This window comes from Oreochromis aureus, linkage group 18 (genome assembly GCF_013358895.1).
Source record: "Oreochromis aureus strain Israel breed Guangdong linkage group 18, ZZ_aureus, whole genome shotgun sequence".
NCBI lineage: Eukaryota > Metazoa > Chordata > Actinopteri > Cichliformes > Cichlidae > Oreochromis > Oreochromis aureus.
This window is the reverse complement of record NC_052959.1, coordinates 23,550,849-23,695,027: the sequence shown is the minus strand read 5'-3', so window position 1 is coordinate 23,695,027 and position 144,179 is coordinate 23,550,849. Positions and strand designations below refer to the sequence as shown.

The 144,179-nt window shown below is 38.7% G+C and overlaps 2 protein-coding genes across 7 annotated transcripts in view; both read left to right on the top strand.

The window, feature by feature from the left end:
- LOC116313450 (alpha-amylase-like) overlaps positions 1–2,134 on the top strand; it is a 7,367-nt gene extending 5,233 nt beyond the window's left edge. Inside the window, exons 6-9 of the mRNA XM_039601991.1 lie at positions 53–275; positions 364–485; positions 617–742; positions 1,878–2,134. Coding sequence (XP_039457925.1) covers positions 53–275; positions 364–485; positions 617–742; positions 1,878–2,067 — 661 coding nt within the window. The 3' untranslated portion in view covers positions 2,068–2,134. The remainder of the gene's footprint in view (positions 1–52; positions 276–363; positions 486–616; positions 743–1,877) is intronic.
- Positions 2,135–71,383: 69,249 nt separating this feature from the next.
- LOC116313451 (netrin-G1-like) lies at positions 71,384–139,700 on the top strand. 6 transcript variants are annotated; one of them, XM_039601729.1, is made up of 7 exons: positions 71,384–71,712; positions 77,736–78,386; positions 104,495–105,138; positions 125,875–126,047; positions 130,671–130,697; positions 131,890–131,934; positions 137,910–139,700. In XM_039601729.1, the coding sequence occupies exons 2-7, from the start codon at positions 78,129–78,131 to the stop codon at positions 138,146–138,148; spliced, it is 1,386 nt and encodes a 461-aa protein (XP_039457663.1). In that variant the 5' UTR covers positions 71,384–71,712; positions 77,736–78,128; the 3' UTR covers positions 138,149–139,700. The 6 variants fall into 6 exon arrangements, with proteins under 6 accessions (XP_039457663.1, XP_039457661.1, XP_039457665.1 ...); XM_039601727.1 differs by lacking the exon at positions 71,384–71,712 and adding an exon at positions 72,639–72,959; XM_039601730.1 differs by lacking the exon at positions 71,384–71,712 and adding an exon at positions 73,060–73,131.
- The last annotated feature ends 4,479 nt before the right edge of the window (positions 139,701–144,179 follow it).

Here is a 144,179-nt window from a genome sequence, read left to right as displayed (position 1 = left end):
GCTATAATAAAAAAATAATAAAATTCATTTCTTTTTTCTTTGCTGTATTTAGGAACTGGGGAGAAGGATGGGGTTTCATGGCTAACGGCAATGCTCTCGTCTTCACTGACAACCATGATAACCAGAGAGGACATGGTGCTGGCGGTGCATCCATCCTTACATTCTGGGACCCCAGACTCTACAAGATGGCTGTTGGTTACATGCTTGCTCACCCTTACGGTGTAACCAGGGTCATGTCTAGCTATCGGTGGGACCGCAACATTGTAAACGGACAAGTATGTTCCCTCGTAATGAAATAATGCAATATTTAGTGTGTATTAGACCCTTTTTTGTTGAATCCGTTCATTAATGCTTGTATTATAGGATAAGAATGACTGGATTGGACCCCCCAGCAATGGTGATGGATCAACCAAGCCTGTTATTGTCAACTCTGACCAGACCTGTGGGAATGGATGGGTTTGTGAGCATAGATGGCGTCAGATCACGTAAGTCCACAGAAATCAGGAGAAAGCACACTGGTCTTATGCAAATTCACATTGTTCTGCTTTGTCAGTTAGACCATCAAAACTATAGACATCATGTATTACGATTGTAATTTGTCCTGTCTCCTATTTAGTAACATGGTCATTTTCCGTAATGTGGTCAATGGACAGCCTCAGTCCAACTGGTGGGACAACCAGGGCAACCAGGTTGCCTTTGGCCGTGGTAATCGTGGTTTCATCGTTTTTAACAATGAGGACTGGTAAGGATTTTGTTCTCTTTGTTTGTGTGTGGCAGCTTCCTAATACTTCATTTTAAATTAAAACAAATAATTTCACCAGTAAAATAAAACATTTGCTTAAATGTTTGAGAAAGAGACTGCTTGGGCAGCCAGTGTAAATTTGCTAAAAAAGGAGTGATGTGTTCATACATTCTAACACCGTTTAAAAGACGTGCAGTGGCATTTTGGACAAACTGCAAGCAATGGAGAGATGAGTGTTGAAGACCCAAACAGAGAGAATTGCAGTAGTCCAGTGTAGAGGTGATGAAGGCATGAATAAGTGTTTCTAGGTCTCTTGTAGGAAGATAAGGCTTAGCTTTGGCAATTTAACGTAACTGATAAAAACTTGCTTCTCTAATTTAAAGGAGCTATCTAAAAACACTCCGAGATTCCTTACAGTGTGAGAAAGATGAGAAGCAAGAGGACTGAGGTAATCAGTTAAGTTGTTCAAAGGGGCATGAGTTCCAAAAACCATAACTCAGTCTTATTTTCATTTAGTGTAAGAAAATTCTGTGTTAACCAGTCTTTAACATCATGTAAACAGTTAAGCAAAGGCTGCAGTGGGACAGAGACATCCAGTTTCAAGTGGAAGTAAATTTGGATGTCATCAGCATAACAATGAAAGGGAATGTTGTATTTCCTAAAATTAGATCCCAAAGGCAGAATGTATAAGGAGAACAGAGTTGGACCCAAAACAGACCCCTGTGTCACACCACAACACACAGGGGCAGAGGAAGAGGAGTGTTGCCCAATTTTAACAGAAAAAGACCTCTGTGATAAATATGATTTAAACCATGATAAAAACGTGCCCTTTAGACCTACAACGTGTTCAAATCTAAAAGGACTCAAACAACAGAGCAACCTGAGTCGACGGTTAAAAGTAGATCATTAAAAACTCGTAAAAGCGCAGTCTCAGTACTGTGACGAGATTTAAAACCAGACTGGAACACTTCACAAATGTCATGAGTGTCTAAAAAGGTCTGAAGTTGCTTGAAAACAACTTTTTCCAAAATTTTGGACATAAAAGACAGTTTAGAAATTGGCCTGAAGTTAGAAAGCACATTTGGATCAAGATTTTTCTTCTTAACACTGGGTTGATCTTTATTTTCGATTTCAGGGACCTGAATGTCACCCTGAACACAGGCTTGCCTGGTGGCACCTACTGTGATGTCATTTCTGGTCAGAAAGAAGGAAGCAGATGCACTGGGAAGCAGGTCAGTGTTGGCGGTGATGGCTGTGCCACCTTCTCGATCAGTGGCAAAGATGTGGACCCCTTCATCGCTATCCATGCTGATTCTAAGCTGTAAATCGAGGAATGATGACTTCAAATGAATCTTTAAAATTAAAATAAAGCTGACTTTAAAAACTGAAGATGTTCTTTGTCATTTTTGACATAATATTTTGTTAATATTTAAATAATAGACTGACATGTAAATACACTTCACACGTCATCTGAATACTTGCAACTTAAACTGTAATGTACTCTATACACAGAATATGTTCGTTATGTTTGCCACGCGCGCCACGGGCGACCGTGGTTCAGGGGGTTTGGAAGCTCATCCGGAAGGTTGCCGGTTCGATCCCCAGCTCTGTCTGTCTTTGTCGTTGTGTCCTTGGGCAGCACACTTCACCTACCGCCTACTAGTGTTGGCCAGAGGGGGCGATGACGCGATATGGCAGCCTCCCTTCTGTCAGTCTGCCCCAGTGCAGCTGTGGCTACAACTGTAGCTTGCCTCCACCAGTGTGTGAATGTGTGAGTGAATGAATAGTGGAATTGTAAAGCGCTTTGAGGGTCTCGAAAAGCGCTATATAAATGCAATCCATTATTATTAATATTATTATTATTATTACTCTTCAGGGTGTGAAATGAAAACCCACTCATATTATTTAGTCATGTATTAAAAAATACATCTCATAATAATGGTGGTCCTAAGATAAAGTAATGACTCATCTTTATTTTTTCTTTCCCTGGTGGTCGGATGGGCTCAGAAAAGAATAAAGGGTAAGCTGCACTACTTCACTCACATGTCATACTTATTATGGGGGGGAGAGGGGGGGGGGATTATATCCATTGAGTACAATAGCATAGACAATGTTACACCCTGAAAAGGGGATAAATCAATCACTCCCAGACACGATGCTTCTCTTTCAGCAGCTTCATTGTGAATGATGTAGAAATATAGACATACAAATTCCCAAACTGGGAACTGTCTTCAGAAAGTGGAACAACAAGAAACTGTCTTTCACCAAGTATGTGTTGTTTCTACTGGTGTGCCTAAATAAGTGTTAAATTGTTCTAATATAAAAGGCTATTTAGATAAGGTGATATTTTCTCTATTTTCTAAAGAGAAAAACTGATTTAAATACCACAGTAATAATGCATGGACCAGTGTTGGACTGGTAATCTGGGCTGATGGGTCAATATAATTTTTGTCTTTTTTTTTGTCCGTTTGTTTGTTTGGTTTTTAAATAATCATGGTTTGTCACCTGGATCAACAATACCAGAGCCAATTTTTTTAGGCCCATTCCAGGCCTGGCATGGACTTTGCACCAACAGGTCTTATACCTAGTTGTAACTAAGTTTAAGATAAGATAAAATAACTTATAATTTAAAGTCTAGGCTAGTTCCATTATGGGAACTGTCTTATTATGACAACTATGGCAGTATGTTATCTATATACTGGCTTATAGACAACAGTAATGATGGAGGCGCATTCATTCATTCTGCCAGAAATATGTGGTGCTTTGTTATTTATATTTCAGATGATTAATAAGGTTAGTAAAATGCTCCTGTAGAAGTGAACCACAAAGCTCTGGCATTGTGCTTAAAACTGTTAGTAATTCTGGCCTTTCCAAATAAATTAACAGTCACAGCACCAATGACATGGCTGCTTACTCAAATTGCCTACTTTTGTTCAAATTTTTTTTCGGTGAAAGGGACACTCCAAATCCAACAACTGGTATATGTCAAATAGGTGTCCTACTTGCAGTATTTTTTTATTTAGTTATAGGTGGAAAAACACAATGTGCTGACAGGTAGGAGAGAACAGTTATTACTGTTCAACATGATCTTTATGAGCAACTATATAAACACCACTCACAGCCTCCACAACTACGAGTACAGCCCCCACAACAGCTATGTAATCGGAAAATTATTAACAGCTGATATCTATTTTATGCATCACCTCTTGGAATTGCGCAATCAAAGCTTCATCATCATCATATGATCCCTCAACCTGAGTGTAGGGAATAAACCACGCTAAATTTATGGGAAACTGCAGGAACAGTCTGAATCCTTATGATGAATAAACACTTAAATAACACAATTTGTAAAAATACATTACGCTTTTAGCACTTCGCACATCTCTGATAAGTTGCTGCAGTCATTTTAAGGCCAAAACCAACTTTTACAGGTAAGTTAAAGAGCACAGACTATCATTACAGCAGAATCCTTTGTGACACATCAGGTGATCATTCAAAAGTTCTCCTATCCCCCACAGAAGGCCAACAACTTCCGAATCCTGGCCCAAATATCCTTTCTATACCGGCTGTGAGTTTAACTCATGTAAACGGTATTCCAGGAATCAATGACAGAAAGTATATACAGAACACCGGTGGCATCTCTCATTAGGGCAGCTCCAGGTCCTAGAGGGCCAGTGAGTTGGCCCACCATGCTTATTTTCTCCATCTCATGTCCTCTCTTGTTTCCCTCACTTTCAATCCATTGCCATCTTCCCAGTCGAGTAACTGTTCCAGTCAGAAGATATGGTCCAGTGACACTTTAATGCCAGCAAAGGTGATACCTGCCAGAAAATTTGGTTCACCCTAGTTGCTATGGCAACAGAGCACATGAGCAGAGAAAATGCAGAATTCTTGAAGATTTTAAATAAAACGAGCCAGTGAATGGAGTATAAATGATGCGAATGTAATTTTTAAGTGGTGACTTAACAATATATAGACAGTGAAAACACTTTTTAAATTATGTACGTTAAATATTATATTATATATTATTATATTGCATACCTTAATTTTCCTGACACCTAAAAGTGTTACGTGTTTGCAGCCTAACAAAGGAGTAGTTCCCATCCCCTTTTGACTGATGTACCCCACATCCACATCAGATGATCTCGAGTACACCTCAACTGGCAACACCATATGTTTAATAAATGTTCTTATAAACAGACTCTAAACTCCAATAACTAGTGGTTATTGTGACAAACAACCACTAACTATATCATTATTTGAATTTGGCTGCTTTAATCAAATATTTACTGACATTTACAAATAGTTGTCATGTACCTGCAAAATCATGATATTAATATGCTAAAATTGATTTTTTGGTTACTGTACTAAAGAATAGTTTTATACATAATAATTAGAATTTTATAACATATAAAATTTCCACATAACCTCAGGCCAAAGTAGGAGTACGACTTTGGGTACTAGAATTGCTTGATGAGAATCGAGTTCTAAACCTGTGACATGCTGTTTAATGTAAAGCTCTACATGGCAGGTGATGAATCTTTGTTCACAAAATGTGCCAAAATGTCAGTGAGACAGTGAGTGCAGGAGAAGGATATGGCGACCTTAGCCGTAGACTAGCCTCAACATATTGCAACTGTTAAATTATTGACCCACTCTCCATCTTTTGGTCCGGCAGCTGCGAGGACCTGTACCTTCCGATTAGCTGCAGAGCTGTCAGCATAGTAGACCAGGGTCTTTGGTGCTGTCATCCTCACTGATGCTTTGTGACATGGCTGTCAGCGGTGTCCCCATCCTGTTTTATATTTCATATGGTGCACCAGACCTGCCTGTCACATCACCCAAGGAGAAAGGCAGTCATCAACTTAAAGATGAAGCAGCTGAGTTTTGGATCCACAGTGTGCAGGTCTCTCTGAGAACATTGAATACAGTGTCATTGATGTCCATCGTTTACTCTAATAAAGAAAATGAAACAGACTTTTAACAATGTCAATTTTAAAATCAGAAAAAGAAAAAATCACAAATTTTCAAATCTACATTTTGAATTTTGAATAGCATGCTCTGTTTCTACTCTTCTGCTTAGTTTTAGGTGTTCAGTTGAAATTTTCTATTTCCATAGCAAATTCTTCACTTGTGAAAAGAAAACAAAGGCTTCTCTGAGCAGTATGGTACCTAATACTATTCTGTCTTCTATCACTTGGGGGCAGTGTTGAAGCAAAAACTATGAGACAAAGTTTTCCAAAACAAGATTGAAAAGGTCCAGGAGACATTTTGCTCTCTGTGCGATTTATCTCATAACTCCATGAAATGCAGTGCAGAATTATTCAAGATGAAAAAAATATCCATGATTGATAATATAAATTGAACATGAATTATATACACTGTCAATGGCCAAGTAAAAGAAGTGAATGGTATATAATGGCATTGCTCATTTGTTCATACAAACTTAATACACACAAAACAGCATAATTTTGTACTGTCAGTGTTTGGTTACACTCCTCCTGTAGTATTAATTCATGTAAGAGATCAATTATGTGAATTGGTGTGATATTAATACCACTGTTTTCCACTAATCGCTCTGTTTAAGAGCTATAGAAAGCTAATGATCTCAAGCACTTGAATCTTCTATCATCGGCAACCATATTCTGATCACTGCTGGATCATTATAGTCAGCTTATATCTGACATTCCATATTTCTGCGTAGTATCAGCATACAATGGTAGTGTGTACATTCAAATTTGCCATATTATTTGATAATACAATAGTATATAGATAAAAACCATGACATTTATCATATACAAGTGTGCCTTTTTGTATTCATTCAACATCTCAGCAGGTATGTTTTATATCATTCTTACTCCTGGGAAAGTCGAGTCAATATATTTTAAACCACTTTTTAATGATATGACAGTTTTATTATCTTATAAATGCAAAAATGATTTTTGTCTAGCACCTTTGTCTTAATAAATGCAAATTTGAATCCCAATGAAACCTTTGAACAACAAGAAACAAGTAAATGAATTGAATAAGCATACATTCATTAGTAATGGTTCATGTTGTCATTACTGACACATTACTGCTGACTTATAGGTGTTCTAGCACCAAATTCACATATGATAAAAACTGTAATAAGCATATCATTACAATAAAAGTTAAACTTGCTTATTTTTAGGAAGTATGCTTAAATATATCTATGCAGTATTTGTATAAGACAGGTCTTTATTTATACATTTATGCATATTATCTGGTTTTTGCATCAAATATACATTAATAATTTAACCACATAAAATCGCATCGATCAAATGTTTTTCTGTGTGCAAAGAAATCAAAAACACTTGCCAGTTATTGCTTTAAATCTATAATATCCATTAGTACATGGATGTGTGTCACAGTTACCCTTTTCCAACACCTTTGCCGTCCTTGCAGTGAGCTTATTCATACCCCCCACCAACAGATTATGCAGCAGCACACAGAGCAATGTGAAGGTTGGCCTTTTGTGTCCTCATGCATTTTCTGCTTTAGTCTTTAATGATATCATTGCCTAGCTAAGTCATCTTTTATAGCTGACACCCCACAGGGTGGCCAATATTTAGTCTGTGTGGTGCGTGTATGTGTGTGTGTGGTCTGTACCCCAGGCTTCCCAAATGTAGAGTCTGACAAGCTCTATTTAGCCCTGAATTTTAGACCGAAACTCTAATATGAAGCTAAAATACCACTACGTGAAACAGGCGCCCAGCACAACTTTGAAATAATTGAGACAAACTCATTCAGTCATGGCTCATTTAATATAATGAGCAAAGTGAGCTGTTCAATTTGCATACTGATAAGATGCCTCCATCAGATTAAATAGCTCTGGCTCATAGATACTCATTGTGGATATTACGTTTAATCAGAGCATGGATTTACTTTACAAACATACTCGGAGAAGTGCAAACTAAGGCTTTCAATTAAGCCATTGCCAGGTCCTAATCATCTCCACAACAAATTTGGTCAGCAGCTTCCTGAGTCATGTTGCCATAAGACATGACTTATATTAAAGTTTAACACTGAATTAACACATTGCCAATTAATTCCAAGAAGAAATCAGGTCTTTTTCAGTACTATACATATTTCTTGTGTTGGCTTTGGGAACTTACATTATGACCCTTTTGGCCCTTCTTTATAGTTAATTCTATGGAAGTGTCCTGCTGCATAAGTGAACTCCTTTCTCTCCCTGTTCCAGCAGATTCCCATACACGGGTGTTCTTCCTGACTGTTTGTATTGCAGTAGTATAGCTGACACCAAAACAATGAGGGCAACAGCACTGGCTGGTCTAAATCACATGTTTGTGCAGTGGCTCCAAGCCTGATTCTAGAGCCCACAAACCTGTAGAGCAAGACTTTGTGAAAGGGAGCAGATGGTGACATGAATAGTGCAGCAGGTCTCGTCCACCCCCGCCCATTGCCTTGCGTGCAGCACATTACCTCAACAAATGCTTCACATAATTGATGTGCTGGAATGGCCCCCATCATCACTGGATTTTGCAGAGTGGCAGAACCATCAAGGTCGCCTCTGCTACTCTGACATACTAACCACAGAGTAATACTGGGACAATGACTTCTTAAAGAGCGCAGAAATTCTTAAAGCTTTGAATACCACTATATACATGTTAAAAATCAGTTATCTGACCACATACAAACTGTAGTTTGTTTCATAAATTCCAATACGTTTGTTTTATCATTGTTTGCCTCCTATCAGTACACATTTCCATTTTTACAGAAAAACACTCTATCTTCCTAAATACCTATCTGTCTACCAGGTACTGGGTATTTTTGGAGTGGGTGGGGGACACACAGAAACACCTTAATTATACATGGTAGCCCTTGGCAACATACAACATTAAAGTTGTATGATTTGGTTTAGACAGGAGTTGCCAGACTCTATTACGTGACCCTGCCAGTGCCAGCCCAGTGATCTGCCGCCGTGCTACCAGTTTAATTAATAAAACCAATAACTAAAGTGGTTTTCTGTTAAAATAATTTGGAAAAGATTAACCTGTTTCTATCAGTTTCTATAGTTTCTACATCAATATTTAACACTCGGCATGCTTAACGATCAGCTTACAACAACTGCTTCTGCACCACCACCGCATATGTTCACTGAAAAAGAAAAGTTTAATGATCTGAAAAAACATGAGCCATCTGTCAAAACTAGCTCAGAGAATGTTGATAATTTAGAGAATGCAAATCATGTGTTTTTCAAATACTGAAAGTGGAAATAAGGTAAATAACACTTTTTTATTATAGCTTACTGCACAAATTGCAACATATCACACAGGTCCCCTATGTGTAAATATAGAATTCTTTAAAGTCCGTTTTTGGCGTTGAGAACAAACCTGAGGTTGACACTTTTATTTTTATTTAGATGTTTTGGCAGGTAATTGGATGGATTGGTGTGGAACTGACATTAATGCCTCTATTTTAATTCATTCTAATAACTTTAATTATCCTTAACAGCAAAGAGTAACATTCTATTAGACTCAGCTATACTTCAGTTTAGTGCTAATTATCATATTGATAGTGAACATGCTGTCAGGTTTATGCTAGCATTTGCATGGCGATTAGTTTCAAAACGCACATTAAAGTCAGGCGCTTCCATGTTATACGAGCAATAACAGCTCTTTGAAGAAGCTGAATCTTATTGCTCAGATTGGCTAATAGTTACTTCTTTCTTTTTGGCTCATTTTTTTTGCTCTTCACTGCACTTGCTAGGAACTTTAGCCACTGTTGCATTTATCGTTTTATCTTTCTTCACATGTTTGATAACAGGACATGTTTAAGAAATAGTTTATTTGGCCTACATTTCAATGTGACGTATCCTGCATGTTATAACCACTGGTGACTACATTTGCTGCAACTGGTGTTTACTAAGAATGCCCCTTTGCTCTCTGTGATTGCCATGAAAATTCAATTAGCAAGCTTCCATGTGAACTGTGAAAAATGCTACCAATTAGAAGTTGATAACTTGTCAGTCACAATGCAAAACTTCTAAACATTGACCAAAACATGGTTTGAAGACATGTAAGCCCGAGGGAGGATGTCACATTTCCTCTGGATATTCATGAGTTTTTTTGGACTTAAATCTGCATAGGGGAAAACAACAACAGGCAACTGGCCTCGTCAAGGTGAAACACAAGTGTTATTTTATTTATGCCCTAACCAACTCCCACACTCCCCCCTTGGTCTGCTGTGTCTCCCCTCCCTGGGGAGCCAGGCTGCTCTGCCCCAGAAAGTTGACATGCCCAGGCAGAGGGAAGCAGAAGCAGTAGGGGGAGATGGGCAGCTTGGTGGTCACCCAGACAGAGCTGGCACTGAACACATGCAGCAGTTCTCCTCTGATGCACCAACACAGACATTCCCAAACACTTGCTTAACCTTGGGTGACAACAGGGGTTGGTAGGTGAGACAAAAAAGAAGGAAAACCATAAACTTTTTATTTCACTTGTGTGTCAAAAGCTGTGTTGAGATTCATTTAGCTTTGGTCTAGAGCTAAGCCTTATCTTTGTGTTTTAAAAATAAACGTAAACAAAGTGTTTTTTAGAAATTGACAGTATTTTAAACATGCATAATTGGATTAGTGGCAGATTGCTTTTGCAGTTTCTTCTTTACCCCACTATTCTGCTTTCTGTCAAAGATTGATTGGTTGAGAGAAAGATTGACATGTCAACGACAGCTGCCCGGCACACCATCGCCTGTTAGGCCAATGCACCCTGACAGCTAGCTGACACCCCAATTTCCTGCTCGCTGTCTTTTAAGGAAAGCTTAGGAAATCTTCTCCACCACCCTCCCTGTTCCTGCTGCTTAATTTCTTTCCATCACTTGTCATCTGATTATGGGGTTGTTCACTTTGTTATGTCAGCGGATGGAAAGGGGGTTAATGACGGTGGTTGAGAGTGCTTCGATATACCCCTTCTGAGTGTGTATAATGGATTAAAAGGAGGGTGGACTGAGTGCTATATGTCCACAAGTGACTTTCTTTAATTTGTTTACACACATGTTGCAAGTATATGTTTTACTTAATAATGTAAGTAAATAATGTAAATTCTAGAAAAGCTGGGAAGCTGTATAAAATATGGGTAAAACAGAATGCAATGATTTGCAATGGTCAAAAGCCCATATTTGATTAACAATAGAATATAGTAAACATATGAAATGTTTAAAGTGGCATTTTGAATTTGATAGTTAAAGATGAGGACCTATTCTGTTGATTCTATTTTATTCTATTGTATATTGTGTATCGATCGATCGATAGATCGATCGATAGATCGATCGATAGATAGATGGATGTACATATGGGCATAATTTTGCCTGGAAAAAATCAAATTGAATTCCCAGGCCATTTGTGCTGGTTTGCTTGGTTTTTTTTTTGTCTTTTTTTGTCTAGTTTTTTTTTTCAGAACTCATTTGTTTAAATTGAGACCACAAGCAAAATGTTTTTGTTTTTTCAGTCATGATATTTATGGCAACAGTGAAAGTGGTACTGAAATTTCCACCATTAACAACTCAGTGCAGAATATTGTAACGCAATAGAATAACCTAATAACGGTTACTTTGTGTGGCTCTAGTGTAAGGTAATCTGTGCCTCCACACATTCCACCTCCCTATAATAAGAAATACCATCCTCTTTTTAGACGTGAATTAATGAGCCAGCATAACAGCCTTTCCATCCGCAGATTTGGATCAGATTATAAACATGGCACCCTAACCACACAAACACTTCTGCCCCTTCCTTGTCTTCCTGGGAATGAATTCACTTCATGTCGTATAATGAGAGTCAGTATGGGGTCCATATGGTTACAGCAGGGTTGGGTAGGAGTGGAGAAAAGAAGACAGGAAGGGGGTAATGCACGTTTTAATGAGATGTGAGTCTCTGTGGCACACCTGCACTCCAGCGATCTGTGAAGATTGCTCACTAGAGCCTAGAGAGGTATAAGGCCTTAGTTAAGTGTTAGAGAAAAGCCTTCCAGTGCTTAAAATGCAGCACTGGCTTCATCAACTGTAGCAAATCCACTAACCTAATTGATTTAGGCATAACTCCTGAAAATTAGCACTTCCAGATTTTTCCTTTTGCACAATAAACAACAACAACAACAACAAAAGTTAATCAGGTATAACCCCTAATTTATTAGCATGTGTTTGTTGGTCATTTTGGCTTTCTGTCCAAACTCGATATGGTTAAAAGTGGATTGTGACTCACAGTGCACAGTGTCTGTAACTCAGCCTATGCTTTCTTTTCTGTTGCATCTAGTTAGGCATTCGCCTACCACATGGCAAAATCTGAGCAATTCATTTGTGCCATGTGTTTGCAGCTTGGCATAGCTGCTGTTGGATTGTCTGTGTCACATGACAAAGAGATGGCAGCCAGGAACTGTTGGGAGGTACAGTACAAGAGATGCTGAACAGTTTAAATGGAGGTTTAAACGATTCTGTATGTGTTAATGAAGGACTGTTTGTTGGATAAAAAAAGAATAATTCATATAATTGGTGCAAACAAAAACAGAGACACACACACTGAATATCATATCATAGCTATTGTACCTACATATGTATAGACATATATATATATATATATATATATATATATATATATATATATATATATATATGAAAAAAAACACCCAGCACGCCCCTGCGGGCGGTTTATCCTTCAAGCTCGGGTCCTCTACCAGAGGCCTGGGAGCTTGAGGGTCCTGCGAGAATCTTAGCTGTTCCCAGGACTGCGCTCTTCTGGACAGAGATCTCCGATGTTGTTCCCGGGATCTGCTGGAGCCACTCGCCTAGCTTGGGAGTCACCGCACCTAGTGCTCCGATTACCACGGGGACCACCGTTACCTTCACCCTCCACATCCTCTCGAGCTCTTCTCTGAGCCCTTGGTATTTCTCCAGCTTCTCGTGTTCCTTCTTCCTGATATTGCTGTCATTCGAACCGCTACATCGATCACTACGGCTGTCTTCTTCTGTTTGTCTACCACCACTATGTCCGGTTGGTTAGCCACCACCATTTTGTCCGTCTGCATCTGGAAGTCCCACAGGATCTTAGCTCGGTCATTCTCCATCACCCTTGGGGGCATCTCCCATTTTGACCTTGGGACTTCCAGGTTATACTGGCACAGATGTTCCTGTATACTATGCCAGCCACTTGGTTATGGCGTTCCATGTATGCCTTGCCTGCTAGCATCTTGCACCCTGCTGTTATGTGCTGGATTGTCTCTGGGGCATCTTTACACAGCCTGCACCTGGGGTCTTGCCTGGTGTGATAGACCCCAGCCTCTATGGATCTTGTACTCAGAGCTTGTTCTTGTGCTGCCATGATTAGTGCCTCTGTGCTGTCTTTCAGTCCAGCCACTGGTAGGATTTCTGGATATCAGCCACCTCCTCTATCTGCCGGTGGTACATACCGTGCAGGGGCCTGTCCTTCCATGATGGTTCCTTGCCTTCCTCCTCTTTCTTGGGTTTCTGCTGCCTGAGGTATTCACTGAGCACGCTGTCAGTTGGGGCCATCTTCGTGATGTATTCGTGGATGTTTCTTGTCTCATCCTGGACTGTGGTGCTGACACTCACCAGTCCCCGGCCCCCTTCCTTCCGCTTAGCGTACAGCCTCAGGGTGCTGGACTTGGGGTGAAACCCTCCATGCATGGTAAGGAGCTTTCTTGTCTTTATGTCAGTGGCTTCTATCTCCTCCTTTGGCCAGCCTATTACCCCAGCAGGGTACCTGATCACGGGCAGGGCGTAGGTGTTGATGGCCCGGATCTTGTTCTTACCGTTCAGCTGACTCCTCAGGACTTGCCTGACCCTCTGCAGGTACTTGGTGGTTGCAGCTTTCCTAGCAGCCTCTTCATGGTTCCCATTCGCTTGCGGGATCCCCAGGTACTTGTAACTGTCCTCTATATCTGCAATGTTGCCTTCTGGTAGTTCAATCCCCTCAGTTCTGACTACCTTCCCTCTCTTTGTTACCATCCGACTACACTTCTCCAGTCCGAACGACATTCCAATGTCATTGCTGTATATCCTGGTAGTGTGTATCAGTGAATCGATGTCTCGTTCACTCTTGGCATACAGCTTGATGTCATCCATGTACAGGAGGTGGCTGACAACCGTTCCGTTCCGTAGTCGGTATCCGTAGCCAGTCTTGTCAATGATCTCACTGAGGGTGTTCAGGCCTATGCAGAACAGCAGTGGGGACAGAGCATCTCCTTGGTAGATCCCGCACTTGATGGTGACTTGTGCTATGGGCTTGGAGTTGGCATCTAGTGTTGTGCGCCACATCCCCATTGAGTTCCTGATGAAGGCTCTTAGGGTCCTGTTGATCTCGTACAATTCTAGGCATTCCAGTATCCAGCTGTGGGGCATTGAGTCATAGGCCTTCTTGTAATCAATCCAGGCTGTGCACAGGTTGGTCAGTCTGGTCTTGCAGTCTCGGCTGACTGTTCTGTCTACCAGTAGCTGGTGTTTTGCACCTCTGGTATTCTTGCCAATCCTTTCTGTGCCCGCTCATGTATTGACCCATGTGCCTGTTCATCTTAGCCAATATGATGCCTGACAGGAGCTTCCATGTAGTACTGAGGCAGGTTATTGGTCGGTAGTTGGATGGGACCGGTCCCTTCTTGGGGTCCTTGGGGATCAGGACCGTCCGACCTTCGGTTAGCCACTCCGGGTGTCTCTCGTTAACTAGCAGCTGGTTCATTTGTCCTGCCAGCCGCTTGTGGAGTGCAGTCAGCTTCTTCAGCCAGTAGGCGTGAACCATGTCGAGCCCTGGTGCTGTCCAACTCTTCATACTGGAGACCCTTTCTTGGATGTCTGCCACTGTGATGGTTACCGGACCCTGTTCAGGGAGGTCGCTATGGTCTGCCCTCAGATCCACTAGCCACTGAGCATTGCCGTTATGGGTTGCGTCCTTCTCCCATATGCTCTTCCAGTACTGCTCCGTCTCCAGCCTTGGTGGTGCTGTTCTGCTATTGTTCCTCTGCCACTGAGAGTACACCTTTGGTGGTTCTGTGGAGAACAGCTGGTTTATTCTCCTGCCTTCGATCTCTCTGGTGTACCTCCTCAAGCGGCCGGCCAAGGCTGTGAGTCTTTGCTTGGCAGTTTCAAGGCCAGCTTATATATATATATATATATATATATATATATATATATATATATATATATATATATATATATATATATATATATATATATATATATTCGCTGTTGTTTCAGAACCAGCTGCTAGTTAACGAGAGACACCCGGAATGGCTAACTGAAGGTCAGACGGTCCTGATCCCCAAGGACCCCAAGAAGGGACCGGTCCCATCCAACTACCGACCAATAACCTGCCTCAGTACTACATGGAAGCTCCTGTCAGGCATCATATCGGCTAAGATGAACAGGCACATGGGTCAATACATGAGCGGGGCACAGAAAGGGATTGGCAAGAATACCAGAGGTGCAAAACACCAGCTACTGGTAGACAGAACAGTCAGCCGAGACTGCAAGACCAGACTGACCAACCTGTGCACAGCCTGGATTGATTACAAGAAGGCCTATGACTCAATGCCCCACAGCTGGATACTGGAATGCCTAGAACTGTACAAGATCAACAGGATCATCAGGAACTCAATGGGGATGTGGCGTACAACACTAGAGGCCAACTCCAAGCCCATAGCACAAGTCACCATCAAGTGCGGGATCTATCAAGGAGATGCTCTGTCCCCACTGCTGTTCTGCATAGGCCTGAACACCCTCAGTGAGATCATTGACAAGACTGGCTACGGATACCGACTACAGAACGGAACGGTTGTCAGCCACCTCCTGTACATGGATGACATCAAGCTGTATGCCAAGAGTGAACGAGACATCGATTCACTGATACACACTACCAGGATATACAGCAATGACATTGGAATGTCGTTCGGACTGGAGAAGTGTAGTCGGATGGTAACAAAGAGAGGGAAGGTAGTCAGAACTGAGGGGATTGAACTACCAGAAGGCAACATTGCAGACATAGAGGACAGTTACAAGTACCTGGGGATCCCGCAAGCGAATGGGAACCATGAAGAAGCCGCTAGGAAAGCTGCAACCACCAAGTACCTGCAGAGGGTCAGGCAAGTCCTGAGGAGTCAGCTGAACGGTAAGAACAAGATCCGGGCCATCAACACCCACGCCCTGCCCGTGATCAGGTACCCTGCTGGGGTAATAGGCTGGCCAAAGGAGGAGATAGAAGCCACTGACGTAAAGACAAGAAAGCTCCTTACCATGCATGGAGGGTTTCACCCCAAGTCCAGCACCCTGAGGCTGTACGCTAAGCGGAAGGAAGGGGGCCGGGACTGGTGAGTGTCAGCACCACAGTCCAGGATGAGACAAGAAACATCCACGAATACATCACGAAGATGGCCCCAACTGACAGCGTGCTCAGTGAATACCTCAGGCAGCAGAAACCCAAGAAAGAGGAGGAAGGCGAGGAACCATCATGGAAGGACAGGCCCCTGCACGGTATGTACCACCGGCAGATAGAGGAGGTGGCTGATATCCAGAAATCCTACCAGTGGCTGGACACAGCTGGACTGAAAGACAGCACAGAGGCACTAATCATGGCAGCACAAGAACAAGCTCTGAGTACAAGATCCATAGAGGCTGGGGTCTATCACACCAGGCAAGACCCCAGGTGCAGGCTGTGTAAAGATGCCCCAGAGACAATCCAGCACATAACATCAGGGTGCAAGATGCTAGCAGGCAAGGCATACATGGAACGCCATAACCAAGTGGCCGGCACAGTGTACAGGAACATCTGTGCCGAGTATAACCTGGAAGTCCCAAGGTCAAATGGGAGATGCCCCAAGGGTGATGGAGAATGACCGAGCTAAGATCCTGTGGGACTTCCAGATGCAGACGGACAAAATGGTGGTGGCTAACCAACCGGACATAGTGGTGGTAGACAAACAGAAGAAGACAGCCGTAGTGATCGATGTAGCGGTTCAATGACAGCAATATCAGGAAGAAGGAACACGAGAAGCTGGAGAAATACCAAGGGCTCAGAGAAGAGCTCGAGAGGATGTGGAGGGTGAAGGTAACGGTGGTCCCGTGGTAATCGGAGCACTAGGTGCGGTGACTCCCAAGCTAGGCGAGTGGCTCCAGCAGATCCCGGGAACAACATCGGAGATCTCTGTCCAGAAGAGCGCAGTCCTGGGAACAGCTAAGATTCTGCGCAGGACCTCAAGCTCCCGCCTCTGGTAGAGGACCCGAGCTTGAAGGATAAACCGTCCGCAGGGGCGTGCTGGGTGTTTATATATGTCTATACACACACACACACACACATATATATATATATATATATATATATATGTGTGTGTGTGTGTGTGTGTGTGTGTGTGTGTGTGTGTTTTCTTGTCCTTGATGTCTTGAAGGAAAAGGAACAAAGTTCCTCTGCAACATGGCATTCAGTTCATTTAGTAATACAATACAATACAAAACTGCTGTATCTTTTACTGTCATTCAAAACTCTCTGTGATTTCACATAGCAGTCCAACTGGGCTAAATTATCGTGGTTTGACTGAGAAACAGCTGCTCAAGGTCAAACTAAGACAAACAGCATGTTATCCTGAGCCAGAGGGGGACCGAGTCGACTCATCTCGCACAAGAAGACCACACCAAGACCACTGGGGGCCTATTAGGGGCTACAGATTGTAGGGCCTTGTCATGCATCCACTCTATTTATGCCTCTCAGTTGTCTTTTAAATAATGCATCTCTGTTTAAGCAGAGTGACGCTTTTTTAAATGCTGCACCTGGCACGCTTTGGTATTCTGCAGTTTGCTCTCTCCCGGGGCACAGATTTTTATAAGGCTTTTTGAGGAGGCTTTGGTTTGGAGATGTGAGGAGAGAATATGACTGAACTGGGAGCTGCTGCATGACAATAATGTTAGTTGAGGGAAGGGTCGGTTTGTATTGTGTAGTCACTGGAACGCACAATGCATAATGGAACAGGAGAGGGGGGAATAGGATAGAGAAATAAAAGTACAGAGATCCTGCAATTACAATTCTGCATGGATTTCTGTCACTTTAGACATTGAAATTCAACTTAATTTTGGAACTTTAATTAAAAAGGAAGAATGCACTTCCGCTATGTCCCACAAAATTAAATAAATTATTGTTTTATTAGAGGAAAGAAGTAGCAATATTTTGATATACTTATGAATATTTCTACTAACAGGAGATCATTACAATTAAGCTAAAAAGGCATCTCAAAGGCTTAGTAGACAAAGTACTGCCACACTCTGGGTGGTTAGTGTGCATTTTCTGGCAGACTTTCAATTCTGACCCATGTAGGAAAATCGAGTTGACTGAAGGCTCCATTCACTAAATCTTGATTACGTGAATTCTTTTGTTGTTCAGTTGAATGTTTACATTTTTTTTAATCTCAGTGCTCCAATCAGCAGCATTAAAACCCACAATGAGTCAATAGTTAGGACATCTATGTTCTTGATAACAGGATATGTTTCTGATTGCATATTTAGTTGTGCTGTACATAAGGGGTTGAGCTGAAATCCTTCAGATTTCATTGGCTTTCTTAAATATGGATGTGACTTTGTGAATACTGTAAAGTAAATGAAAAAACCTTTTCTCACATTTCTGGTGTGCACTTCCTTCAGGAAGTAGCTATAGTCATTTATTTTAACTCTGATTCTGACAAAAGCTTTTCCTACTGCCTGCCTAACAAGTTCATAAAAATAAAAGCAATACAGCTTTAAAAGTCCAGTTCATTTCTTTTAAAGATGCATATTCTTAGTAAGAATTTGATTAATTTCAAAAATATGATTTTTTTATTTATTTATATAGTTTTGGAAGTAAAAATCTACCCAAGGTCATCTCAGTCCCGGTCAAGACTGTTAGATGCCTTCTGTGTTTCCCTATTATGCTCATAGCACACTGTGGAGCCAGTACCTTGATACACCGGCCGCAGCAATATCAGCCACTGGGAGGCAACAGCACCAGATTAGAGTCCCACAAAGTCTCCACAGAAGATTGAAAGTGTAGACATGGCATAAATTCTAGTTTGTAATCCAGGAGATACTGTTTTGCTACCTGTTGAATTTTTTATCTGTTAATTTAATTTCTTTTGCAATTTGTTTGCCCATTTTTAAACTGGTTTTTCGTTTCATTCACTTTTAATATTTTTAAAAAGACTTTTAAAAAGAATGATAAACCAATTGGTGGGGATTTAACCTTAATCTCAAAGCCACATTGGCCAGTCTGAAGCACTTTCTTTAAAGGATTCAGATGAAACTGGAGGCAACTTAATAGATATTAAAGACATTTGATTTCACACTCCTGGACCTTGAGGAACATTTTCGCTCTGACTTCAGGCAAATCTCTGGCTACAGAGTTGGCAACACTGAAATCAACAAGCAACAAGTCTAACATCAGTTATAGAAAAGCTACCTTGCAGAGCTTCTGACTAGTGAACAGAGTCCCTATAGCTAAAATACAATGCTTGTTGTCTAAAAAAAAGTAATCATTCACTGTTTAACACTCTTTAACGTTAATTTTTATACATTTTGCTGATACAACAGGATTGACAGCTGGATCAGGTGCTTCTGGAAGAGCCAAACATTTGCTCGATGGATTTATGTACATATACCTCTCACCCACAAGTTATGTGCTATACAAAATGCTAAGTAAAGTTTTCTATGCTACTAAAAATCTACATGGCCAGAAATCAGAGGGGTTTTTTTAAAAAAGGAGAAGAATCTCATGTTTAAAAAGGATGTGATGATGTGTGTTGTGTGTGTGCGTGTGTGTGTGTGTGTGAAGGATGCGTTTACACATATATTCACTCTGAGGAGATTACATGTCTCAGCGAGAAATGGAGAAAAGCCATTCTAAAACCTGCTCAGTACAAAAGCAAACATTAATAATAAGGGAATTAAAAATTTTAATCATGGACTTATTTAACATGGTAATTGCTTGTGACAAAAGTAAAGGACCAAATGATTAAATGCTTGATTATGAAAATTCTGCATCCTTTATTAGAAGTATAATTTAATGCTGTCCCCTACAGATCGAGTCCTGGTATTCTGGGGAGCTACCGTCACCAATTTTCAAAACACCTCCGTTAGATAAATGTTTAGCATATTCAGCATACCAAGATCAATATGTTGTCCAGGAATAGCATCTCTCGCACCCTGCAATTAATTCACTGATGTCGACCTCTGGCTTGAGTTTTAGTGAAGCCAACATCAAACGCCTGCAAATGGGACAGAAAGGGACATAAAACAAATGACCTGTTTTAGTACTCCTCATCAAAGCCAACAATAAAAAATCAAATAGGGCAGCAGCAACCAGGATCTTTTGCAATTGCCTTAAAGTAAGACACTAAATGACAAAGGTCAGCTTGCCATTGATCTGTCTACAGCAAGTCAACATTTACGTTCACACTTTGGTAGGTGGAAAAGTATTTGGAGGATTTAAGCAGTTTATACAGTCTATTTCATACACAGTTTTAAATGTTGAAATGACTGTTGTTAAATGAAGAGCAATGCAATATTGACCAAATACAAATGAGGGTTTGTTTTGTACTCTTAGAAGTGATCTAGAAATATACTGGAAAGTACACAGAAATGTGTATCAAGTATTGCAAACACATCTATAGAGGTCTTGTTTAGAATCTCAAAGTGTTGTATGAAGACACAGGTAAATGTGACATGCAGTCTAAAGCACTAAATGGTCAGTAAGACTAGAAAAGTGCTCTATGTAAATCCATTTAAAGTGTATCAAACATCTGTGTTTTTATCAATAAAACAAAACAAAACATGAAATTGCTTTATTTCCTTTGGGTGTAATTTTAATGAGACCTGCCCCCATCTATTATCTGAAAGTTAAAGAAAATATGTCAGTAGCTATGAGATTTAAATCCGAAGGTTTTTGTTATCATTTACAACATCCTACTCAAGGCAAAATGTTTCAGTATACTTTGAAAGGGTTGTATCATAATAACACAATATACTAAATCAGATTTACTTTTCAATATTGACACAGCATCTGCGCTCTCTGCCTGTCACATCCCTCATCCCTGCAACTTTGATCAAAGAAAAAGTCTGCCTCACCTGCTATTAAACACCATCATAATAATGTTTGCCAGCCGTTTTCACTAATTTATTTGCACTCCATTTATAATTACAATATTTTCAGCCACACTTAGACGTACAAAAGCTGGGTACTAATTAGTGACATTATGCTTTCACATGACGTAAAGATAAGTCGTACTGGTTTCTCGTTTTAACACCATCAATTTACAATAATTTATTCACTGGAATTTTGTCTTTGAATGATTTTGTTATGGTTTTTAGCCACATTATAAGAGGTTAGCTGTTATTTTATGTTTGTGTTTTTTTAATCTATCAACTAACAACTGCAGCACGGTGGCACGGTGGTTAGCACTGTTGCCGCACAGCAAGAAGGTCCTGAGTTCAATTCCACCATCAGGCCGGGGTCTTTCTGTGTGGAGTTTGCATGTTCTCCCCGTGTTTGCGTGGGTTCCCTCCGGGTACTCCGGCTTCCTCCCACTGTCCAAAGACATGCAGCTTGTGGGGATAGGTTAATTGGATAATCCAAATTGCCACTAGGTGTGAATGTGCGAGTGAATGTGAGTGTGAATGGTTGTCTGTCCCTGTGTGTTAGCCCTGCGACAGACTGGCGACCTGTCCAGGGTGTACCCCGCCTCTCGCCCTATGACAGCTGGGATAGGCTCCAGCGCCCCCCGCGACCCTGAAAAGGATAAGCGGAAGCGAATGGATGGATGGATGGAACTAACAACTAAGTAATCTGTTAGTATTTTTTTTTTTGTAGCTCATCTCTTGCCTACAAGCTTTTTGTTTGTTTGTTTTTTTGTTTGCTTGTTTTGTTTTGTCCTACGTTTTACTAGTTGGTACAAATGTGTGACTGAAACCACACTGATTGAAAATCACATTGATTAAATGAAATTGAAGTGACTGTAAGTACTCATTATAGGTAAAATATATTTAAACATTGTTAAATGCACCCAAAAATTCTTTCAACTCCATTACATGTTGAAACTCTTATTTATCGACCAGCTTGTTAAGGTAAGAGCCTTTGAACACTTTTTGAAAATTAATTTGATTGGCCACTAATGGATGCAGGGCACCTTGCACCCCTCCAGCAGCTTGCAACCCTGGGGTCCCAGTTTATGAAGTCTTCAGTTACACTACCCCTGTATGACACCCTATAAGAAAGCAAAATAAACGGTAAGTAGATCTGCAATGAAACTCAAATAAGCAGTATTGACTTCAAAATATAGGTAAAATAAATAGTTGATAAAGTAATATTTAATATAAAATATAGCAATAATAAAAAACAAAGGTTTCTCCTTTTACATGAGAGAGTAAGACCTTCGCTATAAACTCAAATCACTGACAACCTTTAGTCATCAATAATCTGGAGATTAGCCTCTGTTGGCTATCTGTAGTCACCAATGACAAAGATAGAGAGCTAGGCAGATTAGATGAGAGTGTTATATTTTTGTACTCTGATCAAGTGAAGAAAATGATGGATGGACTAATACCTGTCTGTGTCGTCCTCCTCTCCTGGCTTGAGCTTTATTGAGGTCTTTAGATTCACTTATCTGCAGGCCCGCTGGTTATCTCTCTATTCTCTTTCAATGACAAGTGCCACCTCAGAGAAGCACTGCGGATGCTCTTTTCCCTAAACAAAGGAATTCAAACTGCTGCTGCCTCTATCTTCCATAATGCATATCAAGGGTGAAGTAAATGCTCAGTTTCACCACTACCAACAAATTCATTTCATAATATATCATAATAACTGATTCCAAATTAGACTTTCTTACATCTCCAACATTGGGCTGTTTTTCAAGTGAAAACCCACTCCTTGAAAGCTTGCTGAAATCTCCACTCTGTTGTTCTGACCATATGACTGGTAAACATTGTTTTCACAATTTTTTTGTTCCTTATCTAATTCAGCACATTGGATCCCAACCAAATAAGCAGCAATACCTTTGCATGGGTTTGAACATCTGTGTTTGATGATTGTCAATACTGTGCCAGTTGTCCTTGTTTTCTGCTGCCAGCACAAACACACAAAGGGTGGAAAGTGAGGTCGCAATTCAGTTTCGTTTGATTTCAGTTTATCCTTTTGACCAGGCGGTATTTGAACAAGTTTTGTAATCTCACTGACTGGCATCTGAATGGACTGACCCAATACAGTTACTGGTGCTTATATTCCAACTTTCCCTCAGCTAGACTAAGTGCTACGTACTGAGAAGCATTTGTTTGCTCTGTATTTGTTTACAAAAAATGTTTTGTTTGAGTTAGTGAGACACACTTTTGAGAAGCATTTTCTGCATATTCATTAGATTTTAAAGGCACTTCAAAACACCTTTTTCAATCTGTCTTCAAGCAAAGACAGCTTCTTGATATTAAACATCCTTCGCTATGATCATCCCATTTACTCAGCTGTGAGCAACATGGAGGACCCTTATCCACCCTACTGCCTTGAGGTAAACTCTACTTTTCCCCATCTGAGTCGGGGTCGTGGGTCAAGTCCAAATCTCTATCACCACCATCAGCTATGACTCAGTTGAGTATTGGCAGTATGGACTGCTGTCTTTATATGTTGATCATTAACCAACTGGTTCTTCCTTGTGTAGATCTTATCAGTATATTAAATAAAAAAAAAAAAACTATGTTAGTGTTGTTACCTTCATATATGGTGGAACTTACCATTTAACGTGCATCAAGTGTTATTAAAGTGTTATTAAATACTATATTAAATGTCCTTAATGCTTGATGCTTTCTTTCACACAACAGGAACAATTTACTAAAAGTTATAGATTTGCATTTTCTATTTCCAGTATGCAACACACATCTATTTTTCCTATTAAAAAGACACTGTTGTCATTTACAATAATTAACATAGCCACAATGAAAAGATTCTTTTGTCATGTGGGATACACAAAGTTCATCAGTGCAAAGAAATATGAGAAAAAAAAATCATATAATCACAGGTAAGAATTTTATAATAAAGAGCATGTTCAGCCTTCTTAAACATTTAAGAATACATGTCAAAAAGTTGCAGTGAAGTTTGCCCGACAGTTGGCAAGTGTGACACTTTGCATTGAAAAGACAGGAACACCATGATGTCACCTAGCCCGCTTTTTTTAGATGTCCTGCCTCTGATGGGGAGTTGTTTCAAGGAACGCCCTAGGGCCTACGGTGTCTCAAAGAACTCTAAGAAATACCCTTGACCGTCTCAAGAGCACTTCCACTTCACAATGTAAAGGTATTCAAACAAAGAGCAATGTGTGATTGTGTGGTATCCACAGTAATGTTAACTATCTATGTATTATTGTAATTATGGCTGTAGATAAAGAAAAGCTTAGGTTTTAAAATCTTGTTTTCAATCTCATTTTCAACTGAAATCCCCATGTAACCTCTATCTATCTATCTATCTATCTATCTATCTATCTATAATAATCATGTGATATGAGATAGTGTTGAGAGTTAGACAACAGTGAAAAGTATTTGAAAGTAACAAAAAGAAACTGCTGCATCAGCACTGTCATGCATTTAAAGATTAAACTTTCAAGAGGAGGAAAGTATCTGCCAACTTACATCAGTGCAATCTGTGAATCCAATCTAGAGCTAGCAGCCATGGTGACAGTCACTGAAGAGGGGAAAACAATCTTAAGCTCAACATAAGCTGTGGAAAGAGTACAGCCTTGTTCTACCAAATGGATCTAATTTATTTAGCTGAACAGGTGTTATAAAAAACAATTATTTTGTAGAGATATTTTTAACAGTAAATACACATTAGGTGCTGAAATCGAAGCAAATTCTAGGAGACAGCTCCTTTAAGCCTTGAAAAGAATGCCCAAACTGAAACTTTCAGCCTTAAATCCATCATGAGTTGAAGGACAATGTCAGATGAAACATTATCCATCTGTTCTCTGTCCACTTGCATGGCTCCCTTTGCCTCTCTCCTTCCCTTCCCCTGGTGAGGCAGAGGCGACTTGCGCATTACAAGTAGAAGGCTGATGATTACATTGTTGGACTGAGAGCGATGCTCATGGTGCTGTAATCCCAGCAGTAATCAATATCTCTGGCCGCTTCCCTGTCCCATCCCTTCTACTGAATGTAAAATATCCCCAAGCAACACTTAGCCCACACTTTAATTATTCTTTCAAAGTCATCAGTGGCTGGAACCAATGCTGGTCCTCAGTGTAACAAATAATTCACAGGGTTTTTTTTTTAGGGTCACTTTGCAGCACCAGGAATTGTGGCAATTAATATTAGTGTACATTTTAATGTGGGAAAAATTGGAGTACTTTGACATTTATGGAATATATTTAATTCTTTTTCTTGTCAAGAGCTAATTAAATGAAGTGACTGATCCCACGATTATATTTTCAGGTTAAATATAAAGCCACTGCTACCTACCTGTAACCTAAACATATGACAAAATCTTTCAAAGAAAAAATGAAAGAAGTCTTTGCTTCAAATTCTTGCAAATGTATTAAAAAATAAATACTCGATACTTTCTTGAAGCACCTTTTGCAGCAATTACAACCTCAAGTCGTTTTGAGTATGATGCTACAAGTTTGGCAAACCTGTTTTGGGGCAGTTTCTCCCCTTTTTCATTGCAGAACCTTTTATACTCCATCAGGTTGAATGGGGAGTGTTGATGTACTGCCATTTTCAGATCTTTTCAGATCCATTCAATTACTTTCAAGTTGGGCCTCTGGGCAAGCTCTAGAAAGAGTCCTGGTGGTTCCAAACTTCTTCCATTGACGAATTATGGAGACTGTGCTCACTGAAACTACAGAAAGCTTTCTGTACCCTTCCCCAGATCTGTGCAGGTCTTGTCTCAGAGGTCAGCAGTGATTTCTTTGGACTTCCTGGTTTGGCTTTTGTTGTGACGTGCACTGCCAACTATGGCACCTTCTGTAGATAAGTATGTGTCTTTCCAAATCATGTCCAGTTGACTGAATTTACCACAGGTTGACTCCAGTCAAATGACTGAAACATATGACAGATGATCAATGTAAACAGGAACCAACTGAGCTCAACCTTGAGTACCAAAGGCTTACATATGTATGCTATAGTTTTGTTTTTAATTTTTAATAATTCTGCAAGAATTTCAAGCAAACACTTAGTCAGTTAGTATGGGGAACTGTGTGTAGAATTTTGAGTTGAAACACGAATTTAATACATTTTGAAATAAGTCTGTAACATTTTAAATGTAGAACAAGTGAAGCACTGTGAATACTTTCTCGATGCACTGTATTCTGACCAGTTAGATTAGAGCAATTCTGGTCAAACTATTTTGGTTTCACAACATGACATTAATATCTGATGGACACAGATTTTTAGACCTGTCACTACGTTGGAGAGAGTGTGTGCACCTAATATCATTGCCACCCCTAGAACAGCCCTTCTAAATGTACCTTTAAAGTCTATAACCACATATCCTGTCTGACACTGTAGCTGTTGCTATGTAATATTGTCAGGATATGATGATGTGTCCAGAAGACCTTTTTTAAGCACAAAACTTAGAAAGTGATGATGAACGAGCTAGAAGCTAAAATTAGATGACTGCCTACTACATATTTTATCTCTGCTCATCATTTAAAAGCAAGTTAGTGAGAGGTCAGCCGTCCAGCCCTGAGAAAATTCCTCTACCTCGGTGTTCTAACATCACTGGCAACTATTACACTCAAGTCAACCTTACAGTTCTTCTTTTTGCTTTTCAGCTGACTGTGAGGTTGAATTTCTATAAATTAGTACAGAGCTTTCTAAGAAAAAATGCTACAAGGCAAATCTTGAATGTCTTTTACTGTTTTGGTTAAAAAAATTAATACTTTATATTTTCTTCTTATAATTGCATGTTTCTTGCATTTTACCAATAAGTACTTTGCAGCTAAACATCAATTAAGAATCAATTTTTAATTTAGATTGCTCTAGATTGCTGCGAAACAGTCAAAGATGATATTACTTTTTGGATTCAATGCCCCGACTAAGGAAAATTTCTTTTCTTCCTGCATTTATTTATGTTGATGCTGCTATTGATCATGCTCACAAGAAAATTATGTCTCTAGGCTGCAGTGCTAGTAGGTGGGCCAGGACATTAATCAGGAAATCAATTGTGCTGTCGATTGGCCTGGCTGTGTTTGGAAAAGGATTGTGATCTGAAGACTCATTTAGATTGGAGTGTGAAGCTACTTATTCTGCAATTACACAGCAATATTACAATTTGAAAGGAATTTGAAGTGTTATCAGTTACCGGAGTACATTGTTGCCAGATCTTTTCTGCTTAAGCCACAAAACTGAACTGTGAGATTACTCAGTGCTAGTAATGACAACATTTATTGAATTTCTGTTGTTTATGGTTTCACAACTTTTAAAGGGCAAGACTATCTATATTTTTCTTGTTGTCTACAAATTGCACTAAAAATAGGAATGAACTAATCCTAACTGTTAACTAAAAAGGCAAGGCTGGATGAATTGTATTCTTCTATGCTTTGAAAAGTCAGCATTAAAACTATGAAAAACACATTAGTGCAGCACACCAATGCATTAGTTGACATGATCTTTCAATATGGTGCACAAGAGCACTGCAGTTTTAGTCAGACCCATGTAAGCTGTCTGACTGCTGCAGATAGTAACTGGTGCAACAAATGCATACTAATCAGTGGATGAAAAAGTCCAAAACAAATGGCCTGTGCAGTGGCATTTGAGTAATGTTTGCTAAACACTACAGTTTCCTCACATCAGTGTCTTTTTCAATAAAATAAAATAAAATTGAGGTATGAAGATTATAATTCATATTTTCAATGTTTATGAAATCAACTTTACAATATATCACATAGTGATTTAGCAGCGTTACCTGGTTTGATGGTGCTTGCTATTACTTACTATATAATAAAGCATATAGCATGTATCTATATATATAACATATATATATATATATATATATGTGTGTGTGTGTGTGTGTGTGTGTGTGTGTGTGTGTGTGTGTGTGTGTGTGTGTGTGTGTGTGTGTGTGTATTTTATGCATAACTATATACTATATATGGTACTTGGACCATTTAGTAAATCTCATTAAATGCATTTCTAAATACAATACCAAAATAATCTCAGCATGAGTATAGTTCCTTTTTCCACATGTATTTGCTTCAGATTGTGATAATATCAGATATAGTCAGAGCAATTTATGCAATTACCAATTGTTGTTACAAATTGAGATGTTAGGTGCACGAGTTCAAACATTAACTCTGCAAGGTATCAACATGCAGACCACATGTGGTCGGAATAATGATCAAGAGAACAACAATGCTACTGTTCCTGGGGTGAGGTTGAAGTTCTCACCCCCCTTCCCCTCCACCACCATCACAAGGCTCTTTGACATGGTATGAATCACTGGCATCTCTCATTCCATCTGTCAGCCTGTCTCTGTTTTTCCTGCCTGGTTTCTCTCTCCCCATGGACAACTTCAAACATACCAGCTCCTGTTGACAGCTACAGATGGGTGACAAATTAAAGGAAAAATAATCCTGTAAAGTTGAACCCTATGAATCTGGTACCTTTATTATACTGTAGTAATAACATACACTATAGTGTTATCATTTGCACCAAATATTTCAAAATGCATCATCTTCTAGAAGATAAACAGCAGTTTTACAGACTGAACACCCAGGATTATCCTCTTTTTAAACTTTCTCTTGGACAGTTTCCTCCTAGTTGCACACCTTCTTACTTCCTGTTTTGGAAATATCTTTGTTAGGGTGGAGTGTGCACAATGAAAAGAAACTGTAGAAACAAGTTTGATTGCACCAAATCTGTCAGTGAGGATCATTATCTCTAGAAAGTTTCCTACAGTGAGCAGCTGGGAAATTGTCAAAAACCATCTTGTTGTGAATGCAAATGAACCCCTTTGAACTCCATTTTATGTATGTAGGTGTTTATGGCTGTCAATCACCATTAAGATTTTGAGAGTCTTGCAAATAGTGCACCAGTTCTCATTTCTAGTTACCTTCTGTTGTTTGGAAGCTGGAGTGCTGTAGAAAGATTTTGCCATATTTGCCTTCAAACCTGGCTAAATATTATGAGCAGAAGATGCATGCATATGGCTCCAAATGTTGAACCTCTCTGTGAAGTCTATCACAAACCAGTTTGTCATTATAAGATTTGTTTTAGCAATAAAGTCACTAAAACAAAATTGGACTAACAGAACATACATTAAAAGAAGGATATATTGAGTCTGATGTTTTAAAATTATTGTTTTAATAATTGCCACTGGTTCCATCTTAATATATGAAAGTAGTGGCATGTCGTGACTTTTACAGAAAGTCTGAGGCCATTGACCCACTCTCCAACCTACTCCTTAGAAAAAGAAAAGTAAATTTGTACATTACTTTGAAGGTGACAGCTGGTTGCCTGCAGACATTTCTGGCTCTGGTTGCCTTGGTAACTCACTAATGTATTTACTACCAGGTTATATATTAATTAATTATGTATTAAGTACTTCAATCGCTCGCCTGTAAGTTGAGAAAAGTTTCACTTGGGCCCCACCTCCCTCTTCCCGGTCACCTCATGTAGAGGCACACCCAGAAATCTCCAAACATGCCAAGAGATATTCGGCCCCCAGCCAGTCTCATTCTTTCAGTCACTACCCAAAGCTCATGACCGTTGGTGAGTGTAGGAACATTCACAGCGTCACTTTTACACACAGCACTCTCATCACCACAATAGATCGGTGCAACATTCACATCATTGCTGCCCCTACATCAGTCTATCTGTCAGTGTTATACCTAAGTCAACCCTCACTCATGAACAACTCCTCTACTTAGGGCAGCAACTCATCCTTGTCTTTGAGTGAACGGTCCACTCCTTTTCAAGGTGGGAATCATGGCTTTGTACATAGAGGTGCATATTTCCATACCCACATTCCATTCTCACACTCACACACAACAGAAAACTACGTCAGTACAAACTGGAGGCCACCACTTGATGAATCCAACAGAACCACATCTTTTGCAAAAAGCAAAGGAAAAAAATTCAGCAAAGACTCTCACCTAGCTGCACCAAGAAATTCTTTCCACCAAAACTCTACCCAGGCAGCCCTTGGAGTCCAATACCAACCGGAAAAAAGTCCAACTTACTGCCAGCAATATGGACCAAGTGATGCTCACTAGAATTTGCAAACAAAAAATAATTAAAATATTATGTTTCTAATATAATTTTGCAGTGTTTCCAACATTTTAAAGAAAAAACACAGGAAATGATAATTGTCACATAAATATGTGCATTTACTTTGCATCATACAATATAGGATGCAGACATAAAGCATTGCTGTGCTGCAAAGATTACTCCTCAATATATTCTTCACAAATGTTAGAGTAAACACAGGGGCAATGTTGGAGTGCTGACAGACAGGCTCTCTTTTTTCACACAAGCATTTTAGATTGTTTGACAAAAGACAGTTTATCTTTTATAAAATCATTTATCATCATGTATTCTCCCAGTGAAAAATTCTGTTTCTGTTTCTTACTTTGCTGATAAATTTACAAAGCTTCCTTGTAGTTTTGTGGATTCCTGTGTAGGAGATGGATGTGATGTCTCCCTGATGTTTTGGTCATGACATATTTGGAGCACAAGATGCTGAGATTGGTGACCTCTTCATCTTGACAGTGACTCAACTGATAAGGCTACTGAGTAACGTGGCAAATACACTGTTAATTTTAAACTTTAGGTGAAACACTAAATCATTTTCTGGTGTAAAACAGCTCGATGTTTTATACTAAAAAGGGAGTCAAAGGTATTGCTGTCCACCAGACTCTCACTCTCAGGGACTGGATAACCCGCAACAATGTGCCAGATAACCCATGCTCCCAAAGCACCCCCAACAGGACATCCTAAGGGATGCAGTCAAATGTCTTCTCCATGTATACAAAACACATGTAGACTGTTGGGCAAACTGAACCCTCAAATATCCTTGAGAGGAAAAAGAGGCAGGCAATTTTTCCATGACCAGGATTAGTCAAAATTTGTTCCTTCGAGGTTTAACTAATGGACAGACTTTCCAACCCATTCGCCATTGGCCCCGACCTCCACTTGATGTTGTAGAAGCATGTTTAAATACCTCAGTGACCTCACACAAAGTAATGAAGGGGCCAATGAACCCTTCATCGCCACACTCTGTTTCTGCTATAGAAGGTCTGTCACTGGAGTTAGCAGATCCTCAAAGAATTCCTTCCACGGTCCAACTATATCCTTAGTTGAACTCAGCAGGAGTCCAATCCAGCTAGATATAACATGAGCTGGAAGCTGCTTTACCCTCCTGAGGCACCAGACACTTTGTCCAAACTGCTTGGAGACCAACAGAAAATTTTGCTTCATGGCCTTACGAAACTCTTCCCACATCCACGTTCTCTTTCAACTTTTGTCCAAGCCACACTCACTTAGCCTGCCAGTACCTGTCAGCTGCTTCTGGAGTCCCACAAATCAATCAACTTCAATGGCACTCCTTGATAGTAGCTATCTGTTTAAAAGGTAATTTCATTGCTTAGATTTCATTTCCATCATGATACAATACCCCGTTCACAAGCTTAGCCGAAGGTCACATGTACATACTTGTAGCTGTGCCAGTGTCAGTACTGTTTGCAGAATCTACAAGACTGCACATTGGGCAAGCCAATTGTGTCTTAACAGTGTTTTTTTTTTTTTCATTGAATAAACTTTATATAAATTATTAAAATTGATCAGTTGCAAAGTAACCAGCAGAGGAGCACAATAAATGATGCTGCAGTGCAATTAACACTTTAAAGTACTTGCTACTTTACTTTGATACAAAAGGAATTTTCTGTCCTAACAAAAGTTGAAAGCGGCTCAGGAAATGATTGAGTGTAACATCTTATTCCATTGTTAACACACAACAAAACATATTCATGTTTTCTTTAAATATATTCTTAAAGTAAGAATCTCATATATCCTTGCAGTTTTTATATCAACCACAGTATAGCATATTGATGTGATTTCAGCCATCATTAGCAGGCAGCTGAAGCATAGTTTCTACTAGATTGTTACCTGTCAATACCTGGCAGCTCTATGTTCATCATTCTGGCTCCATTTTTAAAAGTCATGCATAGTATTAAATCTTGAGGAAGGATGAGGAGACAAAACAGGTGCAGGAAAACCAGTACTTAGACTGTTAGGCAGCCATACAGCTGGCAATAGAAAGAAGAAGAAGAATTCCAAACAGTGAACAATTCACAGACATATGAACAGATGTCTGGAAGAAAAACAGAATTTAGGACCATGAGTTAAGATAACAGACCAACAGAAATAAATGTTTTTGGAAGGTGTGAGGAAAAAGTTCTCAGAAAAGATCATTTGCCTAATATCATGTCCAGTGTTATCAACTTGTGTGCCTCTGGACCATTTTCAGAATGGCCACTATTTCTAGAATCCCTAAGTCCTTCACATCTCTGCTTCTCCCATGAGTACTGGCTTTCCTCTAGTGTGTCAAGATGACAGTTCTTTAACTTGATTTTCATTTTTGGGAAGTGGAAAAAGTTGCAGGGGGGCAGATCTGATAAGTGTTCTAGGTGGTGAATGAAGAATATGTTTATGTGGACAAGAAGACATCACATTACCACTGCTCTCTGCCATGCAAAAGACAGCATGCATGGCAGTTCAGCTTATTTCCTCTGATATAGACTCAGAGGAGGTCTATATCAGAGTTCTTTAGACCTCAGGACAATACAATCCAAGTTGACAAGTCGCAGTCTCACTATAGGAGGGGTGGGGAACTCCAGGCCTCAAGAGCTGGTGTCCTGCAGGTTTTAGATGTGTCCTTGATCCAACACAGCTGATTTAAATGGCTAAATTACCTTCTTAACATGTCTTACTTTGCTGATAAATTTACAAAAGTTCTCCAGAGGGCTGGTAATGATATCACGGCCCCTTGAGGTCTGGGGTTCCCCCAAACCTGCACTAGACATAATGCACATCCTGATGAATGTTAAAATAATGAATGAATGGCTTCACACCTTACCTGATGCTATGCCTTAAGTGTGGAGCCTGCAACTGAAAAATACTGTAAACAGGACAATCATTGCAAGAGACCAAGGTCTCATCACCTGAAATTCAGTTCAACTTGGAAGACACGTGTGCAAGTCCATTGGTGAAACAGTAACGTACAAGTGGTCAAGACGACTCCAGCAAGTGAGCATAAAATAGCATCCGAAATTGAGTTTGTGCGGACATGCCTAAGTAGACGACCTTGAATGACTGGATAAATCGTCTAGCTTCTAGAAAAATGCCCTAGACAGATAAAAACAGCCAGATTGTTTTTGTTGTTTCCGCAAGAATATTTTAGCATAAATAGAAAATTGATTATTAAGCCTATTTTATCTGATCTCTAAATGTCATATTTCATAAGGTTAATCACTGTTGTTCAATAATGATCAAATGCAGATATAGCAATGCAGAAAACAAATATCTATTTATTTACTTTTCTCCCCAGATAACAGTATGGTGTATACCTCAGCACGGGGTTCCCCCCTTTTGTGTGTGGATTAATGGGGACAACATGGAATTATTTCTTCAACATCATTCTTTAAATTTAAATATCCTATTACAATTCAATAAATGGAGAGAAAGGGATGAGCATCCGAAGAAAATGCACTGGATCTGTCTAAGAATACTAAACAGATTATACATATTCACAGGGGCCAGCACACCTCGGTGAATAGAGAGCTATGGATTTGCCCAGGCTCTGTTCCTGGCATTTTAATCCACTATGGAGATTAAAGCTGTTATCCACCTTCATCTCAAATAATTTGACACATACTGTACAACACATCCTAACCATTGCAGGTGTGATCTAAACATCATCTGGACATTTTAATGAATATTCTCAAAATACATTTCCCCTGAAGGACAGATACAGTGCAGAGCTTTCCTTTACAGACAGATCCTTAAAATAATTCTTCTGATTTTACTGGTTTTGCCTTTTAGGATTTCTGATCAAATGGTTTAATCTTGATTTGCTCAAACTGGATTCTTAACAGCAATGCATATTTTATTCCTAGAAAAGTTTAAGATATCTACAAATATTCACAAATTTAAATCAAAGCTGTTAACTTATGTGTCTAGCAGTGTCGCTGGTAAAGCCTACAAACTCAATCTAAAAATCCCCAGCTACAGTGAAAGCTGACACAAAAGTCATAGAGTAAAGAATTGTGGATCTTTGATCCTACAAACTTTAGTCCCTGAGGGCAAGTCGTAGACCTGTCTTTCTGCTTTTACTTCAAATATATATTACTGCTAGAAATCTTGTGACACAGCAAGCTACTGAACTTCCTAACACTGAGTGCTGCTATTGTCTTTAACCTTTTTGTTATTTGTGCTTGTGTCTACTACTTGACTCAAATTACATGATATCTAATGCTGGTCTTTGGCATTGAAATGTGTAGCTCATTCTTAGCTTTTCTTGCTTTTGGGCCCTTTTATCACTACTAAATATTGACAAGGAAAGATGTTTTTGAGAGAAGCAAATGTTGGCTGATGGTGCAGCTTACTGTGTTCCTGACATACTCAGGGCTACAAACATCACATTTTCCTGTAATAGCCTTTGTAGCCTTTGTTTATATTTAAAAGCCTTAACCTTTTTTATTAAAAGTGTTCTAGATGATTAAACCTGAACACATTTTTAGTATAATTACTTTTGCATAGCCACAATCTTAATTTAAGGCAACACTGCTGTGGTAGTTAGCACAGTATTCAAAACAGCAGCTTTTACCAAATTTCGGTCTCATGATTGTGAAAGCTGTGAGAATGAATGAAATGAATGGAAAAAATGTGGTGATCCATTTATTCCATGTATCAGAACTTGTCTGATGGAATTTTCTATCCTATGTTTATGACTTGAGGATAAACAAACAAACAAAAACCTATAATAACCTTTCTAAATTACTTGAGTTTGTGCTTCTCTCAAACAAACTTTTTCACTATTACAAAAAAAATGATTCCAAGTTTACATTTCTGTTTCCTCCATGCAATGTATTGGGGGGGGGGGGGTGTTAAAAAAACAATGACAGAAAGATAAGAAAAAAGATGCAGGTGCTTAAAATAAGAGGTTGTTTCTGTAATATTGATTTCACACCACAAGAGGATCAGGTGTACCCCTAATGCACACTGAAGAATTTTGACTTCAGGGCTTTCTCTCAGAGAGCCTTGTCTCCTTTAAACCAGAGAGCTTTCTACCAAAAAAGCTTGTGTGGATAACTTTGCAAAGGGGTTTATTGGAACCCAAATCACAATCATTAGCTCAGTTTAATTAATCTAGTCAATCTAATAGAGTAGCTTTATTACCCAAAACCTAATATATAACATAACTGATGAAGCTGAAGTGAAAAAAATGAAGAAAAACTGAGAACGATAAATGAACGTAGCATTAAAATACCAAATAAATCAACTGTCCACCACAATCTATTATCGCACTCAACTTTCTATGACTATGACACTAAGCCTTCACAATGTGACATTCAACTTCCTGCATAAAAAAAAAAAAAAAAACTCCGCTCCTCCTTTTTTTTTGTTTTTTTACAAATTTAAGCAAAGGCTTTTCACAAACAAGAATCTAATTTAACAATTTAGATCTGGCCTAAAAATGGAAATTTTTACTGGCCTCTCCAGGTAAGGTTGCTGGCTGGGAGAACCGAAAACTGATTGATCCCCACTTAAAAAAGAAATGATCAGTTCTTGCTGATAATGTAATTCAAAGTCTGTCTGTTTTAAATTCTCTCTTTTTAAAATTTAATTCAGTTCAGTTTTTTTTATATAGCATCATTCACAAAAGCAGTCACCTCAAGGTACCTTATATTATAAAGTAAAGACCGTACAGTAATCCAATCGATAATTAAACAACCCCGTTCGAGCAAATATTTGGCAACATTAGAGAGGAAAAACTCCCTTTTAACAGAAAGAAACCTCCAACAGAAACAGGCTGGGGGGTGGATGGCCATCTTGTGGGACAGGTTGTGGGTGATGGGAGTATAAGAATACAGCCAAAGATTAAAAATAAAAATGATTAAATGTAGAGTGGTGTTTAAGCACATAGTGAGTGAAAAAAGGTGAGTGCAAAGAAAACAAATTGATTCATTATTCACATTAATTCATTACAATATTTAAAACGATGTCTGTTCCTTTTTATCATGTTCATGTTTACAGAAATATGCAAAGCTAAAAATTCTATCTAGGAGAAATACAATATGTCAAACATGTAAACGATTGCTATCTTCAGTCAACACATATCTAGTGTAACCATGCCCTTATCTGCTGCTGTACTCTCATATAGAGAAATACTTGTTTCTCCACTGAGAGGAGATGTTGCATGCAACCAGTGAATGTCCCATCTCTTGGTTTGCAATATACATGCACATGTGAAACGTGAAGAAGGTATTATTTTCTTCATTCCCTGTCAGAAAGACCTCTGTGGGGTAAATCTTTCTTCTATGACAGCCTCAGGCAGCAAGAATCTCACCGCTACCAGCGTGCTCCATCTTTATAATCCTGCCTTATTTAAATGGTGACTGTCTGCCAAATCTTGGTATGTTTTATTAAATCCTCATGTCTTTGGATCCACTTGGTTGGATCTTGGAACTGTATGAAAAATTGTCACAAAGAAAGACAAACTGAATACAATTTTTGAGCCATATTGAAACTAGAGTTGAATCTGAACTGAACTAATTTCAGGTAATCTTGTTTTTGAATTATAAACTTTAATCTTTATTGGATTTGAATATGGGAATAATTACAGAAAATTCCCCTTGTTATTTTTTTAATGTATAAATGATCCTGGAAAAGACTGATTATGTTTAGTAATATCCAAATTCAAACTTATTACTATACTGATCATCTGTACAGTGGAGTAGCTGTCATTGTTCCACTGCCTCCTTAATGAAAATAACCAAGTGCACATGCACACATATTGTAGAGGGTAAAACTTGTTGCTCATACTTTTAAGAGTTGCAAATTGTGCATAAAATCAGCCACCTTCTGTCTAAGCAAAGCTTTAGGCTTGTTATGAGCAGCTACAAGACAATGAAAATAATGCTTTTATTCCATTTTTAAGCACTATTTGCTCCCTTTACAATAAATTAATCAAGGCTTTTATCCTTTAATAGGATTAATCTTCACACTGACTGTTGTGGGTAACAGTTAACCGGGAAATAATTCTTTAAAAGCTTTGAAATTTAGGTCACACTTTCATTTTCAGTTGTAAAATATCTTTTATGTCCTTTTTATAGTTGTGACACGTATAGTATTTAAACTGCTTTATTAACATTTTCACCATGAAATTCCTCTTTATTTGCATAGCATACAGACAACGAGGAATAAAATATATTTTTCTTTATCTTCATGACACTCACATTTTAGGTTACTCTACTGCTAAATATTTTTGCAGGCCCTGCTCGATAAGTAGACATCCTTTTTTGTCCTTTTTTCTTCTGTGTGCCATCTTCAGCTGAGAGGAAAGCCAGCGGTCAGGAAAAGCCAAGACAGGCAAAGTTTTCAAGAGGATTATAGGCAGACTTTGTCAAACAACCCAGGACAAGGAAATCACTTTCACTAATCCCACTCTCTGATGTCCGCTCCACAAAATGTCCCTTTCATCAGCAATAATTGAACATTGAGCAGACTACTATTGTGCTGAAGTCATTTCCTATGCCCTTAGTATTGTGACTTTCAAAGTGTCTTGTCTCGCTGCTCTGTCTTAGATTTGGAAGAGGTTTTGTCATCGCCTTGATACTATATGGTGTATGATTCCCTTATTTTTTTTATTTGCGCACAACTAAAAAAGCTACGTAACTTAAAAGAAAAGTATGCTTACCTCCAGTAACTGCACATTGGTCAAGACCTTTCTCTTTAGTTAATTATTTTTGCTTATTTGTACTGGTGGAAGGTGAGTTTATTGTTCAAAATTGACTTTAATCATTCTATTCTTCTTTTCTTTTCTTTTTTACTACTGTGGAGTCTGACTCGGCTGATGTGCATACTATTCGTACGAACTGTTTCTTGAAAGTAAGATGTGAGCTGTGGGTAACCTCTGCTGAAGTATTTGACACATTCAGTCCACATGACCCGGAGCTCCATTTGCCAGCTTTGTCCTTGAAATAAGCTGTCTGTCTGCAATACAGAGGAGCTAAGAGAAGCTGAAAAATAAGAGAAATCCACTAGACAGCAACAGTTCATAAATCAGACAAAAAATATGCAAGAAAGAGTTTTCAGGTTATGTCAAGAGAAAGTGATTACAAATAGTAGCTTTTAAAAATTAGACGACATATAAATAGCGTTAAAAAAGGGATAGGCTTGAAACATTTACACACAAAATGTGGGTGATATGTGGGCGGGTTGTTCACAGGTGTAGGTGAGCAATCAGTGTGGATTGACAGATTTAGTAGAATGGGAGTCTGTTGTGTGAGATGGACATCAGATGGACATGAAAAAACACTTTCTAAAGAAGCTTTCTATGTTGTCTGACATTTTCACTGCTGCACTTGAAAAAAAAGCACATCACACATTAAATTCCTAGTATCTCTTTTATTGCAGTGTCCTGCACACTGCTTTCAAGTGTTGAGGAATACAAAGTAAGCAGTGACAGGTTCAGTTTCTAAACTCTGGACAATCTGGACAATCAGAGGAGCATTTAAAGAAGTATTAGTTTTGTTTGTTTGTTTTGTTTTTTAAAAGCCAAAAGCCTAATCTCTGTTGGTCATGTACAAATGACGATTATTTTTGCTGGCAAATTGCGAATTCAGCCATAAAAAGGGAACCCTCTGCATATAACTGTAGGTTGCTAGTGAGGAAAAAACATAAATATTTTGAATCTAATCTCTGACTCCACTGACCTTGAGTGTTTGAACATCACTGCGATAAAAATTCAGCAGGATATTTTAGTTTAACCTAGTGTAGCTCAATCCAACAGTAGCTGCATGTGAACCATCATTTCAAAGTGCTCTGTCCCACACTGAGTTAGTGAAATGTCAGAGTGGGTTTGGGTATTTCTCATACACTTACAAGGAAGGACAGGGTGTTAAAGTTTATACATTTGGGCTTGTTGTTTTGTCTTGTTTCCCCAGCAGCAGGGAGTTCTCAGGCTCTGCCGTCTTTACACATGGTTTAGCCTGGGGCACTTTAAACCCCCTCTATATCAGACACGTACGCATCACTCTTCCCAAGCCTCTCAGTCTCTCTTTTTCTGTATCTGTCATTCTTTTCAGTTTTGTCCGTCTGTCTGTCTCCTATTCTATCTGTCACCATCTCGCTCCACCTGTTCAGCGTTAGTTAGCGAATCCCTCAAGTCTACAGCAGAAACCTTCTGTTGACACACACAGCAAAGGCTCCTGGACTGACAGGATGAGGCCAAACTTACCCAAAAGTTATGTATGCAGTGTATGCAAGAATGTTTGCAAAAGCAGAAAAAAATGGCAATGGGAAAATATCGGTTTGTGTAAACATGTAATATATAAGTTAAACATTTTTCAAATACTTTTTTACAAGATACAGTCATCTGAATAAGCTTAGATACACAAAATCCACTCAGAATTCGGCTTGAACAGATTACTAACTGCATCAACAATTCACACTGGTGGTGTAATGGTGCCGAAAGCATTTTCTTGGGAGTCTTTGATTCCCAAATGGGCATCATTTAAATTCCACAGCCTACCTACCAGCACTGTTGCTGATCGTGTCCACCCGTTTATGTCCAAACTGTACCCATCTTCTGATGGCTGCTTTTAGCATCATGTCACAAAGCTCAGATAATCTCAAACTGGTTTCTTCAGTATGACAAGTTGAGTATACTGAAATGGCTTTTGATCTCAATTCACCTTTGAGATGTGGTAGAAAGGGATATTCACATCAAGGAGGTGCAACCTACAACTCTGTAGCAACTGTGGGATGCCATCAATGTCACTGTGCCCAGAAAAGAATAAGAAATGTTTCCAGCACCTTGCTGAATAAAGAATTAAGAAATTTCCGAAGGCAAAAGAGGGTGCAACAAAGAGGGTCCACCTCAGTAAAGCAAGGTATATCTAAAAAGAAAAAAAAAAGTATTTGTTGAGTGTGTATCCAGTAAAAACACCATGTGTTTATCATGGTTCTGTTCATTCATTAGAGATCACTATGATCAGGGGACAATGATAACACTAATATTAACGGCTTGTTCAGTTACATTACATTTAATTCATGTAGCACCAATTCCCAGCAATTTTGGGGCAACATATTTTGCAAGATAACAACCTATATTGTGGGAGGTAAAACCTCAACAATCCGACAGTTTCCTATGAGCAAAAATTAGGCAAGAGTGGGAAGAAACAGCTAAAAGTGGACATGACAGAGAACAGGAGAATAACAAAACAGGAACAATACACTATGACAGAGAGAACACAAGTTAATGGCATGCAGGGTGGCATTATTTCGTGACATAACGTCAGCAATGCACAGGATTATATTATTATGGTCTCTCTATCTTAAGTGCCAAGAAACAAGGTTACAATGAAACTGTGCGTTCATATGATAAAAAAAATGCAATGAAACTGATTGGACCAAAGCTAAAATACATCATTTACTGAGTCTTTTTACTGAGGCTTATTACATGATCAGATCGGACCAGTTTTGCAGGCGATACATCTGTCATAAAAACCTGTCTGGAACAGGGATGACTTCAGGGGGAGGGAGAAGACAGAGACAGAGAGAGCCTTTATTAAGCTCTTGCTGCCTCTTAAAAGCTTACTATTTAGTGAGACAGTTGGCCTTGTTTCAGATTTCAAAAATAATTTCTTTCTGAATTATTTTTGACACCACATGGAAAAATTGCACTGGGAGGTTGTTGATGACATGAGAGAGAGAGAGGCTGATGAAGTAAATCTACTGTTAGTAGGTGCACTCCCATCAGATGATGAGAATCAGTGAAATTACTCCAAATCCATGCACAATAATTGTGCACATAGACACAACAAGCAACCCATGAGCCATGTGGGGAAAGAAATCCAGTATCCTCCAAATGTCATGCAAGAGGCATTATTGAGAGTCACGTGCACACTGCAGAGTTGAACAGGAATTTATTAGACATAACAAAATCATTAGATTTTCTTACACTTTATGCATTTTTATAATAATAGTCATTGTAGTGTTAAAAAAAGGTTGTTAAAAATTGGAAAATTTTGAAAGACAAACCTGACATGTTGCAGCTTCTGGGAGTAACCTGAGCCTTTAAGCCAGGTATCCATGACATTTATTACACTGAAGATATATTATCTTTTTACCACTGCTGCCACATTCTATAATACAGCAACACTCCAGTTTAAAGCAGCGCTTCCATTTATGTAAGTTCTAGTCACCAGAAGCAGCAGAAAGCAGACTGATGGTGAGCACTCAGAGGGGTGAGCAAAGATAAAAATCTGGTGCAGTGTTTGATTTTACACGGTTTGAATTGTCTCTACGGGAAGTCATCCCTCACTGCTGGTGTTCAGCATGTTTTTGTCATTTCACACCAGCCTGACATTGACGTTTTGTGCCTAATTTAATCCTTTGTCCTGAGTTTGCATTTTGAATATCCTTCCCATAACAAATTTCATGAATGCTTGAATGACTAACATGTTTAGGCTCCATCTGTTAGTCCACAAGGGATCTGATTCATTGTATGATGGACGGACATGATGGCACAAGGGCTAAAGAAAAGCATGCTGTTAGATCCTCAGTTTGAGATCCTCAACCAATATAATTTTGGTTGCCTTTAAGTTTGTATATATTTATATTACTCTACTATATGTATATATATATATATATATATGTATATATATATATATATATATATATATATATATATATATATATATATATATATATATATATATATATATATATATATATGTGTGTGTGTGTGTGTGTGTGTGTGTGTGTATATATATATATATATATATATATATATATATATATATATATATATATATATATATATATATATATACACACATACATATACACATATATACACATACATACACACATACACACACACAGACACACACACATATACATACATATATATAGATAGATATAGATATAGCTATATAGATATATAATACAAAAGTATTGCATTAACAATTTGTATTTTTACACAAAATTAACTGGATAATTTTAAATATAAAGGTTGTTTTTAATACTTGCAAACCTTTTGTAGTCAGTGACTACCTGAAGTCTACAACCCATGGACATCATCATCAGTGTTGAACGAGACAGCGCTTCCAATTCCTTGGGGATGATCTTATAACCAGGTTTTTCCCATATTTGGGCCCATATGGTAGTGATTTGTCAAAGTAAAAGTGTATCAAAGCATTGAATCAGTCTAACATGACTAGGTGTGTTTAAAAAAGAAGCAATTCTCTCTTGAGACAGAGCACTATTTTTTTTTCATGATGCACAAATATCCATTGTGAAACCATAGCATCGAAGGACAGATTATCAAATAACTCACAGGGTGACCGACTCCTACAGTGCAGTTTCACAAGGAAATACTTGAGCATCAACAAATTGCCAAGTTGACTTTGCTATTTTCTTCAAGGACATTTGCTCCATGCTTATCTCTTCGACTTTGCGGGCTTGACTGGTGCAATGGAACAAAAAAGTTGACACCTTGTTTCAACAAATGAGAAATGACAAATGCATAAATCATTCAAGCTCTGGCGCGTAGAGATTTCAGTTTGACACAAACTCAGGCTGTTTGATGCTCTGCTGATGAAAACTTCCAGGAAAGCCCACGGAAGTCTCATGTCACCACTGATGTGCAAAAATGGTCAGAGCTGTTGTTCAAGCTTCAAACCATGACATAAGACCATTACATCATGCCACCCTGTACATATATGTTGCTGCACTTTTACAAATGCAATCATTCATGCATCTTACTTGTGGGCATATGGTCAATATAATTTAATAATAAATATTGTGAATCAATGTTCTAAATTAAGAATAAGGGAGTAATTCAATTTATTGCACATTATAGCCTTGTTGATGCTATATTGCCACTGATATTGTGCTTGACCTCAATAGCAAAAGACTCTTGTCTTTGTCAGAGGTTAGTATTCCTCAGTGAAACAAAGCAATATGTGAGATTTCCAGGGAGAGTTCATCTTATTGGATGACGCGACACAATGGTAGCTTAGATTATATTGTAAACACAAAGCCAAAGTGGTTCGATATTTGCTCTTTTCTGAGAAAACATAATGGCGACAAACAATATTTTACTAACTCTGAAAACACACTTTATTTACTATGAAAAAAAAGCAATTTCACCTGGTTTTATGGACTTGTAAATCAGTAGTTATCATAGTGTGGCATACTGTAAATTTGCTCCTTTGGATTTCTTCAAAAATTACTGCATTTCAAAGCATTCCTCTGAAGCACTAATTTATCTTCAAGCCCATCCAATTATCTATTTAGCCAATCGTATAATTACTTGTCTGTGTGCCAAGAGTGTTTATTAGGATTCCTAACACACAAATTAAATTGCCCCATAAACAATTTAGGAGCCATTAGAGCATCCTAAGAAATGATTCACTTAATGAGGGGGTGGGATGGCTATGGTGAGATGAGGAGACAGGGGGTTGTAGCAAACAGCAGCATCAACTGACATTGAGGTAACAGACAATTAAATCTTGGCAAGCTAAACTGCTATACAACCGATATGATGGCTTGTTTGAAATCCATATAATGAGCTACATGCAGAGTCTTGTAAATTTTTTATTTTTTTATATAACAGATGGAAAACACACCCTCCCTTGCTATGTTTATGAATGAGTACCTGTATAGAAAACAAAATTGCAGACGAATCTTTCACTGTATCCCACTGGTGGTGGAAGCGAGTATCATCATGCCACCAGCATCTTGTTGAAGACGATTTCTCCTGAAGGCAAAATGGTAGGCGTGTGAGTAAAATAATTACAATATGTAACAATCTGTTTCTCCTGCTCACAATAATTAATTTAAACATTTAATGTCCGAAGGTTAAATTTGCTTTATAAAACATGCGTTTTAGACAAAAAATTGTTTTTAGACTAACCCCACACATAAAAAACGTCCATTGTAAAAGATATGAGCAAACATATACATATACACAATAGCAACCTTAAGTTAAAGGAGAAAAAAAATCCCACAAAAAAATAGAAAATGTACTTATTTTTTGCAGATCAATTGTTTCTTTGGCTGGTATAAGCTGACATTGAAGGTAATTTTCCATTATTTCACAAGTTTTACTGTTAGATGTTAACATTTTATCTTCTTTTAACTACAGCTATAGCATATAAACCACAACAAATATGTTGCTACATTACTTTTTGCAGCATTACAAGTATGTGTTTTTTAACTTCTTCCAAACAAACCTTGAAGAATCAAATTTTGTCCACAAGAGGTGCTGTCATAACTTATTCAATAGCAAGTGAGGACTTGTGTTTTGACACCTAACTTCAAAGTATCTGGATTCTTTTTCATGTCGGCATTGGAGGAAAGTCAAAAGGATGCCAAATGCAAAATCCGTCACCGAGGTCAAAGCTACTTCCCAAGATGACAGAGGGGTCGGCAGATTCATTGTCAGTGCAGAGTTGCAATGCCACCTGTCCTTGAAATACTGTTCTAAGCATCAGCTTTGTCTTTTCCATCCAGCATGACCAGCTCTCCTTTCTCTTTAGCTGCTCTTTCATCTGGTATTTAATGGAGGGATTGTCGACATGAAAGACATGACCACTTTGCCTTTCATCACAATGACATCATCCCTCTGGGTGCACCTGAGAACTTATCTTGTTAGAATGGAATTCTGTATATTAAGATAAAATCCCACATTTCATTGGGAATGGTTCAATCAAACGCTCGCTTACACAGAAGAATGATAACATCGGGGGGGATAAAGCTTCAACATTTAGAATGATTTGTTGACAGGATCTTTGACCCTCTTTTTTACACTATAACCATTTTAGGAAGAAAAAATTGTAATCCCTAACATTTATGTACAATAATGAAATGTGTGTATTGTATTAACTTTTACTTTAAATAAGTTATATGATCAAAAAATTACTTTTTTAGTAATAAATACTGTATACGGAAATCTCAAATCTCTGTGTGACTGTTGACTGAAACTCCCTATGCTTCAGTGTAGTATCATTTTGAGTAACAAGCAGGATCTCTATTAACAAAAGCTTTATTTCCCCTTGATAAAGCTTTGAGGACCTGTATATTTTTAATGGTACTTGTAGGCAAGGAAATCAGTCAACCACACAAAAAAGTATTACTTCACATTTTATCTTACTATCTGCGTGTTTGAGAAAAAGAGAGAGTGTGTTGAACATTACAGCAATGAAATGGATATCCTCTAAATCCAATAATTATGCTGCTAAGACACGCACTTCTGAATTTAATCAAACTTATTGAACAGAACCTCTTGTACCCCTGCACTGAGTTTAACAGGAGCTCCCTCTTTTTTATTGAAGTTGTAATGTTTTGCGGTACTTGGTCCCTCGGAGACTGTAGAGACATCTTCAAAAGAACACCTGCCCTTATCTGTGTGCTTGACCTATTTCCCCAGCTTCTTTGCGCTATCCCTCCCTCTGTACAGCTTGGGCTACAGAGGACAGGTAATCCCATTGACAGTAGCAGAGACTGATGCGGTGCACCTGTGATCTGGTTATCTTGTCTTATCTTAATCATGAATAAAGCTGGTAGCAAACCAGTGAGGCTTTTGTAAGAGTTCCTGGGCTGTCATAGATCATTAGACTTAAAATAAGTGAGCATTGAACTAGATATTGTCAGTGGAAAACACTGGACAGAAGAGGTGATTGAAACTGCTGATAACAGTTTGTATGTAGGTAATGTTGACGCTTTTAGGGAAGAGAGTCAAGTTAAAACAGCACTGATGGTATTCATAAAGAGAAAGAAATGATAAGGCATTTACTTCAAGGTTTAGCAGGACAGTTTAGAAACGTTTTTGATCGTGTTTTCTAGGACAAACTGAATTAACACAAGAAACCTAGACAAAACAGCACATACAAACCTAGCGGCTTGGAGCTGTTGCATTATGAAAACAAAGACAAGAAAGGAAAATATTAAGTACCCTGAGCATGGTCAATAAAGTGAAACAGCTAAACATAAACAAACTTAAATATTGATGGAGGATGTTATTCTCCTGGGAGGGAAAGCAAAGGCGTCTTCTGGTGCCTCGGCGTCTGTGTGAGCAGCAGCATAACGCAGGGAGCCTCTGTAGCTGTAAGAGATGTGAAGCAGTGAGTACAGTCAGTATCTTTGCTCAGCCTCCAGGTGCTTAACTCGTTTTTTACTCGTTTTATAACGTAATGTGCACTTTGTTTTATCATAGCAGTGAAACTCGATCCATGCAAGAGTTGTCCACTCATTCAATTAATCGATTTTGCTGTCATCAGCCACTCTCTGCTGAACACTCTCTATCCTGTGCAGTCTCTCGTCCTCTCCGACCTCTCTGTGGGCTCTTGATGGCAGCTGAACGTTTATAGAGAGGCCCAGCAGGTATTTAGGCTTTCAACAGCTCAGGATAATGTGCATCTAGTGCACGAAGCTAAAAATGTAGCTACTCAGGCCTACCTAATTCATTTAACACAGCCCAAGGAGGCTGTGTTCTGGATCTTCAAAATCCATCAGCTTGTGGAGGAGTTCAGACACAAGTACAGCAAACAAACTGTTCCCAAGAAGCCGAGACAAGTGCGCGGAAGAGTTTTAATCCTCTGACACAATTTACTGCTTCCCATCAGATGAGGATTCATAATCCAGATTTACTGTGAAGGTGCATAGCACTAAAATAATGACGGAGCTGCTCATCGTTCTCAGTATGGTCAGACCCAATCTACTTAGTTTTGCCTTGTACGAGAGTTTCACTTTTTTCAGAGCTTTTCCTAATGGTTATTTTTTATTTGCTGCATTCAGGCAGGTTGCATCTTTGTTCTGGGGTTGTGCAGGAGATGCTCATCTTTCTTGCTAAGGAAACCAGGGCAACCACCTTCTGACAACTCCCTCGACTCCACTGGCTTATGGAGTCAGACAGTGAACACATGCATACACACAGGCGCACGCCAACACATACTGTAGGTGGTGATAGACAAGTTAGAGGAGGAAGAATACATTCACATACATACTGTATAAGGTGAGAGAGAGGTTCAAAGATGGATAGGAAGTCAAAAACAAGTGTACTGTAAAATTTAATTCTGGTTTTAATTTTTGTTATTAATAGCATAGATAATCACATCATCCATAATCCTTAAAAAAAACATACCACTACATCAACGTGACAAAATCTGTACCATTTAAAAGGCTACAGATCTTTTTAAAGTACTCCTGAAAAAATATTCTATCTAGCTTGCTGATATGGTGGGGTTTATCAAAAATTCATTAAAGCTTGTCTACCCCAATATATTTGCCCCACATTAAAGAAAAATACCATCTTCTAACTTTTTTATGCATTCACACAGTCACAAAATTTTCTCTTGCGTTGAAAGAGGTATTGAGGCCTGTCTATACGGATGCGCTGTGGCATGGTTGTCTTCAGCTGGGAAAAGGACTGCAGAGGGTTTTGACAGTGTTCACTCCAGATATCCTGCTCCAAGTGGAACTGATCAGAATAGACGCCTCTCTCAGCACTGCCGGGTGAGCTCCACATCACGTCTGTCACTGCTGTCAAAAAGTGGGGCCTGCACTTGGATGCTCACTTTATAACATAGAGATGGGCTGTAACATCTTGTTAAACTCTCAAAAATACCTATTTTCTTTCTTTCTCTCCTTTCTTTCTTTCTTTCCTTTCTTTCCTTCTTTCTTTCCTTCTTTCTTTCTGTTGTTTTCTCATTGCATTTTGTACCGTGTAACCTACTAATTTAAGACTAAAAAGATTATCTGAACGATCTGAATAACAACTACTGCTTAACCACTGGCCCTCAGCTAATGATGAAACCCATCTCTTTGCATGTCTTATGACAGTTAGACAGAAAGCAGGTTTATGTATTTATTTATTTAGTCATTGAATCAGCACATTGGCAAGTTTGTTAAATGTGCTACACTATACCATACAGTTATTATTTCTCGTCATATGGTAGTTAGTTCTGCCTCCTCACAGCCAGAAAGTCCTGCTTCTGAATCCTTTCTGGTTGGTATTGCAGGTATTCCAGCTTCCTCCCACAGTCCAAAGGTTAATTTTTGGATGTAGGTGTGAATGGTTGTCTGTCTTTATGTTTTATACCAGCGACTGATCAGTGACCTGTCCAGGGTATTCCCTGCCTCATGTCCAATGACAGCTGGGATAGGCTAATTTCCCCTGTGATTCTGAATTGAATGAGTGCAGGAAAATGAAGAGATTATTATTTCTTTTAATTTCTTTGTGCGTCCAATGAGGCAAATCATTTTGAGTGTTCCATAATATCCTAATATTCTATTCTAGATAATTATACATTATCATCAGTATTTGGTATTTAGAAACAAACACCATCTTGAGAGAACCACAGTGCTGAAATATTCTGATAAATACCCAGTTATGTCATTTACCCTCATCTTTCTCTGTGTACTTTACTTTCTCATAGTAACAGTAAGAAAAGATTTTTGTAATCTCATTAAAAATTGAGCCTGAAAAAAAGAAGTGAGTTTTGTGATGCTTTTCTCATCAGCATTTTGATAAAGGCTCTGTCACAGTGTTTGGCTGCTGTACCGGACGGGCGGAGAGTGTCCCCATCAACACTCAGGTGAAGTGAAATCTCAAACCGACGGAGCTTTCCCTGGTGACTCGGCAACATGGCTAATGGCTTTGCTCAGGGCCTGTCCAGGCATAGCTTGTCAATACAATTCTGTTCCGCTTTTCCCACTTGCCAGTTCCCATCTGGAGCCAATTCATGAACTAAGATGGTGTGTACCTTTCCCACGAGGTCACTGCCTGATTCTGCACAACACTTAGCCCCAGTCCTGCCTTTCACATCCCATGTGCTCCTCTTTCTTCTCGCTCCACTGAGCTTCTTTTTCATTGTGACAGACCATACAGGGAAGTGCTTTACAGTAACTTAACTTCCTCTTTACTGTAAGGCCTCTAAGGCCTTTATGTCAAAGAAAGTAATGGAGATGTTGCTATAGGTCAAAGCAAAACTTTGTGATCGATGTATGCAGTAAAGATGTAGGTGCACGTGTATATAATATTCCTGAAAAGTTTGGGATCATTGTAATTTATTGTTCTGTTCTTCATGTATAGCCTCTTTTTGTGTCAAATGCATTTGAATCGAATAGGAAATTTATGTTTACAGTTCAAGTTCACTTGAATTAAGGACTGGATTTTCATTCAAGAATTCTGAAATGCTCAGTAAAATGGTAGAAACAAAATCAAAGAGAGGATGCTGGTCATCTGCAGTGAAAGCAAGGACAGTGACAGAGGTTGATAACAGCAGGTATAACCTGCAAATTATTGGCCTGCTGTTGTTAGCCCACTGGCCATGCTGGCTCCCACAGTTAAAGCATGCAGCCCTGCCCAAGTCTTATTCAAAAGGCAGTGTATTACACATTTCTAATTACTTTTCATTTTAATTTGTTACACTGGTCATACGGCTTGTTTTGTTCTCTGCAACATCACCAGGGATCCAGTGTCACTTAACTGACAGTTAATAATAAAAACCCTGAAAACTGCCCAGGTATTAGCACAAATCCCTGATCTTATAAGCAGAACACATGCAAGATCTCTGCACTTTACCATCACATCCTTTTGTTCATCAGTTTCAAAGTAATGTGCATATCTTCAACCCTCAGCAGCCGAGGACTTCTGCATCTATTGACTTCAGGGGGCTGTTGCATGAGGGAGTATAAAAGGCACTTGTTGGTACCCTTCTCAAAAAATTTCAGCTGGGGATAAACAAGTACTTTATTACTTTTACTTACGACAGTTCCACACATATTTCTGAAGGGCGCCAATTCTGTATACTGCTTTCTTCTGTTACTAGCTCAATAATTGCATTCTGACACCACTTCAGGAGAAAATCACTGTCACTTTGATTGTGGCATATGAAACAAACGAAGAAGAAAAAAGAGGTTAGATAAATTATATCTTTATCTAACCTCTATATTTATATAACCTCTATACATACTTTTGTTTGTCCTGCAAATAGATTCCTTGTCAGTCTCCAAATAATAATTTTGTAAATTAAGTGACCAACCTAAACAAGTATATATAAAGTTTTCCTCTTATCATTTAGGGGCAGCTTAGCTTTTGAGCCACTAAAACATATCATCCATAAAGAAAAAAATGTAAGCTGCCACAAGTCAAGTACTAAACAGCAGGAGGCTGTCAGACACCCTGGCTAAGGAGGTTATGGTTTCTACTCACCCAGTCAAAGTGCATATTCATTCTTGCTGCTCTGCTCTGGTTCAGCACTGAACTGTTCAACTGTGTCTCAAGGGTGAGCATCAGACAGGCATAATTCCAGGGCCATGCACTGTTGCTCACATTACTATGCTGAGCCATATTTACCTGTTTAGTTGAAGGAAGAACGAGTGAACAAGGAGAAACTGTTAGATCAACTGAAGGAGCATGAGGGACTTTAGATTTTGTATTAGAACATTTAAACAGTGGTCTGTAACTTGACTGCAAAATAAATATTTAATCTTTTTCTGACCAACTCTGTAACCTTTTCAGATTTGAGAAGTTTGAACATTTAGCAGTGCTGGGTAAAAACACAGAAATACTTTAGACAGATCTTCAATATATCACAAAGGAAAAACACACGTTAAACCTAGAAGTATCTGCCTGATTGTACAAGTAAACTAGGAAGTGGATGAAAAGTAATACAGTGAAAAAACATACAGCCCCAAAGGATGGATGGCTACATTTGTAAATTTGTCTTTGAATTTTGTAGAGGCCATAAAGTCTTGCTCCATCTATTTACTTTTCTCTGCATCCATTTACTGTAGTTATTAACAAAATGCAAGTAGTTTAGTACAAGGGCAACATTCGATTGGGACTCACGCTGGTCTTTATCTGGAGCAGTAACAGGGTTGGAAAGTTAAGGGACTTTTACTCAGCCTTGAACCTGAGATATACTGCACAATAATTATTACAAAATATTATTTTTACTCGTGTAACAATGTGGAAAGAGCAAGAATGACCCATATATAAGGCAGTTACACAAGAATGCTTCCCAAGTCTGCTGATTCGCTATTTCTTATTGTGCCCCTCTGGTCAACGTGCCTTACAATGTGCATTTGCCCTTTTCCCTTTTCTATGCCTGTGATTTTGATACATTTTAAAACTTATAGTTTACTTTTTTATATTTCATACTAACAAGAGTAACTAGAAGGGGAGCCAGAGAGTACATTTTGAACATCGTATAAAATTTTACGACTTACTTCAGTCAGTTCTGATGTTGCCAATGCTACAACTCTGGCCAAGTTTCATGAATTTTGGTTTGGTCAGTGTCCTTGTAGTCTTGGTAAATTCTAAATAAATAAATAGTGTACCTTTAACTTCTTTAAAAAAGTTCTTAGAAAGTTTGAAACTTTGCCGCAAATAAGGATTTCAAAAAGAACTTTCCTTCTTCAGATTATAGTTTTACTATGTTTACTATGTATCTACAAAGTTTCGCAACATTGCTGCTTCATTTATGAATTAATCCAGAGTGCTGACTAGAATAATAGCTCTCATTCACTAATATTTATGTGAAAATGGTCCTACCCTGCACAAAAAACAAGTGCATATGCAAGATTACCATCATAAAGCATTCATACAACCGTGTGCACCAGAATATTTTGTTCTTACCGCCATGAGTTAGTCATGTTAGTGAACTGGAATCATTCTGAACTAAAAGGCTTGTGAAATCTGCACACAATCTGCATAGTGCCCCATTTCTCAAACCTCCAGGTGAAATGGAGAAAGTGGTTACAATGTGAAAGACAAACCTACACCGTTAAAGGCAAGAAAGTAGGTCCCTGCATTACAAAGGGAGTTCAACACACCTAGCATACGTTTCTGTTATCTGGATTCCCTTACCCTTAGTTATCAACTCTTTCTGTTAACCCAGGGTTCCTCTGCATGAAAGTTCACATGAAAGACATGACATTGGCAGCATCGGACCAATTCCAGTTACTACAAAGTGTAATGCCAACAAGTGGAAGATGAATCTATAATATGGAGAAAAAATCTGAAGAAGTTAAACACATAATACAAACTGAAAACAACACAGCTGCTGCCGTCAAAGCAATAGTGTGAGTGTGCACAAGAGGAAAAGCACTGTAGAGTAATACAGTATTAAAAGTATACGCTTTAAGCACTGTGGTAGGTAAGACTGGAACAGCGCTACTACATTAATAAAGTCCACCTTATTCGAAGAAAGGAAAGAAGTTTGGAAAAATGTTAACAGACTCATCGATATCATAACTCTTTTTTTTTTTTTTTGTCTGTCCGTCCCATTTGGTTCTTTAGCCGTCAGAATTGTTGTCTGAAGACCAACAAGGATACCAAATGGATTTATTTTGCCAAATGGATCATCATGGCATTGCCGTATTGGTCCATTTGATCAAACTTTGGTGTTATTATTTATTTTATTTTCAGTTGTTACAGATGGGACAGACATGACTGGGGGATAGGAAAGGGAGAAAGAAAGAGAGGAAGGAAAAGAAAAACAGAAGGGAAAAGGGACACAGGAGAAGACACAGGAGAATCTGATGGATTATAATTGAGTTTTTCACTAAATTGATGTTTAAAAGACATTTTTAGTTTTTACTCTCTCTGCAGTCTTGTTGATGTTTAACAGTCTGAGAGTAAAGAATACATATAAAAACAGAATTCAATAGTAGGCCTAGTCTACAGGCAAAGTTGGTCCATAAGTGCAAAAAGCTCTGCAGTTTTAGAATCATATGCTAATGCTTAAATTGTTAGCAGCCAACAGAAGAAAATATAATCAAGGAGTAAAGTTACATAAAATAATCTATATTTAATCTATATTTACTGATGCTCATAGGAGAAACACAAAGACATTAGATATTATTAAAATAATTTCAGATCCTATCCCTGCACAGAAATCCAAGGGAATTTCCAAAAATGGTGATGCTATTTTCTGAAGAACTGATTGGTCAGTGGCAGTAAACAAATTTTATATACATCCATAAATAGTGTTCTCTAATCTGGAGAATAACCAGGTTAGGTTTAGATTAGTTTTACAGTGTAAGATATAATGACTGCATACCGCTTCATCGCACTTTGAATCCAGTGTTAACCTGGATAAAATTAAGTTACTTGGAGAAATTCCAACAAAAAAATTGAAACAACAGTGGCCACCAAGAAAGCCGGAAAAATGACAGTTTTCCATGGATTCAAATATTTAATGTGGTGACACTTTAGCTCAGTGTATAAGCAGACAACAACATACGACATCTTCACTGCTCCATTATCCAATTAATTTTTAATTAATTAAAAAATCTGAGGCTCCAAGTTCTCAATGGTGTTTCTCCAGTGTTAGCAATTGTATTCAGTTAAGGGTGTGTGTAAATTATCTGAGATAGCTAGCCCTTAAACCTTAGTTTGCATATATGGTCAGAGGTTCTTCTAAATTTGTTTGGAGAGTACGAACACATTTAGGAATGAAAATATTGACAAATCACTGACTCACAGTTTTGTGAATAAGGTCCATCTTTGGATCTTCCTACTAAAGCATTTGAACAAACAACATGCTAATGGTGTGGATACAGTAGCCTAATGAACAGCTCACACAGTTCTCTCATGATCTTGCTTCAGTGGAACAACATGACTGGCACATTTATTTCCAGGCTTGGCTGCTGTTTGCTTGTTTGGAAGCAGTGACTTGAACACAACCATCTTTTATGCATTATGCAGTTCCCCTATAAAGTTATGTTCAGGATATTGTGAATGCTATTTCTCTCCCTCCCTCTCTCAATAACTGTGTTGACATTTAGATAAGCAAATGCAACAATCACATCTTGGCTTGGCATAATTTTCGTGTCATGTTTGTGTCCACTCAGCAATTCTATAGTAGCATATGGTACAGTATGCTTCTGTTACAATGGGAGTTAACAGAAATGTATATCTGTGTATGAAATGCATGTCAACGGAACAAAGAGTCAGAAGCATCTTGACACATGTCTGAGATTACACAGTGTGTGTTTGTGTTAAACATTAGCTGTAACTTTCTGAAACTGACACTTTCTGATTTCACACCTTTTTTATTTTAATGGTAACAGTGAAGATTCTGGCATTTTACTTTCCCCCTTACTCTTACAAGCCTTCTTTTTTCATTTGTTATTATTTGATATAAGGTTATGAGGAACTTTTATTTCCCCAACATCACATTCCTCTCATCTTTATACACTTGATTTTCAACATGTTATAGTTATGAGGCGCCATGACACAATGCTCTGTACTGTCTTTACATGTCAGTGACCTAAACTCAAAATGGTATTCAGCAGTGTTTTGCTTAAATCACATACTCACAAACCGTACTGTCACTTTACAGCAAGGTTGCTGGAAATAATCATGACATCTCCATGTGTCATGCATCATGGTGGATAGCTCAGGTGACACAGGGCTGATGTCAGCACCCCACATCATATACAAAAGCTCTCATCATTCATACCCACAGGTCTCTCCCTGTAGCAAAGCGTGCTGAACCTGACACACGCCAACCATCAGGGAAATGTGCTACTTCCCACGTAGCTTTGCCTCTTGGAAAAGTTGGTGCAAACATGCAGTATAGCGTACAAGGTTTGACTCGGTGCACAGCACTGTAGGCCTAGGCATCTGTCTCTCACACCCACAGGTCTCTTCTTGGCCCACAGGTCTCTTCTACAACACCCTCTCTCAGTCAGCAAATGCCACCCACCAGCTATCCCAGCTGCCAAACAGTAGGTGGTGGAAAGCAAAATAGGCAGGTGTATTAAGTACAACAACACCTCAAAACACAAAGCACAGTCTCATCTGCCTCCTCCTGGTTCTTAGCACGGATACAGGAAGCAACCCAGAGTTTCATTTGTAGGCAATAATTACAAAATTCATTTTCACAAGAAATGTATTTAAATAGCACAAGAACAATCTTTTCAGGGCACTTTACATCATAAGGGGACTGATTTACAAATGTTATATAGGAAGAGATCTAACATTGCCTTTTAGGCAAGGACTCAAATGTGCAATATGTACATAACAAATCTGAAATAACATAATAATAAGTCTGTGTTTAACTAACTAAGCCATTTCCATGCTACACCCAATGTGGCCTGTTCATGCTTTTGGCTAACAAATATTCTTAATTACACTGAGAAAAGTAAATAAATAAATGAAAATAAAATAAAATAGAAATCAAGTGATGGGAGATTATTTCTTTATGCTAAAAAATTGCCATACTACCCCATTGCAGGTGATTTCATGAATAATTCACTTAAATAAATGACATGTTATGGTTGTGAAATTAAAATGATAGGATGATTTCATGGGGTATTATATGTTCATAAATGGTAAATTGAGCGATTTTAGTCCATTGGTTGCTAGACAACATCTCAATATCTAATACATCTAAGAACCTTCAGGTGCATAAGATATACCTGTATGTGCAACCTGGCTAGTAAACTCCATGTAGGAGTAGTTCAAAGACAAAGAAACAAACAAGCAAACTGAGCATGATTTTGTGTAATCGTAGTAAGACTGATGTCTGAGTCTGAGAGAGGCTAGAGCCTTTCTCATGTGTTATGAGGCAAAAAGCAGGGTACTTAGTCTAAGTTGTCATTTAGTCTTTTAAAGGGCTAGAACATCATTCGCACTGACGGCCAATTCAGAATCATCAGTCAATCTAACATGCATGTCTCACCCATGTCTTTAGAGTGTGGGAATATGGCAGAGTACCCACATAGGCAAAAGAAGAACAGGCTCCATGCAGACAGGCCCTGGCTGCCTAATGGATTCAAACCCAGAACCTTGTTGATGGTAAAAGGCAGTACTTACCACACTGCCACTGTGCTGCACAGAAACACACTGCTGACACTGCTAATTAAAAAGTTAGTACAAAACATGTCACAGAAAACTTCCAGACCAATGGTGTCTTTTGTTTAGGGATATGTAAAATTGGAACTGTTTATAAACTGTCTACGGCACTCTTCACACAAGCAAGGTATGGACTTTTAATATGATTCGCAGGCAAGCCTTTTGTCAGAGCTGTGCTTCTTTCCTTCTGTGAAACAGCACCTATTATGATGCAGAATCCAATTACAGATGGCAGAGGCTTGTCAGGGGCAATGAGCTCCAGTGACCCCTGACCCTTCAGTCAATGTTTTCTAGCTTTCCCTTGCAGCTGATCACTGGTGCTGTCAAATTCTTCCACTGAACTAAGTTCCACTTATGGTTATGCAAAAATTTAAACAGCGATAGCGATGAGTTAATTAGTGATTGATGGAGTCAGTCATGACTGAGCTAGGTTCAAACTTACATTATGAAACAAGCACATGTTTTAAATGAAATGATACAGTCACTTTAAGCACATACAATATTGTACGAGCCTGTTTGGGTTTAAAACAGACAAAATACAATTTGAGTGAACATTTTATAGCAATGAAAATTTGAGAATATATTTAGTACATTTTTTCAGCTTTCCTGGTAAATAATTTACAAAATGCTCTCATTATTTTTCTTTAAAAATAATTGTGGGTGAATTCAAGGAGATAAGGTTGGATTTAGAGTTAGGGTTATGTTATTGCACATGATCCCAGTGTTGTGTTCACTTGCTTGTACTGTGTCTAGTTGTATTTGTTTCTTTACTTATGTCCAGACTTGTTACATTGTTTGCTGCCCTCTTGGCCAGAAGTGTCTAGACAAATAAAAGATTATTGATATTAGACCAAAACTCTTTTGCAGTGGTTGTGTCTACTGACATCACATCATAACATCTTCTGTGCCCCATGACTTATGAACATTTGAATTAAGAGTCAGTGTCAGCTGCATTATTTTTTTTAATTAAATACATAATTACTCAGAGCACAGTCATATAGAGTCTAGAGTCTCTGAATGGAATATAATATTGTTGAATAATAACGATGTGGTGAGGTGCGAGTACTAGAAATTCAGATCCATGCAAACGACAGGTAACAACATATGCGAGCCTAACGAGGCTTTCAAACTTAGAGCCTGGCTTTTCATGTGAAATGAAAAGAGTGGATCTTAATATCCTTGCATACATGGCATTTCTGCTCCTCTCTACCTGCCAGCCTCTCTGAGGTAGGGCGAATATTACATGGCTCCTTTTTTAATGTTCTCTGTAAATCCTGGGGGGAAATTACCCAAGCCCGGTCACCGCCGTTTGTGACAGATGGAAAACCTTTCCAAAGGGATTATGATGCCCTAGACTTACTCTCATTCTCATTTCTTTTAAAGCCCAGGTATCAGGTATCTGTCAGGCGAGCTCGGGATTGCCTTGACAGAGGTTCTCATGTCTCAGCTCACCCCTCGTCAGAGAGCAGATGAAATTCCCTGTTATAACCCCTCTGTCTCTGCCATTCACAGCTGTCAGGCAACACAATGACATAATGGCAACATTTGAAATGCACCCTAATAGTGCCGTGTTGGACCTTGTTAACACTATCATCCAAGCCAAAGAAAAGGCTTTATAGCCCATCAGAAGTGTGCCACATTCACAGTTGCCCCTTGAAATGGGATTAACTTTTAAGTACACATCTGAGGGAGACACTATGAGGAAGAATTGATGGACTGCTCCATTAAAGGAGATGTTGTTTGTTGAGATTTAAGGCACCTTGGGGAAAATCACAGTGAGTGTGTATCCATGGTGTTGACAACATGTAAGAATGTGTGTCATTGTTCTCTATTTCTAAGAATGTTCCCAGGTACATACTTAATGCAAGTATTTATGATCTGCATTTGTTGTGGTTTCAATTTATTTTGATAATGTCAATATTATAAATGTATCATTTAGATATGTTTAAATATATATATATGGCTGTGCAAAAGGCTGTGCAAATTAGTCAATCCTCATTTCTCTATATTTGCTATGAAAGTGGAAAATAGGAGCAGCAATTTATTATTACTGCTGATTAAAATGCATTGCATAAGGCAAAAACAGTGTTTGTACAATTCAAATAGACCTGAAAGTTAATATTTGGTATGACCGCCTTTTTTCTTCAGCATAGCCTGAACTCTCTTGGGGTAGCTTTTCAGTAATTTATCAGTAGTCCTCCCAAAACACTTCCCCACACTTCTTGAAGGACATTCTGAAGCTCTTCTTTCATTGTTGGCTGCCTATTGTTCAGTTCTCTGTCAAGATGATCCAACACTGCTTCAATATAGTCGAGGTCCGGTCTCTGGGGAGCCCAGTCTATGATAGTGCTCCATTGTGTGTTTTTCTACACTGATATGTTTTTACTGCTTCAGTCTTAGTGTGTTTGACACTTTTTTTTTAGATAGGATTGCTTGGTGAGTCAAAATCTGACCAAATTTTTCTGCGTTCATTTTCAGGCCACTGCCTGAAATGCAGCCCCAAATGAAGACAGATCTTCTGCCATGTTTTAGAGATGTCTATAGCTATTGTACATGTGACCTCCTTTGTACAATCTGAACACAAAGTTTGACGTTTCAATTCATCATTCCATAAGACGAAAGTTGCACAAGATTTTCAGTCCAGTTCTTGTGTAATTTGGCATACCTCAACCTTTTTCTGCGCATTTTCCTTCATTAAGAATAGCTTCTTGACAGCCACCAGACTATTTCTGATGAGACCTCGGGAAAATATTCAGTTCCAAATTTAGTTCAGTCCAATTCAATTTTATTTATATAGCTTCAAATCAAAACAACAGCTGCCTCGAGGCATTTTATACTGTAAGGTAAAGACCCTACAATAATACGGACCAAACAAAGAAATAGTAGATGGATCAGCTGAAGGGTCGGATGTATCTGTCAGGTCCTGTGTGAGCTTTGCTTGATTTTTTTCCTATTTCATAATTTGTGATTTGATGATTTTCAAATACTGTTCATCTGCTGTATATAGTTTTAAGCCAGCAGCTTTTTCTTTTGTCCTCCACTTGTCCAGCGTCCTCATTTTTAATAACACGGTGCACATCGTGTTTAGTATAAGTTTTCAGCAGCTAAGTTTTTGGAAATTACATTTTTAATGAAAAAACACATATTTTATGTCTGTCAAGGTGTGTTATCTTTGGCATTTTTCACAGATTTGACAAAAGAAATTCGTACAATTGTTTTGCCAAAAGATATGATTTGAAATTGATTAACTGTCTAAGTTGTCTGTTATGTATAGACACAACACTGGCTCATGCATTTGAATGATTCATAAATCAGTGTTAAGTGCCATAACAAACAAAATAACCTTTCCTCTAAAAAGTGGTCAAGCAGAAAGATATCAAAAGAAAATCTCTGAAATACCTTCAGAAAGCCTGGTGAAGTACTCCTCAAAACCAGAAAGCCAGGCTCCTTGGGAGCAAAGTATGATGAAATAAGGGGTGACTATACTTTGCACAGTACTGTTTACTAAATATTGCATGTATGTTATTTACCAGTCTCCCCAGGCGGGGATCGGCCGACTGAGGCCACCGCTTCTGGCCACCGCTCGGCACACATTGCACCCGATCCCTACGGCACCTCCTGTGGGTGGTGGGCCTGCAGGATGATGGGCCCATGTCCCTTTTTCGGGCTGTGCCCGGCCAGGTCCCATGGGGTAACGCCCAGCCACCAGACGCTCGACCTCGGGCACCCTCCCCAGGTTTGGCTCCAGGGTCTAGGGCCCCGGTAACCTTATCCTGGGCAATTTGAACTGTCCACTTGATTGTGCACTCATAGGAGTCTTCTGAATCGCTCTTTGTCTGGTCCCTCACCCAGGACCAATTTAGGCATGGAGACCCTACCAGGGGGCAAAGAGCCCCAGTACAACATATCCCCTGGAATGCCTGGGACACACAATTTCCTGCAACATAATAAGGTAGCGATTCGCTAAAGGGAACATTAACAACAATTATCAGTAACAATCAAAATTATGCAGTTTATGTTCAATTGATGTTTTTCCATGTGGAATTGTTATTAAAAGATAGTCAGTGGAATTTATCTTTCTTACTGTCTGTTTTTGTTATGTTTTATTATGTTTGTATCCTGAATTAACAGGTTTGCATTGGTATTAAAGGTGTTTTAATTTTATGTTTTATTGTATTGTGATTATTCCTAGCTTTTACTTATATAGCTATATAGGGCTTTGTGACTTTGAAAAATTGTCTGTACAGTGTAAAATATATATATACACCGGTAATTTTACTTGTCCCTCCGTGGAATTATTTTCTTATTTGTGTATTACTAGTACACCATTTATCCATGTTCCTATCACACACTGTCCTGAAAATACTCAGGAAAGGTCCCAAAGGTTACTTTTGAGTGGAATTCAGAATATTTAAAGAAGCAAGACTAAGACTCTACCGTTCTTCTATAGCAAGTGAAGCTGTACAACTTTAACAATACTAACAAGTTGCTGTTTAGCAATATTTATTGTGATACCATGTCCACATCTACTAATTGCTGTAGCTCTAAACACAAATTAGAAGTCTACACACTGAACAGAAACATTTTAATGACAGTCTATCCAATAGCTGTTTAGGCATTTTGGTCAAAACTTTATGTTAAACCCAAATAAAAAGTCAGTGAACAACCAGAGTCATTAGGACTTCTCTAGACAGCATGAATATTTGCCTAATTAAGAGTAAAAACCAAAGGCTACAGAGACAGTTTTAAAAAACAAAAATTTAAGGTTGTTGAGTTGAGGAATTTTGGGGAAACCCACCAGCCAAAACCCCAGTTTAACGCCTCTGGACAATCACTAAAACCCAATCTCAATTGAGTAAAGGCATTCCATGTTTAAGCTGCAGTATGCAAAAAATAAATGACACATTTAACAATATGAAGGTCGGACACACTTGATTTTTTTTTATTTATTTTTTTTTTATTGAAGGCTGCATTTGCTGTTATTGTTAATACTTCTCTTTGTCCAATAAGATATTCCCACTGGTCACTAAGCACTTATTCCAGACCAGCCACACTATTAAAATTAAATATAACCTCAAAAGAAACTAATTTCCATATGCTTTAACTGAGAGTGGAGACTGTACTCTATATATTGTCTACAGGTTCACCATGGGCATGGATATACTTCTTTTCATCTTTGATATTAATTTAAATGACATTGTCTGTTTCAATTGCAAAATCTCTCAGGTCCATAATTTCCACTTTCCTCATTATAACTCAAAAAAGCAAAAAGAAGAATATGTAAGGAACTGGTTAAATAACCCATTAAGAAAAAAATAATTACTTAATGCACAGAACACAGTTTGTAAGGCTGCTGTTGAACTGCATAGGTAATGCATGCTGTTGTTTGAAGTGAATCAAAGACTCATCACCCTAGGGGTGATAGTGTCCAAAATTAAAGAACGCTTTCAAATATTGGGAAATAAACTCACTTGTCAAGAGTGATGACTACTGTGGTATGCTGGGTATTCAAGCACTGTGCTTTTTGGTTTAGATATAGATGGAGCCCCGCGCACCTTCCTAATATTCATACCATCTCCTCCCAGCCACTAACAGCTCATTACTACATTTTACAATTCTTCATAATTATTAAGCAAAATATACTGAGATTAGCAGCATTTTTAGTTCTGCAATAAGTGCCCTGGTGTGAATAGGTGGAAACCTCTGTGCTAAGCCCACATTTTATTAAGCTGTGCAAAGACAATATAAAAGTGTGAATATTCTTAAATGTGACTGTACATATTTAAATACTGTTCCCAGTAACTGGAGCGGATTCTGCTCCTTGTCAGTTATAGAGAAGCACAAACCAACCCTGTAACCGAGGCAGTCCACTACACATTTCTCTTGATGACTGCTCAGTAATGATTTAATATTATGCCCACAGACTGCAAGAGCAAACATCCACTGTGCATTAAATGAGGGATTTCAATTTGAAACACAAGGGTGTTTGTGTTAACATCGTGATTCAGTTAACCAGAACGCATCAAGTTTCGGAGTTCGTCTGCCCTACGTTGATGTAGTCCAGGATCCATTTGTGAGACTTTCTTTCCAAGCTCCTTAGACGTCTTTCTTGTTGTCAGTCTAGGCGGTGCGCAGGTCAGTCTGGGGGGCTGGGGCTATCCTAGCTACCATAGGGTGTCCGGCGGGGTATACACCCTGGACAGGTTGACAATCTGATGAAGGACTAACATAGAGAGACAAACAGCTATTCACCCTCACATTCACACCTAAGGGCAATTTAGAAGCACCAGTTAACCTAACCCCACTAACTGCATGTCTTTAGACTGTGGGAGTTGGCTGGAGTACCCAGAGAGAATGGAGAGAACATGCAAACTCCACACAGAAAGGCCCCGGCCAGATGGTGGATTTGAACTCAGGCAACAGTGCTACATATTTATTAAAAGATATAAACAAAGATCCATAACTATATTAGGAAAATGGCCACGATCAACCAAGTGCTTAGTGAATACTTCAGACAGCAGAAACCTGAGAAAGCAAGAAGAGGAACCACCATGGAAGGACAGGCCCCCGCAAGGCATGTGTCATTGGCAGATAGAAGAAGTTGCTGACGTTGAGAAATCCTATCAACAGCTGGACATAGCTGGGCTGAAAGTCAGCACAGAGACACTAATCATACTGTAAATTGTCTTTTTGTAAGAAGGCTCAATTCAAGTGGTAATTCAACATTGGCTTCCTTTTTTATTTGCTTAGTTGGCAAATGCGTTGCCACTTGTAGTAAAAGTGAATAGAATTTTGTTTAATTATAGGCATGACAAAATTAAATGTCCTGAACTATTTTAAAACAGCACCTGCTCAGAAATACTCTACTCTATATACTCTTACTTTGGTGTACTGACATATGACTGATTTTGTCAAAACCAAACATGGCCTGGAGCAGAGAGACCTGGGTGTCCAGGTGGAGTGGCATAGGAAAACAGATGAGCAGGAGAGGTCGAATAAATAGCCAGAGAGCATGGCAGACAAGAACAGTTGCTCTGGAGCTAGGAGACAGGAGAGAGACCTCAAGAGGGCACCAACTGAGGTGAATCCCCTCTGTAAGCTGGGCAGGGCAGGATTCTAGCTGAACTGACTCTTGAGCAGAAACTGAAAGAGACCAAGGCCTGCCATGGGCCTGGAAGCATTAGAGGCCAGGGAACTGCAGTAGCAGCAGGACCTCCAAAGCACAAGGGAACAGTGACCCTGGCACGCTGGGCAGCTGCAGGTACAATGAACATAAATAGCTAAGAGGGGGGCAACATCGACTGTCAAAAATCTGGTTAAAAGTTATGGTCGTTTCATTCTATTGATATAACACAGGGGAAAAGACCCAAATGCATGACCATGAAGCATAATTAATAATGAGAAAGCAAGTCTTCAGTGTCTAAAACAAAAAAGCAAGAAATATTTAGCTCAATGAGCTTCTTAAAACAAAACAGAATTCCAGCATGAGTAGACACAACTCAAACATTCAGGGCTGAACTGTTGTGTATGGGACAGACGGTCACAAAGGATGAAAAAACATAGCAAAAGCACCAGATATGCTTAAAGAACATCAAAATAAAGCAAAGGGAGGACAGGGAAGCTAACACTGAGAGAAAACGATAGATGATAGACAATGACAAAGAGACACAGGAGGCACTGCAAAAATGTGAATAATTACTAATCGCTTAGAAATACAAGAAAACATGTCAGATAAATTAAAACAGGGAACAAATCTCAAACATAGACAGGAAAGCTAGACTAAGAAATTATCTAATTGAAATATAAAATGATCAAGTTTATGCGACGAGTCCATCAAATGCTCTGACATCTCAAAATTAAGTCTTTTAACTGCCAAACAGGGGGAGGGGGTGGACTAGGGAGGGTAATCTTTGGAGACAGGGTTGTAATTTTTCTAAGTGAGTCATCAAAGATAGCCATTTAATCCCACATCTGTCCCAGACAGGAACAGAGAACTCTTTTGATCAGGAAATGAGGCCAGCACTGGGCCTCCAGAAAAATACCCAAATTCCATTTGGGGGATTGAAGTCAATTCAAGGGATGAAAAGATCAACAAACCATCTATTTGTTACATGCAACGTGCACGTCATCTAATTAAGTAAAATGTACACAAATTAGACTACTACTGCTGCTCTTCTTAGCCCCATATTTTAGATAAAATGAATGACCTGTCAGCTTGCTCTTAAAGGCTGTGGATACGAGGGATTCATTAAAGAGCAAAATATGTTATTTATTCTTCCATAACAGTCTATACATGCTGTAAAGGATGTAAATACATGTGTAATAATACACACTGTTGGATGTTTATGTTTTTAGCATTATTGTAAATATGCTTTATATCTTTCACTGTTATGCAATCACCACTCTCTTACACATAGAAATATTACAGCTTCAACTGCTGGCCTCTATTATTGAACAGAAAGAGGAAAAATATTGCAGGTGGTTGGCGTTTAATATTTAAGAGGTTTTGCTGGATTCAAGCACCTGACTCGCATGCTGAAGAAAAACTGAGGATTTCTCTGCAGACCTGGCCCGCAGACCCTGTGGCCTCCACACTGCCCTCCATCCCACAACACCCCCTACCCACTCTCCCGTACACCCACCGCTACTCTCAAGCCATCCCTGTCTTGGACACAAAGCCTGGTCTGCACCCAAACACTTCGCCTTCATGCCTTATTCATTTTCCATAACATGAACATCACAAGTAAGTCTCTGTCTGTCAGCCTCTCTCTGGATTCTTGGATTAATGTAAATCCCAGCAAACAAAGAAGATTCAGTAGTGGATGATAAAGAATAGCTGCTATTTGCATCGTAATGTGAATTTATTAGATCGGTCTATATCCCGGAGATGGCTGCCTATTTCAGCAGTGATGTGGTGTTTTGTTGTTTTTGTGGAAAATGGTGCTTCCTCCAGATGAGGGGTGGAGATAGAAGTGTCCTTGTTCATCTGGGGAAATGTTTATCATGATTCCCACACATTTCTTTCTCTTCTGACAAATCAGCTGCAACACTTTTTACACCAACATTTGAAGTAGATATCCCAAGCGACCTCCTTTGGGACTTCCAATTCTGAAGACTCTCGTTTGTGTCCTCTCCGAGGCTCTCAGCAGGGAAGGATGCAATGTTCTATGTTTAAAATGAAAAGAGGTGTCATGAGGTGTCACTAAATGCAGCGGGACTGTTTGATTGCTTCACTCGGCTATGAGGGGCTGTTCTCGTGTCTGTTTGGTGCCTATCACTTGCTGCTGGTTTGCCTCATCATAAATAATGCAGTCTTCATCCTGCCCACCCAACAAACACCTAAATGAAGGCAGCCTGCATTGCAGATTCTCAGAATGGGAAAGGTTACTTCAAGGAGTAGAGCAAAGCCGAACGAGAAAACAACAGGAAATGTTTGACGAGGATGCCTCTGTTTGAGGGCGCTGTTTACAAATATGTGTATTCTTGTTGGAATGATGTGTGTGTGCTGGTGTCAGCGTACTTGTCTGCATATGTATCTATCTTGTGTGGGTGGAATAAATAAAAGTACCAACATATAAGGGGTAGTATAGAGAGAGAACAGAGAACACTATGGGCAAATTCGTAAGCCTGCAAAATACAGTAGCTCTATTTCCCAAAATATCATGTTTTGGGGGAAGATGAGATTGGCAGAAAAAAAATATGTGATGACAGTTATCTTCAACATAAAAGTATGCTCACGCAATGCTCCAGAAAACTTGTGGCTGAGACATTCCAACAATTGGAAATCTGCTCCCCCTCTACTTTTAATCACCTGAGTTTCTGATGAAATACTGAGCTGGAGGCATGTCAGTATCTGTTAATACTGGGAGCAAAGACAAACCAGTTGTTGTCATTCTTCACTATATGTGTGAATGGGGATGAATGCATTAACAGACGATCTTATAAACCTGGTCTAACCTCAGACTAACCTGGATTTGGTCTGAAAACTTTTTCCAGAGTCCATCCCTGAGGTTACAGAAGCCACGCTGGGTAATTTGTGACTATTATATAAGGTGCAGTCGATAATGATTCTTTTTTATAACAACTATTTAGAAATAATAATATCTTGCCGTGTTTGGTGGGAAGAGACAAGCAAGTTAATAGTCTCTGAAACAGCAGTAAGCCAATTTCTGCACTATTCTAATTCGAAAGTGAAATGTGTGTAGTTTGGAGGAGCTAGTGGGAGCAGGTTTGTTATTCCTTCTGCTGGCTGGAGTTTTTGAAGATGTGATCTCTGCTCTCCTGATAGTAAAGAAGCTTAAGCAACTGAGTTCAGTTTACGAGCAGCTAGAGTCCCTGTGGTTTCTAACATCCCAAAATGTTAACCTCAATAAAAAGTAGATTACGCATGGATGGGTGACTGCTTAGTTCAGCATTTGCATATCACATTTGCACACAGAAATCAAGACAGTGGACTCCTTTTTTTTTTTTTTTTTTTTAACATTCCCATAATCTGGGAATCAATATTCTGAAACCGCACCTAGACATCAGAAGCAGTTTTTATGTGAAAATATGTTACCCTCAATCAAAAATAGATTAGTTAGAGGTCACTGACTACCTTGTTGGCTGCCAATGGTCCATGTTGAAAATAATGAACCGCTGAAAACATGACAGACACAAATAGCATGATATATGGGAGTAACAGACTGTGCAGGCTTAATTGATAGTCAGGTGATAAATAAGGCAGAACACAAGAAAACTCCTATCAATTAATAGCGTTTGCAAGAAAACATGCCCATGACAATGCTTGTAAAACAGAGGGAAGCATTTGACTGTGAACAAGGATTAATGAATGACTGATCAGAACTTTAATTAATTGACAGTTAAAACAGTGGTCTGTCCTAAAGTGTTTTAACATGTGCCGTGCATCAGCTGGTTAAACTCGGTTTCTCTCCAGAGTACCTCGACAAGCCATATTCAGCACTCTTGTTCTTTGTAATACAATTCAATTTATAGATAATTGATTCTGGGATATAGTCCAACTAAGTCAGCCTTCTGGGAAGTATGCTAGTGGTCACCCAACTACTGAAAAGCTTCTAGACATCCATGTCGAGCAAAGAAACAGCATCCCACCCTGAATTTAATGATTTTCTTTTTTATTCTGCCTGAAAAAGTCATGGGATTTAATAAACTTTACAATATATAAGTGACACAGCAGTTTCTCTGGAATCTGGCATTGAACCCCACCAAATGTCATGCTGGCAAAGACAAAGCCAAACAGCAATTACGACCCAGCAAATACCTATGGTTACTAAAAATCTATTTAAAATCTATTTTAGAATCTGAATTTGTGACTCACTGTACTGTGGAATAGACTGTTAGCATTATGATCCACCAGAACTCTTGGAAGAAAACCTCAGCTTTCCTCTGCACCACATAAAAAGTCAAAACCTTGTCAAGACACAGCAAAAGAACCTCAGGGAATACGGGACTTTTTGGCATGCCGTACCTAATAAATGTCAAAAGGCTCACATGGGTTTGTAGACATGTGAATCAAATCTTAGAGCTATCAGAATCAATGCTTTTGTTTTTTAAAAAAAACAACAAAAACCCATGAAAAAGCTCCTTCAGTCTATTACCAAGTCGAATGTTCTTTTTCACCTCCAAACCTTGAAGTGTTTTGATTTTCAAGCTTGTCCACTCACTTTCAGGCTTGTTTTGTGAAACCTCAAGCACTTTGATTCTATCATTATGAATACAATTTTTTTCAAGGTCATCTTTTCATGAAAATTTGAATAAGCCCATGGCGAGTATGAGCTATCTGCCGCGCATAAAGCCACAATTGAATACTCAATAGCATCATCTCATCTGCCTACTGAAGTAAAAGGGCAGGAAATAATCAGAACGTGTCAATTGGCCTATCGTTCAGATGGGAATCGTTCACAGTTATCACCTCATTAGAGGTTTTAAATTTTAGCCGTCTTCCTAAAAGAAAGCCTTTACCTCCTCTCAACTATTAACGAGCGCTCTTGATGAACTGATTTGTTGTTACGGTTAAAATTGACTTATGCCATCCATCATGTTGTAAAATGTAGAACAGCTCCCAGAGAGTTTGGCTTTTTGCCAGCAGCTCCCAAACCAAGCGATGCTGGGTTCCAGCTGCTTATGTGCCCTGGTTTTGGGGCCAGATCATAGCTGGCAAACAGTTTAGGCGTACTACCCACTCAACACAATATCTAGTCTAAAAATATTTATTTATAGTGATGTTTACAATGATGAGCCATTCCTATATGTAATGTAAGGTGCTTTGTGCATTTTACACAAGGTGACAGGAAACAACTGGGTTTATTCATAATGTGGTTTAAGCTCTGAGAAAGATTTGGACTACTAGTGTTAGCCTGACAATCAGTGAGTATTTCTGCTTCTTTTCACTTGTTTAGTCGTCTTTCTGTTTTTCAGGCATAGAGAACTGGAGCAACAATCCATAGTGGAGAACAAGAGACGGCGCTCACTCAAGCATATCCATGAATTGTTCAGGCAATAATTAGCATGATTTACCATGCAAGTCTTGCTGAGAAATTCCGATAAATTAAACTTTAATACAAAAAACTTTCAAATCATAAATCTAATGAGATTTTGAAATTGCTGGCATTAAAGGAGAAGCGCCTTCATTAATTTTGTCCTCAACAACAACAACAACAACTCGACTGGCCAGGCTGCCAGTCCTTTACGAGGTGGGAGACTCCAGGAGGCCACCGGATTCAAACCCAGGACCTTAATGCTGTGAGGCAACAGCACTAATTAGTGTACCAATACTCTACCCAATTCCTGCTCAGTGGTGGGTCTGCTCTAATGAAAGGTGCAGACAGCATATAGATTTATTTGTTGTTGGCAGTTCTGTTGTGGTGACACTTTTTTTGTGCACTGGTAAATAAAAGAAATAAAGATTTTAAGATAGTGATGTAATCCACTAACTTTTATCTGTAACATTTCACCAAAGAAGTAAATAAGGATGTTTACAAACTTAAGTGTCTCAAATGAGCAATACTCTTGCCTGAACACACATGTACTCAAACAAACAAACACATGCACACAAGGACACACTGCAAGTGCTTGAACTAATTCCAAAGAGTGTTTCCTGCTTCTCCCAGCTCCTTCCTTACCCTGATCACTTCCTGTTCTAAGCTGCACCGCAGTGGCTTTGGCATACTCTCCAGAAAAGTGTCACATATTCCTTCTACACAGACACTTTTAAGTGTGGTAACAACCCACTCAAATTCACAACTATGTCTTGCCGGGTGAAAAGCTATACTGTCACATGCCAACACGGGGTTGCTCAGCTCATCACTTCAGAGGTGAAGTTTCACTTCAATTGTGAGTAAGCTTCTAGTGATGCAATCAGCACATGTAAACAGTTTTAAGAACCTTTTCACCTAAATTCTGCAATAGCTGAGTGATGTTTGTCAGAGCATGTGAATTTTACTTTAATTATAGCCAGCAGGCCTCTGAGATCTTTATGTAAATCACCAATACCTGAAAAAAAAAACAGCTTTTGGGTTAACTTTCACAGGGACTTGGGAAGTTATCTAATATTTATACCCCCTCTAATTGCATGCCATAATTACAACCTTGGCCTTAAGAAAGGTTTCTGAATAAATTGAATTAATTTGGCAGCCATAAGTTGTGCCTGCATGCTGATTCACTTTGCCCCACCTCGAGAGAGAAATAAGATTAAATACACCAATAATACATTTAAATAGGATAGAAATGTGTCATGAGGTAAAAAGAAAGAAATCTTAAGCTAGGCAGAACAAAGAAAATGTTTGTGAATTTGGAAAAGGTGCAGCTCACCAAAAACATCCTATCTATCTCATCTCTGCAGGTCCAAATGTTTCCTTATCATCTCTGCATGTCAGTCTCTCCTTCTTTTCCTCTTCCTCTTGGCTGCTCACACACACTCTAAGTACGAGGCTGCTGATCCTGCTGTCCCACTGTGGTCTTCCAACATGCAGTGGGGTCACAGATGATTAAAGCAGTGGCAGGTGGACTCCACTTTGAAACTATCAATAGACCCCCGGGAACTGAATCAAACAGCAAGCGCTCCATCTCTGTCAGCCTAGGTTCTTGGTGGCACCCAGGGAAAGGGTGTGCAGAGGGTGAGAGGGCAGACTCCACCTCTGTATCCTCGTCAAACACTGTAGCACTCTGCTGAAAAACTGTGGAGCTGCTATGGAGGAATTCTAACTCTCTGATGTGATTTCAAGGAGGCTTTGTCTATTCACTGAGCTGACCCTGGAGCCTTTGACCAGGAGGGGCTGAGATTGGGGTTTGGAAGAGTAGCGGTCTGCATTTTTTTATATAGATCAACTTGAATAGCAGTCTGCCTAGATTAAAGATCCCAGTACTTCACCGACATTGTGCAATCAGAAATTACAACTATATCAAATTCACATGGCCAGTCTATCTATGTATGTATGTATCTATGTATGTATGTATGTATCTATCTATCTGTCTATGTCTCAAATCAAAATGAAGCAGGGCAGTCATGTGACTGTCAGGGTGGTATAGTAGTATTTCCAGGAGGAATGATTTAATGGAAATGTCAAGAGCAGCAGTAGCTGGAAGCAAAGGCTGAACCCTCTGATACAGCGTGAGACACTTTACTCACTGGGGTTGAGAGACTTGTTGTCATGCAGCTCCAGTCCTAACCAAAATCTGCCTTTATCAGAACAGAAATGGCATTGTCACTTTTTAATGGGATTACAGGTCTTTCATTGCATATTAATTTGCAAGAAATCAATATGGGCTTTGGTGCTATTTGGGGGCATTTAAAATACTTAACTGCTTAGCTTACATTCTAAAAAACCAGGGACAAGCAGGGAAATGAAGGGTAGGAATAAGACATATTCAGATTTCTGGAAAAAAAAAAAAGAGACGGGATGAAAAGGAACAAAGAAGGAATGAAGGTCAAGTAGATGCCTTGAAAATACAAGAAAAAAATTGTAAATTAGATGGATGAATGGATGATGAATATAAGAAGGGAAGAAAGGAAGGTCATCTGCATCCATAGATATGAGAAGGAAAGGACAGAAAACGCCAACAGCCAATACTGGAAAGCCCTTGGGCTTTCAAAAACGCAATAATTATTACCTATTATAGCAAACAACTTCAACGCAGAGCTTTGAAACGTCACATATTTGAAAAATCTTTTGCTCTTATTGAAAATCCACTTATACAGCCGGTCAGTTTGCCTAAAGGGCGCAAGAGCCGCCCAGAGTACTCAGGACTCATGTGAGTCCCAAAAACAGTGAAAATGTTTAATCGGAGAAAAGATTATCAGAGAAATATGAATATTTGCATTTCTTATTAAACTTACAGCAGAAAAAAAGACCGTTTTTTTACTTCGTGCCTCTGAATGTGCATAGTAATTTTGCAGTTGGTAGAAATGTGAACTAAGAACAAGCGCGAGACTTATTGATTCGGATTGATTTAGAAGTTTTTAAACGGTTCCAGCGTCGACGTGAGATGCGGACTGCTCAATTACTGTGGTGACCTTCAGCTGGGCGCGGTTGTTCTTATCGTGCAATCGCCACCAGTTGGCATTACAACACAATTAAAATGCGTATTCAAAGCGACCTGTCACCGTGGTTGTTTGCCGTGCTGCTTGGCACCCTGTAGTGGAGCGGGTGACATCTGTGACTCCGCGCCAAGGGAGCCCGCTAGACGCACCTAACTGTAGTTATTCTTTTAGCTCTGCCCGCAAAATTCAACGAATAATTACAGCACGAACTCCGACCGGAGGAGGGTTTTTTTTTCCACTTATCTGTTTTGCAAGCGCAGTTATTTCCCCACATTGTAACATGTAAAGGTAAGATCTTTTTTCCCCTTTGTTTATTTATTTTCTGATCGCATTAAAACCAGAGGCGGTGTTGTTGTAGTAGCAATCAATGTGTCAGACAATCGGGCGATTATTGGTGCATAGATGAATAACCTATATTATATTTTTAGAGGGGGGGGTCCTTCACTTATTTCTTCCGAGCTCGTGTTCTCAAAACTCCGCAGGCTGCATTCTAATTGTGCTGTACTTTAAATTTTCGCCCCGAAGACTCGCAGCTGTCAAGTTTTGGGGGGTTTTACTCCTCACGTGCAGCCCTTCCATTTCATGGTTCGTGCGATGTGATAATGAAACCGCAGTGAGTTTTGCTGATGGTGAGATCTGTGCGGCAATAGGGTTAGATTCAGAACTGTTATACAGTAAATCTAGGTGGACATCATTATTGTGTGTGTGTGTGTGTGTGTGTGTGTGTGTGTGTGTGTGTGTGTGTGTGTGTGTGTGTGTGTGCAGTGCAGCTGTGGTTTCGAAATATCATTAGCGCATTTACAGTTACAACTGGCTTCAAATGAGTTGGAAGCTTATGTAGAAACCGATGTAGTCCGTTGCAAGAGATCATGGAGCAACTTTATGAATATTATTCAACTTCAAGACTACAGCAAGTTTGTCTACTTTGGAATAATTTAATGTAGATTAAAAATAATCAAATGCTCAAATATTCTAGCATTTTTGAAAAGCGCAAGTTTTACTGTGCCGGCTCTGATTACATTTAATTTGCGCGCAAAGGGGAACTGGCTGTAATATTCTGGTAAAACAACGACTGAAGTTGAGATTTACCAGCCAGTCAGTGTTATCTTTAGGACCCGGCGGAGCGCTCATATGTAACTGGACATAGTAGCTCCATTTGAGGAAGATTGCTTATCTCTTTCCTCCTCCGAGCACAACTCGGCTGGGCTGAGAAATCAGTCTAACCTATCCAAACGACCCCGAGAGTGGTTCTTCATCGGGATGTATTTTAATACCCGTTGATGGACTTCATCGAATTTGGGACAACTGAGAATTACCTTAAAGGCTTCTGAAGTATTCTCGTGCGCCATTCGGATGAACGCTGCGCCAACCAGCGCTGCGTAAATCAAGGAGCCGCTTGTGTGGACACCCGTGAAGGCACAGTGGCGTTTGTAAAAGGGGGAAGAAAAGCTCTGGTGATCGGGTCCCCGTGTTCATTATTCGGATGCAAAAGTTTAAAGAAAGTTGGGAGCAAGAGAGAACATCGTAGTCTCCAGGTCAGTTCCCGCTTTCTGCGCACACATTTTTATTGATCTATCTGGTGCAAAAAATAGAAGGAAATTAGAAACAAAAGAGCCAGTCAGAGACCAGTAAACGTCTTTCTGCAACTACCGGTGGCCCCAAAATAACTTGTTGAATGAGCAGATTGTCCCAGGAGAGTATTTAAATGTAAGTGTTGTGTTTTGAGCATTCAGATGAGTTTGTACGTTTTCGTTATTTGTATACTGTTGCTTCTGTGACCGGGATCGTCGTTACTAAATGGGCCGTAATAGGGTAATTGCAGTAGGCTGTTTGTGGGAACGGTAGCCTAACGTTTGTTAGGTGAGAAGTGGGTAACATAACCACGACTTTTATATGAGATATATATATAAAAAAAAAATTGTGCATGTCCATAGTGTTTAATTGGCGTCCTTCTTCAAAGAGTTTAAATGTATTCAGAACGTTTTCTTCGTTTAACAAGAAACTGAAATGTGTAGTCTGCACCTAAACCTAAACCCTTTTTTTCAAGTCCGCACCCAAAATTCTCGTTTAATAGTGGAAACAATGTCAGTTTAACCTGTTGCGCAGCAAGTCAGCAAAGTCAAATCTAGGTGTGCCATGCCTCTGCGCAAAACTGGATCCAGAACATAAAAGGGAACACAGCTTCTTTAAAGTATGTAAATTTTTCTAAGTTCTATCAGATATTTGCATCTTCCATTTTGAAATAATTTAAAGACCAGAAAAATACTTTTTTTATTTAAAAGACTTTTGCTCGAGGCTCTGTCCTTGAACATTACATGTGCTGAACAATGATTTCAAAAATTTGTTTTGATGCGGTGCGTTTTTGCATGTTAGTCGTCCCAGAGAAGAACTCTGAATAATACATGACAGCATGATTTCATATGTGATTGTAGTGAAGGCTGTCTGGCTGTGTCTGGGGCCATCACACTGTGACTACATCAACCACATCCTAGAGTGAGTCCTTAAATAACAAGTGACCTAACGTGGCTCCAGTTGGAGAGGTTAAAGGTGCAGCCCTGGGGCAATAAATGTATGTTTTATGCTGTTCAGGAGTGTTCATATTGGGAGAAGCTAAGAGACACAGTCGCGCACACACATGTTTAGAGAGAGAGACAGAACGAGATGGTTGAAGGAAAATAACAATTGAATGAAGGATCAAGACGGAGAGGAATGACAGTCAGAAGATAAATGTGTTACAGTACAGACATGCTTCTGCTTGCCAGCCGATCCCACTGTGACTCATATTGGGGGGTTTGTTCTTGGCTGTAAGAAATTTGGAAGCATTAACCCGTTTATTGTTGCACTCATCAGCCAGAAACAAAGCATTAGTCTGCTCAAACTGGCTATGGATCATAAGTTATTGGTTGGAATTCAACAAAATCAATGAACACAATAAGGAGGTATTGTATGTGTGCACATGCAAAAGCCTGAGTGATGCCCAGTACAAAAAAAAAAGAAAAGGCAAGATGGTAAAATAGCAATTGTTAGTGGAAAAACCACAAAGCGCAAATCAGACTGTCATGTCAGGGTCTTTTTTGATTTTAAAATCAATACGAGTGTTATTTTGCACTCATTGATGTCAGTTGGTGCAGAGTATTGGAGTAGACCTGAGGTCCTGCCTTTCAGCACCATGGACAGCTCTCTTTCACATAGGTTATAAAATGAGAGCCAAGAGGGGATCAAAAAGCCACACTCAGAGACAGAGAGAAAAGCCACACTTAAGCGGGATTACTATAAAATGAATGGAATACATCCGTTATGGTTTTTAAGAGTCTGGCTGGGAGTTTGTAACCAATATAAGCCACGGGGCACTACTGCCTGCTGACTTTTAAAACACTCTGCTATGCTTGAGCTGCCCAGGGGATGGAATGCAAGTGGACACAAGGGGGTGTTTCAGAGGCTTCAAAAACAAGTGAAGGAAAAGAGATGAAGAGAGAGGGGAAGGGAGGGAGAGAGAGTGTGAGAGAGAAGGAGTGGGGGGGGGGGGTGGTCATCCAAAGTTCTGAGCTCTCTCTCCCAGCATATGGAGGGCTACTCAAATATTAATAACTTCTAATATAGAATCTGACTTCATATTTTTCTCAGTGAAATTATGACATTCACAGGTTTCTCCTTGCACTTTGAGTAGCACAGAATATGAGGTAGACATGCGATGACAGAGGAAACAAGTGTTCTTCTGCATTTAATTTTTTCAATGTAATCATTTTGATGCAATATATACAGTGCTGCCAATTATTGCAAGGTGTTCCCATGTGCAGCCAAAGCAGCTCTGGTCCATCGGGGCACTGACATTTCTATGGTGTCCTATGGTGTCAGGCTAGAGTACATTGTCAGCTGGTATTATGGTCCTCTATGGAGCTGCCTTGTTTTGGTACCTCCTATGGATGCTTAATCAGTTTGGGATCTGTGGAGACTGGAGGTCAACACACAGAACGTGTTTTCTTGAGAAATGTCCCAAGTGTTAAACAGGTTTTTATGTCAGTGGTTTTAATGTTGTGGCTGATGTTGTTGCTGTACAGCCCAATATGCAAATACTACAGCACAGAGGCATATTATTAATGCAGTACAAATTGCTGTGGCTATCACATATGTCACCTCTCTCGGTCATGTTTAATTGAAAAGCAGTTGAATTCACTTCATAAATTGTGTGGGAACACTTACTTGGCGCACTAATTTACTCTTTTAAAGGAGTAAAGATTAACAAAAATTGCAATTCCTTTTTCCTACCTTAGCACCAATGAGCATACCTGTCTATGCCGATTTACTGAGCTACCTGATACCTGCCTTTCATCTGGATATAATTTCATTGCTCTAGATGTCTGTGAATTAAATCCAGTATCCCATGGTCAGGCCTATTTGTTGTCCCTTATTAGCTTTGAATGTTCCTAGAGATAAGTGACCTACACCACCCTGCTGCTGCTACCTAATTTGACTGTCTTATGAAAGCCAACCTCAGCACTATGAAAGGGGGTGTGGGACTTTGCAGTATCACGGAGTGTGTGTTGGTTTGCATGTCAATCGTAAGTGCTCCATCCCATGACAAACCTCCAATCAGACACTGACATTTATATTTATGAAATCTTATAAACACATCCCGCGAAAGAAATGACTTATTCATCAATTACACTCCCAGGCATGTTTTCAAGACACTTTGCCGACTGATACGAGTGCATTTAAAGAAAAAGAATAATACCTTTTCGCCTTTATTTCCTCTACTTTCTTTCTTTTTTAAACAACCATTCATCCATACCTTTTGTCATGGCCCACTTTGAAGGGTCTGAAAAGCAGCTCAGTAATTTCTCCGGCTCAGATGAATAACTTTCATTACATTTGGAATGTATTCAAGCCCATAGTCATTTTGTAAAAGGGGCATTAGGTTAGAAAAAGGAATGCAGTATTTCTAAGGAAGTCCTAAATGTGGTCTTAACTCCTTCAAATTGGCACCATTTTCAGTCCCAGACAAGATGACCAAATTAAAATATTGAATTCTAATACCTCCACACGCTAGCAGGCATCACGTAGTATGTGTTCGTGAACAGATACATCGCTCATTAAAATGAGTTTCTCTTGATAAATATTGTTAAATTGCTTAATTAATTAATTTGATTTAATAACCTCTCAAATATGGTAATACTTTGTGTTGAAACACCAAATTATCTCACTCTTCTGAACATAAAACTCCCTCCACACGCTTCAAACCCCAGGTTACCTAAATAAATAAATAAATTTCAGCTGTAACTGTCAGTCACAGGGGGGTGGCTGTAGCCTGAAGGGTAGAGAGGAAAGCTGCTGACCGTAAACTTACGGGTTCAACTTCATGTACTGTATCAGCTGGAGGAATCAGAGCAGAGAAATTCAATGAGTAATGGTTCTGCCTCAACAAGTACTGCTGAACTCCCCTTGCACAATGCGTTTAACCTGCACTTAAGAGGATAACCATGCGCGTTTCTTAACATTGTGACCTGTGTGGGCAAAGGTTAGATTGAAATGTATTTTTTCTGTACAGCTATTCACAGCAACAAATACTTTTCACTAAGGCAAAAGCTCTGGCCATCTGAGCAAATTGACAGTCAACAGTAGCTTAACTTTTATTTAAAGTGATACTCGGTTGGAGGTGCTAGTGTATGCCTGCTTCATTTAGTCCCTGCTACTGCACACACTTTTTACCTGAGTCACTGAGATGGTGCAGGTCTCCGCTGACTGCTGCCAGGCACCATTACCTGATGAGTCGGGCCATCTGACTGATGGCTTGCGATTGCTTTGAGAAATGTACAATCCCTCAAATAGACTATTTCTGTCTTCCAATTTTACTTTAATATTTCCCAAATGCCTCTTAAGGCGGTGAGACAAATGCAACTCCACATTCGGCTATAAAGGAGCAAGAATCAGAAAAGGCAATAACTTAAATGTAGTGACTTGACACATGGAAATAAGTCTTTTTGCACAATGTATGAAAATCACATGGAGATTAGACTCTACAGAAGAAGCTCAATTTGAATTGTACACAGTGATTTTGAAAAGGTTATTATTGAGGGACCCATAAAAGCAGCAAAGCCATACATTATGCTTGTGCACTTATTGCACATACGTGTGTCTTTGTGTCTGGGTTTGTGCATGTGTTGGAGTGGGTAGTAAGATGTAGCACTTCTCCACCTAGCTGCCTGCAAGCCATGTTAAAACTCATTTAATATTTTAATGTCGCATTTCAAATGTTTTGTGAATGTATCCAATCTTTTTAATTCATGAAGTTATCCTTTTCTCCTGTCCTTTAGGATGCTGCTGGTGCCAAAAATTATACTTGGGGATCAAGCTCAGACATCTGCTGATTTATGAGGAGTGTCACTCCTCTGCACATCACATCTGACCGTTAGTTCACCCTTTCATCAACTACCAGCACTAGTGAAGACACCCCCTTGTTGACACACCTCATCAGCCTGGCAGAAGCGGTGGCAATCAAAGACAAAATAACTGAATGGGGGCTAATAGTTGCCTGAAGCTCCTCACACAAAACTAGCAAGATGCTGCCACAGTTCCTAAATGCTCTATTGCCCCGTTCAAAGCTGCTGTTAAGTTAGAGTGCTATCGTCATTTCTGTGACTAAGCAGAAGTTATAAAGACAAAAAAAGAAAGAAAAGAAAAGAAGAATCCTACAGAAACCATACTGAATGAGATCAGCAATGCTTTTGCCTGTGTTGTTCGCTCTGCAAGCTTTGTGCACCAGTGTGGGCCACGCTATGCAACATTACCCTGCGGTCTGGGGACACTATGACGTGTGCAAGTCCCAGATCTACACAGAGGAAGGCCTGGCATGGGACTACATGGCCTGTCAGCCAGAAGCCACTGACATGACAGAGTACCTGCGAGTGACCCTTGACCCTCCAAATATCACGTGTGGAGATCCGCCAGAAACATACTGCGCTTTGGTGAGTCGTAACCTCGGTTGTCCCCTGATGGAGACAAATGAGGCTGTAGGCAGGATCGCACAGCATACTGGGTCAGGGATAGAGAGCGGAGCATGCAAGGCAATGAGCTGCCGCTGCAGCGGAGATTAATGTACATGTAGACCTGTGCATTACGACAGCAGCAGCAACACACACAAAGACAAAGACACACACTGTTGTGCAAATCTTGGAGATGAATTTGGAGAGACTGGTAAATGTAAAAACAGACAGATGCACAAAACAACAACTGGAAACAGTTACATGCACAAACAATCTGTAACTATCTCCTCGCACAAATGATGCACAGGCATGCACAAAGCTGTACGTGTACATTAGATGTACAAACATTTGGAGCCCCAAAAAAGGAAATAGAGGAATTTGAATGGAGAAAAACTGAGACCATTTTTTCCATATTCTGTTCAAATTCTCTTGCAAATGTATTTTTTATTTAAGTTTTTCATGTCCTTCCAACTATTGCCCTTTAGCAGTCATACACAGGAAAGTTTTAGGATAGCTCTAATAAATATTTTTTAATATCAAATTATACTAGGGCAGAAATATTGTGAAATTGGATTAATTACTAAGTCTAAAGAGACAAAGTACGTGCAAATACATAAACAAACATCTATCTTTACAGCTGACTGAAGACTGACTGCATATGTACAGATGACTGCAGACACACACACACACACACACACACACACACACACACACACACACTGACAGGGTAACTGCACTTGTGCTGGCGCTGTTATTAAACAAAGAACAGTCACTGCAGCGTTCAGCCCCCTTATCAGCCTTCATCAACAGTTCAACCCCAGGTTGCATTTGTTTAGAATCACACTCAAAGTAAGCTGTAAGAGCCCATAGGCTTTAAAGTGCTTCATTAGACGTTATGTTCATGCCTGCCAAGAGCTCGTGCGAGTAAATATTTACCAATTAAAATGGGCATCTTTAAAAGGAGGGCTTTTCTTCTCACAGCTCCAGATGGCATTGAGACATTTAATGCCACTGTAGGATGAAAAAGGAGCTAGTCTCCAGTCGGGTGTGACGTTCTGGTAAGCTTTTTTTTTTCTATCAAAACACAAACTGAAACCTTTATCAGACCAGTAGATTATCCTGAATGTTCAACATTTACATAACACAGGGCGCATAAAGAACAGAACAGAGACAAACAGAGTCAACGTGGTTGGAATATTTTGTATGTTTGTTTGATTTTTCTTGTCAATACAGAATTTGTTCATAGAAAAGATGTCTTTGCGATGTCATTTTTTTATGCACACTATGCTTATGTATAATTTAGGCACACTAATGTTTTATATTTCTTTTTTAGAAATCTATTTTTCTTTTTATTATTTAGTTATTATTACATAACTTAAATTTATTGATTTTATTAAAATATTAATAGCACATGAAATCTCTATCTATTTTGATGTTGGCAAAAATACAGAACTAACAGAATATATTGTGGATCAGTTTTCTCCACAGTTGTTATGATTCACAGGGACAAAGAAAAAACAATTTTAAGTAAAATGGTTTCAGTTCAATTTCATTCAGTTGTATTTATATACGGACAAATCGCCACAGCAGTTGCCTCAAGGCACTTTATATTGTAAGGCAAAGAGCCTACAATAATACAAAAACAACAGAGAAAACCCAGACAAACATATGATCCCCTATGAGCAAGCACTTTGGCGACAGTGGCAAGGAAAAACTCCCTTTTAACAGGAAGAAACTTCCAGTTGGGGGTGAAGGGGAAGAAGACAGGACAAAGGCATGCTGTGGAAAAGAGCCAGAGATTAATACTAACTAATAATAAATACTTCAGTGCAACTCTAGGAATGTTGTTCTGAGTTCAGTTAATTAAGGGAGTCCAGCACTTAAATTCAGATTGAAATATCTTCGTATTTACAAGAAAATCTGTACATACGACTCCATTCAAAAGATGGATGGGCATTAAATTTTTGAACAAGCATTCATAGTTTGCACAGGATATCATAAAGATATTGGTGGAATTTGCATGTTTCACAGGACTTTTATAATATCTGGTTCTGACTTTGCTACAGAATTTCAGTTCCCTTGAGATGCTTTACATAATTTTTTCTATGCGGAACACTTTATTTACAACAGATTACACTGCTAAACAAATGACATCAGCAACACTTGCTGTTTCACTTAGGAAGTCCCTAAGAAAACATAATGTCCTGTTGAAAATAATCAACCTTCGTAGATTTTCCTTCGCTGGATGATTGCATGTGCATAAAGACACAAGTAGACTGTGTTCAGTCACCAAATTAAATACATTAAAAGGATTAGCTGAGGACAAACCATACTGATCTGTTGTGAGACTTTTCTGCCTCATTGGTAGGATAGAGCAGTCCCATTAGTGTAAATTCCAGCTGTATGGTAACTCTCAACTATTCTTGCTTCTGACTAGAATGCCTTTCACCTCTGACATGAATTTGGGGTCATGATTATCTAGATCATCAAGAACACAGACTCCTTCTGGAAACACTTAAATGCCTGTTGTGTGTTTGATCTGTTTACATTCTCAGCTGGCACACAGGCAGACTGACACCAGTGACCTTATCCACCAGTGCTTCCTGAGACTTTGTTGAAGATGAGAGGAGCATGCAAATGAGCTCTTTCAGCCAATCACTAAGTTGCCTGTCGTTGTGAGCCGGATCCAATCAGTTTTTCCCAGGAGTTGGTTTTCCTCATAGCGGATGGTCAAAGAATCCTCAATGTCTTGGCCCCCATCCCTTTCTCCATGTGTTTATGATTCCCATTTCCTATTTCAATTGTTGCTCAAGGAAGGTTTTATGCATATGAAAGGTTCATTAATCATTAAATTGTGTTGTGGTTTTGCTAAAATGACAAAGATACAACCTTTTGAAATAGAGACTCAACATTCAATAATGAGACTCCAGGATATGCAGGGTGTAGGAGAGGTGTTCTGCATCAAGGAGTTAGCCTTGTTTATATTTTTAGCTGCAGACCTTCAGGGGTTCTTCAGAATGTGTTGGTATTAAGCCTGTTCTCCTACGGTGTGCTATGGCGCTGTCACTCAGTAGCACTCAACACTGGTATTTTTTACTGTACAGGTTGTGAGAAAGGAAGGAAACAATAAAATTGTAATATTCTGTATTAATACAAAAGATCCAATTAAATGTATTTAAAAAGTTGCTGGCCAAATGATAATTATACTATTGTACCACTTGGGCATTAATGAAAATTAGCTGTTAAAACAGAGGAACTAAATAAGTGTTTTTAATTACACAGCTGTTTTCTGTCTCTAAAGGCCATATTAGGCTGGCTTGTGTGGATCTGAAAGTAATTCACTAAAGTAGCAAACCACTGGATCAAATGCAGCGAGAAATGAGGTTTAATGTTCAAGCATTTCATAGATAGACTTAATTTTTTTGTAGTTCAAGTGCATGAGCATGGATATGTTTACTCCACAAAGCATAAATTAGCATCAGGAAGATGGATCTGGATATACTGGATAAATAAATTCTCTTTTGCTGAATAGGCCACCCTGTCAAGCATTTCCCTCTGAAGCTGCCATAGTGTAGTAGTGTCTGGATTGTACCTTTCTGATTAGAGAACCCAGTGGTTTGGTGATTTGAAACGTGGCAGAAGATGAGAGATACTCTGTGCTTCCACAACATCTAAGGATCTGGCAGTTAATCTAAACGAATGAATGTGAGCTCTGAGTTAGGTGTCATCTGCCCACATGCTCTACGCTATCTTGAGCCATGCTGGTTCAACCACATCAAGTTGGCAATTGTGTAAACATTTCTGAGAGTGATTCAGTAATCGTGCTTATGCCAGCTACTCTGGGTCTAACTGGGTATATTCTTGTAATTCCTCTGAACTTTATTCAGCTCTCTCAGAATGGATGAAAGAAGTTGTGGCTGCCAGTTTGCCACACGGCCCCCTTTGGAGGCTTAGTAAGGAGAGACGAGACGAGAGCTCCGAGTAAGCTGCTTGGAGACTGCCACATTATTGACAGTCAATGCAGTAGACTTATCTTTGCTGGCAATGACAGCAGTCATTGTGAAATTTCAGTCTGTGTCTTACATGCACATAGAATTGGCGTAATAGACTTTAAAAAGACAACTAGATTATGGGGGAGAAGAGGGGACGTAACCTTTGATACATACATTGGATGTGAGGCCACTGACAGGCCACTATTTTCTCATGGCATGTAGGGGCCATGGTTGCATGAATCAATGAAGACCTATTCTATGAGAAAGTCAAACTACGTCTCACTCTGTGACTTTGGTAAATGTTCCCCCTGATCTTGCCAGCTTCCAGTTATTTTCAATAGATCATGGTGTGCATTTATTAGATTGTGGCCCCAATTGCAGTGAAAAATCTTGCTTGTCAACTTCAAATTTCAAAATACAAAATGCTCAGCTGTTAACAAAGCATATATCATGTGTGTTTTTCGGTCTGAGTTGGTGAAATATTTGATTGTGCAAAGCTTGTAATTAGGGCTAAAACCTGGTGAAGTAAAACGCATTAGGTCTTCAATGTCAAGTCTGCACCGATGTTTGGATTAATCTGTAACAAAAAGACCTGAAGCACACATCAGTGCAAGTCCAGTGATCCTTATTTTCAGTGTCTTTCACGCTTTTGTTAGAGGAGCTTTCCAGCTACCTTCTTCGCTCAACACTTCACACACCACTCCCATCAGGTCCCTACAACCTACTAAAATAGGGAAGGCTTGACCAGGTGATGAAGAACAGCGGTGTGGGTGAGCCTCCTATGCCACCACACCCTGAATCCACTGCTCCACCCCTCCCCTGCAGCTGAGCCACAAACCACACCCCACCACATAATCACACTCACACTATACCATCAACCTAGTGCCAATTGTAAGGCAGAAAAGATTAGATTATATAAAATATGAGAATACATTGTAATTGGTAGCGAAATTTTAAAAGAGAATTAAAATCTTATAGAGGAGAAAATTGACCTTACAATGCATAGCATTATTTACAACTGTATAGCTGCTGCAAATTAGTTACATAAAAAGACATTTTTTAAAGGATCGGGACAACTGATTTATCCCCATTTAAAAGAAAAGCAATAATCCAACAATTCCAACTAGCTCAAGCATTTTTTATGCTTATGGTTTTGACCAAAATCACTTTTTTACACTACTCCTAGTTATTCCTATTTCAGTGAATAAAGAAGGAGCATTATTCATTTTATTATTTATATAGTTTATAAACACAAACTTATAGTTTGTGATCAGCTGTAATCTCTCACTAGTCCAATTTTCTGAGATAAAATGAGGGCCAGCAATAAGTGATGAACATGTCTGTGCAGAACCAGGTTAAGTAGTGGTATCAGGAGTTATGTGTCTATCTCCAGTTGTGGAACTAACCAAGCAGTTCAGAGGTCAAGCCAGAAACTGTCACTGGACCTCTTTGATCTCTGTACCCCTCCTCCTCGGTGGGGAATTCACTCATCCATGTATTTGTTTGGAGACAGGGAACAGTTGGAGCATTTAACTTGCCGTCACCTCGATGCCCTTGACTCTGTTCTGAACTGGCCCTGCCCAGCACATCATCACCGCACCACTGCGTACCAAGACACCGAGATGACATGCAACATGTCCCCTGACTCCGAGAGAGGAGGAGAGTCATCATTTATTCTTTCACTCGCCTGCCACTTCTTTTGTCTCCTGGCTTTTTAATTTCCTTCTCCCTTGTTTTCTGTCAGCTGATGATGCATAATATCCATGTCTTGTTTGAACATGTGGAGGTTGGATGCTCCATATGAGGTGAGCGCTTGACAGATAGAGATATGTCGGCATTATTTCCCCGGGATCTGTGACAGGTTAAATCTTAGAGGGTTGTAAATACAAAGACGGATGAATTATGCATGGAGATATAAAAGAAAATGATGGGCATTGTGGCTTAAATAGGCAGAGTATTCCTGGCTTAATATTCAAAGCATGTTTTCACTCTGATTTAGAGCACATACAGTATTACTGCTGTATATCGTAATTGCTTTATTCTGTTGTCGAGTACACAAAAGCCGGTTTTGACATTTTAATGTGTATATAAAAATACTGCTTCCTGAGCAAAAATTTTATTAATTGTGTTGCTATAATCTCAAATTACACCCCCATGATATTTGCTATCCATATAAAAGCGCATGCCTATTAAGATTATCTATTATCTATTATGAAACGAGAAAGCTTACAATTCTGATTCAGTGAAACAGATGGTTCAGTTCTTATAGTGGATTTGTGAGTTTTACACTCGACTACTTTCACCAGCATGTGATGGAGCCAAGCTGGTTGGCACGGCAGATTGTCAGACCATGATGTTTCTTGACATTATGTTTGCCAACTGCTTTTGAAATCAAGTAAAAATGTGACATACATTTCCACTTAACACAGCTGGGGTCAAGGCACATGCAAGTCAGGAAATGCAGGGAGCTTTTTCAGCTGAATTACCAGAATATATTTAAACTTTTATTGTTATAACATCGTCCAGCTGTTTCACAGATTTTTCTTTTTATATGTGTCTGCAAATCCTAAAGCTTACATTTTTGCTACATATGTCAGCATAGACAGGTGAAAACAGGTGTTACCCTTTTGTGGGGTTTTTTTTTTGTAATATATCTGGATAACTTTTGATCCATTATCAAAGTGTATTCATTTTGCTGACTCAGAGGCTCTGTAATTGCTATTCATCAAATTACTTTCTTGCCAAAGTAAGGTAAATATTATTTGTGACCCCAATCTTTTCATTGGAGCATGTTTAATTTGGATAGCTGGGGTTTTCATTTTCCACAGAGAAAGTTATTAAGCCTATACTGGAAACATTTAGCAAATAGAATAATTCAATGAAAAACACTCCCTTCCACAATCTGTACGTAAGAGAGATTATCGTGAGCTGAATACATCTCAGTATCTCATCGCTCTCCGTTTCAACGTCAAAACATTTCATTATGAGTAGTGACACAAAGTTCCACGATTCTGTCAATGATAACCAAACATTATCCATAATTTAAATCTGCCCGATCCCCCCTTCAGAGTTGGTTCATGGAGAAGGTATGCAAGCTTTCTAGTGCATTTGTTATGTATTGCTTTAATTTACTTTGAGAAAAAGGACAAAGGCAAAAGACAGAGACAAATCTGGCAAGTAGGGTGGGACGGTAAAGGGAGGGTTGTGTTTGTGTGACAAAAATCTGGGAAAATTCTCAGAATAAAACCCTTAAACAAGCATGCTTCTGGTCACATACCTGACATCATGTGCTGCCTTTGGGTTTGGAAGCTGCGTGCTTGTAGTCTGAGAACCGACTTGCATCCATTGTGATGATTTTCAGCACAAAGTAATTTGGATACAGAAGTTGATGTTTTCCATGCAATTTGAACTTCATGGTACAATGACAGATGCACAAGTACAGATGAACTCATCTGTATACCAAAGTATTCTAGACTCAAATGTGAGGCCATCTGTTTGACACGTAAAGCTAGAAAGAAATTGTGTCATGCAGTAGGACAATGACGGCAAGCACATCAACAAAAAAAGAAAAGAATCAAGTGTTGCAATAGTCCAGTCAATGTCAGTAGTTCAGCCTGAATGAAATGCTGTGGCAGGACCTCAACAGAGCTGGACATTAATGATTTCTCACAAACCTCAATGAACTGAAGCCACATTGTCAAGAAGAACGGGCCAAAATTCAAACACAACAATGTGAGTCTTATGAAGTTATATAGAAAATGATTTCTTTGAGTTGTTGCTGCTAAAAGCAGTTGTAAAAGCTACTGAAACATGGGGTGTACTTAGTTTTTCACACAAATGCACAGTCCTGTGAAAAGTTTCTTTTTCACAAGACTGTAGTAGGAAAATGTATCGCAAAATGATTCAAAGTTAATCCACTTACATCATCTATGACAGCGGTCCCCAACCCCCGGGCCTCGGACCGGTACCGGTCCGTGAGTCGTTTGGTACCGGGCCGCGAGAGTTGAGGCTCAGGTGTGAAATGTATGGTTTTCAGGGTTTTTATCGGTTTTCAGCGTTATTTTGTTATCATTTTTATCATTAACTCGGTTTTCCTGGGTCTTTTCACGTGTGTTATGAATAAATCTTCTTTTTTTCGGTACCGGCACTAGTTTTATTTTGTTGTATTCATCCGCGACACCTTATTGCCGGTCCGTGAAAATATTGTCGGGCATAAACCGGTCCGTGGCGCAAAAAAGGTTGGGGACCGCTGATCTATGACACATCTTTTTCCCCATAGTTTAGCCACATACAGTTAATTCGCTACACGTGCAAATGCTAGCACGTGTCAAACTTGGAATGTCGCCCACCAAATCATTTTATGTGGCCCACGAGAGCTTGTGCACGATTGTCTTAAAATAAGTTTACTGTACGCTGCCTAAAAGCGCACATTGGCCGTAAAGCAGCATGTATGAAACCACAATGCATTTCGGTTGTTTGAACCTCAGTGAGCCCTGGTACCAGGGACAAGAAGGAGAACATCTAATTTAACGTGATGTACCGCCAGATCTGTTATTTAAATATAGTAATGTGTGGTATCGACAGAAAGGTCAGAATCTCAGCTAAAAGCTTATAAAACCATTTCAATGACCACCAAAAAGCTAAAACAGCAAACAATTAAAGAGCAGGTAAACAGATTCCACCAAAAGATGTAAACACAAAGCCCAGATCCCACGTACAGGACATGCCCATCGGGCGTGAAAAGACAACATTTGACAGATTCTGAAACTCCAGATTTGGTCACTCTCCTACTAAAATTCACTGAACTAGCAGCAAAAGAAGACCAATAAACTACACTTCACATTTGAAAAACATTGTAATGAATCCCCACTTACTTTAGCTGTCTTGCTTCCACCACAATAAAATCACACTTCCTTCACAGCTCTCTCAGTGTGCTTCAAGGCTAGTTTCCCATCAAAAATCTTTATTTTCTGCCTTATTTGCTTGCTTATTACGCACCAGTCTGCTGTTGTGTACAGTGTTGTCAACCGCTGTTTTTTTTCCCCAAAAAATGCCATCTGACAAAAAAGCCTACAGCGCCAAAGACATTTCAGCTTTCACAATTTATGCAAAACGCTGAACTATGTCTCTAATAAAACCTCTGTGACTTTGTTTCTGTTCTGTTTTTCGCTTTCTACTATAGAAATCTCTGTTTTTTTATGACTAAAGTTAAAGAAACAACAACAACCACAAAAAATTGACAGTGTGGGCAATGAGCTACTACTTCTGTAATTTTATACATTTATTTCTTACAATTTAAGTCCAAAGAGTCATGCTGACCGATTTCTTTCTTTGTCACAGCAGTTTTTTCCTTAACAGGTAGAAAAAGTAAAATATGTGACTTCTTTACACAGAAAGGGGAGTGTCATGGGTCCGGGCCTCCTAAGATCAACGTGGGCTGTATGTGGTCTGTAACTGTGCTAGCACATTCATAGCACAAACATGACATAATACAAACATGAGTAAATGAGTACTTAAGAAATAATTTGTCATTTCACTGGGCATGGTGCCTGTCACTACCAGTGAGACAGCTCAACTCTTCAAGAGAAGTTATAATTCAGAGCTGTTAATGAAGTGCTTTCCCAGTGAAGATATTGTTGCAGTGACTTCCTGTGAGCATGTTTTGCTTTGCACACCTTGCCTCCTGTAGCTTTTCAGTAAAGACATAAAGGTAACTAGACACTGTCTGCTGCAGTTTAAAAAATAAAAAGATATCCTTTCACTATTAAACTGCATTCTTTGTGCTTTCTCAGCCTTCAGTGCTTGCATATCTATTCAGCATCCTTCATGCTTGACAAGCTGAATGAAATTCTTGTTAAGATATAGTAATTGAATTACTCAAAACCTACTTGGCAGCATGGCTTTCTATTGGTGCCCCCCTGAAAAAACGCCGCTTGGTTCATCCATCTGTGAAAGATTTTTTTTTCTAAGATGTGAAGTGCATGTGTGTGTGAAGGACTTCCAATCCCTCAAGACATTGCCTATAATTTTGCCTAGAATAAAGGGTTTCAAGCAATCAAGAAGTTCTCTCATAGGAGAGGAATGCTTTCAAAGCAGTAAACACAGAAGTCCTTGTTGGTGAGATGTTTAACAGGTTACCAGTTAAAAAGTGTTAAAAAAAAAAAAGAAAACACAGCAAATGTTTTAATTCAATAAAATGCAAAGTAATGTAAAGTATTAAAGCGTTTGCATTTTTTTATCAAAATGTTTTTGGAAAATAATGTTAGTGCTCTTTTGCTAATTTCTGGAAAAAACATTTTGTTGAATTTCCAGAAAGGCATTCTTGTCAAATGTCTACTGTGCTGGATATGGAGGATTTAGGTTGATCAGAATGATCAATGATTATTGAGTTGATTAATAGATGAGAGGCAGTGTTAATTCATACAAGGAAATTAATCAGAGAGATTGAGCACATGCACTGAAACAAGCACAGTCTATCTACAGCACTGTGAAAAAGTGTTTCCACCTTCCCGATTGCTTTGTTTTGTTTTGTTTTTTGCATATTTGTCAAAAATCTTTTAGATCATCAAACAAATTTTAATATTAGAAAATTATTCATGAATGCTTCCATTTTCTGTCACTTCTCTGGGTTTGGGTCACTGTGGCAGAAGCTTGAGCAGAGAAGCCCAGAATATCAATCTATAGATATATAGAGATATATAGGTTGTATATATATTTTACATATATATATATATATATATATACATATATATTTTACATACTCAGCACCTGCTATCTCAATCTCTACCCCATCCCGGCCCATTGTCTTGGATACTTTCTCTCCGGTTTCACTACCTGAGCTAGTGAAATTAGTGAATTCAGTGAAAGCATCCTCCTGCTTACTTGACATTATACCTGCATCATTATTCAAAAATGTCTTCCAGTCTATTGGCTCATGTGTGCTCACTTTAATCAACTCATCATTGGCATCTGGTATAGTTCCGGTTTATTTTAAAAACGCTGCTATCCTCACTTTTAAAAACCTCAACTTGACCCCTCTCTTTGGAGCAGCTACCGACCTATTTCTAAATTACCGTTAATTGCTAAGCTTCTAGAAAAGGTTGTGGCTAAGCAGCTTAGGGCAGCTCTAGATAAACATAGCATTTATGATAAGTTTCAGTCCGGTTTTCGTCAATTTCACTCCACGGAGACAGCTCTTCTTAGGGTCTCAAGTGACATCTTGGTGAATAATGATGCAGGAAAATGCTCTGTTCTACTTATGTTGGACCTCACATCAGCTTTTGACACAGTTGACCATCACATCCTCATTGAAAGGCTAAAAAATTGGGTTGGTGTATCTGGAACTGCTTTAGATTGGTTCTCCTCTTATCTCCATCACCGATCCATTTCTGTGGCAGTTTCCGATTTTAGGTCATCCTCTACTTCAGTTGCTTATGGTGTCCCTCAAGGGTCAGTTTTGGGGCCTTTATTGTTTTTAATTTATCTTCTCCCCCTCCAGCATATAATGGGCTCCTTTGAGGATATTTCTTATCATTGTTATGCTGATGATATTCAGTTGTACGTTTCTTTTATGCCTGAGGATTTGTCTAAGCTTCAGCGGTTGAATGATTGCTTAGATTCGATCAAACGTTGGATGGCTGCAAATTTCCTCCAACTCAACGAGGGGAAAACCGAAGTCCTCGTGTGCGCCCCTGATAGATTTCTATCGCAGATAGTGAAAGCCCTTGGTCCTCTCTCACTCTATGTTAAATCCTCTATCAGGAATCTAGGTGTCACCTTTGACTCCAGTCTCACATTGGATGGGCATGTCAATTCTCTGGTTCGGTCTTGTTTTTATCATTTAAGAAATGTGGCTAGGCTAAGCCCGATTTTATCTCGTTCTGAACTGGAGATTGCTATACATGCATTTATTTCGTCACGGTTGGATTATTGTAATTCGCTGTTTATGTGTCTTAGCAAAGGTTCTCTGGATCGTCTGCAGGTTGTGCAAAACGCTGCAGCTAGGCTTTTGACAAAATCCTCCAAGTACTCGCATGTGACACCATTGTTATCTCAGTTACACTGGCTTCCTGTTAAATTTAGAGTTGATTTTAAGATCCTGGTCTTGACCTACAGAGCTGTGCATGGACTGGCACCTGCCTACATCTTTGATCTGCTACATCCTTATGTCCCTAGCAGGTCTTTGAGGTCATCTGATCAGGGCTTGCTTGCTATAAAAAATACTAAGAGGAGGACTAAGGGTGACAGAGCCTTTGCCAATGTGGCCCCGAGACTGTGGAACTCTCTCCCCCAAGCATTAAGAACTGTGGACTCAGTAACTGTTTTTAAAAAAACAACTCAAAACGTACCTTTTTAAAACTGCTTTTGGTTAATTATTTGCCTGTTTTATTTTCTCTTTTTAAATCTTTTTATGACTTTTAATCTTATGTGCAGCACTTTGTGATTCTGTCTTGAAAGGTGCTATATAAATAAAAATTTATTTATTTATTTATATAAAGATGTATAATTTTTTTAATTTATTTTTTTTAATTAAATTAGCATCAGGAGAAGAGAAATGGTCCATGGAGGAAGAGATTAAAAGTTTAACTTAGGTTTGTATAATGTGATTTTTTTTTTTTTTGTGGCTGGCAAGAATGCCCAAGAATTACATGAGGTCGCATCTGGATATTGGCACCACTTTCATTTGGAGCTAAATGTTCAAAAAGTTAAGTTATAGGCTATAGCTACTACATTTCAATGCTTTACTGTTACAGTATCAGAAGATGAAAATATACATCTTCCTTAAGAAGATGGTCGGGGTATTTTAGGCAGATCTAGACTAGCTGTTTCCATCTTTAAGTCTTTAAGCTAAGCAGGCAAAAGGCATATCAACTGTAGCTTCAAATTATCCACAAATATGACCAAAACAATTCTGCACTGTTCTTTTAAGCTGATAATATTTACATTGCATCAGACTTGCAATATGTTGCCTTTAAAATCTCAAACAAGTCCAAATGAAAAAAATGAAATTTGAAAAGGTCAGGCCTTACAGAGCATTGTTTTATGCTTTTGTATTTTTTTTTTAAAGAATCATGCACTGAGTAAAAGGGGTCAGACTTGAAAGAGAGAAATAGTTAGGAGATGACAGGCAACTGTTGCAACCCACCTCCCCTTAGGAAACCCAGCCATCATGTTGTCAGGCCATATTGATCGCTGAGAAAGAGTGAAAGAGACTGTGCTGTAAAGAGAGGGAGGAAGTGAGAGAGGAGAGGTAGAGATGTAAAGTACAGAGGGGAAGAGTGTTCGTTTCCAAAAGTGGCTGGTGCGATTTTATCATGCTCAGTGAAATGGTGACATTTCAGTAATGCTTTATTCCTTACTTTGGCATTTCAAATTAATAAAAGCCTCTAATAACTATGCAGACTGAAAAGATGGAGGATGAGTTGACACACTATGAGCTAACACACTGATGAACAATGCAGCAATTTCACTCTCACACTCCCCCATTCTTGCTTTCACTCTTTCAATTTCATCCCAGTTTCTACCAATTTCTTAGAGATGGCCCCTGCATCCCATTGTGAACAGCTAAGGACTGAGTAGGTGTCTTTTGATTTTTCTTCTCAATTAGAGTGCACCTAGAACCAGTGATCGATTTCTATCTGATTCCAAGCTGCTTATATGAAACAAATGAGTCAAATCAATAAAATATTGATTTCACGGCAGCTTATCAATGTATACTTAGCCTGTCAGCATTCTGAGGCAAGAATTGGATTACGCTTTAATTCTAATTTAGTTTCAAAATACTTGCAAACTGTAGGGCCAAATAGGACTGAAAGTGAGTGCACTGATGCAAACAGTTACCATTTTGTGGGTTTTATGTGGCGAATGTTAAACAAGACACAAGCCTCTTTACTCAGCAGAAGTAAGTTTACCTGGACTACAGAGTGAAAAATGTTTTAATTCCAGTAGAATAATTTGTTTATGAGGTCAGATTACTTGGTATTAGTAAGTTTGATTTTGGTGAACATGAACTTCCAGTGCTGAAAACATTTGAACATGACATTTAATGGCAAGAGTTAGATAAGAAGGTGTTACAGATTATACTCTTTAGCTGGTATTAGTTCAGAATTATGCCTGAAACAATGGTTTATATGATCTCTTTAGGACTGTTTGGAGTCATTTACTTGCACTTTTGGATTAACTGATTAGATTTAGATCTAATATCAAGGTCATTGTGACCTTTTCCTTTAGTTTGTGGACCACCACTCTGAACCCTGATATGATTGCTCATGTCTGGACAGGTATATATTTGTTTCACTGACACAGACATGCAAGTAAGACTTTGTATCATGTAAAAACGAAATGGCATTTAGCCAAAATGGAAAAAAAATTAATGCAAATAAAAGTTAGTTAGAAGGTGTAAATAAATCACTTCCAATCTCCAAATGTAAACACAACCTACTGTTTTGCATTGCTATGGAAACTTCAGCTGGGCTTCTATTATAAGCAAGTTCCATACTTAATATTTGTGTATAAGACATAAACACAAGATGTGCAAGATATCCGTGACTAAACTGGCAAACAAAGAGTATATGTGCTAAAAAGTATAATGTCAATATATGCAGTCACACAAGACAAAGGCTGAAAATGTAATTCTGTGGTTTATCATGTCCTGCTGGGTCCTTACTATAGGTACAGAACACAACTCTTCAAAAAATACTGTCAAAGTATTTGGACAATGATTTTTTGTAAATTTGCCTCTGTACACCAACACGGTGCATTTTAAATTGAATAATCAAAACGAGGTTGGACTAATCTAGTGACTTTTAGCTTTAATTCAATTGATTTAAAAATACTGCACTAATTATGTAAGAAATGCAGGCAATTTTGTAAATAGTTCTCCATTTTTAGGCACTTAAAAATAACTGGACTGTCGAGCAGGTTTATGGCAAGTGAGGCCTGTTTCCTTCTTTCTTTGTTTCATGACAAATTAAGCAGATAAAAAAATCTGGAGCTGATTCTTTCTCATGAACTTACATTTGGTAGCTGCCTATGGGAAATCTCAATATAAGGACCAAAGAGCTGCCGGTGCATTTGAAAGAGGTCCATTATTAAACTGAAGAAAAAAATAAATCTATCAGAGAGGTGACAAAAACTTGCTAATAGTGATTAGATAAGCAATCTGTTTCATCCTTAAAGAAAGTGAATGTACAGGCCTGCTCAACAACACCAACAAGCCTGAAAGATTACAGAAGACATCTCAAGTGGATGATCACAGTTTTTCCCTTAATTAAGAAAAAACACATCTCAGCGTCGAGCCAAGTCAAAAATAGTCCTGAGGAGGCAGATGTATCATTGATGACATCTACAATGAACAGACACCTTCAGCAAGAGAAATACAGACAGTTTAGAAAAGGTGTAAACCACTGCTTAAACTCTATAAAAAGCTCTTAAAGGCAATGCCCAGTTGTGGAAAAGGATTCTCTGAACATATGAATGCAAGCTTTATGACATATAAGGCCACATTAAGAAAAAAAAAAAAAAGTATTGTTGATCATTTTGAAAATAGTCCAAATTGTATTTTGAGGAAAAAGTTGAAATATTATTTTTAAAAAGACAAACTGCCATGTTTGCTATTCCCTTTACAAAATGCCTTGTGTAGTAGAGTTAGTGGAACGAACTGATCAGCCATCTTGTGATAAAACATACATCCTCTTTATTGTACGAGGGTGTAACCACCCTTGCATCTAGCCATTGCCAGAAATTTCATTTTGTACAAATCCACTCTTCCAAGTTTGTGTGATTTTTCTGACTGAGCAGCCGCAGCTTTCTGCACCAGCTTTTCAGCATCCTTATACTTATCACCACAATATGTTTATGTGACAAAAGAAAAATAATTTCCTTGATGATTATGATTTCACTAACTCAGAGGGTATAGCAGTTTGGCAGTTTGTCTTGAAACAACAATTGCAAACAACATCTCAACTTTTATCTCAAAATGATTGATAGTATTTTTTTAATGTGCCCCTAATGCTCCTTTGTACTCGTACAAGAATGATGGCAAAAATATGGATAAGAAAAGGAACAGCTCATAGTCTGAAGAATAGCATATTATCTATCAAACATAGTGGAGACAGTGTTAGATCATGGATCTGTATGGCTACCAGTGAAACTACTACGATTTATTTATTCTGTGAGTGCTAATATAAATAGGAGAATGATTTTTGAAGAGTACAGGGCTATACAGTCTGTTCAGATTCAGCCAGATGGTGTAGAACTGATCACTGATTACTTCACAGTGCAAGTGGATAATGACCCAGAACAAACTGCCAAAGAAAAAAAAAAGTTTTTCAAGGCAAAGAAATTGGACAGTTTGATTTTAACCCAGCAGAGTCTGTTTTTAGTGCTGAACACAAAACTGAAGATAGGCACTCATAAACAAGCAGCAACTGAAGATGGTTGCAGTAAAAGCCTGAAGAAGCATCTCAAGGGAAGAAACCCAATATTTGGTGATGTCCATGGGTTTTAGATGTCCGCTATTTAAAATTATGTTAGTCTGTCCAACTTACTTTTGCACCTGTGAACACGCTTGCTTACTTTATACAGAATCAAAACCTTTTAAATTTGAGTGGTGTTTTTTTTTTTTTTTTTTTTTTTTTTTTTTTTTTTTTGTTTACACAGAAATATAAATTGTGCCAAAGAAGTAGGCAAAGAGATCTACCAAAGAGAATTAAACATCATCTATTAACCACTGAAACATCCACTTATTATAGCATTGCTAAAGCTTTTTATTGAATTCTGACACAAAGCAGATACCTACAACCAAGCACACACACCAATACACAGATACACATGGGTGTATAAACATACAAATCCACATACCCACATATACAAGCAAAATCAGCCACACAAATACACAAGTACAAAACACTTTAATTCACTTCTCCATACATAAATGCACAATTTCATACACAGAATCAAGTGCTCACCTCCACCATCCCCCATGATAATAAGGCAGTGTTAAATATACCCCACTGGAACTCTGCCACATGGGATAGATAATGAGGCCAGGTGTTAATTAATGTGGAGTGCGTTTCTCCTAGTCTGTTGACACCCTGTGAATCCCAATCAAGACTGGGGCACTGGATCGTGGTGCGCTTGATTTGCCAAGCAGTGTACTTTAAAAGGCCAGACTGGCTGTGCTGCAACCCTCAAAGGGACTCCTTTGGCAAGAGCTGTGTTCCAAAGGGCGGAGTGTTTGGCATGTGGCAAATTGAAACACGAGCGCCGGGAGAAGTTTGCGTTTTCGTTTTGATCAAACGTCTGCACCAATAGCAAATTACAACACCCTCTGATATGTTGTTTGCATAACTATCTCATGCATATGATTTTATCTGCAGTATGCGGTGTCATGCATGACACTCAGAGGAACATACTGGTGTCTTTGCACTGTTGTCTCAAATAACCATTGAGTATATGTCTCATTTCTTACATTTGATGGGTATAAAAACTCTTGCTATTACATTTGTCATGGGGCCAAATTTTTTTGTCATGAGTTTATGCACTGGCTAATCTTAATTTCCTGTTTTATTTTGAAAATATTTCATATCTTGCGTCTTTGGTGTTTTTTGTTCTTATCTTTCATTTCCTGCCTTTTGTAATGTCTGCCCTAATTGTTTTCACTTGTGTGTCATTGTCAGTGTCCCCTGAGTATGCATATATAGCCTAAGATCTACATATAATACCTATATATGGCCTCTTTTGATTGTTTGTTTTCCATGTTCGGTTCTGTATATCAATCCGTTTTTCCAACCTTGTGTCCTTGAGGGTTTTTTTCCCCTATGTTATTATTTTTTTTCCTTCGTTAGATGTAATATTTTTCTGCCATCTTTATGTAGCATCTTGAGTTCCTACCTTTTTGTAACTGGTAAATGGTAAATGGACTGGTTCTTATATAGTGCTGTGCTACTCTACCCAAGCACTCAAAGTACTTTATACAACTTGCCTCATTCACTCATTCACACCCATTCATACAGGCATTTTTTCTTTGCTTTCTATGCAGTCAAGGGTTAAAGTGAGATTCAGAAGGTGGGGGGACCCTAATATCTGTGCAGTGCCTCAGCACAGGGGGAAAAAAAAAAAAAAAATCACAGTAATTTCTGTTGTGAGCTTCAGTAGATTTTTTTTCCACAGGCTGTGATGAGCTGATCTGCTGCTGATTGTGGATTTACACATCTGAATCCAACAAAATGTACACAGTTTGACAAGTTATCATGCCTGATGTCCATCCCCTTCACTGACACTATACTGTTTATACTCACAGTATAAAGTTGGACTTCAGTAAATTAATTTGAATTAATCAGCTTAATGCAAAATGATCTCTGCTACACTTGATGTAAACCTAAATCTGACCACGAGCACCACAGTCACTGTGAAGTCACCAGAGTACTGCAAGCTAACCTGCTTATCCTGCACAAAACTATCCAGTATTTCCATGCAACATTTGAATAACACAGACATAATATATGTCGTTTGTTTTGCAGGAGGTTTCACAATATGAAAATACATAATTTATCAAAACACATCCTATACAAAACCAATATGTGATTAAAATTATGACATCAGATATAAGCTTTAAATTTGCAGTTTATCGAGCGTTACTGAGCAGTCCTTACCTTTAAATCTAACCGTTTTTCTTCCTCTCCTGTCCTGTCTGTCTTCCTACAGCTTCCTTAAATTACCTGACAAAAATCCTCCCCCCTTCACGTTTCCTTATCTTCTGTAGCGCTAGCCAGATGCAATGTAGGGAGTAGAGAGTAAAAAGTTGCTAGAAAAATGGTTAAGTAATGGTTATATTATTTTTTTTTTCTTTTATCTCCTCTGTAAGCTCCTGCAATTTATAAAAAGTATAATTGTACTGCTAAAAATATTTAATTTAAACTATCCTATTGTCTTGTGTATTAAATGTACATGTTTTATATATAATTTAGCTTATGTGTCGTCAGGTCTGTAACACCCATATCCCACCGACCTCAGAAATGATATGATAGCCCACACACACAGGTCAGATGTCCTTCATTCCTCTGAAGGTCAGAAGAATGAAAAGTCTGGCTCTGTTGTGAACCACTGCTGGCCCTGACTGCAGGTCATTAAAGCTCTATTGAGTTTCTGCCAAAGCTCTGACTCTACCAATATCTCACCATGGCTCATCTCAGCTGTCTTTTCTGTCCAATTTATACCAAGCCCTGAAAAGATCAACACCCAGCCTCTGTGCTCACTATACACATGTGCATTCCTGGATATCATCCTTTTGGCCTGTCGCCTGTGCATCATTACAAATGTATCATCCTCACTTAAAGCCAGGAACAGTGTGAGTTCAGTTCAAAAGAGAGTCTTCCTGAGAGTTGAGAATTTATTGTCGCGTCTGATGGGCATCTTCTGATCTTGTCGAGTGGTGCTTCAGCTCAAAATATCGCCATTTTGCTTTTCTTGGATCAACTACCTGAACACTGAATTGCAGCCGAGTTAGATCTTCAAACTGTCATTTGTCAGGGTTTCTCCTCCCCTGGTGCACCCCATGAATGAGGATGGGCATCCGAACGTGTGATAAAGGGGGTTTGGGCCAGCGACAGGTCTGCAGGTGTCATGCGGCAAGTTAGGAGGTGCAAGGCCGAGCAGGATGATGGGCTGATTAATCCAGCAACACCTCAGGTCCAATGGGAGACATTTTGCTGCCACAGAGGTGCTGAGTCAAATAAGTTACTGAAGTCTCAGCACAAACTAGCGAGGTACACGCAGGTCACAGATTAATATTACCATAGGGTCATATTACACTTTTATTTCAATTTGTACATATAAACAAATACTGAAGCATCTTGAAAATTGTAGTTGCAGATTTCATGAATAAGAATGGAAACCATAAAATTATACTACAACAATCTCCAAAGAACCAAAAAGTCACATTGTTATGTATTTCAAGAAGCCCACAGGTTAGTCAGATTTACCGGGGAAGAAAAAGTGTGGGTGAGTGGGAAATTATCATAATATTATCATTCATATTATCATAATAATTATCAACCTCTATGACATTTATTCAAAATCTTGCTAATTTAAACTTTACCATTTTAAGTCCACTGCTATTTTCTATAAACCTCCAAATAATGCGGTTTAGATAATCTAGATAAACGCTTGTTTTTTCCCTTACCCCCTCAGATTTTATCATGCAAATAGTGCTTCTGATTGTCACATTTACTTTGGCCACCTAGACTCCATGAAAAAAATGCTTGCTGCATTTATATGCTTATTTTTGTTGCATTGAATCTGATAAAATTGCATTTTTGTTTTTTAACATAAATGTTTACTGAATCATTGTTATCAAGTTGTCAGGGTAATTTTGAATTTTAGCTGGAAATGAAAATGGGGTTTCTCTCCTTTTTTGTATAAATTGTTCTCTACTCCACTTGTATAAGCATGCATGCAGAGTATCATTGTAGATATGTATTATTTTGTATACGTAGGTGCTAATGCTCCACATGAAAACCCAAAGAAGTTGTTTGATTTAGTCTGACCCTTGGTAATAACTTGAAAAATATGATTTTATAAATGTCATCATTATATCTTCCTTTTGTTTTTCTTACTCAAGGTAAACTTAAGTGAACAAATTGCATCTCTCTTCATATCCTCTGAGCCTCTTTTTGCACCTAAAATTGAACACATTTATCACAGGGTAGTGTGTAAATTTAAATGAAGCATCACCATGAAAAAAGTGAAGCCTAATTCATTAAGTACACATTTACTACGCAAAGTGATATGTCTCCAAGCAATACACAGACAAAGTAAACCAGCCAAAACATGTTAATGTTCAAATCACAAGTCTGAAATAATAAGCACGCCTTAAAGAAGATGACTGGAGTGCAAAACTATGCTGAGTTCAATATGTAATCTGTGCTTCAGGTCCAAAAATCTGTCAGCTAAACTGATTGGTTGGATTGCCTCTATCCGTTCTTCAGCAGTAGCTGTCATTGGCCACAGAATTTATCTGCCGAGCCACATCCTCTGTCAAACGGCACCTCAACAGGAGGTTGCACTTTGTCTATCTCACAGGCCATATGTCACTCATTTAAGCATCTCCCTCACACATTATGTGTGTGTGTGTGTGTGTGTGTGTGTGTGTGTGTGTGTGTGTGTGTGTGTGTGTGTGTGTGTGTGTGTGTGTGTGTGTGTGTGTGTGTGTAAAACGTGGGTCTCCCTCATAAAAGGCTGTACAGTATAGGCTCCAGAGATTAGGACATCATTTGCTGTTCAGGCCTCCTTTCACTCTTTCACTAAGGCAGTGCCCCCGGACGGATCATATAGCATCAATAGAAACTGTGCTCCGTTACACAGCAGCCATGAGGGTAATAGAGATGTCAGCAATGCCAATGACTGATGACCCATTAGACGCTCTTGCAGTGTTGTATGTTCTGTAATGTCAGTGGGTGTGAGATACATAGGAAGGTCATCAATCTATGATATGAACCATACTATATGTACTATGCAAGATAAAAACAGAATACATTAAAGGGAAATTATAGTGATAATATGAATTTGCACAATTGCATTGAAGAAGAAAATTTTCACATGAGAACATGTGCTGTTCTGTAAAAAAACACAAAGTACATTACCCCATGAGTCAGTGGTTTATAGAAACACTCTTAGCAGTGATAACTTGAAGTAATAATTTTCTGTATGAGTTTTTCGGTCTCTTACATCATTGTGGAGTTATTTTACAACATGTCTTTAGTTTATTGTAATTTGTGGACTTTGTTTAAGGACAGCTTTTTTTATTCTCTATCACAGAATTTCAATCAGGTTGAGGTCTTTTCTTTTTCTTTCTTCAACCCACAGCTCAATGCTCCAGACGAGCAAACTACCAAAACCTCTGTCTGCAGACAGTTTCTTGGACTTCACCTCAGTTAAAATCAGTCCTGACTGGCAGTGTGCATTATGGTCAATTACATCTGCAAAAATTTAAAAGCACTTCGTCACTTCGTTATTATGAGCTATTGAGTTTTTTTAACTGTGTAAATTTCCATCTACAAAACTGTCGGTTTTCAGAAAGTACTGCAGAGTGGTTGATAGGTCTGAATATTTTCAAAAGCCACAGAAAATTAAGATAGCTAATTTAGGGCTTTTTAAAATGGATAACTAAACAGTTACAAGCAAATAAAAGTTGGTTTCCCCCTAAATCATTCTGTCTGAACGAAAAATATGAACTCAGTTTTCTTATGCTAAACTGGAAGCACTTCTTCCTTAATAGGTTGCTCTAGTTGCATATTTTTGTTTATGTTCAGTGCTACTGAATAAATGACAAATTATTTTGACCTGCAGGTCTAACAGTACTACTGGCTTGCATTGTTAATGTTCACTGTTTGTTACAATCAGTCAGTTACAATCATCTGACTGTGAAACCACTGGCATCATCGTGTGTCTGCAATCATCCTGTGTGCAGAAACCTCTGCTGTTATAGAAGTGCTCCCACTTATTGATAATTAATTTATTAGCTGCACTGTTTAGGAGAACCTGACTGCTATTTTTTAAATGCTTATTTATCCAGGTAAAAAATTTCATTGAGATACAAATCTCATTTTCAAGAGAGACCTGGCAACTTAATTCCTGAAAGTAAGAATGTTTTTCACAAGTGTGCATAGAGTCCTTGGAAAACTTTGCTTTTCACGTGACCATAAGGCCCGTGCAAACATGTTGGCTACTATAATTCTTCTAATTTGACAATTAGTTTTGTCTAAATGCTTTCTGTCTGTTAAATGTGAAATAAATCTTCTTGTCTACTAAAATAAGGTGATAATTTAAGAAAAACATGCTGCTTTAACAAAAATGTGTTTTTAGTATTTCAAACATGCAGTGGAATCGATTTAACAGTAGTCGAATCATATCATCACCATGAAACATTTTGGTTAGAAGTGGTGCCATTATTCCTTCAATTATATTTTTGTGGCACCAGTTAAATTGTTTGGCCACATTTTTCATTTGATCGATATCTCATTTTAGTCCAAAACTCGTGTTTTTTTCCCAAATCCTCTGCTGACTACTTCCCCCTATGATCACAGGTAAAGGATCAAGTTGAGAGGGTTTATTGTTTTTTAATAGCTTCCCCCCCGGCATAGCGCTGTAGCTTTGGTCTTGAATGACCACAGAAGGTATTGATCTTCATAAGGCACTGTTTTTGTTGTTAAATAACCACCACAGGAAATCCGATGGAAGGTCCTGACCTTTCTCTAAGTCTTTCATTTCACCTAAACTGGGCTATATGAAAGCAGTGAAGTATGGTGGGGTTTACTGGTAGAAAGTAAATACTGTACATGTCACTTCACGTTCAACTGGAAAAGAGACTTTAGATTATTGTTTGTTATTAATGATGGACAGGGCTTTTATGAAAGGTTTGTCCCCAGCCAGCTCCCAAATATGAATGGGCTGTTTGATTAGAGTGATCACTTCCCCGAAGGCCTGAAAGTTGAGGCAGGCACTAAGAAAATGATTACGGATCAAATTTATGACTGCTTTCCACTGGTCTCCGAACACTTCTACTAGTGTGATGAAGCAAATTTCTCTCTTTTTAAAGCCTCTGTTTACTCTGTTTCTCACCATTCTGCTGGGAAATTGTTTTTCTCATTAGCTACGGACGCCGTGGTCGGAGTTCTTCATATCGACTGTGAATAAGGCTGCCATTTCGGAAGATGCAAAAGCAGCCACCCCACTGCTCCCCGAACCAAACCGTGACAACAAATAAATCAAATATAGGTGAAAATTCATGGTCTTGAATGACAACAGGGAAATCACTCTCTTACAATATATTTCTCTCCCTCCCTCTCTCTCTATGTAACATTAAGGTTTGAGCTCTGAGCAGACCTCCAAGGCTGTTCAAGCACAAGTAGGGAATATAAGGAGCCTTAGCACACATCACTGGTAAACAGTTGACTCAAGTACAATTTATTGTCCCTGTGGCAGAACTCAGGCAGCCACCAACCTGCCTATTACTGCGCAACTCTCTCCTTCAAATCTCTCTTTCTCTGTGTTTCTACAGCCCGGCCTTTCAAGCTTTTGTGTTAGCTTTGTATGTGTGTGGGTGTGCATGGGCGTGAGAGGAGAATACTTTTAGCAGCTGAAGTCTTGCTTTAAAAAAGGTTACATTCACTTTCCCTCCCACTCTCTTATTCTTACAATCTGTGGTGGCAGCATAACCCTTATTATCCTCCTAATTGGATCATGCAATGCTCCTTTGAGTCAGCTGAGCAGGCCTAGTGACCCACAATCTTTCAGTCTTGTCATCAAATAGTTATCACTTTTAGCTGAGGAGTAAGTAACTGATAACATATCATAGTCTCACAGGAAATAATGTGGTCTCTGGAGAGCTATATCTAAAGCAGGGAAGTCATCCATACATTTTCCTGTGAAGAAGACGAAGCATCACTTTTTTTTTTTCCTCTTTAGGGAGGAGATATTTGACGCACTTACTCAAAAACAAAAAGCAGCCACTGGTCTTTTCAAATGAAATATAATAGCGTCTGCTTATCAGTATTCCTGGCAGTGATCTTCAGAGAAAGTGGCAGTCTGGGTTGAATGCACTACAATATTGGAGAGATAAGTGACTAATGTTGCACATAGCACTTTTCTCACCTTTAGATAATTTTGCGTGTAGAGTGTTGGATGATTGCTGATTATCGAACCGCTTTACAGTTGATCTGAATCTCTTCAGCACTTAACCTCATTGTTCCTGCAGCAGAGGTGAGAGGAATGTCAATTGGAGTGCGTCTTCTGCTCTCTGGGCCTGTTTCAGCTCTCTCTGTTCCTCTCTTTGCCATCCACACACACACACACACACACACACACACACACACACACACACACACACATACATACAAATACATACACACACACAAACAAACACATTCAGAGCTCTCTATCCCTCTCACTCACAAACAAACACACAGACATCAAGAGCTCCTCTTTTTCTCCTCACAAACATGCTCACTCAAACATCCAGACTCACTATGGTACAGAGCAGACACAGGCCTATGAAAAATGCATGTCCCTTTGCGTGTTTCATAAGAAACACTCATCAGGATTCCATTCCCATCTCACCTGAAATACCACACAGGAATATCAATTACGAAAGCAATTTGGGTGGCAGTTTAGGCAGGGGATTCGTGCAGCTAGAATATGGCATCCACAGTGTCATCTTAATGAGAGGGTCACTGTCTCCTGGAGCAGATTATAAAATACACATTGGCCCTGAATGTGATAGAATGTTAGTGACTACAGCAGTGGGATCATGATAGGATCATGAGCCAACAAGGCAATGTAAAAGTAAATAACTTTTCAAGTTAAAGTACCTGAACCTGTGGGACATTTTTGGGTGAGAATATTGCTCAATGTTGCCTTATAACTGTTTTGTAAGTTGTGGCATTTCTACTGAATACTTTATGAAAAACTAAATATTTACCTACCGTTTTGACAATTCACTTGCCAAGTTTTCTTTTCTAAAATCACAAAAGGGCAGCTTTGAAACTGTCAAGTACATAGTAGAAAACAATTTCTGTGCAAAGGTAAACTGGCACGTTAAAATTTTTCAGTATCGGCTTCATTTCTAATGTTTTACTGCTGCTTTGATCAGTTCTGATCAAATCCATGTGCTGTAGTATTGCCTGCCTGCCTGTTTAGCTGAGGGAGTTGCTCCCTGATAGATTGTACAGGTGTTAAAAGGGAAGCAGTGTATAAAGACGTGCAGTTTCAACATACCTTGCACACTCTGAACGCTTGTCAGCAAATTGTGAAATCTTAATTCACTCTCACGAATAAGTCGTGCAGTTTTAACTTTCTTTTGGTAAATTTGATGTTGCATTTCATTTCGTGTTTTTATGCTACAGTTCTCTTGTGCTTTTCACTAAAATTGTTACAGATACTGAAGTTTTCTTGTACATGTTAAAGAGCTCACTGCATCGCTCAATGGGCATTTTTAAAGTAATACATTTTTAGGGATATACTTTTACACATACAGAATGGGGCAAAAACAAACATGTTAATTGATACTTATATATATATATCTTTTTTGTTTTTTTATAGGAGAATCCTTATATGTGCAACAATGAATGTGATGCTGCCACTGAGGAGCTGGCTCATCCTCCAGAGTTGATGTTTGACATTGAGGGTCGCAACCCGACCACCTTTTGGCAATCAACGTCATGGAAGAAATACCCAAAGCCTCTGCAGGTCAACATCACGCTGTCATGGAACAAGACAATTGAGCTGACTGATGACATCGTACTCACATTCGAGTCAGGCCGACCAGAACAGATGGTCCTGGAAAAATCACTCGACTACGGCCGGACCTGGACCCCTTACCAGTTTTACGCCACCGACTGCCTGGACGCTTTCACCATGGAGCCCAAGACAGCGAATGACCTCACCCAGCAGACCTTGCTGGACATCATTTGTACCGAGGACTACTCCCGAGGGTACGTGTGGAAGAATGACAAGACAGTACGTTTTGAGATAAAGGACCGCTTTGCATTGTTTGCTGGGCCTCGACTACACAACATGGCCTCACTTTATGGCCAGTTGGATACCACCAAGAACCTTAGAGACTTCTTCACAATCACTGATCTAAGGATTAGGCTGCTGAAGCCAGCCACTGGAGCCACCATGGTAGATGAGAACAACCTATCTAGATACTTCTACGCAATCTCTGACATCAAAGTGCAGGGCAGGTAAGCTCTTTTACATATGTTAATGTTCAGTAGTAATAGTTTCCTCAGAAAGTATTCAGATTCTTATCATTTTTGCACTTCAGCTGTTTTTTTCCATGTTGAGCAGATTTTTACCTGCTTTTATTAAGATGGATTTGCAAAGATAATATATGAGCATTTTGGGGGTCAATATTTAACTCCCAGTCTACATTGCTTAGCCAAGATGAAGAAGTAGTAGTAGTCTTTGGACTCTTTGATTTGTGGCCGATTTCATTCCCTCATCACATCTGAGCATTCTCCCTGTCCTTGCTATTGAGGTTCACCACCATGTTTCACTGTAAAGGTATTTGCCTCTAGGCTGTTCAACAGACACAGTGTTCAACAGCAGGGTTCAGTTCAGTCTCTGTCTCATCAGAACAGAGAATCTTTTCCTTTATATTTTACTTTAAATTCTGTTTGTCAACTCGGATGTGAGCTTTCATGTGTTTCTTAGTTACTTATATTTAGCATTTCTAGTATAAAGGTTTGACTGATGAACAACGGCAGAGTTGGTTGACAACAAACTCCATAAAAAGGTCTGGTCATTCCAAACCTCCCTTGTTTCAGAATCACTGAGATGACAGATTTATGGAAACTGAAACTTTAGAAATGATTTTACACTGCTGATCCACACTTTGTTACAGTTTTAACAGAAAGGTCTGCAGAGTTTCTTGGACCTTGTGCCAGTTAAAATCAGTCCTGACAGGCAGTGTGCATTATGGTCAATTACATCTGCAAAAATTTAAAATCATCTTTTCACTTCATCATTATGAGCTATTGATTTTTTTAAAACTATGTAAATTTCCATCTACAAAACTGTCAGGTTTTCAGAAAGTACCACAGAGTGGTTTATAGGTCTGAATAAAGAGAAAATTAAGCTAGCTAATTTAGGGCTTTTTAAAATGGATAACTAAACAGTTAACAGTTAAAACAACAGTTAAACAGTTGTTTTCCCCCTAAATCATTCTGTTTGAACAAAAACTATGAGCTTATCATATACATACATGCATACACGCATACACACACACACACACACACACACACACACACACGAAAGAAGCACTTCTTCCTTAATAGGTTGTTGTAGTTGCATATTTTTGTTTATGTTCGGTGCTACAGAATGAATGACAAATGATTTTGACTTGTAGGTCTGACAGTACTACTGGCTTGTATTGTTGTTAATGTTCACTGTTTGTTACAATCAGTCAGTTACAATCATCTGACTGTGAAACCACTGGCATCGAGTGTCTGCAATCATCCTGTGTGCAGAAACCACTTGAAAAAAATTGCCTAGAGACAGTACTTTACACTTTGTCCCCCACTGTCCAGATATGAAGTGAGATGAATGATTGAAAGCCTGGATTCATGTTGATAAGCAGGCTTCCTAATGAAAGAAATTGGTACAAAGATAATTCAGAAAGATAAGAGGCTGAGTACCACTCTTCTAGTAACCTTTTACAACTTTCACAAGTGTTTAGTTTGCAAAGGCTAAATTCAATGCAGCCTTTTTATTTAATTTGACCAGAATTTTGGGAGAAGGAGAGGCCTGAGCTGATACTAAATTTCTTAATTATTTATCAGAAAAATAACTTGATGGACGACTGGATAGAGGATTAAGAAACTATCATTGAGTCAAACTGTAGATCAAGAGTTACCTTACTTACTTCAGTTAAGTGTTTGCTTTGAAAATCTGCTGGCCGTGCAGTCAATAGTCAGTCACGACCATTACGGTCAGAAAAATAAATGCATGAATTGGTGTTTGGTGTTATGGCTATATTTATTGCACACCTTGCTATCTGTTAGGTTGTATACCTACAAAATAGCCCAAGAGGAGAAGAGCATAAACTCAATAATATTTGCTGTAACTTAGATGAAGTCATGAGAGGGAGGAGCTGGGGAACAGTTGGGTTGCAAAGCACCTTGCAGATGTGGAGCAATTGTAGAACACAATGTAACCATAAATATGGTGAGATCCATAAAAGGCTATTAACCAAAAAACCTTTTATCGGCTGTTCTCTGATGGCATTGAGCGCTACTAATATTTTTATCAGTAGAATTGTTTTCTGATTATGAACATCCATTATTTTTGGGTAATTGTCCAAAAGATCGATTTATCTATTTAATTAATTTTGCCATTCTGTCCACTGGCACCTAAAAAAAGGCATTTAGTGCTGAGCTCTATTTCAAGCCTATAACCATATTTGACATATTTTAATTTCAATACTCTTCAACAAAAGTAAATCCCTCTTTTTCCTATATTTTATATTTAAACAACCATGCTTTGTTTAGTAAAATCAAGGGGACTTATGGTGCGCGTTTAATTTACATACCTTGTGATATTACAGAGAATAATAGCGGTTTTTTTTTTTTTCTGTGAGTCATCAGAATGCCTCTGTGAGGAAAGGAAATGGAAACACTGTCATTTCATGATGCATGGAAATCACCCACATGATGATCATAAAGCCTCCACAGCTGCTCTCCAAATGGGACCTGTGCTGCTTTCTGCAGTGAGTTTATAGGAGGGTAACTAGGTTGGTAATGACCCATCAGATGGGCCCTAGGTGAATTAAAACAGTTAGTCCCTAATTAGAATTCAGTCAACTTCAATGGCAGATTAGAACCATTAGCACATTGGCTAATTGGTAGGAGACTAATCTTGTAATTAAGAGCATTTGCAGCTGATTAAATGGTAATCATCAGGGACACATCAGTGAAACGTGAATACATTTACAATTACCAGGCTGTTGTTCCAAATTTAGCCTTGCCCTCTTTAATAACAAGTAGATTTATGTTGCGTCAACGAGGTTTCCTATTTGAGCGAGCAACACTTTTTGCTTCAGAAGTAACAGTTTCACAGGTCTCTAATATTCTTATTATTACACTGTTCAAAAGATTAAAGGAACATTTTGAATACACATCAGATCTCACTTGGAAGAAAAACATGCTGGATATCTATACTAATATGGACTGTGTAATGTGTTAGAAAAGAAAGGATGCTACATTGTTTAATGGAATTGAAAACTATCAAACTACAGATGATTGAATTAACAAACACCAAAACCTCACAGTGAAAAAATGGTGCTGCAGGCTTGTTCATTTTCAGAAATTTCATTTTAGTTGCTCAGAATGGTACTCAATAGTTTGTAAGGCCTTCACATGCTTGTATGTATGCCTGACAATGTTGGGAAATGCTCCTAATGAGACAATGGAATGCGTCCTGTCAGGATCTCCTCCCAGATCTGCATCAGGGCATCAACTGAGCTTCTGGACAGCTTGAGGTGCAACCTGGCGGTGTCAATGATATCAAATCCTTCATTCTCCAGGAACTGCCTGCATACTCTGACTACAATTACCACTCCTGGTCATGCTTATGAGCCAAAAGGAACCCAGGACCCACTGCACCAACACTGAGTCTGACAGTAGGTCAAAGGATTTCATCTCAGTACCTAATTGCAGTTCGGGTGCCGTTGCCGAGTCTGTAGAAGTCTGTGCATCCCTTCATGGATATGCCGGTTGAGGTAGTGAGCACAAGGCCCACTAGCCCACCAAGGCACCCTCATGAAGTCTGTTTCTGATTGTTTGGTCAGATACATTCACACCGGTGGCCTGCTGGAGGCCATATTATGATGTTCTTGCAGCATCATGAGCAGACACCAAGCCCAGGAGCAGACACCAATCCTGCTGATGAGTTCAGGACCCTCTGTGGCCCTGTGGAGCTCTCCAAGAGTAGTTGCCTGTCTCCTGGAATCTCCTCCATGCTCTTGAGACTGTGCTGGGAGACGCAGCAAAACTTCTGCCAACAGCATCATGATCATGTGCTATCATGAATTTGGAATACCTGTGCAACCTCTGTAAGGTCAGGTGTCACCTCATGTTACCTGTAGTGACACTGAGCCAACACAAATGCAAAACTAGGGAAAAATCAAAATATAAGGCAGGCATGAGACAGATATACAATACATTCACTGTGATCTTTATGGAGTACATGATACTAGTACCAGTGAGACACCTTTTTAGCTTCAAAACATCTTTAACTCTTCATGACTTTCATTAAGCAAGCTGCTGGAAATATTCCTCAGAGACTCTGGTCCTGAACTGTTGACACAAGGCAAGATAGATCCATGCTTTTATGTTTTTTACTCCAACTTCTGACCGTACCAACTGAAAATAAATATGAAGCTCTTCAGGCAACATTTTTCCATTCTTTGTGCAAATCGTATTCTCAGATTACTGTTCTTATTTGGCAGGAGTGGCCTTCGCTGTGGTCTTCTACTGCTGTAACCCAACTGCTTCAAGATTGAATGTGTTATGAGCTCAGAGATGCTCTTCCTCATACTTTGGTTGTAATACGTGTATATTTGAGTTACTGTTTCTTGTGAACTTGAACAGTTTGGTTATTTTGCTCTGACCTCAGGCGTCAAAAAAGTATTTTCATCCAGAGAACTGTCTCTCACTGGATAATGGACCATTCTCTGTTAACCCTTGATATGGTTGTGTGGGAAAAACCAACTAGACCATCACTTTCTGAAATATTTGCACCAGCCCATCTGGAACAACACTCATGCCACATTCAAAGTCACTCCAATCACTTTTTTTTTTTTCCTATTCTGATACCAAGTGTGAACTTCAGCGGGTCATTTTGATGTGTCTACATCCTAGATGACGAACAGGCGTACCTAACAAAGTGGCCAATGAATGTACATATTTTGCAGTAAGACATAGTCTTTCAATATTCATCCTTTTTTTCTGTAAACATGAATTGATGAGTGTTAAATTGCAGAGATTGCACCACAGCACAGAATAGCATCTCCCACAGATATCTTATTCTGCCATTCATTAGAAAGAGTAGCAAAAGGTTGAATATGAGGAAAATAAGCTATTTTTCCCAATTTTCCACCTTGCCCCTGGGTATCAAATTCAATTTTTGACCAAAAGTTTGCACTGAGAAAGAAAAGAAAATAAACATACGATTTCTGTCCAGAGGTGGATCAGTAACTCACATGAAAGAGGGTGATGGAGGCAGGTGGGGAGAGACTGATTAGAGTTCCCACCAGCCTCAGCAGCCTTCTGGCTACAACCAAATGTGAAAGCCTTATCACAGAATGGCCATCCTGTCCAAGAATTCCCAGAATACTCCACAAGCACTGATAAACTTTAACTCACGTATACACACAGTCACACACACACACACACAGTCACACACTCACCAGAATATTTAGTCTCAAGTTACATCCTGAAGTGTTTGTATGTGTTGTGTGTTATTGCTCTGAACAGCAATAACACTCTCTGAACAAAAATATTAAATGATTTTTTCACAGTGGTCTATAAGTTTGGATTTGGATGTACATATTTTGCAGTGACACATTGTCTTTCAATATCCTTTTTTCTGTAAACACAAATTGTTGGTTTATCCAAAAAATGTCATTTTGAAAAATCACAAACATAAAATAATAATGATAATTTTCCTTTTTTTGTTTATTGTTTATGATAATTTGGGGCTTTTTAAGATTTTTTAATAAAATATAGAGTGCATATGTAACCCCTGACTCACGTTAAATGGTTTAGAACAGCCAAAAGTAAAGACCAGTTGCTAGGTTCAACATGATTACAATAGGAACTGAGGTGGATGCGAAATGAAATGGCTGGAGACAGGAAATGAGCAACAAAGGGTTTTTTGTTTTTTTTTACAGAAATGAAAATAAAATGAGACACAAATTCCACAATAACAGCAGTAATAGTAATAATAAGCCAGCATAACAAAAAAAAAACCAAAACAAACCCCAAAACAGTCCTAAATGCTTTCTTTTAAATGTTTTCTTGTATTTTTACTTTTAAAGTGATTTATGTTCTATTTTATGTGTTTTATTTTAATCAGGTAAAGCACCTTGAATTGCCTTGTGCTGAAAGTGTGCTATACAAATTGCCTTGCCTTGCCTTGCCTATTGACCTCAATATTTCAGTTTGTCCTTTTTGGTCATTAGTCTTGGTCATTGTAGTTGTTAGTCTAGTTCCTTTTTTGTTTTGGTTTTGTAGTTTGACTGTTACCACTTTGATGCCTCTCTTGAGAGAGAGCAATGACTTCTTCAACAACAGTTCACTTCAGTCTGGACACAGGCTTGCCATCTCCAACTGGAGAGAATCCAGTCGAATTCATCCAAAGAAGTTCAGAATCAGAATCAGAAAGGGTTTTATTGCCAAATGTTGAGCAGATTTACAACATTAGGAAATTGCTGCATTACTTTGTGCTAGACATATGATAAGACAAACTTAAATAAACAAACAAACTTAAATAACAATAAAAAGTCCTAAGCAGATTGGATCACCTGCATTGATGCATATATCAATCAGGGTCAGCTGCGATCCGAGCTGCATGCCCCAGTGTCCTGGAGGTGTACAGGTCCTGCAGAGATGGGAGTCTGCAGCCAATCACCTTCTCAGCAGAGTGAACGTAAGCTTGCTGTATCCGTTCCAAAACCAGTTTTGATATGTGTTTGGGATCGTTGTCCTGTTGGAACACCCAACTGTGTCCAAGTTCCAGCCATTTGCCTGTTGGTTTGAGGAGAAGCTGAAGATGTTGAGAAGTTGCCACGTCGTAAATTGTCATACTAAAGGCAGCTCAGTCTGCTTCCTAGTGAATGTTTTTAAATCTGACAGCTTCATGCCCAAGAGGAAGGATTTCAGAGCAATGAAAGGCGTTTGGTTTCTCTATGTGGGCAGCTTCAAATTTCAGGCAAGCTTGATGGTGTCGATTTTGGAGACGGGCTTCTTTTTTTGATCAGCAGCCTCTCCGTTCATGGCAATGTAAAACTCATTTTACTGTGTACAGTGATGCTGGAGTTCCAGCAGTTTTCAGTTCATGGCAGTTTTGAACCTTGGTGGTTCCTGGGTTGTTCCTAAACATCCTAATCAGTTTCTTCTAATCTAACAGTCACAGTTTGTTACACATCCAATTAAATTCCATTAGTTGTTAGAGCTGATGGTTGCATCGGTTTAGAAATGTCTTCCCAACCTGTCCTCCCAGTGCACTAGACAAGTGTCTCAACAACTCAGCACGCAACTAGAATGCCCCCCACCCCGCATTTAACAAACCATGTAAATCAATAATTATCCTTCTAAGATATCAATAAGTTCCTTTCCCACTGTTCTCAGTATCGGTCAATTCAATTATTGCTGTCAAGCAAATTCTTTTTATGCTGGCAAAGAGATCATTTGTAGTCAATCATGATTACTAACAAGAAGTTTATAGACATTCAAATATCATGTTTGGCTTAAACTGCTATACATCACATCTCTATCACTAAAATTTTATGATTTTTCACTGAATGTGCATTCATCCATACAGCTCTAGTAGCTATCACAAATAAACTGCAAATGTGCTTTAAAAAGAAAACGGCAGCTTTTACCTAAATGGTTCATTTATAAAAGGCATGCAGATGGCATACCTTAGCAGATTCACATTACAAATGTGAGGAACCTTGAGTTTACCTCTTAGGGCAGCCAAAAAAAGGGGTAGATTTCTCCTTTAATAATCTATGAGTTGTTTATAAAATGCCTCAGTGCTTTGATTCAAAATGTACCAATACTGTCACAAATCATCCCCTGTAATGATTTATTGTGACAGAAAGGAGATGGGTAAAAGGGAAAAGAATTGAAATGGAGTTCTCCTTTTCACCTCTTCTGAATAGGGAGTCAGAGAGTCCGGCACTGCTAGCTGTGCTATTGATTTCTAATGTTATTCCACATCAACAGAAAACAAAAACCTTGAACCATGCAAGCGGGCCCACCTTTCTCGTCTCCCTCTCCATCTTTCCTCACTTATTGATCAGATGTCTGCTTGTTAATTAAGACATGACCGCTACCGGCAGGTTGCGCGGTCACCGCTGCACATCTGCAGGGCTGCAGTGGGGCCTGGGAATGAGAGGCATCTAATCTATAAGTGCTAATGCGCTATTTCTCGTATTCTCCATGTCATGCTCTAGTTTTTTTTTTTCACCTTTTCTCCTTTATTTCTTTCTTTGAGCGTCACTGTTTCGTTCTCTTTCATTTCCCATTTTACACAGAACGGTCTCAAAGTAACATTAAAATTAGCAACTTTCAACAACATGGCTACAGTAACCTTATGATGGATACTTTGTAAGATCACTTCAGGATCACAGATTGCCAAACACAAGGTTCTTTTTAGGTGAGACAGAATGTAGAGAAAATCTGTGGTTTTTGCTCTGTTGTATGAACAAAATCACCTTTGTAGATAAAGCGCCTTTAGATGCATTTAGATGAACACTGTCTTGTGTATGAAAGGATTTAAACACCCCCTGTTATCTTGCAAGTGCAAGGTAAATAAAATATTGATTTGTCTTCCACCAGCTATTTATTTATTGGTTTGTGTCAATTTTTGTTAGTCTTTTTAAAGTTCCTGTCACAGTTCAATGTTAGGAAGGCAGCGAGGACATCCCAAATGCACACCAAAGCAAGTCAGGAAAAGTTGATTATGGGTTAATTGGAAAAAAGGATCAAGCAAACAATACTGGAGGGTGTGAACAGAATAAAGACTGTAAGTAAGGCAAGAAATCTCAGAAGGCAATAAAGTAAACAGGACAAAACAAGGCTGGAATGCTTGACTGAACATCCAAAGACAACCTGGGAAGAGTAAATTTGGAGACACAGAGAATCTTGAATATATTGTACACTATGCCAGAGTGATGAATGGAAATAGGCAGGCTAATGGGAAAACTGGGAGCAAGGTGATGTGGGTGTGGCAGACATGAGACTAGGTGGAAGGGGTGAGGAAAAGCAGCACTGTCACATATCTAGTATTAAACCTTGATATTTTAGCCATGAAAGACTATAGCACTTTCTAAGCTGACTGTTGATTCGGAATTATACAATCATTATACTTGTGTTTAGTGTAGTTAGTGTAGCTGCGTTTAGTGTTAGCAAAGATGCAGATTTTCTTCTCTCGTGTGAGTATTTGTCTGAATTGTTCATTTAATCAAAGTAAAAGGTCTGAGGTCCATTTTACAGTCTTCTTACTGACCGAGGCATTTCATGACACAACAAAGAAAAAAAACATTAAAAGAAGACGTTGTGCTCTTTCCTTGATTGATGTCAGTCGTGAATCTTTATAATGACTATAGGCTGGCTGAATATAGATCAACCAAGAGATATTGCTGAATGCCACAATCATTTTCCAAGACATCGCAGTCGCTTGGTCATATGTTTTGTTAATGGTTGAATGTGATTGCTTTCAGAATGCACGTGTATTTTCATTTTATTTACAATGCTGTGGTTTGACTGGTAGGTCTCACTGGGATGTATTTCCCTTATGAACTAAAATAGGTTTGATTAATTTGGATCAACTGACCAGTTTGACATGTTGATAAAAATGAATATTTTACTTTGCCATCTGTAGTAGAGTAATGCTGTAGCTGCATTGGTTGGTTTAGTTAGATATGCAACCAACTGGCAGCTACTGCAAAAGTATGAATAGATTACAGTTGTTGTGGGTGAATACAAGATTGCAGATGGCATGCCTTGGCTAGGATTATGGGCTGTACTTGTGTAACGTTTGTGTAATAAGCCAGTTTTAAACTTAGAATAGACATGATATGCTAGTTTTTCTATCAACAGATCTAGTGCAGATCAGTGTAAAATGCAAGCTCTGTAACACATAAGAGTATCTAATGTTGACATAACTGCAGGCTTTTAGAAATTAAAAAGAGATCCTTTATCCCCCACTGACTTTTTATGCTGACAAATTTTAAACCAAACCAAATTTTCAAAGACCAAAAAATATTTTATCCTGAACAGTTCCTCTGAGGTAGACATGGGAGTTATTCAAAGGCAATTTGAATAAAAAGAATAATAGGTTTAGATAAGGTATGAAACATTTTACTGTTATTTTACACTCCTGAATGTTCCCCTCAAGCCACAGAAAAACTTTACATCTCCCTCCCCTTGTGGGAATCCTGAGTGCATAAAAGTACTGTATCCCACATTTCAACTGTATCTTGCACTTAAAAGGAGACTAAATTTGTAGCTCTTCCCCAGTGCCATCACATGATGGGCACCACACCCCATTGAACCGCATAAAGAAGATCTAAACCCAGAGGATATCTATCAGTTTGTGTCTCAAAGAGCTGCACACAGGAATTGGGGAAAAAGCAGAGTAATGACATTATGCCACGTTATCTCCTGTATAATGTGCCTACACGTTTCCCTCCCTCATTTAAACTAGAACTGACATTTGATTATCATTCTGTGCAAAAGATAGCCTTTTTACTGTCTCTGCAGATCTTTCTTTCAAGTTCCTCAGTTTATATCAGTGTTTGTAGCACTATGGGTTTTCTCCTTAAATCTTAGTTTAATCCATCTCCCATATTCTACAATTGAAGCCTGTGCTGCTGACAAATGGCAGTAGTTTGACCTTGATTGGAGAATTTTTTGCAAGTCCATAACATCACAGTGTATCTGATTTGGGAAATGCTTAGCAGTTTTGCTTCGCAGTGTGGCATTTTGTGCTGATAATATTCTATAGCTGCTAGTTGTGTTCTAGGTTGTCACCCTTAACAGGACTGAGAACTGATTAATTTTAAAACTACTGCATAGAAAACCCATGCACTGTGAATCAGCTTAGTCGCTCGGTTCTTACCATAGCTTGTTCAATTTTACACTTTGTCCTAAAGAATTTTTACATGGAAATTTTCCAGAAACCAAAATCACCTTCTTTGCATAATTTCTCTTTCCCTCCCTTGTAGGAGGTTGCCCTCAGAGTGTGTCAGACCTTGCTGCCATGGCCCAAGATTTAAAGGAACTGTGCACTAATTGCATTTAAATGATACCCAACCTACAGGTATACACAGTACATAAAAATCTAAGTATAGCGGGTTAAGAGCCTTAGTAACCATTTATCATTATCAAACTATAGACAACATAAAAAGTCCTCATTAGTTGTTGTAGCAGAGTTTATCTAAAAGAAATACTGATAGAGTTATTATTTTTTTAGGTTATTAATAAAAGATGATTAATAAAATGATTTTTGATATTTATGTTTTTTTAAAAATTCAAATTTTACATTTTACAAAGTTTCCCTGACACACGACAAAGTGAATAGCTGGAAGGAGAAATATTGTTCAAAGCACTTTCATCATCATCATCATCATCGTTTATTTGTATAGCGCTTTACGAACACACAAGGCAGTCCAAAGTGCTGAACAACACAGATTAAAACAACTACCAATTTAAAAATACGATAAAATCATTACATACAATAAAATAAATAAGCAGGTGTCAGTTTCCTACAGAGTTAAAAGCCAGGGAATAAAAATAGGTTTTCAATCTGGACTTAAAGACCTGCACTGATGACGCTAGTCTAATTTGAAGGGGAAGGTTATTCCAGAGCATCGGAGCCACAATTGAAAAAGCTCGGTCTCCTCTGCACTTTGTCTCACTGTGACTTAAACACAGTTTTGTGTTTTGCAGTTTTTCTTGTTACAGAATCTCTATTGCTGCCACTGTAAATGTGAGCTTGCTCTTCACATAGCCACAGAAGCCAGCACAAACTGCGACATGCTTGCACACAAAACAAGCACACCGACTTACTGGCTCTTATCCAGTCTTTTACATACAGTACACACACATACACACACTCCCAATCCTCTAAGCCCATGCCCTGTGAACCATGACAGCTGTAGCCAGCTTGATTGACAGAGTTTGAAAGTCAGGTTCAAGTGCAGGTTCACACGACCCCAGCATTACTCTGCTTCCAACGTAGGGTTCTTCCCAGCTCTGCCAACGCCTGCTCACTTATCTTCCACCAGATGTCTGTCACATGCTGCGATGTTTTCTGCCAGTCATCTCCTAGTCTCCAGTGTTTAATTAGTGCTCATTAAGGCCTAGGTTTTCTTTGTAAATAATATATGGTAGATAGAGAAAGTAAATCAACATAAGCAGTCTCTGGAGAGGCATCAGTCATTTTTCCAGTAAAATCATCACAAATTTTCTCTTGCTACATTTATTGTGTGATATCATACAATAATGCTATACCACAAGTGAAACAGACAAGGTTGCTTTGGCTTCTTGAGCGCTAATGCTATATGGGCATGTAAAGGTTTATGTGGGTGTTTCCACCCTTAACGAATGCAGTGGCAAATTGTTTTCTCTCTTCTTCCTATTAAAGTGCTAAAACTATTTCCCTGAAAATGTTTTATTAATGCTTTCACTCATCATACTGCACTAGGTGACTGCGTGCCCATGCAAGAGCCTATGCTGTCAGATATACTGTAGAGCATGCAGCCAAACTTTGATTTTCATATTAATATGGCTTTCCCTTTCTGGTTCCTCCTTGTCTCAGCTGCTTAGATCACATCACGAATGATACAGCTCTCCACCATGAGGAGTGAGGTGGGATTAGGGGGGTAGACATTACCATACTGTATTCCTACATCAAAGCACAACCTCAATAATAGGCCCTGTCATGTAAACAAATCACAGGCTTTCAGGGGCAGTGGCCCAAGCCATGCAAATTCAAATTTCATTTCGCTTCAGCAGAAAATTGGAGCAGGGGGAATTAACTTGTGATCCACTCCTAATATTTCTCCAGCGTTTTGCGGAGCCCTGGCGGTGCTACTCCATATTTCAATAGGGAACACAAACAATTTGCTTGATATGTATTGCATAACAACACGAAGAATGACAAAATTGGCCACAGCGTAGAGCGACAAAAACAAGCTTAATCGGACTCTTCAATTTCACGGTGACACAGCCTGCTGTAATGAGGTGACTCTGCGACTCACCGGCCTTTTTGTGAAAAACTTCAATGCCATCTGAAATGTGAAGGAATTCAATGTAAAGAAACCCTGTCAAGCTCACTGTGTTAGCTGGATTTGCTCTGTTCATGCTGTAGAAAGATGTTTCTACAGCATGAACAGAGTTTTCTTTTCATTGCATTTTGATGTTATGCCAGTTTATGAAAGGTAAAGGTGAGGCTTTCAAGCTTAAGAACACTGTGCCAACTGTCAAGCATGGTGGTGGCAGCGTCATGTTCTGGGGATGTTTTGCTGTCTGTGATATTTATACATTGCAGAACATAGTACAATGAAGGGGACTACCTCCAAATTCTTATTTAATTCTTATTTCTCCTCAAATCAACAGCTAGATGGTAACTGGGACACAATTGTGTATTTTAACAAGACATTGATCCCAAACACAAATTAAACCTGGTTTAGGAATGGATTACGCAGGCTAACTTTAAGTTTCTGGAAAGGCCCCAAACTCAAACCTGTTTTTTGGAAAACCTGGTCTGTGCCAGAAAACCAACCAATTTAAATGAACTCTACTCTGCCAAGAATGATGGTCAAATATTCAGTCAGCATTATGCCACACACTTGTTAATGGCTACCACAAGCACCTGGTCAAGGTACAATTTATTAACCAAGTATATACACATATACACACACATATACATATACACACACATATACATACACACACATATTTTTTTCAATAATAAATAATAAATCAAATAATAAATCAATTCAAACTTGTGCACCCAATTGTTGTTTGAAGAAATGAAAGACATATGCCATGCAATCATTACACCCAGGAAAAACAAAACTTCAAAAAAATTACCATAGTATTCATAGCCATTGTGACAATTCATGGCCACCTGTAATATCATTCAATCTTGACACTCACTGATATATATTTCCCCAATCACTGGCTTTAAGGTTATTCCAGAAATGTAAATATCGTCTTAGCCACTCAAGCCCCACGCCCCGGTACCGGCACAAAAAGGAGGAGATCAAGTTTAATCGGTTATAACACGGGTTGAGAAATATAAGTCCCGTATCCACAGAAACCTCTGAATCTCAGCTAAAATCGCTTATAAACCATTTCTACAACCACCAAACACAATGAAAACAAGCCATGATTAAACGAGCAGTTATGTAACTGCGCACAAGCCAGCTGAACAAACAAACAAGAAATTCTTCAAACTTCATGTAACCGACTAAAGAAAGGCTGGTTAACTTCCAGAGCTATCACTGATTCCAAACACCAAGTTTCCCCAAGCTCTGACCAAAATTCACTGAATGAGCCGCAAAAGAAGACCACAAAAACACATAGCGGCGCAAATGCGCTAAGACAGAAATTGGCTTACCATCCCGATTTCCTCCTTTATTTTCGCCGGTAGCTGGTAGCCACGTGATTATCAGCAGTTACCACGCCTAACTAGCTGCATCAGAGCTATTTTCTGTCAACAACCTCCATTTTAGACCCACCTACAGACATGTGACTGGACAGACGCCAGATGCAGTAAATTTGGGCCCACGTGGGTTTTGGCCTTGCAACTTCTGATTGGTTGAAGTAACATGAATGTGGCATCGTTACTGTGATCCTATTGGCTAAAACGATTAAAAAGAGGTGTCAATCATGCAAATTGACCAAAAGAAATCAAAGTTACAGCCCCTCTGAGTTTAAAGGGCAAGAGGCCAATTAAACGCTCCATGCACAGCAGAAAAGGGCCATTGCCATGTAAATGTATGGTTAATTCTTCAAAAATATATTTGTAAAAAAAGCATTTTTAGGCCTGTTAATAAAATTAATTAATTTCTGCAATTTAATGCCTAAAAAATTCAACTGGCATGGTGTCCAATGTGTGCCAAATATTGACATTTTTGTACAACGTCTGGATATTCATGTATTGACAGTGTTGTAAATTTTTCACTGTTTCACTGTAGAAAAATAAATCTTTGCACAGATGATGTTTGTATGTTGGTTACTGAATTTCTTGAATGAAATGTGGACTGAAGCATATTTTTAAAAGGGTTATATGCTAAAAAATAAATAAAAAAAATTAGGCGAGGTTAAAATCTACTTACTTTTTCTGTGTTTCAGTCTTAGTAACTTTGACACAGTAATAACTGCTGCAATATTTACACCTCTGATGAAATTTCACAAGTGTCAGCTTTATTTTGATACCAAGATTGTAAGCACAGAGTTTGTAATTGCAGAGAAATAATCAATTAATTTGGGGCATTTCATTTTCGAGCAGGAAGCTCAGAAACCCTTTGGGGTTTAAGAGGTTAGATATTGTTTCAGGGGAAATAATTCTTTTTAAAATAAAACGAGGACTTGGGTGATTTTCTTCTTTGTTTTTTTGGAGCCCTGTAACTTACTTGCATTACAGTGTCCATTCAAACAGCCACCATCTCTCTGTTAGGTGGTGGCCTTTTCTCTGTCTTTCCCAGCAACACATTGACATTCTAAAACTCTCACCAAGGCCAAAGTTTCCCTCAACAGCCTTGATCTCTCCATATCTGTCAAAGCTATCACTGGTCAGGATATGTGAGGCTCTGTACAGTGTCTTGTAGAGAAAAAGTGTCAGGAAACCTCAGTATGTATTTATACAGCATGGAGGCACATTACAGACTCTGACCATGGGTGACTTGTGTGAGGAAACAGGTGAGATATGGAGCTGAGGGAGACTGGTTTGCTCAGTCTTATCAGTCAAAGTGTCGGCCATGGGTTAAATCTCGAATGAAAAAGGGAGAAAGGCTTTCCATTCTAAGATACTGTGTGTCCATTTAAAAAAAAATCTGAAAGTAGTACCAACATAAACATTTTCAGCTTTTTTAGACAATTTTCTTGCAGTGATGCTCTTTGACAAAATAAGAATAATAATGAACAATAATAATAATAATTAATCTGTTGTATTTTTTAAGTGTAAGTTATATGGAGGTGTTCTTATTTTGCCTGTTTTCATAGCAGTGGACAACATTTTAGCAGTTTATATCCTAACTATGTAAAAGTGTTAGTTTGTATGCAACCACAGTAAATTATATCATTTCAAGAATCCAAGTTGAACCAGTTACAACAAGGCACATCGCACATTAACACATTAACATGAAATAATATTTATAGCAGCAACAAATTAATTGAAGTGGTAAAAGAAAAAAAGGGCTCCCAGCTTCCTCCTACAGTCCTGCTATTAAGTTAATTAGTGATTCAAAATTGGCTATAGGTGTGAATGTGTCTGTAAATGGTCTGTCCCTCTGTGTTAGCACTGTGATGGACTGGGATCTGTGGAGGGTATATCCTGTCTCTTGCCCTGTGACAGCTGTGATAGACTCATTAGATAAATAACTAAGATGGATCGATGGATGGATGGACCTAAGATAAAAAAGTAAGATGTGAAATAAGTTAGAAACAGAGAGTTTGTAGCATTTAAGCTTTATGTAGTTTTTTGGTAGACATGGATTTGGTGATTTATTAATCTGCTAACAGTAAAATACTACTGGAACAAGTTTATATATAACCAACATCTTTAATGTCAGTGGTCTGCACACATGTTCCTGCACACCAGCGCACTTGATTGACTGGACCTATGTTCAGGCTAAAGTTAGCAGAGCTATCCTGGGAATTATAAAAGGTAAAGACCAGACTCAGTGCGCCAGCAGACCTTTTCAACATAGAAAATTAGTAGGAAAAGTATATATGTTACTAATAATATTAATTCTGTCCTAATAAAGTGCTTCAGAAAACCTAAACTGCAGACAGGTTTCTCTTTCATCTTAACTGTATCTTGAAAGTGCCCTTAAGCCAATGCAGAAAATGTAATCTCACAAAATGGTTTTTTTTTAGTCTGTTTCCATTGCACTTTGTCACTTCTTGTTTTTATTTGTTCAATAAAACATCAACTTTGCCTTTCACACAAACCTGAAAGATGTTTTTGTATAAAGTGAATACAAAAAGAGCTAGATCAAGATGCACTTAGTAAGCCCGCAGTAACCAATGAGACCTTGAAACCATGACAGCTAAATTGAATTTTTCACCCATCAATTATATCATTCATGTCTGTCCTTTAGCTTATATAGCTTGTCAAAAGGAAAAAAGAAGTATATATTTTTTCAGGTTCAGATCAGTGCAGGAGCAAAACATTAAGTTCCTCGAGTGCCCACTTGAGGCTGGCTCCACGAGCCAACTGTGGTCACCTTGACCTCCTTAAAAAGTGGATATCTGGTCTTAGATCTAAAGTGCCAATAATTTAAGGAACTCAAGGAATTCAATCCCGTGACCATGATTGTATTGCATTTTAAAGGGAATTATCTAATATGATTCTTTAAGGTAACGTTACTAACAGACTGTCCAAGAAGTCAATTTTTGGGGTGGAATTATATTTTTTATTCATGTTAATGAGCACAAATTAGTAGGTACCTAGTATGATGCCTCTTTTCTTAACTAAGATTTCTTGTTATTAAAATGTTTGAAATGTTTGCAGTTTTCTTAAATGAAATTGTAATAATAATATCGTTTTATCAAAATAGTTTATTACAGTGGTTTATTAGTCAGTACTGCTTCACAATAAAACAGGGTATACAGGGTAATTACTGCTGTGGAAAACAGCAGTAATTACAGGCATTTATCTGAAGTAAAACTATATTCTAGTAGATACATTAATGTTTTTTCCCTTTGGAAAATCCAATTTGAAAATTAGCAACAAAAATGTAATTAAGGGAAGTGAAAAAAGAAAGAAAAGTTATAATAAAAACAAAAAGAAAGCTTCACTAGCCTGCCAGTTCAGGCTCTCTATTTAACTTAAGTTCTGTACTTCTCTCTTGTCTTGAATCAGTGATGCTAGAAGCTGTCACAGGGAAGAAAAGCTGTGGTAGACATAGTGAGCCTGTCAACACAGTGCCAAGCAGCTAGGAGAAGCCAAGGTTAGGCAGCAGCCAGAGGAGAAGAAAAGGCACTTCTGCTGTCTACTCGAGAATATCAACAGAAAATAAACCAAAAATCCATCTTGCTTAATAATTTGCTAATTGCATGAACATTTACAGGCAGCAAATTAGTTGGAATCAAGATCCGTATGTCTCTTTATTTTCCACATGTAGCAAAAATTAGCAGTATTATAATGTCTTCTTTTTTAATGTCAAGATTAAAGACTCTTTTTGCCTTGTTTTGTTTTGTTGACAGCAGTAGTAGGATGAAACATCTATTCCACCCTGTTAAATCTGCAGTGTTGCTCCTTTTAAATTAGCACATTTTAAAATGTTTTCTCTCTTTGCACAGCAGCAGTCAGCTGTTTTGGCATTTGAAATAGAGTTCATTGTTACTTTGTTGCATAATTGACTGACAGGAAGATTTTAATATTTTAGTGCTAGCTACTTGTTTTTGTCATTTGTATTTATTGAGATGCTCATGTTGTAATTGTTTAATAATCCCCTCATTGCAGACAAACCACACCTATATCAGTACTGAACCAGCAATTATAAAATGTGTTTTTATAGTGTTTTGAGCTCAATAGGTTGGAATTACAGGGGACCGCTTTCCTCTTGTGGCCAAAACCATTTATAAAAAAATAAAATTCTCTGATTTCAATATGACAATGCCAGTGGCAAAAGCGTCACATCCCCAAGCTCCCCCGAGTCCACATCTTCTACTCTATCAGCCTGCTAGCTGCACCGGTTGGGCCTGATGATCCAGATTTTGCTGGTTTTTAATTAAGTGGAAGGTCAAATCTCATCGCTCTTGACTTCAGGGAGCTGATGCTGTCTGCATGGCAGAAGAGCTACACCCAGTCATTAATTTTATGAAGCGGGGACTTTAATTGATTAAAAAGTTAAGGACTATAGGGAATGCGTGGTAAGAGGCACTAGTATTTCATTGCTGTGATTGTCGTCCAATATTCATCGCAATTTATAATGGTTGCTAATGAGGAAAGATGATTTGTGTGCGTGCATTTAGACAGACACAGATAGATAGATAGATAGATAGATAGATAGATAGATAGATAGATAGATAGATAGATAGATAGATAGATAGATAGATAGATAGATAGATAGACTTTTCTATTCAGTTCAATTCAGTTTTATCTATACACAGCCAAATCACAACAAGTCACCTCAGGCGCTTTATATTGTAAGGTAAAGCCCCTGCAATAATACAAAGATGATCCCCTATGAGCAAGCACTTTGGAGACAGTGGAAAGGCAAAACTCCCCTTTAACAGGAAGAATCCTCCAGCAAAAGCAGTCACAAGGATGTGACGACATCAATGTCACGATGTCACACAAGTCACGACGGTTTGGGGGACAGGGGAGGGAGACAGGACAAAGACATGTGGAAGAGAACCAGAGATGAATAAAAACTACTAAAACTACAAAGTTGTGTATAAACGCGTCATGAGTGAAAAAGTATGAGAGAAGGAAAAACACTCCAGTAGCCCGAGTAATGTAGCATAACTAAGGGTGGATTCAGGGTCACTTTATCCAACCATCACTATATATACTGTAAGTGAAAAAGGAAAGGCTAAATCCTAATCTTAAAATAGTTCTGATACTATTGTGCTGATGGTTATTTAATGTCCTGTTTTTATCTAAATTGTACTATTATTTTATATAAAGTACACTTTTGAACTTGTTTTGTTGGTATTGATTGAAGTAGGCCATGGCAGAAATAGTTTGAGAACCACTCCTTTAAACCTTATTCAGACTCTCTAATGCTGTTTAACAGCAATAGCAGACGGGGTCTAGTTTCCTTTGTTTCCCGCAGTTATCTATCATTAAAGTGAGATGTCACAGTAAGGCCAGAAAGTCAATTAGAACAGATGTATTTCAGATTGCTGCTGCTATTTCTTTGTCTCATGTTCAGCGGTGATTATAGAAAACAGATACCCAGATCCTGACTCTCAAATGAGAGAAATCTTCCCTCGGAAGCACATTGTGAAAACAAACATAGGCATGATGTGAAACCATGAGCCGACCAAACCTCTGGGGAGGTCTACCGTGTCAGATTCACTCAATGGCCTGCATCCCAGCTGTTTCTGTATCAGTGCCCTCCTCCTTACAAGATCTGAGGTCACTAGCTGTAACCTTTTACCCTCATGGGACTGAAATCAAATAAAGGGAATTATATTTGGAACACTTACTATATGAAACTGTATTATCTCATTTGGCGACAAAAACAGCTTGTTCTGCCTCGGGTAGAGCTCTTTCCTCGGAGTAAACACAAATGAAAAAAGGTTATATTCTAAGTGCACGTAGTTTACTCTCTGCTCATTCAGGTTGTTTAGAAACACTCAGAGGAGACTCAAATTGCAAACAGCTTGTTCTTTTTCAGCAAGCATAGGCACATGCTTCTTCCATGTGGTCAGAAGGGAGGTGGATTTGGAGTGCCTGAAAGCCATCCGCCCTTTTCTCTTCTCCTGTCAGGAGAATCTGTCAGCTCTGCCACAGTTCGGTCTAATAAACCAGCTTTGCCAACTGGTAGGGTTTCCTGCCTGAAAGCTCCCTTGCCAAATAACTTTGAAGAGAAAGAAAAAAGGAGTATTCTCTGGCTGCCCAGCTTCTCTTTATTCTATCATCTCTCTATCAGATCCCTGCTTTGTGCTCAATTAGTGAATCTTACAGAGTGCCTTTCATTTAGCTCTCAGAGTAGCAAAAGTGACCTTATTCGCATTGCTGTTCTCTCCGCAGGGGCAGTAACAAATGAGGCCTTGTTTTTTTTTAAAGGAGAGCATAATGAAGCTTTGTGGAGGAACGATCCAAGTCAGATAACCCACCAGGATTTTAATTTACCACTTTCAAAAAATTTGAAAGCTGCAAAAAAACATAGCCGCCGCAAGGGCAGGCTATGTATATTCCCTCCAGAAGGTATTGATTCAATGGATGCAGAATGATGCCTATTCATGTCTCTGTCTTTTGTTGTTATTCTTGTGTCTCAGGTGCAAGTGTAACCTGCATGCCAACAGCTGTGTGTTTGACAAGGGGAAGCTGGGCTGTGAGTGTGAACACAACACCACAGGGCCAGACTGCAGCCGCTGTAAGAAGCACTACCATGGAAGAGCTTGGAGTGTGGGGTCTTACCTCCCTATACCCAAAGGAACTGCAAATATATGTAAGTATAGAAGCGCTTGTAATGCTATGTGGACAAGCACTGGCCATGCAGCTAATCTGCAAGTGGCTGGCAGCACACTGTTTCCACTCTTGCTGCTTGTTACCAATGAAGGGAGCCACAATGAAACATCCTTTTTCATTCTCTTTTAGAGGTTATTCCACCTGTTTATGATTTCAGCTCTTTGCCACTGTACTGCATCTTTGCCAGATGCTGTTTTTAGCCTAGATTTTGACTATGTTTTCTAGTGCATGGTAGATTTAACAAACTGCATACTGAGGACTTGCATGTCACATCATATTTGACAATGATCAGTAGTATAACTTGTATTTTTGACATTTGAGGTGAAACTCGTTAAAAGACCCATGTTTACACTGTGACAAGCTGACTGGTGAATAGCTGGGTACACCAAGAGTGCACAGCCTTCTTTTGCCTTTCAACATAGTTTAATCAAATCATTTGTCAAGAGAAATTACAACATTTAGTTATAAACACAAAAACATTAAAATATGAAAAGATTTTTTTCATAAATAAAAAGGGTGAGCTTTCATTTATTCTATATTCATTTCATGTAAAGTGAAATAATTCAAGCTTTTTTGTGTTTTCACAAAAAAACAATCAAAACTCAATTGTCTCAATTTATTAGAATAAATGATGTCCAGCTTTCAAAAAGTATGTCCATTTAAACATTCGGTACATTACCAAGAATTGCTTGGTAAAGTGTGGTGTGGTTTGGAGCCGATCGGCTTTTGGCACTACTGAGGTGTTAATGAAGGCCAGGTTGCTTTAGTAGTGGCCTTTGGCTCATTTGTATTTTTGGGTCATTTGTTTCTTATCTGTCTCTTGACAATACCGGTTCAAGTCTGGCAAGTTGGCTGGTTAGTCAAGCACAGTAATCTGAAGGTCAGCAAACCATTCGGTAGTAGCTTTGGTGCTGTGGGTAGATGTTCGGTACTGCTGGGAAAGGAAATCAGCATCAAGCTTGTCAGCAGATGGAATCATGAAGCTCACTAAAATATTCCATTAGATTGCTGCTTTGGAATTAAAACACATTTCCAGTGACATGGCACAGCAAATCAGTGTGGAAACTTCACACTCGACTACAAACAAAATTTTGTGTCCCTCCACTCTTCATCCAGACTCTTTAATTTTAGGTGAAATTTACTTTCACCTAAAAAGATGAATTTAGACCTTTTTCTCCTTATCCCAGGAAAGATGCTTCTGACATTGTCTCTGCTCAGAAGTGGTTCAATATTGGAAATACAACGAGCCCCTTTCCTGAAAACATCTGTCCACGGACCAGCTTCAGTCCACTCCTTGTGAAACTCCTACATGTTCTAGACAATCCTCAAGGCTGTAGTCGTCCCTGTGCACCTTTTCCTACAACACTTTTCCATTCTGATCAATCTTTCATTAATATGCCTTAATACAGCACTCTGCAAACAGTAATTGTAATTTACTCAAACTCAAAATGAAACATTCTAATAATTTGAAATAATGGATTTCTGAATGTCATAAACTGTAACCCATAATAATTCAAATTGAAACAAAAATTAAACCAGAAATATTTCACTTTATGTGTAACATATATTGAATGTGTACATAAAATAGGAAAATTTACCCTTTTGAATGAAATTTTCATGGTATTTGATTTCTTGATAATACTAGATGCACTATTTGTTCTCGCTAATGATTTTTTCAGATCCTATAATTTTAAAGTATAGAAAAAAAAACCCTGTTCACATTCATGTTTTGTCAGGCAATAACCAAATGGGCCACTCAGTCCCAACATGTGACATGTGGATATATGTGTATGTAAAGGATTCATCTGTGTCACATTTAAACATACTGAGTAAGCCTCCATTTTTCAGTGTGAAGGGTTAATGTTGGGAAGGGGAATGCTCCTGAGCAGGTCACAGACAGCTTTCTCCTGTCTGACAAACGTAAGGCGTACTATAGCGAGCTTTAACAGAGAACTTTAATCTCTCTGTGTCTAATATTGCTGCAGCCAGCAAGTCAAGGCACTGACACCAAAGGACACCTTGTCCATATCTCTGCATCTGACGGAATAGAAGTATTTTGTGCCCTGGGATGCGAACGCAATGGGATCACTGACACAAATTCACTGTAACCTGTTAGTCTTAGGGTCTTTGCATCACTGGCAAGCTATTTTCTGTATTTCATTCATTTAGTATTCACTATTAAATAAGTGTCAATAGTCCTCCTACAGTAGTAACACTTTAACATTGAATTTATTATTGCTACCTCAACTCCATGACAAGTGTGAATTTGGTATCTCTGAGGCAGAAGGTGCTCTTTTGCATTATCCCCATTATAATCTTGGACTGGAGTTGAGTCACATTTATCAAATCCCATGCCTGAGGCAGGGGGCTCATTGCTTCAATAAATCTAATACAGCCACGCAGGGATATGGTGGTAGACGGCCAGGCAAGGCCAGATGGTGGAAGATCTAGCCCTCTGGTCCCCCATTCGCTCTGATTCAGCCTCCAGTCAGAAACTCTCGCATAGCAGCCGTCTGCTGGGATTGACAGCAAGTTCTTCAGATGTTCAGTTTGATTGTCTCACTTGAATTCTCAGACACCGTGTTATGATTAGATTTGTACAGAGATATGGTATTGCTATTGATCTGCTGTGTTGGTAAATTTGTGCAGTAACACTAGTTTCTTTTCTCATTGATGGACTGGATGATTATTCGTTCATTTGAATTTTTTTATCAGTCTCCTGTTTGCATGTATGCACACTAAGCTGTGTGCACGCATACGCATGACGTACACGCTCACGCGCCACACTCGATTGTGTGTGGGAGTCTGTTTGTGGGAACATTTGTGAACTCTAAGGAGATATTGCTGGATTTACCCCTACACCTCCTCTGTGTTATGAATCTCCTGGCAATGTGGTGCTCACTGTCAGATTGACAGGGTGTTATTAAAAAATCCAACACTTGGCCGCATCTGCACTGAACTGATGAAACCAAGGTCTAGCCATATCAAAAGCAATATTAGCACTTGTTTGGAAGTGGCATAAAATGCAATAATGTTGCACATGGTAGTGACGTAACAATATTGGTCCCCCAGGTGTTGAACGAACACACTTTTGTCTTGAATTATTCTTATTTCTAAGCTTGGGTCCCATAATATGCCTTTACCTATTATGTGAAGCTCATTTTTCCCATGAGGATATTAAACATACAGCCCTTATATTACCACAAATATGTGGAACATGCGAAATGTAATTACGATTTAATAGCTTTCATCTGTCATCAAGTCCTCCTCTTTAATCTCGGAAGTCATTTATCTCACCGCTAGGAACAGGGCAGGGTCTATTACATATTCAAAACCACTGTACATGCAGATATATGGACATACGTGACCCTTCATCTAATAAATTTTAGCCCAAAATGGTGCACTGAGTTGCTAGGGGCCATAGCTGTCAGCAGCAGAAAGACTGAGAGTGATTCAAATCCATGATTTTCTGAAGAAAATAGCTCTGTGTGTGTGTGTAGGTGGTGGTGGTGGGGGAGAAGGGTGTTGTCTGTAAGTTGCCTTCAGAGCAGAAGAGGAATCACTTCAAGAATTATGTTGACAGTCCACTTTGCAAAGAGTGTCAACTCATCTTGTGTTCCAAAGCAGGTTCAGAGGTTAAGGCAGGTTGGGGCTGAGAGTTTGATCAGACTGTAGAATGTGTTTTGGCTTCAAAGGGCAATATTGTTTGCCCTCCATTTCTCACATAAAACTGTGAGTGAGAAATTACAGCCTAAATGTGCTTTTTGCAAATTGGAGCTCAGAATCTCTGATTTTCCATATTTTTCAACAGTTGCTGTAACAGGTAATTTAGTGATGAATAGGCTGCAAACAATATTAAAACCCCCAGTGAAACATAATCACGTGACATGAAATGATAAAGCTTGTGAAAGGCATCCAAAATTGCACTAATCCTGGAGTCAGATTTGCTTGGTGATAAACATCACACAAAGATGGTGAATCCACAGCCAGATCGTACAGATCGAAACACACATGGATTGTCAGGTTGTCATTGTTTGCAAATGTGTGTTTTGTTTTAAGGCTGCGGCTTTGTCTCGACAGTTGAAGGTAATTTTTTGCTGTTCTTCTTCCCCAGTGTGTTTAATGGGCTTTTATCTCTCTTTTCTACATATTAGGAAGTTCCGCAAACCTGACAATAAGAGACGATTACAGCAACTAGCATTTGTAGATGACGTTTGATGTGTTGATTCATTCGTTCAAAGATGATATTGAAAAATGGTGAACATAAGCCAAAAGCAGATGAGAGAAAAACTCTGTTTATTGAAAACATGAATGAAACTGCTGATGACAAGACTTTTTCAATAGAGTTTTGATTCGGTTGACATTTTGTTGCTGGCAGGCCTGTTATTATCATCAGAAGAAGGCGGAGTGGTCAGGTTCTCTTTAGAGCAATACAGTAGCTGCTGCTAATCAGCGAATGCACTGGAGATCAATGTGATAAGTGCTGGTGTTTGGTTTTTTGTTTTTTCAAAGTAAACAGTACCATCAACAATATTTTCTCTCACGAGTAAAAAGAAATGAGTCAATGCGTTAATGATACATTATTTCCTTGCTCTTTCCACAGGTATTCCCAGTAATCACGGACCAGTGCGTAAGTTGATCAGGCTTTTTTATTGGCATGCTGACTAATATTTTCCTCCCTCAGTCATGGCTAACTCTTGTTTGACTGATGATGTTGTGTGAGAAATTGTGCTGTACGTTGCCATTACCATTGATCAGCATGTTTTCCACAGTGGGAAAAAAAATCCATCCTACCAGGGCACTCATGTAGAATTGAATCCTAATACCCTACATTTATAGAGGGGGTGAAACGATGCATGGCGTGAGGTTGAGTTTCTCCAGTGTAGTTCTAATAATGATCACTGACATAAAAGTAAGAGTGTTTGAAAACTTTAGAGTTTATCCTACTAATAAAATTTAACCTTTTAACATTCCTCTAATTTATTTCAAACCTTTTCCACTTCACATTCCAGCAGTTTTTCATATTTCATGCTGCCGGTTTTCATAGTTTGAAATTATTGTGTTTTTGCCATATCAAATGGAAAACAATTTGCATTAATTTCCATATGGCACTAAATCAGTTACACTTCTTAGAATTAACCTTTCAAATTTCTGGGTTTTAATTATACCATAAGCCAGTCTGAATAAGCTTTGTGGTTTAAAACAAATTCAGATCTTAAGATTTGCCACATTCAATACTTTAAGCTATGCATAAATTGGATTGGTGGTTAGAAATATTATGTATATTTGGTAGCTATTGTGTGAAAACTTGCAAAACAATGGTAACAATTGATACATCTTGGTACTGGCGAGTTTATAAAACATGGTGGAAGTCCCGAGTGTCTGGCCAGTGTATCAGAATGATTTTTCCTTTCCAAACTAGAATATTTGCTCTAAGCGCACAGACAGATATTTGCCCTAAAGAAAGGAAAACCTTTTTTTTCTTATGAAGGTGTGGTTCCAGCCATGCTTCCCTCTGCATGTTGATGCCTGAAGGTGTCTCCACATACTGGATAACAAAAGCAGCTACCATGCATACACATTGCTATCTTTGTACTGTGGAAAATTCATTTAAGCTGCATGCACACTATTCTACATTAGGCCATTTACTACTCCAAATGTATGGCAGAAATCTTCTGGAAATTTGGACTGATCTTTGGCCTGATAAAGGTCATTATTGTAAAAACCAGCAACTATGCATGCTGTCCCTGTGCTTTAACTAAATAACAGCATGACTTATTTGACAGCCAGTGTAATACATAACCTTTCCCATTTTTACACAGATCGGGCAAATGCTTCATCTCTTGGTGTTGCAAATCGTAATCAAGGTAGGCTTATTGGCTTTGTAACTTCAGCATGACATTACCCATAGATAAAAAAAATATCGACTGGTTATTGATTGACCGTTTGGAAAAAACAAAAGTGGAATGTAGAATATGCAAATTCTTGTGTGCAGTAGGTTGTCTTCCCAAAGCCCCAATGCTTTCATCCTGCATGCAAACAAACACACGCTGGTCCTTACAAGGCAGACCTTTTGTTGTGAGAACACTGCAGGGAATGGACCACATGCCTCATGATCACCGAGTCCACAGCCTCCTAACCCCTTTGATCATGCCCTTTTTTTAATTACCCAGTATGCTCTCTAGGGGTGCACCCTTTCTGCCACGTTCTGAAAGAAAAAAAATGAAGTAGAAGAAAAAAAATGGAGAAAAAAGAGGAGAAGGAGAAGGAAGGAGAGAATAGGCTCCAGGGGGGGTTTATGTAGATTGATCTCCAGCTATCTCCAGATAATCCTCAGGCCCAGATTTTCTGTGTAGTGTGTGTTAAGTCACATCTGCACCACTGCTCTCACAATCAGGAGAGAAAAAAATTAAAAGAAGACTTTGAGGATTTCCACAATTAAGATGGAGGGTGTTTCCCTCTTTTTTTTTCTTTTTCTGGATTTGCAAAACTGTGGATGAGATTAAACAATAATCTAATCTTTCTGACGTCAAAAAAAATAATTAAATTAAACTGGCCATTAAACAACAACTCCATCAAGAATTTTCTAAATCAAACATGACATCTTTAAATGGATTATTTTACTCCACCAGTAGTTTGAAGCAGACAATGTTTTGAGTAATTACTTGGAAAATGATCTGTTAATTTCTGTTGATTTATGATATATTAAACTAAAACCTTAACCTGAACAGCCACTGACTTAATTGCTCTTAAGTTTAAATAGCATTTACAACAAACCAGTCTGGACTATAATAATTGGTATATTATTGACTTAATATGCACTTCTGTTGTTTGCCAAACCCCAATAAAAAGCAAAACATTTAAAAAAATTAACTAACAAACTACATTAGCAGAGGTTTCTCCCGTGTTTCCCGTGTGCTAAGCTAAACTGGTAGCATGTTAGGAGTTTTGAAGTATAGCATTTCAACATAAAAGTGATAGCCTTGTCCTCATCGCACTGTCAGCCCAGAAGTAACTAAGCACATATACTAAAATTTTCTTAAATGCGACTTTCAGATCTTGCAGTTTTGAGTTGACAAGCAGTAACAACTGCAACACTCGAGTAAAAGGAAAATCATGCACTTTCTGTCTTCAGATCCTCACCACCTTCAAGTGCTACTATACAACTGACAGTTTATATTGAACTTCAGAGCGCTGAATCACTGACTAATGATGAAGCCTTCATGCTAATATGATAACTGGGGATATGGCTGAATGAAAGTTTCAGCTTTCACTGACATCATGGCAAAAGATATTGACTGAGTGTAATTGAAACAACAGTATTCTGTCTCCAAGCAGATAATTAGAAGATCCTGTATCTGACAACTGTCTCCAGGTAAAGTCAATTACCTGTACGAATCCATAGTTATAGAGACATTTTAAAAATATTAAATGCATAACTGTAAATGAATATATTTTAAACTTTAATTAAATACAGGGGCATTTTGTATCTGCAGGGTCGTCTTTTTAAAAAATTGGATCTTAAACTTTATGACTCACTTTCAGTCATCATGAGCAAAACTCATTCATGTAATATCCGATTGGCTGACATGGACAGATGTATGTAAGAAGATTGGATGTTCAATAGAATACACCTCCACTACATGACATATCTAGATCTTTCATTAAAAGAGTGACACTAGCTACAGTATGATCCAGCTTATCGATTTGTGTCTTTTAACTTATCGTGCTGTGATTTTCTGTATATCTCAGACACTTCAGCTGCAGAGTATCTGAGGACATCAAGAGTTCACAGAGATGAGAGGATAACAGAACTGTCTGAGTGTGCTTTTGGACAAACAGACTACAATCTCCTCTTAAAAAGCAGAAAAGAAGGATGACTAAGTCCAAAGTGTCGCAACCACAATAGATTCAATGTATCCACAATAGTCTAATCCAGTTGTAGTACAATGCAAGACAGATTTACATTTAATTGCTTTAAATTGTGTCATAATTGCAATGCCACAAACAGCAATGGAAAACATAATTCAGGTGTTTGTCCTTCCTGTCACTTCTGTGCTGTTGCTTTGGTAAATTTTCTCCATGTTGCTTCGTGCAGCACCAAAACCCCAGAGTGGCTCTGTCATAACAGTTATACTGCTAAAATGTCACACATCTGACAGAGGTGTGAGGTGCACATATGTCTCCCGCAGAGTACACCGGTCCTTGGGTAGGACTGGAATTGCTGTGTCTTCACTTGCTGCACAAGCCCAAGAGTGAGTGATGTCAGACAGGGTAAATTTGTAGGCCCACTGCATGAAAAAAAAAAAGGCGGGGAAAAAAGAAAAAAAGATTTTTAATGTCCTCTGGAGGGAGCTTTACAAAGGCTGAAAAATAGCCCTTTAATGTTTTCATTAGTTCCTCCGAGCCAGACTAAAGACTACAAATTTTAAGCTAAGAGCTGGTGTGGCATACAGTGAGGAATCTCTACAGGGACACTCCCCACAGTGTCCCACGATGTCCTTTCAGATTCCATTATTCTTACATGGGAAAGGCTCATCTTTGTAAATTGAAGATAGAAGGAGGACTGGCTCTGCCGAATTTCACACATTATTACTGTGCTGCCAGCATCCGCTCCATTGCCTATTGACTAAGTGATGCATTTGTGCCACTGGATGGGTTTGAAGCAGGAGGACAGTTTAACTTTCACTGCCAGTGCACTTATTTAATGTGTCACTTATAAAAGTAAACTACAGTAACAATCTAGCTCAGGAAATTTAAACTACCCATAATAATGAATTTCTCATTCACGCCTTCAAATTCAAAAGACACTTTTCTCTCATGGAAGATGGTGTGATATATTCATATCAGGAATTATTTCAGATTATATGCTCTTGCTGCTCCAGATTGCAGGCCTGGATAGACTGGGTGCATTTATTGTCTTTATAGAATATTTCTTGATATAACTTGACAACTATTATCACCACAGGGGAGAACTGAGTAACAGATTTACTCTAATGTTTGCCCAATAGTTTTAAAAATATTGGGTATATACGAAGATTTCAAGATAAAAGCTGACCCAGTATTAGTCACTTCAGTGATAGCAGAAGAGCTGAGAAAACTGTAGGTAGCTCAACAACACCTGCTATTTTACAGAATTATTACCACCAACAAGCTCATTCTTATGTTTTAGAAGGGGCATTAAATGCCAGCTGTTAAGGCTGAATTGATAGGATTTATTCTTAAAAAACAAACATAAGTAATTTAACAAAAGTTCCACATCCCAATTTTAAACCTAGGAAGCACTCTGGGTTGAGGGCTGGGGTGGGTGTAAGCCAATCTGCTCTTCTTCTCTTGTCCACTCTGTACACTGTTATGTGAAACGTATTCCATCCAAGTAGTTTACTCTGTGGACATTGTATTCTACAATGCTTGGTTTGCTATCCTTTGTTACTATATTACAACCAACTGAGAAACTTTTCATTTCACTTTAGATAACAAAAAAAAAAAATTTAATTTATAGCATAAAGCGTCTTTTGTCATGACAGCACAACAAAGACAGAAAAGTCTTAAGCCTCTGCATAAGCAAGCTAATTGGTTTACAGATGCTTTTAGAGAGGTAATGGTCCTGAGGGTCTGCTGGAGGATACACAGATTATCCTTCGGCCACAGGCAACAATGTTAATGTGTTGACTAAACTACTGAGACTTGAAGTGTTTTCCAAAACACACTGAGCAGGTGTTTGCATTAGCTGTTAGAATTTTTTATTTTATTTTTTTTAACTGACTAGAAATCACTGATTGGGGAATTGCCAGAGGGCCATTAATGTTTGCGCCCACTCTGGACCCATAATTCATGAGTCCATTCCCACCACACCTGGTTAAAATATCTCCCCAGTCATATTTGTCCCTTCTTTGAGAGCAACAACTACAACATTGTTCCCACGTGGTGGTCCAGTCAGTCTGTTTCATACAACAGAAAGGCACGATTAATGCATTGACATTTGATTGACAACCTATTTAGTCATGAAATTGTTGTAATCTGAAAGTCCAACAATATTCAAGCCGTGTACAGAGACTGGATTTGCCATAGGCCCATTTTATTATTAATTAGTTTAGTTTGTTTATGGCATTTACATATATCTACATGTAAATTATATTCCTGTCTCGTGTGTTACTTAGCTTGTGTGCCATGCTTTGTTTTGCCCTGCCCTTGTCTCTATTTCAGTCAGTTTGATTGCTTTTCCCAACCCTGTTAGTTTTACTTATGTTTTTTAGTCAGCTGTTAGTGTATGTGTGAGTTATTTTGTGTTTCCTGCCCATTTTCACTTACTTATTTCTTTCTCTTTTTGTTTTATTTGGTGGGGTGGGTTGTTTCTTTGTTTTTTTTATTTTATTGGCTTGTTGGTATTACATGTCTTAACCCTCCAGCATCTTTTTGTTATTCATCTCTAGTAAATTTCATTAAATTTCACCTTTGTTTGCCTTAACCGCCCATCAGTATTTGGGTCTTTTTTAGAACTCTCCTTTCCAGTCTCATTCTTTTAAACAGCTACACAAAGAAAAAAAACTTTTGCATACAGTAACAAACTTACAAGACCCGCTGCTATTAAAATAAAGAGTTTGACTACCATATTTGCTCGTTTAGTGCCGCTGTTATTTAAATAAAAGCACAGAAAAGCCATTAAACATAACAAGGCTAACACAGCAAGTGTCTGGAGACTGTTGAAAGAAGATGCAGACATGTCAGGAAAAGCAGATCTACCAGAAGCATCATTTCCAACACTTCATCACAAAGTTATTGAAAATCCTATATTAAAGATAAAACCCTGTGTCCACAGGTGGAATTTCCATTTAAAGTGCATAACAGCAGTGGTGTCTATGTGCAGTGGGTGGGAATATTATTAAGTTAAATGCAATACCAATGCCTTCTTAATCGGTTTTGGCATGAGCAATGATTATTTGTTGAGTTTATTCTGATGCATGAGCCACATTACTGAAAACCAAAAATGTGATTACTATTTATGCAAGGAGAGATATCCAATTACACTGAAATCTCTTGGCAAATATTACCTCTTCCAGGATTTCACCTCTGCAAGCAGAGAGGCTTCCTGGGATAATTGAGTTGTGAGTTTTTGTCTGGAAATGTGGATATTAACTTATGTAGTCCTAATCAGTCTACATCAAAACAAAGAAATGTTTGTTAGCTGGTAAAACTGCAGCCACGGATATTACATCCTTCTTCTGACAGTGTTGTATTGTTTGCTGTAAGGTTAACCACAGAGAAGAAAATAACAGCTACTGGTGAAATACCTGGAAATGCTCATTTGCATATGAAAGGTTGTGGTGATGTGATGGAGCCAGGTATCCATCCTGTGTCTTCTCCTCTTTCTGTTCTCTTCACCTCAGCACAGAGGGGCTGTTTCACAATACTCTGGCATCCTTTGATTCTCAAATAATTAAATTCAACTCATCAGTGCCATGGTTTGCTTGCTCTTTTGTTTTGCCAGAATTATTTGCTATAAAGTCCCTTTGGCGCTACTAAAAATATCCATGAATCCATACAATGTCTGTGTTCCTTTGTTATGTATTTTCAGAGGCTGTTGGCAGCATTATATTCTTTTAATATGTACCCTTGCTGTCAGTGTCCTCTTCCTTTTTTTGCACACTTTCTGAAGTCCTTGGCTTTACCCTCTCTAATGTGTCAGCTGTGCTCTAAGGACACAGAGCAGTACAGACAGGACAGGAAGAGGCAGCTTGTGCCCTGTGAACCTGCCTGTTGATGTTCTCTGCCGCCCTATCACTGAGTGATCTATTAATCACGCTTTCCTGTCTCCCCTGCCCTTTCTGCTTTGTCTCCGCAGCTCGGGTGTGTGACAACGCGATGCTGCGCTGTCAGAACGGCGGCACGTGCCACCACCATCAACGCTGCCATTGCTCCCCCGGCTTCACGGGCATCCTGTGCGAGAGAGCTCGCTGCCAGGGTCCAGGAGACTGCGATGACCAATTGTCTGGACAGGCCTCGCTCCATCATCACCCCATAGGCCACCAGCGCACTCTTACCCTTGTAGTGTTCCCGCTATTATTCGTTTCCCTTTGCTGAGGGACCTGAACCAAATCCTCAACCAAAACCCGAAATGCTGAGAATGAACACTCAACCTTAAAGACATGAAGAACAAAGAATGTGGGGACAATGCACTCAGCAGACAATATAAGCAACTCTTTTTTGTATATCCGAGGCCACAGTGGTGGATGGCAGTGTTATTAGTGCAAATGGCTGTGCACTGATGTGTTATACTGAATGATAGAAGGATTTATGAAAGGTCTGGTGAAATCACTGCTGTCTTATAACTTCCCAGAGGAAACGGTCGGAGCCTTTGCTTTGTGATCTTGTCATTGGCTTGTACTTCAATAAAGGCAGACTGGATACTCCACTCAGATAAAGATACCCACATCCTGAGAGCAAACTGTATAAAACTAGACACGTGATTTCTAAGTATCATCTGAAGTTAAAAAAAAAAGTATATATATACATATATAATAGTGTGGACGGGACTAAAATCATGTTGCCTCACTGCCTCCTTCCTTACTTGCTACCATCTTCTCTCCTTTCCTCTTTTCCTTCACTCTGGCCTTTTCCCCTCACTTTCTCCTTCGTGTGCTTTGGTGACCCTGGTGATTTTACTTTACGGAAGGGCGTCTGTTGTTTCGCCAAAAGCTGCACATGCGTTTTCAATTCCCTAAAAGTACCAATCTAGTATGTTTTTTTGGTTTGTTTTTTTTTTTAAGAGGCTTTGTAGTCATGCTTGAACTCACCTGTATGGGGAAAAAAAGGTGTAACATACTGTAACTGTATTTAATTTTGTATAAAACAGATATTTTCATGACTACGCAAAACAAAAAAGATGTATTACTTGTTTTCTATTGCTGGCGACCTGTCATATAGTAGATGTGGACTATGAGTGCGTAAGGAGTTTTGGTTGTATTATTTCTTTGCTTGTGTGGCACATGGTTCTCTTCATGGTTTGAGAACTGCTGTCAAAACTATGTTTACATTCCCACTTACACAATACACTTCCACCAAAGCGAAAAAGCGAAACATGTCTTTGTGTTGTTGTTGAACAATGGTAACATTATTAGTCAGTAACATTTGAAACAACATATGTAGAGTTACGGGTTTATTGTTTCTAGATAGGTGCAAACCAATGACAATAGATGAATGTCATCATAAAGGATTTTAAACTCAACAGCAGTTGCTGATAATAATATCAGTTAACGCGTAACTCCCTGGTTCTTTGTCCATGGCTGGTTATTTTACTGTGCTGTGACACGCTCTTGTTGTGCTCATGAAACATGGGAGAATGAAAAGAAACTCAAGACAAAATCCCATCAATTTTATGTAAATTTAACAAGAAGATTCAAAGAAAAGGAGATTGCTCCGCTGTCACAGAGGTTGTTCAGCTCAAGTCTGTAATCAGATCTAATCCTTGAATCAAATGGGAAGAGGGGACGTTTTTCTGAGCTAGTGCGACTGAAAGCCTGCATCCTGCTGTGGCAGCCACCACAACGCTACACGTTGAGGAAATGAGCTTTAATTCATGCAGGGTCAATGAATAGAAATTAAGATGCATCCCACTGGGTGACATATTGAGCACTGAGACCAATTTCATTTGAGAGATTAATTGTACTCCCAAAGGTTGTCATGAAACATCTAATTGTGCTAGAGTCTATTATAAGTGCCTCTCATTAAATTACTATCTAAGATAAGAGTTGCAAATGCCTTTTTTGACAGACTCTTGCTTATAAAGTGTCCTTTGAGAACCAACACAGGGTATTTGAAAAAGGCTAATTCGCTATAGGTAATCACTAGAAAGGTATGGATGTATTTTATTTAGCAAGGTTTAAAGTTTTTTAAGAGAAAAAACAAAATCTTGTGCTTAGAATTTCTGATGCAGAAATCACTAACAGAAAATGTGCACTTATCAGTTATTTAGAAAATGAGTCAGCAGCATCAGGTTTGGTCTACACCCAACTGTATTAAAAAGGCTAAATCTATGTTTTCTAGTTGAGGTGTGATGAGCTATTCTGTTTACTTACAAAATGAATACAGTGGAAGGTCAGATGTCCCAGTTTTCAACTAGGACTTGAATGCAGCTTACATTTGGGATCTGTGTGAAAATCTGTCTCAAAACCCGACGTGGGCCTGCGACTCAGTGCCAAGCCCACTGAGATCAGCTGATCTCAGCGCCAAGCCACATCATCAGCTGCACAGAAGGGTATCAGCTGACCCATAAGGTGTCATCCTGATGGATCAGCAAAGAAAGAACAATCTCCAGGATCCTAGAGACTGTGATGACTAATTGTCTGCACAGGCTTCAGTCCATCATCACCACCACACTCTTACGACTCCTTGTTTGGATCTCAATATTATATTATTTGTTTACCTTTGCTCAGAAATTTGAACCAAATCCTCAACCAAAACCTGAAATGCTGAGAATTAAGACTCAACCTTAAAGACATGAAGTACAAAAACACATGTGGACAGTGTGCTCAGCAGACAATATAAGCAAGTGTATTTGCTGGCAGTGTTATTAATGCAAACAGCTGAGCGCTCTTGCTCTCCCTACGTATTATTTCCAGGTACAGTTAGATCTATATTGTGCATGACATGTAGCTTTAAAGGGGTTTTACAAAAAAAATATTAAGTGTTTGGGAATTACAGCCATTTTCATACTTTCATATTTCCCCAATTTCAAAATTAATTGATAACTAACAGCTGGCTAACAACTGACTGACAATCATTTTCATGACCAGCTGAGGCCTGTTGAAGAATGAAGCAGACATAATATCTGAAGCTGATTAAAAGGGTTGAATTTTACGTTCAATTACGAGGCCCAGGGCCCAGTCCTTCCATATGCATATGGAAGGACTGGGCCCTGTTCTGCTCCAACAGTGCTATGCTGCCAAGCTACTGCAGATGGAAATTACAGAAGGGAAATTATTTTTTTACTATAGTTGTCCCATCCTCTGTATATTAATAATGACAATAGCCAATGTGACATCGCCCACTGGTTAATGGAGACGAGTCATGAAACACTGAGCTGAGCATTTTTATCTTGACCACACAAGTCAGAGGAAACAAGGGGATGCTACACGCTTACCACTCCACCCTAAAAGCACACACAGCTATAGCCTATATCAGATTCCACGGGAGCATAATACATGATGTGAGCATCATGTTGTGTTGAACCAGACTTAAAACTAACTAATCAGACCACAGTCGTAATGAGATCCAAAAACTACGTCTAACTTTGAAATACCGTCATCTGACTGAGAGGTTCTAACTGAACATTATGCACGATAAGGATTGCAAGTTAACTATTTACCAGCAACAGCAATAACTGAGCTGCTTTTAAAGCCAAGGAACATTTCATATTTTGAAAGTGTCTATTCAAAGTAGTGCATATACTGTGGAGTGTTTGTCTAATTTCTGTAGGTGCCAGATTTCTGCCCCAAATTTTGTCAAACTTGTAGTTTATAGACTACTTGCAGTTCTGTGATGGATTCATGAAGGTTCACACACTACTAAATTTCCAGCACTGAGTTTATCACAGCTTTCACTAAAAGAGCTGTAATAATAATAAAAAAGAAACATACAGGTGGACAGACAAAAAAACGTAAAAGCTACATTTTCTATCTTGTTTATTCAGGTATCCTATGTAGCAAGCAAGTGCGTAAGCTAAGCTGCTCAGCTATAATTAGGCTTGTGATTTCTTATACTTGTTTTATCTTAAAAAACAACAGCTTTTTTATTTGAATGTCTGAAATCATTAGCTGATGATGCAGACTTTTTCCTGGGACATACAGCTTTAGCTTCAGTTATTTCACATTATATTGCAGGCATCAGATTAATGGAAACTTTCATCCTTTTTTTAAAATGACCTGATCTAAAGCAGAAAGAAGTGAGCCGGAAACAGCACTAGCTAATAAAATCTATTTGGTAAAAGGTGCTATTATAATTAGCTAGAAATGACTATCCATTTTTCATCCGGAATGACTAATACATTTAATGGTAAAGTTGGCTCCATTGTTATATTCACCATGTGAGAACAGAAAGCTTCATATGTGTCTCAGCAGTAAGGGGATTATGCTCAGCTCTTTAGGATGTGTGAGTAAATTGGCAAATAACTACACTGTTATCCTAAATACAGCAGCAACTTCATCTGTCCAGCATTATATCGCCTTCAGTGATTTAATACTTTGCTTCAAGGTTCCTGTCTCCGAACTGGCTTTGCAGAATGTGAAGTGGTCCACTTGAGGCTGTGGTTATAGTTCAAGGAAAAGAAGTTTTTAGAGCAGTGTGATCCAGCATGTGTGTGTGTAGAAAAGAAAATTACCTTTATGACATGTTAGTGCAATAAAACTAGTGCTTTATGACCCTTTCTCTTAGCTTTGGGCTGTATTTAGCTATTACCACTAAAAAGTTTTAAGGTTAAATCCAAGTCTCTTGCCCTTAAATACTGATGAATGACTGGATAGGGAGCATTGCTCCGACTCAAAAGCTGCTCCAACGCTCTTGCATTGAGATTCACAAGGAAACAGTCTGCTTAGCACTGACATATTTTAATGGGAATATCAATATGTTTTTCTCACTACCTTATCTGTCTTTGGAGAGAACAAAAATAAAGGTGGAAGGTAGATATTTTTACTCAAGAATTTTTACTAACTTATTGGTGGCAACAGTGGAAGTTGAATAACTGGGATGATTTTGTAAAGCATGATGATTTTTTCGGTCACCAGAATTTAGACCACACAGACAAAGAAAGGGTTTTTTCTTTCCTTCACTAGCTCTGTTCCCTACTGTTTTATGTCACAGCAACGCCTTGTCCTTTTTCCTTTCACATCTAAGACTCAGGAGGGGGTATTAGGAGGACATTTTTAGACATGTGCAGTCCTTGTGTTCTGCCACTGTCAGCACTGGTGGCACCAACAGAAGGTTACATAACGTAAGACAAGGGGTATTCAATATCGAGGAAAGAAGAGGCTCAGCAACATGACTGGAGCACTGAGCAAACCAATATCCATATTCAGCTCTAAAATACCCAGCAACAGAGCTCAAACTGGTGCTGATCCACGACAGAAATCTCCACTTTTCTGTCAATCAGAATTACAGATCATATTAATGATCTGCATTTTGTTATCCATATACCTATCAAATTTGTCTAAATATTTGAATATTGATAAACTCCATTCTGTTTGCAACATGAACTCGTCCTTGACCCTGTCGCTTAGCAAGCTTCAACTGCTGGTTCAGCTGTCGCTGTAACAAAAGAAAGGATGAGAGGATGACACCATATGGAGAGTTGCCGTTTCCATAAAGATTGTCTCATTCATGCGGCACTAAAGCAGCCTTATCCATTGCGGTGAAAGTTGTTTTATTTATTCACTTACTTACTTATCGTTTTATTTATTGAGTTACGTTTACTGACTTACTTACAATTGCTTTGTTCATAGTTTTATTTGTTTGTTTTTCAAATGCTAGCTCCCATTTGAAAAAAAAAAGTTACACTCGACTTTTCTTTACACACATCAAATTAAAGGCATTTTTTGTACATTACCTTAATAAACGTATTACTTAAACTTTAAAATTCTTTAGGATAAACTTTTGATTTGAACTTAAGTACAGTAATATTATATGTCAAGTAGTCAGGTTTAACCATCAGTTAGTGAGGCTAGTAAATAAGGGAAAACACATCTCCCATAACTGTCTTAAAATAATTCCTTCTGTAGTTCAGTAGCATAAAAATTTCATTTTGGACTCTTTAGAGGAACCAGTGAGTGGACATTCTTGGTTCTTTCAAGTAAATCTATTCATTACAACAGTCCTGTTTAAAATGATTTTACTGCCAAATTGGGTTTGTCTAAATGCTACCATGAGGATGCCTTACAGCCTTAAAACCTCGCTCAACCTGAGAAAATCAATAATAAAAAGACCATGGAGGTGCAGAAAACCTCTGCAAGGAGATATCTGCTGTTTTAATACAGCTACTGTATCCACATATTAGCAGAGCACAAGTCAGGTGTTTTAAATAAAAAATAAGAGCATTTATTAAACAGATAAATGGCAGTAATGT

What these genes read in the sequence shown, in the direction of transcription:
- LOC116313451 (XM_039601729.1), top strand. Translation starts at nt 78,129, where the DNA reads ATGAGATCAGCAATGCTTTTGCCTGTGTTGTTCGCTCTGCAAGCTTTG. An exon ending in CAGTAATCACGGACCAGTGC is followed by an intron (nt 130,698 to 131,889) that starts GTAAGTTGATCA and finishes ATTTTTACACAG; the next exon opens with ATCGGGCAAATGCTTCATCT. An exon ending in TGTTGCAAATCGTAATCAAG is followed by an intron (nt 131,935 to 137,909) that starts GTAGGCTTATTG and finishes TTGTCTCCGCAG; the next exon opens with CTCGGGTGTGTGACAACGCG.